Source organism: Rissa tridactyla, chromosome 7 (assembly GCF_028500815.1).
Source record: "Rissa tridactyla isolate bRisTri1 chromosome 7, bRisTri1.patW.cur.20221130, whole genome shotgun sequence".
Classification (NCBI taxonomy): domain Eukaryota; kingdom Metazoa; phylum Chordata; class Aves; order Charadriiformes; family Laridae; genus Rissa; species Rissa tridactyla.
The window spans coordinates 566,003-710,181 of record NC_071472.1 but is presented as its reverse complement, the minus strand read 5'-3'; the positions used below and the strand labels follow the sequence as shown (position 1 = coordinate 710,181).

Sequence of the window (144,179 nt, the reverse complement as noted above, 5' to 3'; positions counted from 1 at the left end):
GCACGGTCCCAAAGCAACAGCACAGAGCAAGCAAGCTACAAAGCATTCCTGTTCCCAAATCCAGATGATCCTTTCCTAATTCTAAAGCTTTCTAATTGAACACCATTTAATGAACAAATGTTTGTTTCACAAAGTACCCAAACAAGCCTAGTTTGTATTTTCTAACATCGCCTTACTGAATAAAGCTTAAATTTTTCAATCATAAAGCAAGGATTCTATTTGCCCCTTTCTTCTGATAGATCTGACAGATCAGGCTTTCTCTCTGCATTTGTTACCAAGACTTGGCACTAGATGTGAACAAGTACCGTACTAACCTACACACTCCACAAGTGTGATCTGGCGAGCCACCGTTCTTTGCACCAAGAAAGGAAGTCCAGAACCACTTCCAGATGTGCAGGAATGGTCCAATAAATCCTGTTCAAAAGGAAAAGCAGAAGTTTATAAGCTATGAGAAACTACCTTTTTCCTCCGTCCCAATGCACAAAGGTACACCACTTCACAGGGTAGGTTAAGTTAAAGCTCATTGGTATCTCAGTGGCTCTGGTGATGATTTGGTCACTCAGGATTGAGATGTACCGTTGCCATCAACGTGAGAATGCTCTTTGCAAGGTTTTACCACTTCAAAGAACACCCCCACACGAAGAGGCTTGGGGGGGAGCTGTAACTCAGGCACAGTCACTTTCTGCTGGAAGCGTTACAAACAACACAACCAGGAACAGCAAACAAATCCAGCATTGTTTCATTCTCAGATTTCTGATTCTATCTCTACCTTTAATCGGCATTACAGTATCATTTTGTTTAACAAATAAATCATTTTCTTTAGTAACTAAATGACGATAAATTTACTGCCTGTGAATCTGGAAGCTCACTTGAAGCCTACAAGCCATCCTCTGTAGTGAAATTCCACTCTTCTTTAGCACTTTGTTATTCTCTTACTTAGCTTATGCTCTCTCAATTCTGTATCTGTCACTCATTTCAAATAGGTTACTATCAATTTTTTTTCCCAAAAGTTTTCTATGTTCTGCAATAATCTGAGCCGCCTCAAAAAGAAAGAAACTTGCTTTCTCTGACTTAAATACTTAAAGCCTTCTGCTATACAGTTAGCAGAAAGAAAAGCAGCATTTACTTTTGAACATTCCTGCAGACTTTTCCCATTCTTCCAACCACCTGTGGTTTCTTCCTAGTAAAGAAGACTGGAACAGCACAGCAATGCAAAAGTGTTTTCATTAATTAGATCTAAGGTCATGTCCCAGCCCCACCAATCTGCGCTACCAGATACTCTCGAAATCTATTTTACAAATCGCTATGAATAAATGTGTATTAGAAAGGGTCATTCAAAACCCTGAACTTTTCTTATTACTATAAATAAGACTCCAGAAAGAGCCAGAGCCGAAAGTTTCTAATTGAAATGGTAAGACAGATAAAACTAACAGTCCTGTGATACAACTTGCTTTTTCAGCACCTTTTTTATCAGCGGCCTTTGCACAATTTGTGCTCAGCTGACTATTTTGTCTGAAGTAATAGAAGGGAGTCAGTTTTGCTGAAAAAAGTCTACAAACAGGGGATTCTCTGATAAACTTCAAGTCCCTGCCCCAAATTAGAACTTCTGACAACATCCAAATAACTTATTCTGAGTCTCCTTCCCTAAAGTGGCAGAACCACGCTAGATCAACAGTCCCTCAAAAAAAGCCATTAAAATAGTAATTCTGTGGTAGATAATAGTCATGGGAAGTTCTGGCCCGAACTAATCAAGTTTGGTGTAATTATTTATAACTGTAAACAGTTTTAGAACAAACAAGGCAACAGGAGCATTACCTGTATTACCTACATTAGCTATATCATTGATGCTCCAGAAAATTTTCCATAATGTCCATCTTAAAAGTTTTTATCAGTTTCTGGTATTTTTAGAGCATGAAAACCAGACTTTAAACTGTAAGCTTATTAAAAAAAAAAAAAAAACAAAACAAAAAACATGAGTGAGATTCTAATTGAATGTTAAAATCCTATTAGCCTTTTAAAATGCTAATACCCAGCTGCTTTTCTGGCTAGGACTTCCGTACTAGTTCAAAGCACTAACAACTGTATTACTGGACTTTTTTTTTAATTTACAAAGGAAAATAGAATGAAAAAGTATAAACACAATCAACTTTCTAATAATTCCAGCAAACTGCACTACTGGGCTTTAACCAGATCTGATGAAATCTCATTTCTCCTAACAATTTTTTTTGAGCGCTTAAGAAAAAGATAATCTCTGAATGACAGGAGACTGTTATTTTGCTTTGTAATACGAACTGAGAGCTCACTTCCCTTCCTGCTTCTATCAGAGGAAAAAAAAACCAAACCAAACACAAAAACCCAATGCAAACTTTTTTGCGGTGACTGTAAAAACAAGATTTGAAGAGGCCACAGCTCTTTCCATTCCCCATTAGGAAGCTTAGGGCTTTAAGCATTTGCTACACTATGGAGACTAATCCTAAATGTAAACTAATCTAACGTGTAACAAAACCAGCGATTTAAAACACACAATGGAGAAGAAAAATCTGGAGTTTAAAAAAGACTTACTGTTTAGATGACCATTTAGAAACAAGGAATATCAATATTGGTTTTACATCAGCAGCACTCAAAGGCACAGCAGAGGCCCTGGGAACACTCAGCTAAGAGCGCCTGACAGCTGGGAACAAACCGGCTCCGCCAGACCGAGCCTTTACTGTTAGCGACTTCCCCAATTTCTTTTAAAAAGAATTTTGATTTATTCTTCTCAGGTTTTATCACTGTTTCCAAGTAACATTAAATGACTTGAAGTGCAAAAGGTTTGCAAATGGAATGGGAATGGTCTTGCACAGATAAGAGTTAAGAGCCGGTAAAAGCTGGAAGTCAGTGCTTAAGGACAGATAACCAGCTGCACCCGTGCCTAGTTCATGGCGAACGTATCAAAACTCGCTGTTTTAAAACAGTAACACAGAATCAAGCCTTGAGGGCTAATTAAAGAGTGCCAAAGGCATTAAAAGAAAATACATTACCAAGTCTAGTTTACACAGGGCCAAGCTGAAGCACAATTGCAGGGCAGCAGTAGAGCGCTGCTGCGGTTCACACCACACCTGATGCCACAGCGCCAGGCACTCCCGCTGCCTCTCCAGCCTTACTTGCTCAGTTTCCATAAAGCACAGGAAAACTGCTGGGAAGATTTGCTTCTGGGCTCAAGTGACAGGGTAAGATACATCAAGTCTTTACAAAGGAAACACTTCCCCATGTCATTTTATTTTCCAGAGATTGAGTGAACAAGAACATATTTTAAAAACAAAATTTTAAGTAAGCAGTTCTCATTTCTCGTAATTCCTACCGCTCTTCTGTCAACAAAATTTCATTAATTTCCTAATCATCCAAGAGCCCATCAATTAAGATCATGGGAGTCGGGTTTGAAGCTTTTAAAAGTAAAAAATATCTGTATTTCCTTCTTCCCGTAGCATCACATCTTTTTCAACCTTTCAGGCTGTCTTTCGTATATCAGAGATGCAGTACATTTTTTACACCTTTCGTATCACTTCAGGCTACCCAACAATCAGGGTTAATACTCTGTTTTGCTGTTCAGACATGGCTTCTAGGAATGTAAACAGCTTGACTACAGCTTATAGCAATTCTCCAGGCCAAAGGAGACCTGGAAAAGCAAAAGCTATCTTTTGGTTAAATTTCATTCACAGCTTTGCGAGCACAGGAGTGTCACCACAGAAGTCCTGACACTAAGGGGCATGCCCTGGCAGCAAAAGGTGCTGTTCTTGATGTGGCCGTGCCTGGAGGGTAACAAGAGGGGACTTCAGAAGCAAAGAAAGCTCACTCAAGTTTTCAGCATGCACAGAGGTTACTCACTGCCAACGTGCTGTCTCCAACGTTTGATGCAATGAGTCCCTCAATTGTGCCATACTCTGCATCTCTAGAATTGAGCCTCTCCATATGGTTTTTCTGTATTCTCCGGATGACCAGCACAGCTACTGCAGAAAAAACTATCAACACCATCACAGGAGCCAGTATAACAATGATTAGTGTTTCCATGCTATAACCTGCAGCTTCTCCTTGAAAGGTTTGCCCTGGGGAAGAAGAAAAAAAAAGGGGGGGGAGGGGGGAATAAATTTGCAAATTCGCAGAGAAAGTCTTTAAAACCAATAGCGCTGACACCAACGTTTAACTCGGTAGCCACCTAGTCTGACAGAGGGGCCGTGACACTGACACCAAGGGTGCTGCGGCAGCGACTCTGCAGAGCTGTCACCACAACCCCTCCCTTCAGAACATCCCCCCGAGACCGTGCAATTCGCTCGCAGGCAGTAACTCAATGCTGACTGCGCGCTTTAACCCTCAGGGTTCGCCCGGCAATACAGATCATCCAATCTGTGGACATCAGATGTGTGCCAGTGGGCGGCACAAAGCACAATTACTGCTCTGATTAAACCCTTACTTTCGCTAGCACTGAAACCATCTCACTTCCTTCTCATCAGATGAAAGATGAACCTTTTTTCTTTCTCAAAATTCACTATTTATTGATTAACCTCTCACCTTTAGAGGAAGGCAGCTGCGCAGTGATATTCATGTTGCAGAGGTATCCTTGGCAGCACTCAACAGCTTGGTCAGGAGAGGGAGGTGTCTTGCACGTCATTTTCCCTTGTTCATAGACTTGGAAGCAGCCTTTCTGGTAAACCTTAGCACCGTCATTAATGCTCAGGGAAGCGAAACATTGCTGGCCTTGGCATCGATCTCCATTCCCACAGGACATGCCTTCACACACACATTCGTAGTGGACCATGTTTAGCTTCAGTTCATCATCTGTGAAAGAGAGTTGAGGGAAAAATGCCATCGTATTCTTAGTAGAGTCCATTACATAGCGATAACCAAATCATTAGACAACAAAACCTCCTGTTTACGGAAAAATACTACTTGCAGCTAGTGCTGAAGAACCACTAAGTAGGAGCTAACGATACTGATTCAGCGACACAAAGGTATGAGCTTGCACCATCAAAGAAATACCAGTCATATCTGCCCGCTCCAAGTACTCAAATTTCAAGAGTTCAGTGCCATTTTACATCACCTCTCCAGCAGCCACTCCTGCGGGTATACAACACGGGAGGGTCAGCTACACAGGGACACTCGGCAGAGGAAAAATCCTAACAAACAGTGTAAGTAAGTTTAAAACAGATTTGCTAAACCACACTATATTTCTATATGGAAATAGTTATTCTCAAGCATTCCGGAAACGACTTTAACAAAATCAAATTAAGGCCATTTAAATTTGCAGTGGGCAGAGGTATGCAGGATTTAGCGGGTTTAACTAGCTTGCTAGAAAAGTAAGTCTGGAGCGACTTTCCCAGGAAGATGAGCCTTTGAGGGGTGGGTACCTTGGGAGTGAGTAAGCATGGAGATAAAAATAAAGGGAGAAGCAGTGCACTGTCAGCAGGTACAACACCTCCCTTCCAGCTCCAGACGCTGCGGCTAAGGAAGAGGAAGAACTGTTCAGAGAACGTACAGAGTAGGAAACTCAACTCCTAAGTGTCCTCAGGAAGCGTCCAGAGATCCCTAGCGGGGAAAATCCCCCTCTCTGCACAGAGCCGCACACGCTGCCGCTTTCAGGAGTGGCACGTGCCTTTCAACGCACAGCACGGGGTCACCCTGGGCGCTGCAGGAGAGGACACCCCCTGAGTGCCTAGTGGGGAGCACTGCAAGCTCTCCAGCTTCCCAGAAGATCCAGGTGCCCGGGTGGTAAGCAGCCGTGTGCGCTCACAGATGGCTGAGAGGAGGCGCAGCTGGGAAGGACAGAACAAGTCTCTGCTCTCTGTGACACACATCCCATGCACGCACACACATGTTCATGGCAACTCATATTGACATTCTCTTTTTCAGTTCTAACACACAAGAAAAATTTCCAGCCACAAATACAGTGGATGCTCCTAAAATAGCAGCTGAGCATACCACGCGTTGGACTTTTTCAAGGCTGTAATTAGAGTCTGCCCACCGGGACTATAACTCAGTTTGTTTTCTGCTTTGTTTCCTTCCCCTCCCCACAATGAACAAATACACAAATATGATCTTCCATTTTTGAACCACTAACAAAAACTAAATTAGGGAAAGAATCCTCAAATCAGACAGTGTCTGTCACATTGATCTCAAGTACCAGTATACACAATCCCAGCCATACATGTACCAAGTAATAACTTCGCTAATTTTGTGGAACTTGTTTAAAAATGAAAAAAAGAAAAAGTAAACCACAAACCGTCAAACATACCTATAATGAAGTTCTGTTCCTTCTCCTCCCGCAACAGCAGCGGTAAAACACAACTGTATTGTAACACACAAGCCCTTAGTCTCGGTTCCTCTGGCTGGAACTGCCGACGGCATTCCAAACTGGAGACCAACAAGGGACTTCCTCCCAAGGCATGGTCAGGACCTGCCTAAACAATCCCAGACCCATACCTTTGGTAAGGACGGCCCTTTAGCAGCGAGGATCTCAGTGCCTCCCAGTCAGCAAGACGTTCCTGTTGTCAATGACAGACACTGGCCTGTGAGGACAGAGCCGCAGAGGCGTGCAGGCTGCAGGATCAGCCATTCCAGCTACGCAGTAACAGCAGAAATAGCTGCTGTACAGAGTGGGACAACGGACCTGCCATCCGAGAGCCACCCCAAGTCCACAAGGAAAATCCAACTGGCTTGCAGTCCGATCCAGCCTAACGCTTCCCTCTTCTCTTGACCCAAGGACCTTTCAAAGTCTGAGCAAACCTCAGGCAAGGCAGAAGAGCAATTCTAGCAGAAAACCACCTCCCCTCATGTGCCACCTCTCAGAGGAGCTCTGCAACCCCAAAACAGGCCAGGAGCCACAGGGCAGTTGATCAGCCCTTGCAGAGGAAACCTGACATCCCTTACACATGAACTAAGGCATTGCAACTCCAAAGATCCTACCTGTCTTTTGCACAGACTGCTCCAGCCCAAAGGGCTCCATTTAATAGGGCATGAAGACAGAGCAACACTGATTACATACATGTGAACTGCTGCAGCTCCTCACATGTCCACGGACCAATACAGATCAATTATCTGCTGTAAAAATGAAGCGTTTCTGGCGTGGAACTCCTGGCTTGGAAATGGAGACGCTCCTTTATGACTGTTACTATTCCATATGCCCAAATTGCCCCTTCCTTGACTTAGCTGGGTTTCCTTCCCTCATTAATGCTCCCGCAGTGCCACACTAATAAATAAATAAATAAATAAATGGAGCTTTACCCAAAGAGGAAGGGTTGTTCAGGCTGGGCCAGAGCCCGAGCGCAGACGCCGAGGCAATGCCCCCCTCAACACGTACAACCAATGGCCACACTGCACCCACAAAGCACCCTCCCCCAGCACAGAGCCAGCTGCAAAGGGCTGGATATTCTTGCCATGTGTCCCCAAAGCAAAACCGGCTGCGCTGTCAAAGCAGAGTTTTTTGTTGACACACAGTGAACCCAGAGCAGAGGCTGGGCTGGGCAAGTCTGCGGGACAGACGTGACCAGCAAACGCACAGGCCAGCTCCAATCCAGAGGTTATGGCTGAAGCAGATCAACTCCCCCAAACACACAGGCTCAGAGGTAAGTACCTCCTCCACCACAGCTCCAGGCTGTCAGGCCAGCTAGGTATGTACCAGTCGGGCACCACACACAGGCAAGAAGCCAAGTTTAAAAATACTTCCATTACCTAAACACATTCACTGCATTTATTTTTGTTTCGTAATAGAGAGACTCATTGCTGCACTTCTGGCCCGTATGTATTGCACACATACACACAAAAAATCTGACTTGACACACAAAGACACAGAGATTTGCATTAACTTCTCATTAACTAGTTGATTAGTTCATTATTATGAAAGTTGAAAGTGTCAAAACTGAAGCTCCTTTATTTTGTTTGCTTATTCACCTTGCGAAAGTCAACAATTAAGAGTGCTGATTCTAGTTATCTAGGTATTTCAACAGAAGAGGAACCAAGACACTCCGCACTCTGGTCAGCAAACTGGGAGGTGCGGTGTGGAACCCTAGCGGTGACAGCAGAGGCACCATTGCACTGCGTGCGGTGCTCGTGCGCGGGGACACAGCCCCAGCCGTCCCACCCAAACCCCCGGGACACCAGACTGCGACACCCTGAGGACACCAGCCAATGATGGAAACGTACAGATGCAAGGAAACAGAGACAAGTTATTTACTTCTATGTGAAGTTTGGTAAGTGGTTGTGTGAAATAATCTATACTGGTTTATTTCACATTTTATATCCAATTCCTGGACTGTAAAGATTGTTAACTGTTTGTGAAAAAAACAAATATTTCTCCAAGGAGCAATACACTACATATGTTTCTGGGAACACATCTTAATTTTGAGACGATCTCTTCACACTTTGAGGAGTGATTCATTTTCCATCAGAACAGCTCATACAGTAGGCACTTGCCCACCTTTTCTTATTGACCCTGCTGCAATACAGTTTCTTCACCTGCCTTTGACCTGAAAAAATGCCCATGTTAACTATGTGACACGGTCAGCAAACACTGAAGTAATTTTAAAAAGCATTAAAAAGTAAAAACATATACCGTAAGAGTCTCAAATTTCTTTCTAAAGACACATGTAATTATAATCATACATACCATTTAAAGAAGGGCTTTAACAATATCAAATCACCTCCTTGCAGCAACGCACCACCACTGCATACCCTCCCTTTCAAAACTTCATGGAGTCACAGGATATCTCAAGTTGGGAGGGACCCATAAGGATCACCAAGTCCAACTCCCTGCTCCTCACAGGCCTAGATTTCACCTTGCAGATAAAGACTAGTACATCTGACTACACAGATATAATGCACACCTAGTGCACGCACACGAGCGAGTGTTTGGAGGGATGACCTACATGACACCGCAAGACCTCTTAGTATGAGGCTGGAAAAAAAAGCCAGTTGCCAAGGGTGGACAGAGGTAAACAAGCCTGACACAACCTAGTCCCTCCCTCACCGAGCCATGCCTTTATAACAGCGTGAGTGTAAGAGGAACAATTCCATCTGGCCGATCGCTCTTCAGCGAAGAGCACAGGGAAGCACAAGGCACTCAGTTCCAAAGGAGCGGGCAGAGGGGTCCCCCGGGAGCTGCCCCCGGCTGCACGGCAGGCAGGCGCCCGCCTCCCCGGCCGCATACTCGGCATGCACAGACACTGCGGTCATCAGCCAACCTTGGCACACAGAGCCAGGGCCAGCCCTCACGGCCACCAGCATCTGGCTCCCCAGCCCGAGAGCACTGGGAGCCCTACCAGGGCTATTACCCTGCTGTTGGCTCGCTGCTGGGCTGGGAACAGGGCTGTCTGCTGAGCGGGACCACCGCTCTCCAGTGGGAAACCTCAAAATCAAGCCAGAAAGGTTGCAAATCACAGGGGAAGCTTATCTCAGAGAACTACTGAAATCTCTAGGAGGATGAAAAGGACTTTGTGCTTGAAGGCCAAAATATTTAAAGGCAGCGGTATTCTTTTTCATTTTATATGACTGGGCCTGGGGGATGAGGTGGGATCTGCTGGGTCTTCATATCGTAATGAACTAAAGATGAAGGAAAGCAGACTTGGAAAAATTAAAATCTCTTTAGAGTCCATTTAATTGTACATTAGACAGCTCTTTTTTGGTGGTTAGTTTCCCTTTACAATTTTTAGTCATTTCAGGGAAACAGAAAATAATAATCTTGTAGAGATGTCTACTCCATTCAGAGTTTTATTTTCTCTTTCTCAATGCAGACAGTAACAAGCATTATACAGCAGCCATAAAAATAATCACTGAATCGTTTAGGTTGGAAAAGACCCTTAACATTGAGTCCAGCCATTAACCTAACACTTGCAAGAAGTTCAGCACTAAGCCATGTCCCTCAGCACCATGTCTGCCTGGCTTTTAAATACCTCCAGGGATGGTGACCCAACCACTTCCCTGGGCAGCCTATAATAATTTATTTTGTACAGGATTTATCAATTTAACAAAACCCTTTGAATTTTCCAGCACTAAGAAACAGCTGTTTAGCCTTGTTATTGTTCTCCATATTATAAGGCCCCCTAAACCAGAAAAAGCACCAGTGCCATGGCCACTGCCAGTCTGTGGGAAAGCTCCGAGGGTGGGCAGAGGGGCAGCCTCCCCCAGCCCAGCCGCCAGAGAGGGGCCAGGCTGTTCCCAGAGCCAGCGCAGTCTCAGTAGCTCCCAAACGCTGCCCAGCCACGGTGTGACACAAGACCCTCTCCAGCCTGCCCAGTCCGCAGGCCCAGGCTGTGTCTGGCAGGGAAGCCACGGCAGCCAGAGCAGCACGCGGCCCCGACACCTTCCCCCATCACTAGAGAGGGCAGGAGCATCAGCAGCATCCCACGTACCGCACTCCGAACGCTGCCATCCGGATCAGGACATGCATTTGTGCACTGTTGCTAGCAAGTGAAAAACCTCACGCTCTTAGACACAGGCACTACATTATTTAGAAAGTGTTCTGCTTTAGTCAGGGTTTAGCTTCTTGGGAAATGAAGAAAAGCCTCTTTTCCCACTTTATGGGGCTAATAAAAATGTAACACAGAAGTAAACACTGCAGTAAACCTATAGAATAAAAGGGTTTTCTAGACACTCAAGTAGGGAAGAGACGTGTTTCTGCATTTAGAATTCTACACGGTGTTTGATTTTTTTGGGGTTGGGTCATAGGTTGCCTTTTTTTTTTTTTAAGTCATGTTTAATCTCATCTTCTGAAGCCTAGAGGCAAGAGGCAATGCAGAAATAGTCAGTATCTGCCCCTGAACGCTACCCAAAGATATGCCCAGAGATTTTTCGCTCATCAAAAACGCAAAAAACACCAACCTGGTCCAAATCCCAGAGAAAGGAAATGGACTGATCTGTGATAAAATACATGGGGTGGGGGAACTCAGAAGGCTTTGCACCCTTTGTTTTGTTATTTTGTGCAAAGACAAAATAACTGTTCTCCCCCAGAACATGAACTTTTTAAAAGTCTCCGTAGAAGCACATGGAAAGCATGTTGGTCAGGGTGCACCAGGCCCACCCCCGTGGCCTGTTAGCAGGCAGCACAGGACCAGCTCCCATTCCCTCGGAGAATCTCCAAAGGCGCGCTCTCGCTTGGGAAACACTCCAAAGCCAGGGCTGCCCCGCTGGGCCCCCACCTTAGCCCTGGCACAAGCTGCTGGCTCCTAAGCAGCACTTGGGCACTCAAGGAACAAAGCGGGGAGCTCTCCCGTTGCTACTACGTGTTTGATCGGTGAGGAAGCCAAAGCCTAGATGAAGAGACATAAAGGAAAATTTGCTGAGGGGTCCACTAGGTATTTCTGCCTCCCCAAACACTCCTCTGTAACCAGCTTGGAAGTAGGTAACTATTTCCAAAGGACTCAGAACTGCCTTACTACTAGCAAACATTACAAGGAAGAAGAGCAGTATTGTTTACATGTGTTAGACAAGTAATTGCCCACAGAAAAAGAAAACTCGCCATAGGAAGTACAAGGGGAAGAGAAGGGAAGGAATAAAACAAGAAAAGCAAAGCAAGATTGTCATGTCTCTTCTACAAAGTCTTTCACAGGAGCTCTATCACCGTGTGAGAGAAACGCACGCCCCAACACAGGGTTCTTTAAAAAGCGTTACTGGACAAGCTCTCCCTCGGCACAGCAGCTCCACGGTGTGAACAGGAAACTCTGTTCTTCGTAGCTGTCCCACTGGCACAGGCGGAGGGATCACAAGCAGTCAACATCTGCGCATCTCTGCACATGCTCCCGCCCCTACACGAACCCCGTCCCAAGCCCCTTCCAGCAGCACCTCCGGTCCAGCGCTGCCTCTGCTCCCGGGGCAGGCACCACCCCGCACCTCCAGGCTCAGTATCACGGACGGACGGGAAAAGAAGGGAAACCTCTTCACATGGATTTAGTCACTCTTCTCTTGCTGCTCACTTATTGGCATCTTTTCAACAAAAAGATAATGTTTAAGCCCTAGAACCTACTTTCCTTTTTTTTAAGCAGAGTCAGGTTGAACCCCTACGATCTGAACACCTGCAGGGCAGCTCCAGAAGGGCAGGGTGGGCTGGTAACGCGGCTCCACAGGCTGCACGATGCAGGGAGCGCAGGCATCCGATTCCACACATCGTACGAGAGAAATTAACCAGAACCTCAGACCTTAACATGCATCTTCCCCATGTGTGTCTCTTCTCCAGCTGCTGCTCTTCAGGTTAAGGATGTGAAAGACAGGTGGTTTAACTTTAAGATTTTTAACATAAGCATCTCTAAAAGCTGAAAAAAAACATTTTTGAGAAGCAGACAACTGCACTTCAAGATTGATAAGAAGGTACAGTGTGATAACTGCTACCAAACCTTATTTCAAGATACTTCAATAACATTAGCTGTTTAATGTACTTCCACAAACATTCGTCTAATGTTCCTCCCTTTTTAAATTTTGTCTCAATTACCTATTCATAGACATAACTAAAGTCAGCTACTAGACCTCCAAGCTTTTTTAATCTTCACCTTCCACCATCCACTCTAACATTCCATTTAGTGTACTCTGCCTTTTATTATTCGCATCAACCTTCGAAAATAAGTGCACTTCAGCAGAGAAGTTCAGAAAGAGATTTCACATGATAAATACAAAAGAACATAGATCTGCCATAACAAACACTAGATACACCTCGTGAGTCATTTAAAATTGAGAAAACTAAGTTACTCGCAGAAAACTTTTATTCAACATTTTTAGAAGGCTGTTTTGCGAAGTAGCAAGGACGCATCTTTCAGGAGGTCATCTCCCAAAACATCCAGAAGACCTTCCAATGAACCATTCCTGCCTCTCCATAGCAGTGAAAATACCTTTCTGACACTTTGCTGAGGCAAATCTTAAATGTGCTGCATGTCACAAAACCTTTGTGTGCACACAACCACATAAACAATCTATGAAAAAGTCACCTTCTGTATCCGAAGACCCTACTGGAGCAATCACAGAAAGTTATCAAACATCACACTAAACACACCAAAAAGCCTTCCCAGAGAAAAAAAAATAAAAATTCGCTTTTAAGAATGCAAGCGACACAACTGCCCCTCAGCCCATGGGCTAGAAAGACCTGCTCATTACACAGCTCAATCATTTGCCATTCCAATAAGGCTTCCCATTTCCCTCCCCAGGCCCTGGCAAGAGCTATGCCAATCACACATGCTATAAATTCTATACATAAACAGACAACAAATATCCTTTGAAGCAACTTAAATGGAACAGCAAACCTCTTGTTCCTGAGAGGAGCATGCCCACACTGCCGGCTGGGGAGGAGAGCGGGGCCATGGAGCTGGCGCTGGAGCCCAGCTCCTCCAGCAGCAGCTACGGCCCCACCACACACACTCACCTTGCCAGCTCGGGGAGGGAAACGCCATCATCATCAGCACAGGAAGAAGCATAACTCCATCTGCCATCGTAGAGCTGCGGAAAGAGAAGAGACATGAGAGCTGTGCACCCTTTCACCGCTCTCTTAAAGTGTAGCCACCACAACATCCGTGTTTAGCAACATCTTTGATCAATTCCTTATACAAAACACAGAACCACGAAACTTGATTGGTCTCCTTTTTACTGTGTCTTGTTTCCTAAGTCATTTCCTTCATTTATAAAATTCATTTACTGCAATTTCTTAAAACTTTTTTTTAAGAGTCACAAAAACATCACGTGCAACTACAGTGCATACATAGAAGCATGCTAGTAGAAAACATGAATGCCTTCAGTACCAAGTAGGCATGTAAAATAGAACATATGTTCTTTCAACCAGGTATTAAGAAGTTAAATTACTGTGAACTGAAAATAAGGTCTGTAAAACTGTGTATTATTTGGACTTTGAGGGGAAACACAAAAGATCTCAACCAGAAAACTCTGAATATCTTTTTTTTTTTAACCAGAAGAAGCCATTGCTAGATGGCGAGAAAAAGAGCAAGACGTATATAAGGGAAACACCACTTTCAGACGAGTGATTTCCCACTTTAAGCTGCTTTCCCAAAGGTTTTCCTTTCAATGGCCCAGCTTCACTTCCCTGTTGTTGAAGACGGTAACTACATCTTGTGTGAAAACCCAGAGTGTTCCCAGCATATCAGTAGAGGCATGTGCTCCCTCTGAAACAATAACTAATCGAGTGAATTCTCTTGTGCATTTCAAATCTTTTCCAGGATACTGGGTCTTTACAAGAAAATAAAAGCTCAACTTTTTACTGTGAAATAAGAATTATTTAACAGGCTTCTGAAAAGAAACTGTTCTGCAGCTTCTTAAACTCTGCATTTAAACGATCACTATTACCAAGGAATAGAGATTAACTGCAATCAGTCTTCACTGGGACTGATCCCAACGAGCAGGACTGGATGATTCGAAGGGCTCGTCTGTCCTGCGCTACTTGGTTCCCACAGAGACTCTGGCCTAATCACAGCCATAAAATTTCAGTCAAAAGCAGCAGCAAGCAGTACATGCAAAATAAAGTTACTCTCCTTGACCAAGGCACTGAGTCATTACCATTCTTCTTACGTGTAAGTATTTGTCTTCATTTTCCAGATTTAATTCTAGTGAAGCAGATGAAACTGGAAAATACATTTGATATTGCCATCTTTCTTTCAGGTACCTTTTGTTGCTGCCTTTTCAAATCATTAGCAGACTGCTTAAGTGCTTGGTGGCGAAAGGCAAGCCATTTACTTCTATATTTATTCCCTGACACGGATTTGTTTTGCAGAATATAAGAAACATTTCAGTAATTGCTTCATCATCAGTTAAAACGATCAAAAAAATTTCTGAACCCAAGTATTCAGAGTTTTTGTCCTTACAGAAAGGATCAGGCAGCGCTCACCACTTAACCCCCAGGAGTGAAACTCTCACTTTCAAACATCCATTCACCAAGTAACTTTGCCTTCCTCTTTCTTGATACACACCAATGCATTCTTCATGCCTGCCAATATTTAACATTCAACAATTATGCTGGAAACACGATGAAATGAAGTTATACATAGCATGATCATTGAGCACTCCACTATAGGAAGTTTAAAGCAGAAGCACTCTGTCCCAGGGAATGATTAGCTCAGCGCCGCGGATCAGCTCAGGGGGGTCCCTCGCTCCAAAGGGGGTGGCTGCAGGACAGGAGAGTGATCCCGTCCCCCTCAGCCCCCCCGCGCCCTTCCTGCGGCTGAGTGGCTCACACCAGCGCTTTCCTCGGCATTGCACCCGCGTAGCTCTGCAAGCCCAGACAAAGGTGACTCAGGAGACGTGCCCTTTTTCTTTCAACACGCCAATGGTTCAAAGAGCAGAGGCAGAAAATTTTGATTTTAGTGATGCCGGCCCGCGGGCACAGGGGAGGCGGGCAAGCCAGCCACCCCGGAGGGGAGCAGGGACAGGCAGCCTGGCAGCACAGGGAGCCCCCGGCAGCGGGGACACCCAGCACAAGGAAAAAGGGCTTTACAAGACAAAAAGTGAATTTAACAACATAGAGTGGGTTAAGACCTTAAACAGTTGCATGCTGCCAACACTCAGAGCGGTTGCCGGGTTTTCTACAGATCTAATTCATGGTTGCATCCTCCATGCCTGATGAAAAAGCGGCAAGGGCTGTTTTCTGCTGGCGGGGAGCCATCACGATAGCCGGAGACGCACACATGCCGCAGCCTCCCCTCGGCAGGGTGGCTTCCCTCCTCCCTGCCACCCCCAGTCCCAGCCAGGCCAGCCCTCCCTCCTGTCCCACTGGCCAGGCAGGCAGAGGGCCAGAGGGGCCTGCAAGGGCTTCGGGGCAGCTCTGCCAGCAAAGGAGGTTCCGTGCAACAAACCTGAGCTGGCTGGAGCGGAGGAATTTGAAATGCAGGAAGCAGACATCACTATGGAAACCAGCAAGACTCTGCAAGTTGCATGTATCTATTTGTTTTCTTTTCAAACAGTTGATTTCAATTCCCTAAAAAGTAAATAAATACAGATATACACACATGCCCCCGCCCTGTCTTTCTCAGAGGGGGGAGGAGGAAGGAAATGCAAACTGCACCCCCCCAAAGAGGCAAACCGCCTCCCATGGGAGCTAGCCCGTGGTGACTACTTCCCATCTCAAGACAGAGCGCTGTAACACACTCGGGGTGCTAAAGTCAGTTCCCCACCCTCCGATTCCACACACCCCCACGTTCCCAGTCAATGTCTGCGCTGCAGGCCAAAGCCAGCACAGGCTGAGACAGATGGCGGTCCATCAACAAGCACAAGGATTTTCACCAGTCCTCACCAAAGGGATCAAATAAGGAAAAAAGCCACAAAACTACGGTAAGAGTCATTCTTGATCCCCCATCCAAAACATTGTTCAGATTTCCTCTTCAACGAAGCCCAAGGATGGCTTCATTGAGTAACGCACCTGAAATTGTTAAATGTATTTAAGCACCTAACACAAGCCAGGTTGGCATCCGTCCCCTGCTCCCCAGCTGCAGCAGAGGTGCACACACCAAAGTGTGGCCACCTGCAGGGACCCAGCAGCCAGTGCCACAGCAGGAGCTGTGTCGCAGGCTGCTCCAGCCTGGGTCCTGGTGCCACAGGCCAGGAACAGCTTGCCCAGTGCCTACAGAAAGGCCTGATGAATGACCCACATGCATCCCCGTGTCGGCAAGCAATTATTTGTGTGAGCCTCTTTGGTAGGGTTACATTTATGAATAGACTTTTCCTATTACAAATGCAAACAACAACAAAATCAGACTGTTAACAGACTTTATGCATTTCACAGCATGCATGGTCTTCTCAAAGAGAAAAGCCAAATACTAAGAATTTAAACTCTGCTTCTGTGAAACTTTGTTCCTGCAGACAGTCATTTTCCCAAAAGCCTCAAATAATATCTTGTCTGCTTTCGCTGAGAAGTGCTGTGCGTACTTAAAACAGACCACAAAAAACCCGCCCTGTGTGTACTTATCACCAACTAAAAGCCTGTGCCATGTATGTGCAGACTTCGTACGGCTCTCGGGCTCTGGCAAGCTGCCTGCACAGCCCAGTTACAACACCTCCACTGGGGCTGGGAGACGGGAGGAGGGAAGGAGTTGGGATGGAGCCTCTGACCGTTTCCTTCAAAAACTATTTGAGAGCAAGTGCATCCACTCTAAAAATTACAAATGCCAAATAAAACTGCACTATGTTAAAACCATGTCAAGCTCTAGGGGCAGGGAACACTTCAGGTGGGATGAAGTGAGGTCTGCTCCAGCTCACACCGTCACCCAGCGCCAGCCAACACACCGCTTTGACAGCTGAGGTCCTGCCAGAGCCTCGGCAGCGGTGTCAACAGTCCCTTGCCGGTTGCCATTCTGCCCAGGGTACGCCGTCTCTGCTGCGTGCCTGTGAAACCAGCAGTTAAAAATAACCCTGGAGAGCCCGGCGGCTGCCAGGCAGTTGCGGGGCTGGGGAGCCCCTCGCTGGGCTCCCACTGGGCACCGGCCCTGCTCAGGGCCACTGCAGGCCTTGGGGCAGGATGGAGCCACGCCAGCCTGCAGCTCCAAAACCCTGTGCTGGTTTATACAGTCACCTGCATTCCCACAGCACCCTCCCAAGTGAACGCACAAAAACCACACGCAACACTGCAGCCAGGATTTTGCTCCCTTTCACTTTCAGGTTATCCCAGTTGCAAACTGCAGACACAGCAGGGGATGAGTTTAAAAGTCCTGTTTCCATTGCTTAAAAAAAAATTACTTCTTTTTAAAAGCAATTAATAATACATAAGAACAAAATCTGGTTCTAGTGACATCAGCAAGCACATGTATTCCACTTACTACTTGTTTAGAGAGAAGGAAGATATAAGTTTCACTGTAAAGAGCAAAACACTTTAGTGAAACTGTATAGCAAGTTGCTATGCATCGAGAGATCCACAAGATATCCAGTTACTATCTAGTGTTGGAATTCACAAAAACTTTTTACAAAGAGGAGGACTTTAATCCAGATAAAGAAAGAGGAACTAGAAAGCAACCAGCAAATAAGACAAAATGCATTTTCCTTTCTAGACCTATCAATCTTCTCCACTGCTGGAGCGCAGGTCGGGAAGGCGTGCTGCAGGAGAGCTCTCCCGGCTGCAGCAGCCACCAGAGGGCATTGGGAGCCCAGCACCCCAAGGCTCTCTTCACGCACCCACCACCCGGCTGGGGACAGAGTACTCGTCGTGCATTTCATCCAGGTACACGGAGAAGATCATTTGGGTTTAACTTTTTCCTTCAAAAGCATATAATTAGAAACCCTGTAACTTACTATAGGTCATGATGGAAAAGTCTCTTTTAAAGTGGCAGCTAACAGATTTCCAAACAAACCCATTGTGAAGCGCAGATGACAAAGTGAACCCAGCTCCAGCGCTGGGTTCTACTCGGAAGCCAGCTTTAGATTCCAAAGGAGGAATCAATTAAACAGTTTTCAAAAGCCTAAATGAACACTAGTAAGCATATCACATGGCAGATATACTACTTGGTTAGAATACCCAACTTAACATACAGATGCACAACTAATTGTTTTAGATAAAAGAATTGATAGATTTCTTACATTTCAAGAATTGATAGAATTCTTACTCTTTGTATTCATCAAGTCCCCTTTAAACAACCTACCCTGAAAACCCCAATGCCTTTTCCACTTTCACAGCAAATCTAAATTGCTTTCTATTTTCTTCCCAAGAAAACTATTTGTCTCCTGCCAAATCATTCCCTTAGGCCCAGAAGCAACATGGGGTGAGGGAGACCTCAGATGGCCAGCTGGGACTGCCGAGGTCGCTGCTGCAAGAGGCTGCAGGGGAGAGAAGAAGAAGGAGACATGAACCACCACACTGGCACCAGCGCAGGCTGCTGGGAAACTGCATTTGCTCTCTAATGCCACCACCCTGACACAGGGCAAAGACTGCGCCAGACAAAAGAGTGAGCCCAATTAGTGGAGAAATTTAAGATTACACTTCATCTCAATATGACACAGACATGGGAACACGAACCATTAGAGGAATTCAGACTTTTCTGATGAGATCAGAAGCACCCACACTATCACTGACAGTCCTGGTGGCAGCCTGCCAAGAGCCCAAGGGCTGTACATATTTTGCATGTACCTCACCAGATTTCTATCAAAAGAAAACATCCATAATACTGGATTGTAATTCTGCCATCCACAGTAGCCACACACAAGCTAGATTCATCAACAGCTGTGTCTTTAGGAGGAAGGATATGCATTTAAAAGCAATAATTCACAGCTTGCTTTTTTTTTTTTTAATTGAAACTCACAATAACTAACTAACGACCTCAGAACAGCACACACAAAGGCATTCCTAACGTCAGAGAACAGCAACCTTGGGTATTCCTTTCTTAAAATCTAAACCTTATTGCCAGAACTGAGCAAGATGGAAGCCAGCCACAAGCTCCATTTGGCATCCTCCTCCAAGTACACAAGGCACACATCAACACGCTTCAGCTCAAGGAAATCTGCAAGAGATTGGCACCCTGAAAGGCTGAATGTCTCAGATTCAAACGACCACAGAGAGAGTGAAACGAGCAAGATACTGGTTCTCCTATGCTCCTCACATACAATGCAAAGTCACCACGCTGATGAATAAGAATAAAACCACCAGGAGGAAAACAATCTATACAATGTAAAATATCATGAAAGTTACCCCTTATGAGCTTGATAGCTCTGAACATGCTCCTGACGAGCCATTCCCTCGGTTCTTAAAAGCAAGGGAAGAGGTAAGTTCAGGAATAAAATCACTTACAGAAATAAAATCCTGTTTGGTCTCCCTCCTGACATATGCAAGTAAGAATGCATTTATTGCTTGTGCTGTCACCCAAAGGCTCCAGCTGACACGCCAACTGCAGAGATGGCGTTGCATGGGACAACAAATAAGGAACATTCACAATGTCAGAGTGCGGGACAGACACATGACGCCACAGAGGGACAACACAACCATGTATCCAAGAGAGAAAAACCCTTACCTAGGCAAAGCCGTGACCCAGAAGCAGCACCAGTCCATGCCGAGCGGGCCAGGGAAGGCACGGTCACACACACGCGGCCTCTCCTTTAACGCAGGGGGAGGCAGGGTCCAGTGCCCAGAGCAGGGGCAGCCCCCGGGGAACCAGCAGAGCAGCTGGAGGCCCAGGATGCACAAGGGACACAAAAGAGACCAAAACTAATGGTAGGTCCCCATGCAGGTCAGATGGTGAGCAGGTGGACTCACCACCTTGTATGTGGGCAGCAGAACTTCTCTGTGTGGTTGAAGGAGACCCAAGAGGCTTGTCATTAGAAAGCTCAAGCGTAAAATTCGGGTTGTGTGTAGGTATTGCATCAATACGGGTGTCCTGGGCAACCCAACGGCGGATAGCTTACTCAAATGATGAAGTAAGCACAGACATTTCTAAATTGATCTGAAAACCCCAATATATATTGCAACTTCCTGGTGCCTTTGAAGCCACATGCGTATCTTTCCATACCATTTATTGCTTTGCAAGGTAAATAAATTCACCAAGAGGCACCTATCAAGGATTAACACTGCACCCTGGAACAGCTTTTGTCTGCAGAGCCTGCATATAGCAACATCCCCTAAACACCCTCACTCACTAAGTTACTGCGTATGGTTCACTGATCATGTCATCGCTGTGAGCATCTTGAAAGTTAGGTATGCGATTCCACATGTGCAAAGAACTGACTACACATGGTTTCGTTTATATGGGCAAATTAACAGATATGAATTTGTAAGCAGTTTCACGAGACAGTCAAGCATGCACCAGCTTCATCTTACAATGTATGTGCCTGGGGCATCGAGTACGTATCAGTTCAAAATACTGTTAGATATACATGAATTATGTGTCTTCTCACATATTTCACATATAAACAAAGATGTTATTTTATTATAGTACATACATTTTATTGCTCACAGCTATTATGCATGGCACACAGACAGTTCCTATCAGAGGGGAACCCTGCCTCCTGTAGTTGCCATGAAAACAGCTCCATTGCACAGCTGAAACACAGGTTCTTGGGCTTTTTCCCCATTAGATACAACTCAGGGCTGTAGACAACCTTGGGTACCACTCACTTTAAGGCCATTCTAAGAGCCCACACGAAGTGGAGACAATTTCCATTAACACCTGTTGACTTAATTTGCGCTGGGGCCTTGGGCATAAGAGGCACCCAAAATCCCCTTTCAGATCCTGCTGCAAGACACAGTACTTCTTCCCCTAGAATTGTCCTCTCTCGGAAGCCCAGTATCTGCAGTCAGATCTTAGCACAGAACTTCCAATGAAGACTGAAACTCCCCCTAATCTAAACTGAAAACCTGGATTTACCCACCAGCTGTGAATAAGACCGAAACACAAATATTTTCAACTGCCACATTATCAGAAACTGCCTGTAAAAGCCGTTTCTGCCTTCTTTAGGAAAAAGAAAACACGAATCCAGTATACACATAGTAACAGCTACTTACTTTTTAACTTACTCAAAGCCTACCTCTTTGAGACTCGGCCTGCTTTCATCCAGCTAGCAATACTTTATTTATTAAAGATTTTATCTGTGCAGTATGTGACGAAGGAGTTCAGGGAGGAGCACACAGTTCCATGCGTTTCAAAATTGCCTATCAAACACTGCTTATATCACATCCTGGGCACGTCTGTCCTGACAGGTGATGAAAACAAGAAGTACGGGCAGAAACACTGAGCTTAATTCATATCTGCACCAAAAGGGCACACAATCAGACACAGAATCAGTCAGGTTTTATTAGGGTATGGTTTCACAACCAGTTGGGACCAATCTAAGACACGGCAGTGCCAAAACTGGCTGTCCAAGCGTGTCCCCAGCTGACTGCCATCACTCTGGGCGGGCACTCACCCCTCCTCTTGGCTGGGGCACAGCAAGGCCACGGGGTGAGCCGCATCAGGCCACCGATCACACCACACACTGCTCGGTCCTCACCGCGACCACACATGTGAGGCTCAGCCAGCGGCGCAACCTCGCCAGTGCCAGCAGAGAGGTGGTGGGAACACAGCTGATCGCAGAGACGGGCGTCCCTTCATTAGCAGCAAAATCTTAGGTTGATTTTTAAAAAAATAAAACAAAAAAATCCCAAACAAACAAACAAAAAAGTCACAGTGAAAACACATCATCAGTCCCTACAACAGAATTAGCAACACAGACAGCAGGGTCTTAACAATTGCCCCCCCTAGCTCTCCAAATAAAATATACCTTTGGAAGCAGAATCCTAACAATCTGCCAAGTAAAGAAATACTTTCATCAGAACACTCCACCACACTGTTTTGTTTTGTTTTCAGTGTAAAACAAAGCTCCTGGTTTTCTTACTCACTTTCCTTTCATCAAGCAATTGCCAGCTCCCTCTGCTAATACAGGCTCGGGTCAGCAAAGAGCACTCCTGGCAGGCTGGTCCTGGCCACTTCGTGAGACCACGTAAGAGAAACAGCTGGGATGTCCCCAAATAATATTTTGCTCTTGAAAACCTAAATACCCCAAATCAACCTCAGGAAAGTTTCGGAAGGCCTGCGGGACGGGGTGACAGTTTTCCCAGATGGTCAAACACGTTATACCATCACAGTGGACTGAAAGCAGGGATCGAAACCGCCGCCCGTACCTCCAGCCCTACAGAAGTCCAAGGCTGTGTCACGGTTTGTGTACACTACTGAGATACCGAATATCCCCACGTGGCCCTGTCCTACAGTTTGTTTTCATTCTGCCAGAGAATTGCATTATTATCAGAAAAAAGAGAGATGGATGAAGTTATGGTCTAAATGAGATCAATGACTATTAATCTAAGATCAGGATTTTTAAATGCTTTTTATTAACTATTTAAAGATTACATAGATTGCCTGTTAAAAGTTTCTCGCAGAACACTTCAGCCAACACAAGACATATCTTTCTGAAAACAAATCTTTATCTTCAGTCTCATCAACAAAAGTCATAAAATTTTTCCTCAAAAAAGTACAATTTTTTTCTGGTTTTCCCCTGGATTTTATTTAACAAATTTTAAATACTCATTTCTTCGCCTTGGGTTGTTTTTGTGTGTTTTGGTGTTTTTTTTTCTTTTAGTACAGAAGCTAGGGTCTCATTATATGACTTGAACAGCATTGAAAGACCATCTCTCACTCTGGCAAACCCTGCTGACAGATAAAAATGCAGTCTAGTTCTTACAAATGTATTGATTAAGCAGCCTCTCACTACAGTCTAGTTCTGTGTTTTCACATATGCAGGGACCTTCAGAGGTGCGAATGCTTTTTATTTTCAGGCTCTGATGTCATCAGGCCAGATCCCTCCCATCAAGCCCAGTGAGGAGCTGAAGGAGCTGCTGGAAGCTCCCTCACTGCTGCAGGACTCTCCAGGTCAGCCCTTATCTGCCTCGGAATTTCACCACCGGCGTCGACCCTCATTTGGACATCACTAATCCCAGCGGAATTTTGCCTGCCTGGGTAAATCTGAACCTCTACGATTATTTTCACAGGGTCATTACTGGAAGAATACTCTATTTACGTCCCTGAGTCCAAGCATCCTAACCAGAATACAACTTGTAGTATTTTGATGAAAATTAGTTCTTTTTTTGTTTGGGGTTTGTTTTTTTTAATCCGTGTCATTGCATTGGCAGAATAAAATAACTGTAGCATGACCCAGCAAATACACAGACGCTCATCACAATAAAGCCACCCAATCTACCTGGAGGAGCAGGAGCGAGGGGTGCAGAGGGGCCGCACAGGGCGGCTGCATGGAGTGGAGAGTCGGCTTCCCACCGCCAGCCCAGCATGCCCCGGTTACACTGGGATTAGAACAGCATTCTCCAGGGGTGATGGGCTGCTACAAAGTCGGAAAGGTTAACGGACAGGAAAAAGCCAGGTATTCATTTTGCCCACTGCTTAAAACTGAACTGCTCCCAAGCATCAGCCAGCCAAAGGAAGCCAAATACAAATTAGCAACATATTTTTAGAACAATCAGACTGAGAACAGAAGTTCCTAACACTCCATAGGCACGTGTCGCTGAACAGCCTTTCATTTCATCAGATTCTTTCATTAACTATTACTTCGGAATCCAAAAAGCTGAATGCAATTAGCAATCCAGAAAAGAAGGGAACACCCTGCTGCACGAGAAAGTAAAATTCTTCAGAGATTATATTACACCACCACAGAATTTTAACAATATTGCTCTACAATTTGGTCTTGCCTGTTTGGACAGGCCAGAGCCATATTATTTTGTTCTTAAATACAAAGTACAGACAAACCAAGTTATATTACAGGCATGGTGGTCCACTATCTTTCTTCTGCTGCTGACATAATGCAAATTGGACACTGCCCCACAGGGGCAAACAGAACCTCATTAGATCTAGAAACAAAACATCAGGAGGTCACTGACCGCTTCCAGGTGAACATAACTCAGAGCAGAGCTTAAGGAGCTAGTGAGGTACAAAACAGTTGGGGCTTTTCTCCCTCCTAGACTTCTCCAATGATATTTCTGCGTTGCCCCACCAGCGACATTAACCTCGGCATTACTTGTGCTGCTGTTCACATCACAGCTTTACCTTTTTCTTTCCAAATTACTGTGTCCTGACATTCCTTAGTCGCTGTTTTGGTTGTGTCTATCTTGATCCCACTGCAGACCTCTGTGTCCTTCCCGGTAGCAGAACTACCCTTTCGCAGCACAACTGACGTTCATCATTGCCACACTGTGCAACCCTTGGTCTAATCATCGAGTATCTTGTCACCTCTCCCTTTGTCAAATCTATTCCAAATATACACAATTCTGACACTTCTTTCCAGAGTTGTTATAAGGTTCCACCTATTTAGCTGTAAGCTTTCAAATTCACGCATCTCACATGGCCTTGCCAAACCTGACTGTACTTGTGTATCTTCAGAAAACTGTTCCATGTATTTACCCAGACTTCTGTTTTAATTGCTGTTACAGATGCCAAAAGCAATCAATCAAATTACTATTTAACAGCTAAATTACCGTGGCTGACCTCGCACATACTCCTAGCTGCAAACATGAAGTAAAATGCAAGCTAAAATTCTCTTTCCAGACAAGCCTAGCTTTGGATCTCTGTATGAAGGACTGCCTAAGAGCAACTCATCTACGATCACATAGAAATTAAACCATACCCTCCGGATTAAAGTGAGTTTATGGCATACATCCACTGGCGATTTCCAGGGTTCATCATCTCCACAGAGAGGATCCAGCCATGATCATTAATACAGAAGACTGAAGACAACAAGTCAAAGATAACTTTCACCAGCTGTGTCTGAAAAAGGAAGTGCCCAAATATGCTTTGGGTCAACAACCTCCTCACTAATGGGAAGTGATGGAGCAAGAGACCATCCTGAACAGGACACAAGACAAGACAGCGCTTGTTCATACTTGTAGGTGACCACTTTTTTTTCAATGTCAGGAAGTATTTGGCATAAAGCCATTTTCCTTTGAGATGAGAATACACAAGTTACAGGAGTGAATATACTTCCCACTAATAACCTTTTATACAAAGTGTTCCTACAAAAGGGGTAAAAAGCATTGTGAGAGGCACAAAAAACCCACATTTTGGATGCCCTGGGTAGTTGTTGTCATCAACCTGACAGCACAGATAACAATACTGATTAAAAAGTCCAACAGCCAGCATCAAAAGGTCTCCATGTCCTTATTACTCCTCAGTGGAAACAGAAAGCCAGATCAGTCAGCAAGGCGAGATCTACCTCCACAGGAATCTGTCGAGTTTTCACCTATTGCCTAGCCACAAGATAGACTCTTCTGAGTTTCGTGCTGCAAAACTTTCCCCTCAAAGACAAACAGCAGCAGAAAACCACCTCAGGTTCTCACCAGTGTGGATGTAATTCCAAGCACTCTAAAGTGAGCAGGAACGTGGTTGCAGAGATAAAGCAGGAGCTGCCTTGTTGCCTGTGAGCATTCAATTAGGCCAGGAATCATCTTAGCTTCAGCTGGACTAGACGCTAAGGAAACCACAATAAAATGGACTGAGGCATCCAAAATTATTCTCAGAAAATAGGCCAGACTGGGCATGAAAACATCTGGGCTTGGCTTGAATCATGAACCACATGAGCAAGACACCCCACTGCTGCCTCCGGGCAGCTGAGGGAAGGAATGCAGAGCAGTACAAAGGTAGGCAGCAGGAGTCTCCTACACCCAGATTTTCTTTCCATGTCTTCCTCCAGCAAACATGTGCAGCAGCCCATTTATTCTGAAGCTTTTCCTACAGCCCAGTCCTGTAGGATTTCTAAGGCTGGTGTTTCTGGGGTGCCAGGCAATGCTCACACAACCACAGCTGGTCAGCCAGCCGGCTCCAGGCAAGTACTCCCTCCTCTGTGGCAAAAAAGGCAAACAGGGTTAGTGACAATCCTAACCTACGTTAATATGCACGTCCAACTGGCTAAAACTGTACAGGCTTCAAGTATCTCTTACTCTGTTACACCAACGTGCACCAGTTCCATTTCACCCACCCAAAACACAAAGCCAAACCCTTGTTTCAATAAATTACACCAACTGTGAAATGGACAAGCTTATGGCAATTCCAAGCAGCAAACAGACAAGACTTCAGGTAGCAGAAGAGCTGTACCAGCTTGGCTCCTCTGTAACTTCAACAGGTTACTGTCAGCACTATTAACTTTTAGCTTCACAGCATTAAACAAGACAAGTGAACTGAGCATTCTTACAAGAATTGCTCATCGAGGTCGAATAACCCTGAAGGACAACGACACCACACTGGCATGGACAGGCAATGGGGGAAGCAGCCCACTGGCCAGAAACCGCAATTTCCTAGTCTCGACAATGGAAAAAGCAAAAAGAAGAAAAAAATACTAAGGAGGAAATAAGCAGAACTGCAGCGATCATTTAAAAATAAACTGCTCATACAGTTTAGAAATAAGCGTGACAGGAGAAACAGGTCAGGAATAGACACAGGACACAGCATATTTATATATTTAATATAACGTAACATGGAAAATGGATAGACTATTATACATATAGCCTATAGGCTAGAACAGGAAATTGCATCCCAGCCACCATATATACTCCTAACAAGAATTTCAGCAGTTTTACTTCAGAGTGGATTTAGCCTGGTCCGTTTTCCGGAAGCTGCCACTACCACATGTGGCTCAAAGCTGTCCCAAAGAGGCTGAGACCTTTCCGCCCACATTCTGCGCTGGAGCACATTTGATCCATGCCAGAAACAGCAGCTTGGCTTCCTCCAGAAGGAATCCAGCACATACATGCCCAAACTGCTCTGGACTCGCAGTAAATGGAGCTCATCAGGGGCATGGGCTTCAAAACCCACACTGGTGGTCCAAGACAACACTCTGCTGCAGTTAAGAGCCAAAACGCCATCTGCCCCTGACAGCACGTTTCCCTGACCCCCCTGCACCCCAGCTTTCCCCCCCAACATCCACCGTCAGCTACTGAAGGTAAGCAAGCAGGACTCTAAGACGGTAGGGGAGAAGAAAGGGGGATAAGAACTCACTTTTAACTGAAGGAAAAAAAAAAGGGGGGGGTGGATTGCACACTCGAACAAAACGCCACTGCTCTCCAAGTAAGTTAATGTTTAGTTTTACTTTAATACTTGTCAGCCTCTGCAGCTGTCTCCTCTTGCAGTTGGCACTGATCATTGCCAATCCGGGACTTATTTCCAGTGAAGACGGCATTGTTTTATTGGCTACTTAGGCAGCGCCTGCACCATTAATGGAGTTTTTATCTCTCCATTTGCCTGTCAGTACAGAACCAGCCAGTCTGACTCTGTTAACATTAAGAATGCTTATTTTTCCCTCACTCACTATCTCCAAGCCAAAACAACATCTGGAACTTCAGCTTGCCATACAAAGGAGAGAGACAGATTAAAACTGGAAAAAGCTACGCACCAGCTTCCAGAGCTTTATAGGTTTCTGCTTTTATCCAAACTTCCCACATGTACCTTCCAAAACAGCCCTATTGGGAGAAAAACTGAGTCTCTCATACAGACTCCCAAACACAGTGTAAAGCCCTTTCCACTTCAAAATAACCTCAAAAAGGATTATCAGAAAAAATAACAGGAACAAAACTGATACTCAAGTTTAGAGTAAGAATTTACCATAGCTCTTTAAAAAAAAACAAAGGTGACATACCAGTGACCTAGAAAAGGAAATTAAACAAAGAAATATTAGCGGTGTGTGTTACTTTATCAAGTAATGGAAAAAAAAAAACTGGCGCCATTTCAGCATACATAAATGTCCCACTTTAACAGACAGCTGTCTCCAGTGTCATTTAAGTAGGCTTTTTGCTTAGATCATGTTCAACGAATCACGAAAATCAATACAGCGAAAAAAACATAAAACCACGCTATAGACATGTACAGAAATCAAGCATGTACCAACTAGCACCAGCCTTTTCTGGAGAAAGACGTGCCAAATAAACACAGACTAGTTTTCCCAACAACATTTATTGAACTCTTAGTAGTTAATTAACAGAAGTCATGACTACTGGTTATTTTCTAACCAGCTACCACACTGAATTACGAACTTCAGGCTTACAACCACAGAAATGCTCTCCCACTCTGCCTGCTTTCTCCCCTGACAGACGCACACCCAGCCCTACCGGGGCCCTGGCTCCCAGCCCCACACACGCTCCCTGCCATGGGCACACGTTCAGCCTAACCGGGCACTCGGGGAGAGCGGAGCCGGTGGACCTGCCATTTCCCACCCGCCGCCCGAGCCCGGGGCTCCCGGAGTGCGAGGCTGCCTGTGACACCCATGCTGTGCCCTCGAAGCAGCCGCTGCCGCCCATCCCTCCGCGCAGTGCCAGCCCTTCCGACAGCCACGCCGCTGCACACCGCTGAGTGCTAAGCAATGAACACTGTCAGAGAAGGAATTTTCACTTCTGTAATGCACAGAACCCCCTGGACAAATTATACAGTTTATGGTCCTGGGCCGCAGGAAGCTGCCTTGCTGCTGAAGTGCTACCAAACACACTGTTTTTTTCAGCTGACAATCACATAACATGAATTTGAATGACCAAAGCAGAATAAAGTGTATGTTTTCAGGAACAAACAAAACATATGTCACAGGTTTCTACAGCTAGCAGCAGAGTTTTAACATAACATAGAGTGGAAGCCAATTAAAATAGTTCCTGTTGAACAGAATCCATCGTGCTGCGAGTGGAAGGACAGAGCGCCAACCACTACATTGTACAATTGCTTTAACAAAGTCTCATAGCAATGACGATCAGCTTCACATAGACATCTCATGCCAACTTCAGCCAGATTCGGGGAAGCAACAACAGCATACGCTCAAATGGCAATTTGCTACTGAATACATACAAAAAACCTCTACCTAACACTTCAGAAATTACTACTGTTTTAGCAGATTTTTGCTTTGCACCCAGTTGTTGCCTGTTCCCAAGGCATATACTAACGTATTAGCTATTTCCTTTCTGAAAAGAAGCATTAACTAAAAGCAACAGCACCCAGAAGCACACCCAGCTCTGCTAAGAGCAGGACTGTGTCGGCACCCGGTGCCCCCTGCTGCTGCAGGCCCCCAGCCCACACCGCAGGCAGCCTGGCACTCCACAGAAAGCCAAGCACCAGCCAGCAAACAAGCAGATGAGAGCCAAATAAATGAATTCTTTATCAATGCTTTTAATACATTATTTTTCTGTCAGTTGGTTGAATAAACACAGAAGGTACTAAAACATCTCCAAACCTCCCAGAACCGACTGAATAATACAAACTTACTTGACAACTTGAGCTAGTAAAAATAAAAGTCATCCCTACTGATTCGTGCAACCGTCATTTGTTTGTGTAACATTCACCATGGACATGGATAAGACTGCATTCATTTGCACTAGAGATTTGGGCTCAACCTGTCTTACTGTTGTCTGATGCCAAGGGACTTCCTTCTTGTCCTGCGCCCAATTTTCAGAAAAAATTATCTAATATTCCCAGAGCACAGATCATCAAGACCAGGGCTAGCAGAGTTTGAAACTATCAGAGCAGTGAACCGCTACTGCAGGAAGTTGCTTGCTGGTCAGGTTTGTTTTTCACGAGGAGCCATTTATATAACCAAACAAAATCTTCTCTCTGCTTAGAATTTTCCTGGATTAGAAGACTAATGCAGCATTTTCTTAATACCTAGTTCACAACAATGCATTAAACTGAAATTTAGCTATCTACAGAAGTTACATGGCATAAATCATTTAACTAAGAAAAGCACTTTGATTTCTCCTCTTTTTCTCTTCCCTTACTAACACCATGATCATTTTCACTCATGCCAAGTCCTTCAAAGTGATAATTTTCACTCCATTTTCTGGAACCTCCCCTATCCTTCACCTTTGCATCTGCCTTCCCATCCACGCTCTCTCCTTCTGGCCACCATCTCTTCCGGCTATGTTCTGCACTAGAAGAACTTCACATACACTAGATAGTAGATGATTTGCAAACACTGTCACCTTGCTTACAAAAGGATCAGACTGAACTTGTGCTAATGTCAAAGAAAGACATTAAGGGAGGCAATACTGGACAGTGCCTGAGATATTTCCTCCTTCAGCTGGGTAGCTGACAGGAACGTGGAGCCTGGGGTCGGTCTCATTCAGGACACCTGAGCAGTACAAGGCTGAAGAGCGAAGCAACTGGCTACCTCTTCTACCTTCACAATTTTTTATTTTTTTAAAGCAGCTTTTATTAGTGAATGCAGTGCACGACGTCAAACTACTTTTTTCTAGCTGGGATCAACACCTTTTTTGTTCCCTTTTTTCCTATCAGGTTCTGCAGGGCACAGCCAGGGTGCCAGTCATCTGTGATCTTTCACAATGACAGTGAACGTTCAACAACACGGCATCTGGGTTTTGGGGAAGACAGGTGTTGCTGGAAACAAGTTAACACTGATCCACAGACATAAAAACACTGCTGCAAGAAACACGACTACTAACAGCAGATCTTTAAATAACAGCCCTTGTAAGAGATGTCTTCTTACCTCCATCTGTTTCGAGGGCCATGTATTTCTGGACCTGCAATTGCACGTTACCTTCCAGTTCTCCTCAGGCAGCGACTAGACTGTACATCTCACTGCTGCACTTATCGGTCTGTTCTCTTTTCTTTAAAGTCCTGCAACTGCTACACCTCTGTATGACCAGAGGTAGACAACCTCACATTAGCACCACGTGCAAGCCAGAGAGCACAAGGCAGCTCTTGTCTACAAACGGCTGGAACGTGAATTCTGAGCAGAGGCTCTGCTTGATGGTCTGCATTTGACCATATCACTGCAGCCTCACCTCCCCTGTCACCAGCTGGGGAGGAAACGGCAAGACATGTCTGAACAGCTCTGCCATCACCCATGCGAAAGCCTGCGCTGCCATCGCACCACGACACAGGCACCAGCAGCAACGCCAGCTCAGCACAGGCAGACTGAGCCATGCCCAAAAAGCCCCAGAACACCAAGGTTCCCACAAGCAGGAATGGGAATAAATAAATAAATAAATAAATCAAACAGCTTCAAAATAATTTTGTGGTAAGCTTCCAGGGGCAGGGCTGCCAAACTAGCAATTCTGGGGAGGGCTGTACGAGCTAGGGATCTTTGCAGGTCTGCACTGCTCCCCAGGAGAAAACCATTCCTGGCCACCTGAAAATCCAGCCAGTCTGCACAAGCTGCTTCAGGCAAGTAACACTGCCCAGAATTATTTTAGCACTATATAGAGTATTTCCATCCCTCCTAGACTGCTCCAGTTCTCTGCGCCACAGCTCTAGGGGCTGTGTTATGCCACACTGGCATTAGAGACATTTTCTTTCAGATGAGTAAAGGTTTCTTTGGACTTTTCACACTGCTTTAAGACTCCATTTTTATCCCCTATCTCCTTCCTCAAATTCAAAACCTTATTCTTAGATACGCTTAAAATGACAGTGGCGTTATTTCAAAGCACTTCATACCCCCAACCGTTCTCAGCTCACATTGGATAAACCCAGGGAATGACTATCCAACACCCCTGAACACAGCCACGCTCCCGTTCTGCGGCAGCCACTTGAACAGGGAATTCTGTACTCAGGATGGATGCATGGGATGGAAGTTTCCTTGGATCACTACCAGGAAAAAAACAGCAACAGAAATGCAAAATAAACACTACACAGTAACTGTATGAGCATAACGATTAGAAAAAAAAAGAGCTAAGCAAAATTCAAGGTTAAACCAAACAAAAAAAACAACAACCCGACACCCATACCATTTGGAATTTTACCTGGTTTTCTGAAATTTCAAAACTGCTTTTTACATTTGCACAGGTGGAATATTGATTTCAGGTTTTGGTATGTATTTACATACTTCCAAATTGATCACAGTGATTTAAATTACCAAGTTGAGTCACAATTTAAATAACCAATTTCACATCTGATTTTGCACTTATTTTTTGTTCTTTTCTAAAGAAAGGTTAATTATTGTCCAACACAAATTAACATATTGCTAAGATTAACTAAATACAGACTTTAAAGACCATTTCCCCAGGAAAAAAGGCAGTCTTGTTAAGAATAACGGAATGGAAGGGAAGAAGATGACTTTTGACTGTTACTGAGAGCGTGCTGTGCTGGCTTTTGGCAATGGGGAAGGAGAGCCCCCAAAGTTGCTGCTGCAAATCTTTGCTTACCCCCACCAAGAATTCAGGCAAAAGAGATGCAAAAAGCATGTGGAGTAATAGATGGCAAGACAGAAACCGAGCAGGCATTGTGTGAGGGAAGCCTACAGCACGGGATGGAGGGAGCACAACCGGCAGCTCACATGAAGGGCAGCGTGCGTCAGGGCTGGTTAGAAGGTCTGCTTTACACCCATTCGGCCAAAGCAGCTCCATGCTTCCACTTTGGTGGCCAGCAACCCAGGCTCCTAGATGTTATAGTTCACATTTTACCGTAATAAAAAGCAATACATTTATTTTGATTATTTACTCTCTTACAAATAGAATATTCCAAAAGTTTACTTTTAATTGGAAAAGTTTGACTGTGCTAATTATGCAAGAAAAATTATCAAAACATTTTGCTATCAAAGTCCGTATATTAGACAAAGGCCACCATACCTGCAGTTACTGAACTAATTAACCCAAAGCAGCCGACTCATCTTGCTGTCTGGATGACCTGGGGGTGTGGGGGGGATAAGACTGCGCTGCTTCTCAGTTCATAGATTGGATGGACACACGCTTTTCTGTTTCACCGGACTGCAGGGGCTCAGCCCCTGCCCGCTCCATCCCCTTCGGCAGCGAGCACCCACCAGCCCATGACCGACTGGAAGAGACAGATTTGAAGAACTTTGTAGGAATCGCCGAAGTGTTTTGGATTGGGAGGGAGGGTTTAATCACCTTTAAATCACCTTCATTACACAGCAGGGGCAAGCGTTTAATAAACTTTATTTAGCATTTACTGTGTTCTTTTACGAAAAACAAGAAGCAAACAAAAATACAAATTAAATTAAACCCAAAACAGTTCAACCATTTAGGTTAATTTTAACTTTTATACTTCAAACGCACAATAGCAAAGGTGAAGTCTGTTTCTTCAGGACCTCAGTATCACTTCAGGGGCGGGTCAGCTCAGGGATTAAAATCTAATTAGTTCCTCTAATTCTTCCACAGAGGTCTAAATTTTAGCTTACTAGATTTTAACTCAATTCATAGTAAAATCAGATGCTTTTTCTTTTTTATGTTTTATATGGAAAATCTTTACCACGTTCATTTATTTTATTTAAATATTTTAAATTACTTGCAACAGAGAAAACATGTTTTTGCGGGTTTGTTTTACAAGAAAAGTGGCCTCTCAAGAGCAGAGAATCAACAGAATCTCCTTTTAACGTTTAGATATTTAAATATTTCCTCAGTGTCTCAAGAAACTGCTCGAATACTGTGGCAGAAAACCCAATGTACTTTTTTCTTACTATATGAGAAAACCCCCACAGCTCTGTGCAGAGCCAGCTGGAGCACAACACAAGGGACAAGCAAACCTTCAATGCAAAGCTAAGACAAACATTAAACTAAAAAATGAACCATTATTTATGCACTTGTTACAGGAAGGCTATAACTCCAAAAGACGAGCCCCAGAGAAACTGGAAGAACTGTCCAAATCACCTTCGAGAGCTAAGGATAAGCAGGCACGCTTTCCATACACTACATGTTTACACACCAGCTTTTACAACTGCAATGCGCTCGTTTTCAGAGGAATCCCTCACTTCACATACAGCCAAACACACCCGTGGGACTGAAACACGATCAATCCTCTCAAAAAAGCCTTAGCATTTTAGCATTTTTGGAAGAATATTTCAGAACTTCAAGGGGGGGGGGAAATACATTTCATATCCCTTCATACCATTGGCACACCAAACCCTCAGAGATTTCTTTCATTTTACTGATTCTTCACTTCTGCTTGCAGATTTATTTTGGGGGTTGTTTTTTTTTTCTTCACATTCCCATTGGTCATTTTAGAAAGAAACCTTTTCTGTGCACACTTAACCATCATGCAAGAATTTGCATATGCTCACCAAGCCCTACTCCTTTGAGGGACCTTGACATTCAGCCCACAGAGGGTCACCACCAGCGCAATCTGCCCAAGGGAGACACAAGGCCCCCAGCCTTTGACCCGTGCAGAGCTGTCCCCTCTCACCTCCCACCTACAAAAAGCTGTGAAAAACCACAGTCCTCACCCTGCGAGACGTTACACGTGCTACCAGGAACTCCTCAGGTAAGACAATCTCGAGTCAAACATGCAATCAGATACCATCGCATTTCTTCTGACTTGATCTTGATAAGAACCTTATCACAGTGCCACGGCACTACAGCGTACCAGTCAGTGCATCAACCAGGGCACAGACACTGCAGGGTAAACAGCAAGACACGCCACCTGAAATCCCAATGAGATGTTTCCAGCTACTGTTTTACCCATATTCACGAAACACAAAGCGCACACACAGAGCTGAACAGCACCAATTAACTGCTGATAAGCAATAACTTATTTCGTTATGGATACTCAGCCACATGCCTGGCCTTTTGCCATTAACACTCTTCAGTGACACATAAGCATCCCGTGAACCCTGCCTCAGTGTCCCTCTTTCACCTCTACCCCCACCAATTACTTGTATCTGTAAAGAGCACCAAACTTCACCTCAGTTCTCCAGAACTCTCCTTTGAGAGGCCTGACAGCAGAGGAGACTTTCGCTCCCAGCACATGGGTTCTTCACCCAATAAACCTTGTGACCCCGGTGCCAGGGCCACTTCCAGTTTGCAGGGGTCTGAATTCCAAGCTGAAGACCCTACCCAAAGCTGGTAGCATCGGTTCTCCAAGTTCCATGCTGGTTCCGGTCCCATTTCTACAGGCAGTTACTACCCACACTCAAATTCTGTGGTTCTCTTTCTCTAATATTCCCTCACGTCTCCTCTAAAACCTGTTGAAGGAGGCTCCTTTGCTCTCCCAGATTCTCCACAAAGTCCTCCCATTTCCCCAACTGCTGTGAAGTCCCACAATCACATAATCCTAGAAAGAAGTCCATCCTGTTATTAACCTTTCAGGAGCAAAAAGAGCTCAGAGGGAAAGGACCATATGCTACTCTCAGCAAGGCAGCATCAAGAAAAAAGAGCACTCCCCACTCACCCTGACCGATCAAACCCCAGCATTCCTACCAGAAGGCAGTTGAAAGCTGTGAGTTAGGCCGCTTTCCTCCCCAGAAAAAGTGGGGCTTGCCCATTTGTTTTGCTTTCAGTCATCTTGTGGCACACACGTGCCTGAAGAAGAGCACTTGCTTATCTTTCCAGATTTTCCATCACAGCCAGGAAAAACTGTAAATCTACCTCTCTAAAGAAGAAACCTGTTGATTTCTTCACTCAGGTCTCAATAACAACATCAAGTACCACGAGACAAACACCGGAGTTGTTCAAAAGCTGCCAGCTAAAGGCGTGCCTAGATCAGAAAACGTCCAGGAATGGTTCTCACTATTCCTTATGGGAACAGTGCAGGCGCTTGCAGGAAACTCGCTTAGGCCATACAAGGACTGATGCTGCAGAGCAAGAATGATGACAAGGGGGCTCTGTGCAGAGGAACAGTAGTCTCTGAATTGCATCTACTTCACTTCTGCATAGCCTCAAAATATAAACAAGCTCTCAAAATCCCTTTGTCTTCATCTGCCACTGTGTTGAAGCTGTTCTGCAAGGCTGGGCTAATAGAGCCACAGCACATTAAGTTAATTCACCTTTTCCATTTGCTCCAGTCCACTCCCCAGAGCTCTATATCCAGTAGATATTTATTTTAAAGCTAAGCCAAAACCATTCAAATGCTAACATTTCAGGGCCTTCAATACTCTGTTTGCATGCAGTAGGGCCTCTCTTAGAATAAAGAGCATCCACTTTGGGAACTAAACCAACATAGTTATAATTGGGCTACACGTCAAAGTTTTACAAATCCCCAGACTGGGAATAAAGTAAGTTTTACTCCCAGCAGACCCTTTGTTAAGGAAGGCATAAAACTGCACTACAGACTCAGAAACACCAATTTCTCACCAGAGACTCCAGTAACTGTGTAAGAAAACCGACAGCTTCTAAAAGCGAGTTTGGTCTTCTGGCTCATAACTGCCTGTCATTTTGGCGTTCCTAATAGAGAAACAAGACAAAGTTCCCTCAAAATCATGGACCTTGCTGTACATTAGAGTCCAATAAACGCTTTATTTGAATGTCTAACCAACATCCAGGATCAAATCCCAACTAAAAATACTTTTCCATTCATTAAAAAAATGCCACTTTTGCACAAGGCATGGAAATACCGTATTTCTTTTGAACAGTATTTTAATGGTGCTTAGGTTTTTATTTCCATAATTTAAGAACAGTCACACTGATGCACTCATTCTTCAAAATATTATTTGTGTTGTAAGGAACATGTTTGGAGGGAAGAGTCTAAATAGCTTCAGATTCTAGAACAGGTTTTGCAGAACAATTATGCACAAGTTTGCTTCAGAGGTATGGACATGAGTCTTACAAATGCGTAAAATGCCTACACAAAGACAGAGAAAACCCTATTGTTTAGACAAGTTGGAACATGTTACTCGTTTAGATTATTCTCTACTAAAGGCTGATGCAGACGTGCTGGGTCCACAAACACACACAAAATTGTCTACGTGGCATTTCTGGCACATTTGGAAAGGCCTAACTGACAATCAACTAATACGACGTTAAGAGAGATAGCAAAAGCAAAGCCAAGGAGCTGTTCAAGAATTTTTCAGAAGCGCACAGTCCTGACACCAAAAGCCAAGAGGCAGGATCCACGAGAACAGACATGGAGGAAAGACCAAGTTATGACACATTTGAAAAATAGGAAGCCACGCCATACTCCAAGCTGCACCTTCACTGGTGCTGCACAAGCACGATGCAGGAATTTGCAGGTAGGGGTAACATATCCCAGATTTCTTTGCAATCTTTTAGGTGGAGCTTTTTCTTCTATTCCAGTGACTTGAAATAACTTGCATGTTTCTTTCTGGACAGAGAAGGGTTCAAATTATGCAAAGATGTTGGAGTACGGCCAACACTCAAATGATTTAGCCTTCATCATAACCACAAAGTAAAGCCGTACCTCTGCTCTCACACAGACTTGTGTTTGGGGAGCTAGTCTGGACAGAAAGAGCTTCTACACTGCAGCAGAAGGCTTCTGCCTGGGAGAGAGGAAGAACTACATCAAAGTAAGACCCTATGCTACCTCTTCAGTGAGGGCAGCTCCTGAATCAAGATAAGCAGAGATGGTTGCACACCACATTTACACCTAGTTACCCTTGAGATGAAAAGCCATCAGAGTGAAAATTGCCACGCAAGCATGTTCTTATCATCATCATTTCATTTAGGCTCAGGATACACAAAGGTTTTACAATTCAGTCCAAAAATACAGGTCAAGTAGAATAAAAATCACTTAGATCAATGCCCAGTAAGTAAGAATGAATGTCCAAAAAAGAACTTCAGCCTAAGTTTTCCAAATATTTACTTTATTTTTCTGTTGTAATCACAATAGAAACACAAAAGCACAACCACTCATTTCGTTGGTTTTTGTTTTGTGTTTGGTTTTTTGTTTTGTTGGTTTTTTTTTTAATTCACAAGCGTCAGCATTTTTTTATGAGCTAAGAGCACATCTAAAATACTTTTTATTATTAACTTGAGCCAGCTTTTAAAAGTCAAATTGAAAATAGCTTTTTTAAAATGCACAACTTATTTTAATTCCACTGCAAAGCAGATATGAATTAGCTAATTTAATACTCAGACTAGTGCACTACAAGTTGTATATCTTATTCTGACAACAGAAAATCAGGAGTCACACACATTATAATACTACAAGATTGACTGCCACATAAAATCCATTGCCAAATCATCCTACAGCCTGGGATTTGTCCAGCCCATGTAATCAAAATTGATGTTTTATCAGGCTGCTACACAGAACTGTGGTTTCAAGAGGCAGTTACACTTGAATATCAGTAAAGAGTGTAATTTAACGGGTAAAAAAACCCCCAAAAGTATTACTCCTTATGAAGTCAAAAAGAGTTTCAACATGGACATGATTTTTACCAATAATAAACAACCTGCAAGGTACCACCTATCTTTTCTCTAACGTAACACGATACAATTAATTTATTCTCTTAAACCAAGCCATTATCTTTTCATTTTAATTTCTCTTTTAAGATTCAGCCTTAAAATGACTTAATTGTTGCAGTCCACCCACACAAACACAAGAGACAACTTTATTGCAGTGGAGAGCCCTAAATAGCACCGTCTGTTTTAGGCTGACTAATACAAACATGCTTTTTGTTTAATTTTACATTTGTTCCTAGGGAGATTTAGATCTCATCACTTCTACCTCCAATTCAATACTAACTGACATCGTAGGAAATTACCCACCCCTAAAGGGATAAGTAACACACATCTGCCATTGTGCACGGCGTCTCACAGAGGACAGGCTGGCCGCCATGCTCATCACATCCTTACAAGACGAAAGGACAGGCAGGCGTTAGAGCCGTGGCACAAAAGCCGTTCCAAAGCATGCGCTTGAGCATGCCACAGTGTAACAGCCAGGGCCAAGAGCAAGCAGGCAACGAAGAAACCTGCGGGAACTCTTCCAGGGGAGTGGACCACACCAGGTTCCCTCCAGCACCAACAAAGGGGACCAAGGGACTCTGCAAACAGCCTTGGTCACAGTCAGCAAACTCAACAAACCCATGACGCACTCAGGCAAGACAGCAGTTTTCACAAACACGTGGAGGTAGCACACACAGTCCTGTGCGTCTGCCCAGCCACTCATACCCTCAGAGATCCCTCCTTAGCACAAGCACACAAAAAAAAAAAACAAAACAGGGATTAATCCATGTTAGAACTAATCTAGCAAAGACAAACTAAGTTTTAAGCAAGTTAATGCCTTATCCAGTTCAGCACATGGCCACAGAGATGCCAGAAGAGGTGAAAGAACAGCACACGCTAGGGACTACTTACTTCCCTGGCATTAGTAGCCACCAAAAAGGCTTGCACAACCACAGCACCAACTGCCTAAAACTGCTCAGCCAGGAACCCCAGGCCATTCAGAGGAAGGTTGGAGGGGCCTGCTGAGGCACACCGACTCATGAAAGCAGAGATCAGCAGCTTGCAGGACTTCAAAAGGAAGCCACTTCTAGCCTCCAAGCTATCCGCCCAGCCAAAGGCGGCTGTCGAAAAGCTGCCAACCTGCTCCTACTGTTACAGGATACTTGCCAGACAAACTGCAGACCTGCAATTAGAAGAGGTGTTTGTTGGCCTCTCTTCTGCAGCTTATTAGCAGAGAGGTAAGGTTTGTAGTCAGAACAAGAAATGCCTGACCTCCAGTGAGTACAACTAGTTACAACTGCACTGTAAGATGAGGAAGAGGTCCTCCTGCCATTTTCCACTCAACTCAGGATGATCTGTGGCTTCAGCATGCTGAGAAAGGAACGTTCTAGGGGCTTCAGACAGAAGGTTAAGAGTTGCAGCATCATCTCCTCTTCTGTAAAGAGCCCTAGATAATGGCTGCTGTTGTTCCCCTCCACCATCTCCTACATCCATCTTTGTTCATTTCAGTCAAGGCAAATGAAAAGTCCAAAGTCTGCCCTGGACAGCCACCAAACTGGAGGTCTTTCTGTTTTAATAAGCTTCTCCTAATCAAACCATAGTCTTTCTTTTCCTAAAACAGACTTGAATTACAACAAGCTACAGACACTTCCATACGCATCTTTTCAGAAGCACTACAGGTAGCTAACAGTAACAAGGTTTGACACTGCCAGGAGCATTTCGAAAAGAGGGAGATGCACTGACAAATGTGGCTTCTGAGGATGAGCAACCATCAGGTCAACAGGAGAAAGAGAAGAACAACAAACCATACACCTAACTCAAAAAGAACCCGTGGACTCCAGAAGAGGCTAGCAGCAGATGCTTAGGAAGAAGCAAATGGACACAGCATGCAAAGGTCATTCTTCCACCCTCCTCTGCCCCCCAAACCCATGCTTCCCAGCCAGAGGTAAATTCCCAAGCCCAAAACTGCCCCTGGACCACTGCATTTAATGGTCCACCCACAGACCTATGAACATATCCAATTCCTTTCTTAAAAAAGGCAAATCTGCAATCATTCTATAACTTAAACAGGCACATTTTTTAAATTTTAAAACTGATGACTATTGACTACACATGGTATTCCTTATTTCTTACATCATAAGAAATAATGTAAAATCATCACTTCCCATTTACTGGCATTTCAATCATGACTTTAAAACCTTTATATTTCCTTTCAAACATTTCTCTCCTCAGCAAGAGAGCCAGTTTGTTTAGACACACCATCTCACAAAGCTTTGTAGAACAAGACTGAGCCAACCCCCAGGTAAACTGAAACGACAGGTCCTGAGCATAAAGAAACTGCCAATTCAAAGGACAATGAAGTATCCTAATTGCTTAGAGACTTATGCTGCCTTTGTACTTAAACAGAACAGAGCATGATCACTCGAGATGAGGGATGTGGATCTTAGGGGCTTTAGAGGTGTTTAAGAGCTGGTGGTGCACTAATTTGCAGGCAGAAAGAATGCAAAACGTGTTCTAACCAGACCTGGGCAGAATCCTCCATCCAACAGGCCCTGGGATCCAACATGCTGCCTGGCCTGCCAGGCATAGCCACCATGACACAGAGCAATACTCACGGCCAGTACTGGTTCAGCAAACAAGGTGGAGCACTGACAACCAGGATGAATCCAGCACAAAATGAAAGCACAGATCAAAAGAGCCCTGTTTAAAGACAGGATCGTATAATAACTGGCAAAGACTGTGATGCAGCACCTGATGTTGACTATTCACCAGCAGATGAATCATAAGGTCAGTTCTGGCCTTCCAGGGGAAAGTCAGCATCTGAACAGCTAGCAAAGAACACCATCACATTTCTAAAATGCAGTGCTACTTTCTTTCACGTAAAGTAGTAGTAATGTACTTATTTCACTAGGAATATCACCACACTCCTGATGTTCCTTCTAGAAAACAGTTAGCATCCCATGGAATTAATGTCAAAGGCTAGATTCAATGCTACTTTATAATCATAGTTCACTGCAGATATTGTTATGAGAGTAAAGTTTTGAGAGCATGTACTGAATACCAGTAAGATTTACAAATGCAAATCACTTTGAAATAGGAACCTGTGAACACCAAGCTGTATACACGTAATCACAAAAGACCACATTTTAAGGAAGGGATTACCCACCAGCTGAAACTAGGTGCGTACTCATGGTCCAATATAATGAAGAAAACTATTTCATTACACCTACTTATTGCTATCTACCTACACTTTTATGCTTTTGAAAGCATTAGTCTAAAACTGTGTTTTGGCTGCAAACCTGGTGAAGAGAAAAGGAATTTCTTGAAAGCATTCCCATGGAACTCCATACATTTCATAGCTGATAGCATCTTCTAAATTTATGATCTCAACACACTTTGTAAACTTATGTGAATTCAGCTTTCCAACACTCCTAAGAAATACTATCACTCCTTATTTTCCACACATACAGATATGTAAGGGAAGTAAACGACTTACATCCTTAACATGTAGTCGCTGAACTTGTCTACAACAGGATTTAAAAGGTACATTTTTAGACAGTGTTTAGATACCTTTGCAACCAACACGGAATCACGGAATCTTCAGAGTTGGAAGGGACCTCTAGAGATCATCTAGTCCAACTCCCCTGCTAGAGCAGGATTGCCTAAAGCACATCCCTCAGGGCTGCATCCAGGCGGGTCTTGAAAATCTCCAGAGAAGGGGACTCCACAACCTCCCTGGGCAGCCTGTTCCAGTGCTCTGTCACCCTCACTGTAAAGAAGTTTTTCCGTGCATTTGAACGGAACTTCCTATGTTCTAGCTTGTGCCCATTGCCCCTTGTCCTGTCGCTGGGAACCATTGAAAAGAGCCTGGCTCCGTCCTCCTTAAACCCACCCTTTAGATACTTGTAAACATTAATCTTGTATTTGTATACAAGTAATCTTGTATTAACTTGTAAACATGGTTTTAAACTGTCTCAGGCTCGAGTACCCTCAGGTGTCAAAGCAAATAAACTATCGCTTAATGCACGTGCATACCCTCATCACGGCCAACCTGCAGTCCACCTCAGTGGATCTCCGTGAATTCTCATACACAGAGAGGCTGGAAGAGAGAAGTTATCACTTGGAAATCTACTGCATTCAACACTGCCACTGTAATCTTCTGTGGTTCTATAGAGCGGCACAGATGAGTGGGCTAAGTTTTTAACCTGTTTATACACAGTAGAAGAAATAAATGGTATAAGAGCAGATACTGAGATGCCCATTTGAGAGTTCAGATACCTAAGTGAATTCAGGCAGCTTTATTTTTTTGGCAGGGATGAGGGGGCTAAAAGGGTGCCTCATTATTTTACAACGGCTGTCCCTAGATCCTATTTTAGCATCAGGCTTCATTAAATTTAAGCATGCCTTCAGAGTACCAGCTGGCCAAAAAAACTGAAAAAACAACAAAAAACACAAACACAACCCACCCACAACACCCCACTGGTGTTCTTTCCCCCGCCTATGTTCTCCTCCTACCCCAACAGCTTCTTCGCTGCTAAAGAGCCCACTGCTTTCTCCCTTCCCAAGAAGCACGCAGCTTGTGAAAGAGCAATGCAAGGACAGAGCAAGGGTTGAGAGAGAGAGAGAGGGTGTTCCTCTAAACGATTTTTATCCCTCTCTCGGGCTCATTTGCAGCCCTCCCAAATAAGCTGTTTGATGCCTCTGCTGTTGCTGTGTCTGGCAGTTTTGGCAAGATGATGCAAGTCTCCATTCCTTCCCTGCTGGACACAGACTGAAGACAGGCAAATGATACCATGTCAAGTGATGATGCCACATGCCTTCCTGTCTCCCCCATCCTGGGCCACCAACCCCTTTGTTTTTCTTCACACCTGCACTGAGACTTACTGACAGCAGGCAGGCTGCAGAAGATTACAACGTTATCTGTGAAAAGTAAAACAGCAAAAGAAACCCTCTCTGTAGGCTTGGGAAGACATAAATTTCGTTTGGAGAGCCAGCCTCAAAAATAGATTAAGTTTTGCAGGAAATAGCTATATTTAGCCCTCCCCTTTCACCTCAGACCCTCAACACATTCTCCTGTGGAAGAATCCTTCTAAATGGTGTCAGAGGTGAGCTTTAGCAGGTCACTTCAGCAGAAAAAAAGCAACGAACTTAATATATGTTAATATAGAATACTGTAAACAAGCATCACAGTATCAAATATCCAGCTACTAAGGCATAAAAAAGGAAATAATTTTCATATCTCAAAGTGTGTTAAATTGCAAGCTTCAAGAACATAATATGGCCAAACTTATTTCATGAGTTAAGTCCATGGAGGATGAGCCTGAATTCTGCATGCACCATTCAGGTCTTCACAAATACTTCTGTAACTAACCAATGCAGCCATAGTATACTCTACAGATAGTAGAGACATTAAGGAACAACCTCAACAGCTACCCAATCAAAATATTTCCAGCTTCCTAAGGTACCTATAAAAATAAGTCATGAGAAAATGAGTTAGCAACAGTTACTGTGCACTGGAACTTAAGCAGAGACTGTCCACAACATCTCTGGAAACATCATTAGCACCAGGTCAGTAGGATTTTTCCCTTTCTCAGATTGCAACTTTGAAACATGTTATAAGACTTAAAACTGAAAATATGTAATACAGTTTCTTCCCTCAGGCTGTTTCATTTACATCATAGAACAGCTTGGGTTGGAAGGGACCTCAAAGACCATCTCGTTCCACGCCCCGGCCCTGGGCAGGGACACCTCCCACCAGCCCAGGTTGCTCCAAGCCCCGTCCAACCTGGCCTTGAACCCCTCCAGGGATGGGGCAGCCACAGCTTCTCTGGGCAACCTGGGCCAGGGGCTCACCGCCCTCACAGCCAACAATTTCTGCCTCACATCTCATCTCAATCTCCCCTCTGTCAGTGGAAAACCCTTCCCCCTCGTCCCATGGCTCCCCTCCCTGCTCCAGAGTCCCTGCCCAGCTTTCCTGTAGGCCCCCTTTAGTTTTGGGCTGCCAAAGCTGATTATTTATAAACTGAAATGGTTGATGGGTGATCTATGTCATAGCAACAGACCTTAAAAGTTTGTCCTGAAATGGAAACAGCAGCAGACAAAATGAAACACGCCTGTCATTACAGCCTAAGACAAATAATCAGAGATTTACAATCAGTAACTACTCCCAAGTCCTGTGCCATTAGGCAAGGAGCAGCACCCCCGCCCCCCGAAATGAAGCAGAGGAATGCGGGTCTTATCCCAGCAAACAAAATACTAAGAGGGAAGGCAAACCTCTCAAAACATTGCACACACTTAACACCTCCGAGGGAGAGCACTGAGCATACAGGAACTTTTTGTTCCCCTAAAATAGATCTGTAACACCTCCTCCAAAAAAAAGTTACAGTCATCAAAGGAACCAGACACACACTTAAGAGCTTTCCACATCCATGATTTTAGCTTTGGCCGATTCCAGTTTCAAGGCAACCCAGTACTCTTCAAACAGTACTAGACCTTCAAGGACAGAACTTGGAGAGTATTTACAAAGTGTCTACTGCATTCCAGGTCACTACCATTTCTCTGAAGTACGAGGATCACAGTAAAGATCCTATTACGGGAAACAAAAGAAAACTGAAGATTTAAAAATAGACCTGTCATTGCCCACAGCAAACTGCTACAAGCATAGGAGTCTTCTTAAACAAAAGACTGAGATCTGTGACAGATGAGCTCCAGTGCATACCATAAAAACACGCGAGATTTGGGAAAAGATCCTGTTCTCTTCCAAAAGCTCAATGCATCATTTCTAAAAAGCGTTTTTATAAGAAAGTTCCAGTTGTGCAGCTCAGTCCACAATCTGAAAGTTTCCACCTCATGATGCCACCATTAACAACAGTGTTTTGATTAATTAGCCCCCCCAGCACAACTACATAAACCCCTACTCTTTCTAAACCTGCCGAAGATGAGTTTGTCTCTCAGTTTTGGGAAAACAAAGTGGTTTAGTCCCAGCTTACTGCAAAAGTACTGCTGGAAACAAGTTATTTCAACACATTTTTACAGGCTACCAGAGTTGGAAAGACTGCCTGGGCAGCTTCCCCTACTATATTCATGCCCCAGATTTCACAGACCAGCATGTGGGGTTTTTTTTAAAAGCCTGGAGGTGAAGAGGCAGATCCGAGCGGGCTGAAATGCCTGCCGGCTTCCAGCCACCGTCCTCCATCACCAGCCAGAGCCTTGACAGCAGTTCAGCCAACACACCCCTTTGTTTCCTCCTCAACTCCAAAGCGGCATGACTGTAAATAACTGCATTAATGGCAGGAGTCTGCACCTAACAAAAATAACAGCACAGGTCTGAACCTCCAAGTTCATAGAATGGCTTGGGTTGCAAAGGGACCTTAAAGATCACCTAGTTCCAACCCTCCTGCCCTGGGCAGGGACACCCCCCGCTAGACCAGGTTGCTCAATGCCCTGTCCTCGATTTGGGTAAGTTTATTTAGGTTTTTTTGTTTTAATTTAAAAAAAAAAAAAAAAAAGAGAGAGAGAGAGAGAGACCCAAACCGCCGCCCCTCAGGAATCAGCCCGCGGAAGTGTTCCCTCACGGATTTCACCACGCTCCCCCCGGGTGGAGGCACCGGCGGGCCCGGCCGAGCCGAGTCGGCCCGGGGCTGCGGGAGGAGCGGAGCTCCGCTCCTCCCGCAGCCCCGGGCCGACTCGGCTCGGCCGGGCCCGCCGCGGCTGCACTCACCTCCTCATGATGGCGGCAGTGGCGCTAGGGCCGCGGCGGGCCGGCCATGGGCGGCGGGGGGAGCCCGGCGCTCGCCCTGCCCGCGGCCCGCCCGCGGCGGCGGCGGCGGAGCGCTGACAAAGGGACGGCGGGGGCGGTGGCGGCGGCGGCGGCGCCCCGCCCCGCAAAATGGCCGCCGGCAGACGTCACTCCCGGCGCGACACGTCACTTCCGCCGCGCCCGCAGCGCGCCCTCTGGCGGAGGTGTGGGGGGGAAGGTGGTGGCAGTCAGCCATGGCGACGGGCTGAGGGCGCTGGGGGGGTTCAGCCCGCAGAAGAGAAGGCTCCGGGGAGACCTTCCAGCCCCTTCCAGGCCCTCAAGGGGCTCCAGGAAAGCTGGGGAGGGACTCTGGATCAGGGAGGGGAGCCATGGGACGAGGGGGAAGGGTTTTACACTGCAAGAGGGGAGATTGAGATGAGATGTGAGGCAGAAATTGTTGGCTGTGAGGGCGGTGAGCCCCTGGCCCAGGTTGCCCAGAGAAGCTGTGGCTGCCCCATCCCTGGAGGGGTTCAAGGCCAGGTTGGCCGGGGCTTGGAGCAACCTGGGCTGGTGGGAGGTGTCCCTGCCCAGGGCAGGGCTGGCACCGGATGGTCTAGTTCTAACTAGATGATCAGTTCCAATTAGATGGTATCGTAGAATCACCTGGGTTGGAAGAGACCTTTTAAGATCATCAACCATCAATCCAACACTGACAAAACCCATCACTAAACCATATTGCTAAGCACCACGTCTGCCCATCTTCTAAATACCTCCAGGGATGACAGTTCCACCACTTTCCTGAGCAGCCTGTTGCAATGCTTGATAACTCTTTCAGTGTAAAAATTTTTCCTAATATCTGACCTTAAAGGTCCGTTCCAACCTAGATAATTCTATGACTCTATGATCTTTAAGGTCCATTCCCACTCGAAACCATACTGTGATTCTATGAAATAATATTGACCTTCTGATGCTCCACAGACCTTCCTGACTTCAGTCCCGTGGTACAGGGCTTCCCTGCGGTGCTCCCTGTTTCCTCAAGACAGTGACATGACAGCAGAGCGTCAGTGAGGAAGGCGAGTCCCACCACACCAGCAGCTCAGGCTGCATGAAGCTGTTCTGTCAGGACTCGTTTGTCAAAGCCTGTCTGAAACAATAACTTTGTTCCCAAAGACTTTGGACTTTATCAGCCATTACATGTCCCTTTGTGATCAACATGGGGCTGCCATCATTGCCGTGCAGTACGCTCTCACCTGCCCAGGAGCGTTGTTCCGTGCTTACAGCCGAGCTAGGCTGGGTTTTCCCAGGCAACACCACGGTGCACAGCTCTGCTGCTGATGGATGTGGAGCCCCGCTGGCTTTAACAGCCCACAGCACATACCAGCGGGCACACCACAGAGGGTTCGTTCCTGACCCGGGGGAGGCAGACACCAAACTGCACAAGGACAACGGCAAACCATGTTCTTGTGATGGTGACGAGATCGCAAAGCTGACTGAACCCTCACGTGCAGCCATGGAGGTAGCAGGGAAAGATTTCGGGACAGAGGGGAGGGATGCTGCACCCTGTGTCGTTTTGTTCTTTTTCTCAACACATTCGGCACTTTCCAAGCAGTGACATTAGCATCTGTGAGACAGGAGGTGAAGGAGTAAGAGGAGTGAAAACAGAAGACGTGGAGACATAGCATGAGTCAGGCTGGGACAATATGGGTAGTAATCACCGTGGTGGTGTCGGGGTGGGAAGCGAACGCTGCTTCCCTTGGGAAAAGGCAGGTGCACAGAGAGTTTGGGAAGTGCTCCCTCAGAAGCTTCTTTGTGCGTACAGCCCATTTATGCACCACTCTCTGAATGGGGCCAGGATTTGACTCATTATGAGTAATAGGAATGTTTTAAACAGAGAAAAAAATACTAATTCCTTTAAAAATACAGATAGGTCTACATTTGGCTCAATTGTACAAGGCCAGTGATTTTCCACAGTGTACTGCCAAATAACTGAGCGTGACATTCAAGTAGCTCGTGTGTAGGTGTCCCTCAGGAGAAAATACAGCTCTAACAAGAACCATTTTCCAAAAGGGAAGACTATGGGTTGGGTATCTAAATAAGACTTTACAGAATCTAAGTAAACAGCTAGATTTTCCAGAAATGCCAAGCTTCCCTTGAGGCTCCACAGGTGGTGCTGACAGCAAACACTTCTGAAAATCTAGCTGCTTATTTGCTGCCTAAAGCACCTTGAAAATAGTAGCCCACGTGGTTAATAGAGCGTGTAACAAAGGGTAACACTGTTGGATTAAAAGCCATCTCTAACTAATGACAGGTTGCAGGATTTCCAGGCGACATGAGAAACTGCATGGGCTAGAAACACTTTGCATGAAAAAGTTCCCACTTTACTTTTGGTAGAACAACATGAGCTTTGGAAACTGTCATTTTCTAAGTAACCCACACATCTCTTGCTAAGGGACAGCTGTTGCTAAGTGCGCATTCAAAGCCACAGAGGGAACCTGAGCTAGAATCCGGAATTAGGACTCAGCAGTTCCTGCCCACAGACTAATGTAACTGGATCATGTACAGTTTACAGGCAGATGATTTTTAATTAATAGTGAAGATGGGGGAAGAATTAGGTTCATGAAGAATCTCAGCATAATCTGTAAACATGACTATTTTTCTGTCCTTCTGAATATCCCTTCTTATTCATCATCATAAGCATCCTCACGAATAAAAATGCTTTACAAAAGGTGCAGGTTTTTTTCAATTATCTTTTCTACCAGTATCGTAAGTGTTGATAGGAAATTCCAGCTGTGAGCAGAATTTTATCTGTAATAACGTCGTCTGGGGAGAAAACCAGGGCTGAAGTCTAAGATGAATACCATGACAAGGTGTTTCGTTTAACAGCTGGCAGTGGTGTCTCGGAATCGGGACCGCAGGCTCTGCCGCGGGCCGGTGATTTGGGGAGGCTCAGCTCACAGGGCTGTCGCTTTGTGCCTCAGTGATGGTGCAGGGAGGGCAGAGAAGCACCGCGCTTTTCAAGTGTTCCGCAGTCCCCCAAGGAAAGGTGTTAGGATTTAATGAGCGTACTCATACATAGCTGACTTTGCACGGCCGTACAAGGGTCTTCAGTTCACGGCAGGGTACCTCTTGGAGCTACTCTTTCCATGCCAGTGTACAGTTTGTGCCTTTTTCCTGGATAATGTTTGTATGCGTTGAGGTGTAATACTGGCATGTCCGTGTGAAGGGAGTACTATGCGCATGGGCTGCCACGCACAGACATTAGAATACACCCATTAATGCAAATCTCATGCTCTTCAGAAGTATGTGGGCACCAGAAAACCATTGCAAGCAGAGCACACCTTTTGCTGTAGAGCAGGTTCACCCTGTCGTCCTTCCACATAAAAAACTCTCCCAACAAGACAGCAAGTACAGCAAAATCAGGCGTCTCTGTTTTGAAATTATTACCATGGTAACCTGAAAGCCCTTTGTACTTCATAAATTCTGCCTCTCTCTGGAGCAGCTGAAATTTCAAGTAAGACCACTTTGCAGTGCTCTGTGAGTGTGGAAACAGCTCACACGGTTTAAAGGTGACATAGAGGAAATTTTTGGAAGACGAAGGCGTTGTTGGACTGGGTCCAGCTGCCTGGATGGGCTCGGGGGGATGGCTCAGGGTCAGCACGGAGCCCAACGGCGAGGCCTGTTCAGCAAAAAAAACCCACAAACCAACACTATTATCCCTTCTAAAATACACAGTAAAAGGTATTTTTGTTACAGTACATGAAACGAGGCCATACATGAAAAAGCCTACCTAATAATTACCTGGAGTATAGCTCAGGTTTTAAACTCTTTTAGCATTATTAAAATGAGTCCGTAAAGACTTTGCTTATGTGTTGGAGGTGAGCTGCGGTATAGAAATAATAATCCAGATGACCTTCCAAGCTGCTGCTTGTCATGAATCATTTTCTTTTGCCTTGGGGAAATTTCTAAATATATATATATATATAAAAATATATATATATATACATGCAAATAAGCAAACCTTTCAGTTGCAACGCAGCGACGGTTGCATCACTGCCCCTTCCCAAGCGAACGGCACAGCATCGTTCTGAGTACAGCTGCTGAGAAAACCCCGGGAAGTACTCAGGTTTGGAATTAAAGAGCTCGTTTTAATATTTAGCTGTGATAAATTTGACTGAGAGTACATGTATTTCATCAGGCGTCTGTGAGTCAGGCGCGTGAGTCACCAAAGGAGCCGCGCTCAGGCCGCTGAAGACAGCCGGCGAGGCCTGTCCTGACAGTTCCAGTGCCTGCGTGCAAAACTCCCATTAATTCCTCTGAGGAGATTTAATTAGTGTGAGGATGGGGCTGAGGACATGCGTGCTGTCCCAGCTGCTCTGGGAAGGGCCTGACCCCAGCGCCTCCCGTGTTTCTCCCCGTTGGAGTCCTTGCATGGCACAGGCACCTCTGCGCCGTGCGTCCCACGGGCTGCGGTGGCAGCGGGGAGCCAGGTGCGGTTCAGAACAAGCACGGAGAGGAGAGCCCAACTCCAAGTAATTAACAATAACATATAATTGCTACTAATTCAGTTTTACACAAATTACACACTATTATTAAATTAAGCAAACCATGTTCTTGCATCTGAGCATTAGCAGCATAACTCCTTTTCATCCCATTTTTTAAAACAGCGCTTGTAATTAGTCCCCTTTGCTTTCCAAACCGATCACATGCAACACTTTGTTTTTACCAAAACACCCACCAAAAAGTGTTCGAGTTCTCTAATTGCAAAGATTCGCTTCACATGGCTGTGCAACTTCTTTCTGCTCTGGGTGTTATTTAGGAACAGCCAACTGGAATTTATTGAAATTATGTCGAAAAATGAACGATTAAAATTGCTCCCCAGCTGGGTGGGAGACCTCGCGTGCCAAGTTTCAGCCCATGAGAACTCTCGCAGCGGAGTCACGGGGCGCACGGGAGGTCGGGCTGGAAAAGCCGGCAAGCTCTTCACCATTTCAAATGCCCAGACCATGACATGGGCAAGATCCAATGTCCCTGCGGGCGCTGGACGCTGGCTCTCCTCCGCTCGACGGGTTCTCTGAGCCATGCACCAGCCCTTCCTCCCCGCCGCCCGGGGCTCTGGGGCCGGGCTGTCCCCTGTCCCTCCTGCCCACCGTGGGCGTCCCAGCGCGGCCGGTGCCAGGCCTGTGCCCCGACGGCCCCTTCTCTTCCCTCTTGGCTGGGGATGGTGCTTTTTTTGGCCCCTGCTTCTGTCATCTGGCATTTAAATGTAACGAGATCTCTCATTGCTAACATTTATAGCAGCAAAATATTTAAGTTCCAGGGCTTGTAACACATGTTATTAGTGTCCCGTTGCCAAGCCCAGTTGAAGGCTCCCCAAGCCCTTCTCTTCGGGTCAGTGCCAGCCAACGGAGGTCATGCCTGGCTGCGCCGCAGCGGGTGAGCAGGAGCTGCCGGGGTGACTGGTGAAATGCCACTGGCACCAGCACACCCCGAGGCGGCGCTGGAGCCCTGGGCACACTTGCAGGGCCAGGAGGGAGAGGAAAAGACCACCTGCACTGCCCCAGATAACGCCACCTCGCAGGGCAGTGACAGCCAGATCACCTCTGTCCCTGGCCACGGCCTCGGCTCACCACCAGGGCCGGCTCCAGTGCTGGTCACACCCGGAAGGTGCCGGCACATGAAGGGTTTGTCCAGTGGGTCCATGCAATGGGGCTGAGGAAGAAGGAAAGATGAGAAGGGCAAGCTACGGTCATCAGCCTGCCACGAATTCAATCAAAGGCAGTAATTAAAGAGAGATAGTGGTTTAATGTGCCTAATCTAGTAATGCGTCTGCCAGGGCGTCTATTAAAATGCTGCTGCGGCAGCCCAGGCAGTCAGTCTGCACAAACCACTCGGAAGGCAAGGCGGAGGGGAAGCACGGCCCAGTCTGCACCCACGGACCTGGCACGCGGCCTCCTGTCCCTCGCCCTCCTCACCCCGCCATGGAGCCGGCAGTGCCGGGATGCCCAGTGGGACCCTCCTGCCCCCCTGCGCGGGGCACGGCAGGAGGGGAGTGGGGCAGAAGCACTGAGGCACGCAGGAAGCTGTGCCTCCATCTAATAAAGATGTTCCTGGCTTTTGAAGAAGCCTAAAGCAACATCAAACATTACCAAAGAGTCTCTTCTTCCTGCTCCTGTTTTACCTTGTGTTACGATGACCTCCAAGCTTTGAAAGCTGGTCTCCAGCACTCTGCACCTGGGCGCTGCGTCTGCGGGTGTCTCTGCCTGGTGCACAGTGCTGCTCGGCACGGCCGCTCTGCAGCGGGCCAAGGGTGCTGGTGGCCCCCAGCCGTCACTCACCAGCCCATCCCCGCAGTGGTTTGGGGTCATCCCAAAGCCACAGGTCCTGGACGCCCTGGGGACCTCAGGGGTTGTGAAGAATAAGAAGAGATGTTTCTGATCCTTATGGTCACAGCAAGGAGCTTGAGAAACCCCAAAGGCTCAGCCAGACAATACAGCAAAAACCCCCCACATTTTAAGCCTCTAGATTTTTGAGCTAACCTCCAGAACTGTCTCCTTGCGGCCCGAAGCTCTGGGGTCGAATCAGGGGAGCCCTCACCTCTGCAGGGGTGAAACAGGCAGCCAGCAGCCGGCTCGGCCACCGGCATCCTCTTCTCCAGCTTGTCTTTTTCAGGACTTCCCACTTCACCATGGGCTGAGGAATCCCTCAAAGGTCTCGTCACCTGCACCTCCCCTAACAGACCCACTCCATGACGGATTTCTTCAGCCTTCTGCTTGGAGGTGGTGGCCAGGCTCTGTGCTGGAAAACCACGCCGAGTATTTCGGAGCAGTCCTTGACACATGCTCTTCTGTTCAAAGAGTAGACAAAGGAAAGAAAAGTGGACTGCAGGTGCCAAATTTATACCTAGGAGTGAGAGATGTTGGGTGTGAGGTCTTGGCCCACCCTTTTACAACATCTGCCAAGCAGAGCCCGCGATTCAAATGCCTCCAAAGCACAGGGCATGAGATCAGCGCAGCAAAGGGCAGGTCTGAAGTGGTGGCTAAAAGGGGTGGCAGCATCAGTATGAAGATAGTTCTCATAAATCAATTCTCATAAAGCCAGGCACCATTTTTATTTCCCTCTCCAACAGCTGATTAAGTAGCTGGTGAAGGGAAGACGTGTAATTCATCGTCTGACTCAGGACAAGGAACCAAAGTCCTCTTGCTGTGATGCTTCTGAACAGCTGGAAAAGGAAAGAGGGAGAAGGTCTGTTAATATTGGACATGGCAGAAATAACCCGGCAATATATCAGAGGGCAGACAGCCTAACGCAGTTGAGGGCAGCGTGTGCTGTGAGATACCATTATATTTTAAATAAAGCACTTTGAAAGGTCCCAGATTCCCTCAGATCCTCTGTGACTGGCATGGATGAGGCTACAGCTGGACTTACGTCCTTCTTTCTTGGACAAGCTCAAAGCAATCCAGTGGGATGCTCGTCTGCAGGGTCCTTTCTGGGGAGCGCAGTTGTCGCATGCATGATAAAACGTGGCTGGAATATCGTGTGGTGCACAGCAAAGTGCCGCTGCCGCAGCTCAGCTCCAGACAGTGCTGGGGTGAGCTGGGCGGCGGGGACGGGGGCAGCTATAAACAGCTGTAGAACATCTCCCCGGAGCAGCTGCTCTTGGCAGATAGGAGTGCCAGCATGGAATAAAGAAATAAAGCCATGTCGTTACTGTAAAAAGGATGCTTTGCTCTACTGGCCTTACTGTGATTTATTTGGTTTGGGCTTCTTTTTGCAAAGCAATAAAAAAACTTTATAGATTTGGTGATAGTCTGAGCCTCATCTAAACGACAGAATCGCAACTGCTGGCCAAATGAAGGAAGTGCTTTCAGAATTTAGCAAAGTGAGAGGTATATGAAACCAAAGAACGACTACAGACACAATATAGTACATGCACACCTGACTCTCTTGCCACATTATAACACCTTGTAGTTGGATATTTGGCAGTTAGTTAGCAGCTCACATATATAAATTATCCTGAAGTCGTGAGTGCTGAAATGAGGCTCCTCTACAGACCAATTGGTAGGCTGTCCACCCTGGCATACTTAATTAAATTGCCTTTGACTCATTACCTGAGATGCAAAATGACCCTGCGCAGCAGCATCCCTGCGTCTCCCTGGCCATGCCATTGCCCGCGCAGGAGCGGGTCCCTCGTGCCCTCAGGCTCTCTTCTGCGGGAGCTGCAGCCCTCGCTGCCCCCTGCTCGGCACGCGGCTGCTGGGGATGAGAGCCACCGAAGGATCTCCTGGGGGCAAAAAGAGCACTAAAATCATGGGAAGGCAGCCCAGCTCCGAATCTGTCACCAGCAGCCGAACCGCTTGTGTGCTGCCCTTGGGGGCACAAGCCCCATCAAGCAGTGGCAGCCCCCGGGGCACCTCGTGCCCCACAGCCCCATGGCCCGTTCCCAACGTGGCACCGGGGTCAGCATGTCCCAGCTGCCCGCTTTGGCCTGAGGTGTGAGCAGCCGGGAGGGTCCTGCACGCCGCCGTCCTTGCCAGCTTCAATTACACCATCTCTTCTTCCCAGGCGCCCCGCTCCAACTCCTGATTGACCCGACAAAGCAGCGGTTTCTTTTAGCAGCGGTAGGGCTCGCAGCACACCACCAGTGACGGGCAGCGCCCACCGCCCTCCGCGTGTTTCAGTCGAGCTGAGGCTGCTGGGAGCTGTGTCCCCCCTCCAGCCGCCCGCCCGAGTTACGGCCGTACCGGCATCACCTTCGGCCAGCGCCGCAACGGTGGGTCCCGCTCGTGGTGCCAGGCCAGCAGCGCTGCCTGCGCGACCTTTGGGCTGAGGACGTCGATTTTTTAATTCATTTTTCATAAAGGCTTGGGACACACAGCTCAGAGTCAACTGCTAGTGCTGTCTTAAAGGCTGCTATTTTTATCACCTTGGTAAAGTAATTACTGCTAGAGCTGGAGGTGAGCGCAGGAATGTAAATATTGATTAGTGGGTCTGTGCAGATACGGAGATACACGGCCAGCTCGGGTGAGGGCTGGCGTTTCACCAGCACTCCTGCCCTGCCAGCTCTGCTGGCTGGCACAGAAATAATTACACCGGGAGCTGGATTTGGTTTTTCAGAAGGAGTTTGTACAGCGGCTGCAGCACAAACAGGGTACGGCTTCCAGAGCAGCGGCGCCTGTCACAGTGCAAAGGCTCTGTGGCACAGAGAGGCCCCCGCTCGCTCAGGTACGCCTCAGGCAACGGTGAGGCAAGTAGTTAATAACCAAAGCAGATAACTAACAGCAGGGAGAGAAGACAGAGAGCAGTGCCCTGGGCTCGGCTCTGCCACCGCCCCGAGTCGCCCAGCCAGACACGTGGGCTGGGAGAGGGACACGTCCTTCCTCCGGCTCCTCCACACCGCTCCTCCCTCCCGGCAGCGCTGGGAACGGCAGAGGCGCCAGCACTCTCCACTTTTATCCATTATGATTTGTCCCGTCTTGGTCAGTTCGCTTCATGTTCAGCAGCACAGTGCCAGGGAGGACAGGCCGCTCCTGCTCAAGAAAGATCCAAATGGTTCCATTTTCCTCACTTTTACGTGATGGTTCCTCAGGTGGTTCTTAACAGATTAGCCACAGCGCATTAGTTCTGCTGCCACTCTTCAGCACGTTCATTGATTTACTTTGACTGTTTATTTTCACAGAATCACAGACTGGTTTGGGTTGGAAGGGACCCTAAAGCCCCCCCAGTGGCACCCCCTGCCCTGGGCAGGGACACCTCCCACCAGCCCAGGTTGCTCCAAGCCCCGTCCAACCTGGCCTTGAACCCCTCCAGGGATGGGGCAGCCACAGCTTCTCTGGGCAACCTGGGCCAGGGGCTCACCACCCTCACAGCCAACAATTTCTGCCTCACATCTCATCTCAATCTCCCCTCTTCCATTGTAAAACCGTTCCGCCTCATAACGCCATTTTCCTGCCTTCCCTCAAAGGCTGCTGTCTCGGACAGCAAGCAGCGCACCTTGCCTGCCCCTGGAGCAGTGCGATACCCACGGCACCTCCCATGGACGGTGCCATCCGTCCCCCGCGCACCCAGAGACCGCCGGCATGTGAAAACCCACGTGTCGCCCAAGCGTGCTGCAGACACGGTTCCCACAGGGCTGCACACGGCGTGGGGAGGACCAGCCATGGGGCAGATTTGGGCTCATGGCCACAGCTCTGAGCAAGCCGGTCTCCATAGAAAATGATCCTGCTCCGACACCTGCAGCTGGTCTGCACAGAAAGCCATCCTGGTGACATCAAAAGAACAAAGTTAAAAGTTTATCAAGAAGTTTCAGTTGAGACACCAAGGAACGTACCTGACCTTGAACAGGATGTGAAACAAAAAAAAAATGTCTTACGTGTTCTTTTGCAGTGGCTGACTTAGACATAAGGTAGCAAAAAGTATAACTTCTGGACCAAAGCTGAGCCAAGAGTATCCCAAACTAACCGTAGGTAATTATAATGCTAAAATACACACTGCTTTGTGAATAAAGAGTGTGCTAACCAGGTAACCTCCCTAAAAGTTTCAAACATGAGCTCAGATGCATATGTATAGTTAGGAGTGGGGAATGAATCGCTATTAACCAATCGCCTGTACATTATCGTTATAAATATTGGGCTGTTTGAAACACGAGGGGCGCTGCCTGTTGTTAAATGCCCCGGCACCCGATTCTGCGGAATTGAAATAAAGACAGGTATCTCGACTCGGGGTGGGGATTGGCTCTCGCACGCCCTTATTTAGGGACAACAACGGGGCTGATTTTTTACCTGAGGCAGAAACGTCCGATGAAATAACGTGACGGCTTTTGGGTTGGAGAAGAAAGGAATAAGGTCCATCGGCATTTGCCGGCGGAGGCATTTGCAGGGCTGCGAATGCCTCCAAAGGAGGCATTCGCAGCCCTGCAAATGCCTCTGCCGGCTGTCAGTGATGGACCTCTTGGTTTCCGCGCCTGGTGATGTTCATCCTGCCCAGGGTTTGCAGGGAATTCGGGTACCAGCGAGGGTACTGGGGGCTCCAGGGGTGCAGTTCCACCAAGAGCGTGCTCAGCATCCCCAGGCAAAGTGCCTCCACCAGGCACTCGGCACCTCCCTGGGAATGGGGTTTTTTTTCACCGCCCGCCCGCCCCCCTGCCCGGTGCTTTAGGGCTGACAGGGTCTGGAGCAGGGGGAAAAGGGGCAGGCGGAGGGAAGGGATAGAGCAGCAAACGGAGAAACGAGGCAAAATAGTTAAAAATGCAAACTGCATCGTTGTCTCTGTGAAAGCGGTGCTGTGCCACTGTGCATTTTTAAATAGCTGGTGTGGTCTAATAAAGAGCTGGCTGCATTTCAGTGACAAGAGTTTATCAAATATGTGACCCAAAAAAAAAAGAGAGATTCTCTCTCTGCCTGCTGCATGAAGAAGCATTTCCACACAAGGTGGCACCTGTCTCCTTCCCTTCTGGCCTCGCTCGGCAGAAGCTAAAAGGCACCTGAAAACGTTCTCTGAGAATTAACTCCTGGCAAATAGGATGCCTAATTCGTCATTAAGTCACTCATTAGCAATCATTTCTTTCCTAGGCATGAGCAATCAGGAACAGAAATAAATTTTGCCGTGATCGACACTGGTGTTAGCAGTGAGGAGCAGCAGGGCGGATGAAGCCGACAAAAGCCAAGCCAGTTCCCGAGTGCCCCGGCTTCGGGACGGGCAGACTTTCCCTCCAGGCTCCCAGGGCAGGGGGACGGTCCCGGAGCCGAGGGGTCCCTGCCCAGCCACCCCTGGCTGCCCAAGCCCCTCTGGGGACGCCCCCGGCGTGCGGGCACCTCACCGCCTGCTGCAGGTGGGCAAAGAGGTTTACGCGCTCCCAGCAGATCTGTCCTGCACTTTATCTGATGAAGCTTAATGGTTTGTGCCTATAATTTTAAATCACAATTAAGGTATTTGAGAATATTTTTTCATACATAGTGCAGACCTGTTATAGCTCTGCTGACCTATGACATGCTTTTGCATTCAAATGCAGGATGCCGAAGAGCTGTGCCTTATACTGCAGCCTTTTTCTTTTGATCCTGATCTTTCCACACAAATAAAATGAAAAATATTATTAGATATTAGAAATACAGCATAGGTAGAAGTAGCCCCTTGCATCAAGCAGCGGGACAGTAACGCCGTTGTGGCCCAGCTGAGGTGCCCAGCTGCGATGGATGAGGTGTTCAGCGCCTACGCCAGCGGGATGGCCCGGCTCTGACAGCCCCATGTGCCCACCCTCGCCCCCGGGCCCATCCCAGAGCTGTCCTCCGGCTGGTCCCATGGCTGGTAAACTCAGGGAGTTCATTTTCTGCAGGATCTGTCTAGGTTAACAAACTTCAGGGAACAGCAGAGTTATGAAAGAATTCTGAAGATAGTGCCTCTGTCATGTTTTCCGTAAGAAACTAAGGATCTTGAACTATGTGGCCTTGGCAAGGAGGCTCCATTTATGGACAGATGCTCCCCATTCTTCAGACTTTCTCAAAATGCAACAAACACATCACGGAAGGCGGGGAGCGGCTGCTGGGCATGCGGCCCTGGAGATAACCTCGGCACCAGCCTGGCCCTGGCCACCGGCAGAGCCGCCCTGGGCAGCGCGGGGGAAAGGCCAGGGCGCAGGGCGGGCAGGGCACAGCACAGGAGTGGAAGTTCAAGTTTCAGTATTTCTCCTAAAATCAGACCTGGGTTGGGGAAGGGGTAGGTATTTTAGTGAATCAAAGAACTGTGCTCCAATCTCAACTTTTTAGAAATGGCCTTTTCTACTATAAAAGGAAATATATTTCCAAGTAATGAAGTTCCTCCACGGCAATCTAGACATCACATTCTGAAAATGTCAGCCTGGGATGACATTAATGAATCATTTTTTGTTTGGGTATTTTACTGACATGGAAATTCATCAAATGGACTGTCTTCACTGAAACATATTTGCTTTTGATGAAATGGCCCTTTACAACGGGAAAATGGCCTGGGCGAAAGTTGCCGACAGCCCCAGCCAACAGGGTGCTGTTGAGCCCCTTCTCCCTTCCAAACGCCACCGCTGCTGGCTGCACCCTGCACGCAGTGGCTGCACCTCCCCGTGCCAGCGCGGTGTCCCCAGCTCCTGGGCTCTCCTGGGTCAGCCCCAAATACCTTGGTTTGAGGAGGTATCGGTGCCAATTGTTTCAGAGGTTAACCATTAACCATTAACTCTGAGGGCGATGTCTGCTGCACGCTGCTGTGATGTACCGCAAACAGAAGAACGTGGTTTCTGTTGTGCCGTTGGACAGGCGGGTTCTGTCGCAGTGCGCCCGCTCTGCTCGGTTTGGTTGTGCCGTAACTCCCCTGTGGAGCCGGGGTCTCTGCCCTCAGGGACTGCAGGTGGCAGCCTGAGGGCCGGGGCAGGGGGCGAGCGCTGCTGTGGGCGCCCCGTGCTCTCCCTTGCTCACACCCCCAAGTTTTCCAGGGTGGCATTATTTCTGACTCACCATTTCAGCACACAAAGCCACAAAAGGTTCATTTCGGATCTCATGAACACTGGCAGGGAGTTACTGCACGGGAACTGCACTTACTTCAGCGGAATCGGTTCAGATTTAAACCCGCGTAAGTGAGGGCTGGTTCTGGGTCTGAGAAGTAATTTATCGAAATTCCTGCCTCATGAAATGTAGCTACTGCCAAACGTCCCATTTCAAAACCATCAGAAAAATCGCACCAATGCTTACCAAATGCTGCTGCTGCCATAGAGTCAATTTTCATGTTCCAGAGTTGCAGGAAACAGAATTCTTGCACTGCAAATGGATTTGAATGCAGCATGAAGAAATTCACAAAACAGTGCTCTTTCTGCAGCTAAAACTCTTTCTTTCTGACACGTGGCTGCCATGGAGGTACTGAGTTTCTGGGATGGCTTACGCACGTGTAAGTAACATGCATATTTTGCAGACCAGCTGGACTGATGGCATTAAATTGGTTTGTGAAATATTTGAATATACAAATATATACACGGTTTAGTTTGTCCAAGACCGCCGGTGAGGTCTGACCTCACACGATAGCCCTGATTCGGACAGGGGCTGGCCCAGGCGACCGCCTCAGGCCCTTCCCGGCTGCCCGTCCGATGGCTCAGCACGCCCCAGGGACGGCCCCACGGGGCCAGCGCTGCCCAGGTCTGCCGGGTGCTCCCGCACTCAGGCCCTCTGACGATGAACTCATCCCCGGTGCCGAGCTACGGCACTCTGCCACCACGCCGCGGGCAAATCACTGCACAAACCTCCCCACGCCGTCCTTGGAGACACCAACCTGTTCTCTCCCGCAGCTGGTAGCCAGATGGGCTCGCGGGAAGGGTCTGCTGGCCAGGGGATTCCAGCCCTGTGCTGCTCAGTCGCTCCAGGCAGTGCAAGGGCTTCTAACTCCCATCGTTACCAACCATCACTACAGCTGCATTTAATCCCGCGGCCCCGTAACGCTGGGTGCCACAGATTGACTCCTTCACAAGACTCTTTTTCTGGCTTTTTCTTGTTTTCTTCTAAAGCCTCTGTTTTACCCGTCCTGGCACATCACACGCAGACTGAGAAAGAGTCAAAGTCAGCTCTCAGCTCTGCAATTATGAAAATATATGACCTTCTGTTTTTCTGAGTTGTACAGGGCAAGTTATTAACCCACTTCTCTCTGCCCTGGCTTCATGTGCCATTTATTCAGTTTTCTAATGAATTTCTAGTTTGAATGGCTAAGTACCTCATCTGTTTGAAATGCTCAATTTTATAAAACTAGACTGTTTCAAGCACTGTTAGGCCCCTCTAGTACAAGAACAAAAGAACACAAAGGTTTTCATATCTTAGGCTAGAAAACAAAAAAAAATTGGAAGGGCAATGTAGTGGATGACTTTCAGGGTGATGAACCGATCGGCCTCCTCCTACCTGAACGGAACATCAGATGAACACCACGCACCAGGGACTGTAATGGCACTGCTCCGTAACACACGCTTAGCAAATCTGGAACAGTTTTAAGATAAACTGTGATTCTTCTGGGATATTTATATGCTTTATTGTACTCTTCTCATCTGCATCCAGTAAGTGCTTGGCACAAACACTTAAAAAATTAAATGGGACATGCCAAAAGTGTACTTTCAGAGGGTTATCACACTTCTTGAATGACCAAACCACTTGCCCTTCAGTCCCACATCTCCCACAGCAGCAGAGATGCCCTAACTCCAGAAATCCCTTGTCTCAGCGTGCAAATGAGGCGTGAGCAGTGCCTCCAATCTGCAGCCATTGGAGATAGCTGGGTTGATAAGGAAGGGATCTTAGGGGTCACCTGGCCCATTTACTTCCATCTGTAGGTAATTTGGGTTTATGCAGCACAGTCACATTAGTGAAGAGTCTTTCTGAGCCTTGTTCGCAGGGTAAGAAAGGGGCAGGGCTGTTCTCCAGCACCTTGTCACCCTCAGTACCGTGCTGCCCTACCTGCACAGAGCCTGTGGGGCACCCCCTGACCCACCAGCGCGGCAGCAGGGTCCCGGCATGGGCGCGGGGGTGAGCATCTCCTCGGGCAGCGCTGCCAACAGCCCAGCTTCCCCCAGCCCTTCTGCAGGGGCGGGCTGTGGCGCCTGGGACCACCACAGCACCCTCGCACCTGCATTTTCCAAACTCAGCTCACACGGCCGTGACACCCTTACGGCCCCACAACCATTTATTTCTACCCGCTTCCAGGCTCCAGTCTGAGCCTGTGGCCTTCTAAATCCCTGCCTTCATGGACGCTCAGATTCCAGCAGAAGCTTCGCAGTGTTTGCTGTTTTTAAACCTTAAAAGCCTTGGTGAAACTATGAAGCTGCAAGATCACTTATTTGTGTTAAGGTCCTTGGTCCTCAGAGTTGCAGAGACAGGCAAGGATAGGTCCTGAAGGCTGCGAGAAACCAGTTTGATTTCCATGTTATTATTGTTAACCCCTCTCATGCTTCCCTCCCCTGTCTCCAGCTCCCAGTGCCGGCACAGGGGCTGGGGGCTCGGGCTCCCAGGCCCCTGGATTGGGATGGCAGGATGGGGAGGAGCACAGGACAAACCCTCCTTCTCCAGCCTCTGGGGAGGAGAAGGGGAAAGGCCATGGGGACCCAGGGCCAAGGATGAGAAAGGAGATGTGTAAAAGGAGAGACATGATGATATACACAGGGAAAAGAAAAAGAACTGTCTGAAAAAGAAAAAAATACACGGTTCAAGCCTGTTTGGTTGAACAAGGTGGGGGAAGAGGGAGGAAGGGCAGGGATGGTTTTGCAATACTCCTGCATATGCATCCACGAGGCACTGAAATGCAGAGCCAGCACCGGCAGGACCAGGTCTGAAAGCAGTATTTATTCCCTTTATGTGATTCCATCTCACTAAACTTGGATAAGGTGAGGTCTGGACACCTCATTTTAAAATAATGGAGCCAGAGTCGGTTTGGCATTGCCTGGAAGCCCCTCATCCTCTATGGGGTGTAGGAAACTGCCCGAGCAGCCACGCAAAGGGAAAACTCGGATCCTAATAAGTTCAGCTCTCAGAGCAATACAGCAGCTACCACCGAGCCCAGCGGCGCTGCCCGGGGCTAGGGACCAGCTCATGCCCCGTGCTCCGGCCCCGCAGCAGCCATGGGCGCCCCATCAGCATGGGGCCTGCGGGCAGGAGGAGCAGCTTTGGAGGGGACGGGGCTGGGGCACGGTCAGACAAACCCTGAAGAAAAATCATTTCTCATCCTGGTTTTGAGCTGTGATTGGGCTCGACAAGCACAGCGGCTTTATGAACTCTGCTCAAGCCTTGCGTCGTTTGTCTTATTGTGGTCGAAATCTCCTCCCAGCCCTCCCTCCTCCTGCCTGCACCCACAGGCACCAGCATCTGTAACATGCACCCACAAGCCCAGAGAGGGAAGGACGAAAGGATAAAAATACCCATGTTAAAAAAAAAAAAAAGAAAAAAAACCAAACGAGGCACCATCTGGATTCAGAGCCTGGAGAGCAGGAAAACGCTGGGCAGGAAGGGAGCAAGCAGAGAGGGGCAAGTTTGCTGGTGTGAGAGTCAGGGAGCATCGCCAAGCCCATGTGTGCTCTCAGCACAGCCCGCCTCTCGGGTGAGGGAGAGCCGCTTACCTGCTCCTTCTCATCAAACTGTTGCACCCACCTGCGTTTTGCATACACCTCTGCGGATGCTCTCAGCAGACAGCCAGGGGACGTGGGGCCACCGAGGAGGGCTGGTGGCTCGGCAGGAGGTGGGCAGCCCCCAGGCAGAGGCTGCTGCTGGCTGCGGATGGAGCATGGCGTGAGCTTGCTGCGATGACGTCCCCATTGTTTGTGAAGGAGCAGAGCAGCTAACTCTAATACAAAGAGGTGCAGGGGAGCAGACAGCTTAATGACAAAATCTTGCATTAGTTTCCTGTTGCATAGGATGGGGACGGCAGCTGGACCGCTTGTGTCCTGGTGAGCGTTCATGGGGTGATTGGAGGGGGCTGTGGAGATTTGGGAAACTCAGACGTCACAGTATGCAGGAACAACCTGGTCCCCGGCTCTTCTTAGAGGAGAGGAACCCTGGCCTATGAGGACAGGCTGAGAGGGCTGGGGTTGTCCAGCCTGGAGAAGAGAAGGCTCTGGGAGACCTTATTGCACCCAGAAGAATCCACCCTCTTCCTCAAGCCTTGACTCTTCTGCCGATCCATGGCTCTCTGCTGCTGGCGTTGCCTGTGGCCGTGGTTTCTGGTGGCCGCACTGACACCTGCAATCCCCAGCGCTGGTGCCCAGCTCCCGGCCTGGCCATGCCGACACACCGCCCGTGCCGGCCCTGTGTGCCCATGGGGTACGTGCCCTGGGACCGGGCACACACCAGCCCCCAGAACAGCCCCAGCTGGAGTCTCTTCATACAAGCCAAGTTCCTAAGCAGGGACAGAAACCTTGCAGAGCTGATGTCTTTACCAATTAACAAAACTGTCCCGAGGCTGTTTCTCCAGCCACTGCTTCTGAGTACAAACTATCATTTTATCCTCTAGAAGCATCTGTGCTTTTGAAAGGAAAACAGGTCTCACTTGACCTCGCAGCAGGCTTTCGGCTTGCGAGGCTGAAGAAAGGGAAGGCTGGGACTCTGCTCCACTGTGCAGAGAAACTGCTGCCGCCTCCACGTTGTGCTCGCGTTCGTGTCCCTGCCTGGCACGCTCCTGAACCCATTTATGATTGCTGGTTGCAAAGCATATGATCCGAGGTCATCCTCTCCCTTGCGTCTCCCCGAGCCACGCTGTCTCTGCACAGAGCCTGCAGCAGGGAGCGGGAGGACACGGCCAGAGCGGGGGCTCTCCACCCGCCACACTCTGTCTCCCTCACACCCTCACTGCCCTCACGAAGGCCATGCAGAGTCCAGCTGCCACCAGTGTGGTACCAGGGTCAGCCGGGGCAGGAGCCGCATTTCCACAGAGGGGGACGAGGCAGGTGGGGATGATGGGACAACCAGACCCGGGCACCCTGCACCCATCAGCGTGATGTTCCAGCTACAGGATGGAGACCAGTAGCAGTGACAGTTCCAGCAACAACCATACAGCATCCTACTACCACCACTGTGTTTATAAAGCACTTCAAAAAATTGCCTTTTTGGAACAAAAATGCCTCACAGAAAAAAGTATGCTTGTTTCCCATGCTACCAGCAGAGGCAGGGTGAGGATAACAAACGACCAGCAGGGCAATGGCAGAGATCTGGCAGGAGCCGGGGGTTATTTCGGGACGGGGGAGAGGCGGCCCAGCTCTCCCCGCGAGAGCCGGACCAACCTCCCCACACATCGCAACGTTGCGTGCTCCGTCAGCTCAGCGCTGCCGACCCGCTGGTCCTTGAGGCCCCGTCAGGGCTCTGCCGGGCTGCGGGGACGGCGCCTGGCTCAGGCCGCCCTGATGGGCACCGCAGGGACTTGCAGGACGGGGCTATGGGAGCCCCAGACACGGGTGGAGAAGGGGACCGCGCTAGTGCCGGGATGGGACAGCAGCTCCTGGCCCGGAGCTCTGCTGGTGACACAGCGTGGGGACAGCAGGGCTGACAGGAAGGCTTCTGCTTGCCAAGGGCTGTTCTGGCCTTCACTGAAGTCTCCGAGGCTCCGATTCCACAGTGCCAGCCGCAGCGCAGCAGCGTGGCCCCGCGCCAGTCCCCAGCCCAGCATCACCCTGGGGGTCCCCGTGTCCGGGCAGAGGCCGTGCAGCTCCCTCCGTCCCGTCCCCGTGGGCAGCCCTGCATGGAGGGGCCCGTCGCAACCGCAGCGGCCGTCCCCAAACATGGGCTCACCACGGCTTCCCCACACCGTCCTGGAGACCTGCTGCCCTGCCCTTGTGCTTTTGAAGCACATTTTGTGGCTGCAGCGAGCGGGAACAAAAAGCAGCTTAAAGGAAGGCAAGGTGAAACCCAACCCTGCCTCCGAACAGCCCCACTGCTGATCCTTCCTCTAGTTTCCATCCTGCGTGAGGGCACCAAAGGAGCTCTGCATCTGGGGAAGCGACTCGCCACAAGCAGTGTTTGCTGTTGAAGCTGGCGCTCTGTCCTGGACAGGCAGGAGGCTGCGCAGGGAGGGCAGGGGCGGGCAGTGACTGCGACCTGACGGTGAAGACGCGGCAGGCAGAGCGTGCTGGGCGCTGGAGGGACATGCTATCAGGGCTGGGGGAGCCGGGCAGGGCTGGGGCACTGCCCCACACTCCTGCAGCAAAGCCAGCGCCGGCTCCAGCCAGAAACCAGCCAGTTTAAACCCAACCCAAGCAGCTTTTCCTGAGCAGCTCCCCCAGCATGTGCGGCTGCCACCCTGGCGCCTGCTGCTCTTGGGCAGCCTGTCCCGGTGCCCGGGCAGGATTTGGGCAGAAAGGTGTCGGCAGTGTGGGCAGAGTCGCTGCCCGGCCCTGGGAGGGAGCCAGCACGCTGTGTTCAAGGCTACAGAATGGGTACGCAGGAAAAAGCGATTCAACCTTGCCCACAGCTCTTAAGAAACATTCCTGCAACGACGCAGCAGTGCTCAGCCCCTCTGGCACAGGGAATAGGGATCTCACTACAACACAGGGACTGGCAGATCAGCGGCTCCTTGAACAGCGACACACATCAGGCAGCTGATTTCTGCCTGAAATAAGTGGGTTTATGGCAATGTTTCACCTCAGGGGAAAACATGTCCTGACAAGCTGTAGTTACTTGCGTGCCCTGAGGATTTGTGGTGCCTGGTTTCTTCAGAGAGCATTTTACTGACTTCTCCCAAAGCCAGGAGCAGATTTATACCAATAATAAACAAGGCAAAACAAAGAACCAGAGCAAACGCTTGATAAAAATCTACATTTTGCCCACCTTGTTTGCTATTCTGGATCTGCAGCACAGGGAAGCGAAGGGGCCAGGGCAGGAGAGAGGGAGAGCTCTGTGCTGTTGGCACACAGCCGTGTTTCTGTCAGGTAAAGAACTCTCCCCAGTGCTTTCTCTGCTCTTTCATGCAGATTGCCAGAAATCATTGCTAGAGGAACACACCAGATATCTCTTAGATTGTGAATTTTCATAAAGTCTCGGCTAACGAACCAGAACTGCTAATTTAAAAGCTGACACTAATGCACTTGTGAGAGCTCAGGCTCACGTGCCCCGCTGTGCTGGCACTGGAGACCCTGCTCCCGCCACCAGCACAATCTGTCCCCTCCTGCCCGGCCCCATGCAAGGGGCTGCTGGGGCTGCTGCCTCCCCTCCTCGGCCGGGGCTGCTCTCCAGACCTCGGAATATCTCATTTATCAGCAGCTTCAAGGAGCACGGCAACGGAGGTACCACAGGAGAGACGTCAGAGAGGAGCTGCTCGGGCTTGTTTGGAGCATACATTACAGCAGCTCGGGCAGGATGCAACATCTTTCTGCCGTGCAAAGGCTGACGTGCGGCTGTCTATTTTAAAATAGCATTTAACATGACTAGAGGTGTTGGATGGGTGCAGGAGCGCTGGCTCTCCTGAGCTCTTCTCTTGCTGAGAGCCTGTCTAGATTACCATATGTTATTCTGCCGTATACTTCATCGTGCTTTATTTGTCATCCTTTAGCACATATGCTTACAGCTCCGCTGCCTGGCACTCAGAAAGTCTGGATTTAGCTCTGAATCAGTCACAAACAAACACTCACTCGGGGCAATGATCTCTGCGTCTCACCATCCTCGCTTCCCAGCCCTGCCTCGCCAAAGAAGAAAACAGTCAGACAGTTGGACTAGGCAATCATTGTAGGTCCCTTTCACCTGAAAATCTATTTTATTCCATTCTATTCTATTGCATTCCATTCCACTCCATTCCATTCCGCAGCCTGGACAACCACCTCTGCAATGCACGAGTTGCCCTACAGTCAGTGAGAGAGGAGCAGCCACACTTCAGTTCGGGATATTATTTAATGCCATCCTAAAGGGGAACAGCCACAGGAAAAATAATCACAAAGGAGGAAACCAAACATGGGGGACTTTTTGTACAGACCAGGCAGCAAAGTGGCCTATGCAGAGGCAGGTGCCGAAATCCGTGCAGCCCCTGCCTCTTCCCTTCAACAGCAGTTCTGGGAAGCCAAAAGCACAAGTCAACGGTTTCCCTCGGTGCAATCATGTTTACTTAAAAAGAACACACTTGTTCCTTTTACCTTGAACACAGCAGGGACAAACACCACCAGGAACATTGCTTACTCGCGATTTCTCAGCCTACCTGTCCAGGCAGAGCTACGGCTCCAGAAGATTTCTGTCTCTGCTCGCTCAGCAGGGCCACCCTCCCAGACCTTGCCCCTCTGCCACAGGCAGGGTGCGGGGGGGTCCCTGCGCGGGGCCGAGCACTCCAGGGGCTGCGGCGGGTCGGGGTGGGGTTTCACTGGCCAACAGACAAGGATGTCACAGATGGCAGCTGGGTGCATACGAGTATTATTTTTAGTTCATAAGTAAATATTTAACTTAAGAAGCTTTCCACATGCTCTGGGAAATTATTTTATCGTGAGGCAGTTTATAATCGCGCAGGTGCAGACCTTGCCAGGAGTGTCCAGAAATACTCCAGCATAAAATGTGGAGCAGGGGAAGAGACGGCAGCGCTGCATGGGACAGACCAAGACAGCAACCTCTGCCCGCGGGAGCGCGCTGTCTCAGGGCTGTACCCGCTCCCGCCTTGCCGCAGCGTCACTCCCGTGACAACACCTGTCTGTCCATCCATCGTCTGTCCATCCGCCATTCTGCCAGCTCCTGCCTTTCCTCCAGCACCGCCGACTACTTGCTCCCAGTGAAGCCCCTGCCCTGCAGTGGTCTCAGCCTGCTGCACGGCCGGCGTTCCACAAGGACCAAGATGCCACCGTGCCAGAGGGAGACCAAGGTCCCTCCTCACACCCTCTCAAGGCTGTGGACTGCAAGTCAGCGTTAGAGCCGTTGGAAAACGATGGAGCTGGGTGAGGGACTGGTGCCATTCCTTCCCTGTCAGCCGCACTCCCTTCACAAGCAGGTGATTTTTGTGCCCACTCATCCCACGGACTCATCTGGGCTCAATGCACAAGCTGTTCCTTCTCCTTCATGCGTCACCAACAATAATATGGGCCCTGTGTGCCCAATTAGCCTCTTAATGATGGCTGGGTAACTGCCCTGGCGGCAGCCCCTCCGCACTCGTGCACGCGGTGGGGACATGGTGAGCCCAGCTCACGGCTCGCGGCAGAGGCCGGGGGTCCCTCCCGGCTGTGCTCCCCCAGCGGGGCTGGTGCTTCCACCAGGGAGCAAGGGATGCTGAAGGCAGGCGTGGGGCAGAGGAACCCTGTTTCCCTCCACCGAACAAGCTGACGCCGGGGGATTCAGGCGAAGCCATGGGAAGCCTAAAAGACGAACTCACCTCCCCAGCGTTTACAGCTGCCACTTGCGAGTAGCAAACCTTCCCGTTGAATTCTCCAAATCAAGTAATGCTAATTGGACAAAACTGTTAAGATCTGTGTGACAATCACTGCATTAACTGCAATGTGCCTGAAACATTAAGTTTTATGCTGAAAAAGACAGGATTGTACTGAGTGACACTGGCAGTTCAAGGCTGCAGGAGGAAGATGTCTGTATCCCTAAGGAAAGTTTTTTGGTGTACCTCATGGTGCAATCTGGTGCACTCTAAAAGGAAAAAGAGACTCCAGACTCTTAGTCTTCAGGAGTGCTGTGGAGCGTCAGTAGTAAGTCATCTTGGCAGGCATATGTTAACAGCATCCAGGGAGGGGAGAACTTCATCAGAGCAGAGAAATCATTCCAGCCTGACTTTGGTACGACTCCAGCAAGTTGGAAATATCCATAAGGGCTTTGCTCCCATCCCTCCCCAGATCCATCCTGACCTCGTCTCGGGCAAGATATCCAGTTTACACTTTCCTGTACCACTGGTTTGTAGCGCTTATTTGGTTTTATACAGTGTTTTGCAATTTTAAAGGTTTGGACATGTATTTGCCCAGCAAAAGACTGCCTCAGTTACAGCAATTACCTTCCCCACCCCATTAGCGAAACCGGACCTCGTTACTGCCTGGATGCTGTGCTGCAAGCGGGCCACACACAATATGTTTTTAACTAGGGCTGCACCTTTGGATGGATAGCAATCACACTTTGATTTCCTTTCATTTATTTTTAGTGCTTATTAACCAGCTAAACAGCAAGGAAGAAAAACACCATGCACAAAGGGTAAAGGCATCTGAATGGAGACGGCTTTGCAAATCCCTTTGGAAGAAGCCAAAGCCATCATTAAATACCGGTCCAACAGATGGGGGGGACGCCATGGCAGCAGGAGGGGAGGTGGCACAAGCAGGGTGATGAGCCCAGCAGCCCCATCACCTGGCCTTGCACGACACCTCGCAGCCCAGGAGGCAGAAGCCTTGCCTGCCATAGCCAAACACCCAGCCAGCGTCGGGATGTTGTGCTGATTTTGGGCTAACCCTGGACTGCCACTTGCCCCGTGTCATGAGCCGGGCACTCAGCCCAGGACCCCGGAGATGCGCGCACGGCCAGTGACAAGGTGAAGGCAGGATGGGGGGGGATACCAGCTACTGCACCAGGGGCATGGGGGGCATCAGCTCCAGCGGGGGAGGCAACCCAGGCCACTCATCTGTCTCCAGCTGGGCACAGAGGGGTGGTCAGGCCAGGGGTCCTGGGCGCAGGAGCCCACCAGCACCCGAGGACACCAGGCCCCCCACCTGGCTCTGGGCAGTTCAGATGCAAAATGCACAGCCAGCCAGGCCCTGCCACGTTCACATGGCTCCAATTACAAAAGTTGTCAAAGATAAAAAAAGAAAATAATAAAAACCTCTGTAGGCAATTATGGTTGCCCAGAGGCTGTAACGAGGGCACACTGGCTGCATCTGCAGACTCTTCGCCGCAGTTCACTGCTGGGATGAGCATTTGCTGTAGCAGCCGGGGGACTCGCAACGGCAATCACATAAATCACAGAGAAGTGATCCGAGACTGCAGCGGATCAAAAGCATTGGCTGACAAAATCTCCGCTGAAATCAGACGTGTTTATTGGTTCAGTTCACCATGGTAATTAATTACCTAGCACGTATCTAATTAACCAGAGCTTTCATCTACCATTCCCAGGGGCCAATGGCGAATGCCAGATTCTGTCCCTCCAGCCGCTGCCTAAAATATCTTCCTGGGTGACATCTCACAGCCTGTCAGGACAGGCAGCAGGACCAGTATCTCCAGTCTTCTCCAGCTCCTGAAGCACAGGACACTTGTGTGCCTCTATCACAAATGGCCTCTGTTAAAGGCAAGACGAACCCGGGACGCACCGAGGCAGAGGCCCAGCGGCCGCAGCCTGGCCAGGCGTCCCACAGAGTGGCCTCCACGCTGCCCCCTGGTCTGAGCTGCAGGCAGGGGCCATGGGGGCTCCCCCAGGCCCCTCCAGCACCCCGAGGCACACCCCCCGACCCTCCGCGGGCTCCGAGGCCCTGGGGACAGCAGGCAGCCACACGTGCCCCGCGGAGCCGTGCCAGGGCCTGTCGCACGTGGGGACGGTCACCAAGTGCTGCGGTGGCACCCACAGCTGACATCGGGCACTCAGGCGTGGGGGCTGTGGCGCAGTCCCCAGTGTCTCAGGAGGGGTCCGAGAAGTGGCCCCGCGTGGGGCACGGCGGCACCGGAGGCTGAGGGAGCCCAGGGATGGGCTGTGCTGCGGACCAGCCAGGGAAGGGAAGCCATCAGCCCTTGGCCATCAGTGGGGCAGGCCGGCTGCTGGCACCCTGACCACAGATGGTCCTGAAGGGCTGCCGGGCTGAGATGGAGCCAGGTGCGGGCAGTGAGAACAAAAATCATTGTCTGGACACTGCTGAGAATAAAATCCACCTCTCCAGGCCGCTCCAGGAGCCATTCCTGAAGGGCAGTAGCCCATCACCATACCCAGGCACCTCAGTGGTGGCCAGCAGCACTGCCTTCTGGGCAGCTTGGCCAGTGAGAGAAACAAGTCCGTCCCAAGTCACTATTGTGTTAAGAGCCATGTTAAGTGTTAAGAGCCATGAGGGTGAAGATGGGGACTAGTGGGAATGGGCACATCCTTCTGTTGCCACTTACCTTTTGAGTGGTTCTTGCTGTAATCTTCTGAGCCGCCCGGGAAGGCCCATGTTGGTTCAAGGCGTAAAAGGCGTCCCAGCCTCCGGCCACACCACGCGGCTTCCAGCCCTGGCGCCCGCCCGGGGCTGCCACAGCCACCCCTCCGCAGAGCCCACCAGGTTCACGGGCTCTTTCTGTGGGCACCTGAGACAACCGCAGGGTGGTTGCAAATTTGCACCAAACGGGGCCGTGGAGAGGCAGGGTCTGAAGCCATCGGCCAGGGCAGGAGCACCGTTTGGGTCCCCACTGCCAACTCCGACAAACCCTTGGCACAAAGCCGGGGCTGGACAGGCAAGCAACAAGCACGTGTGCCTGCCACGCGCCCTTGGCCACCCTGCCGGCCAGAGGGCAAGCAGGTCAGTGGCCCCAGCCCGCGTGAGCCACAGTGGATGGTGACACACCTGCAAAAACAGCCAATCTGGGGAGAACCGCGGCGCGGCCCCAGGAAGCTCTGGCACCCGATGGGGCAGAGGGGAGCGGGCGGAGGGGACCGGCCACTGTTGATCTTGGGAGCCGCACAAAGCCAGAGGGTATTTAACCCCCTGCAGAGCCCCCTAAAACCTCTTCTGAGCTCCGAAACCCAACAGCTGAGGAAACAGCGGGCTGTTTTCCTTACCTTTTCTGCAGAGTATCGCTTTCAGCTGACTCTGGTAGAGCCGATATGACTGAAACAACAGGTTACGCCGGGTGAGTAACACGGGAGGGTTTGAATTTGTTTTAATAGGACAAGAAAAATGTTCTCTGGGTTTTGTTTAAGCCTTATTTATAAAATTGACCTGTATTGTTACTCAGTTGCTTTCCATCTATTAAAGCACATGGAAAGGAAGGCAAACTGGCCTCCCGCTGTCTGCAGAACCTGAATTTAATTTGTACTTGCACTGCTGGGCAGTTATTTGGGACAATATAAATATAAAATCCCGATTTGCTAAGAGCATAATAATCTGTCACATACAAAATAGCACAGTACATTACCCACTAGGTATTTCTGGCAGAATTATATGAAAGAAAGAGCTAACGTTGCCATTGACAAAATTGATGATAAATATTGAGAAACATTTTTTGCCAAATAACGCAGACATAGTAACGGAGATGTCAAAGAGGTTACGTATGGACGTGAGGAGGAGGACAGCTCGTGTGACAGCAGGGCTCTGACAGCAAGGCAGCCATCCTGGACACCACGCAGAGCTGGCTTGTCCCCGTCCCTCCCCTGACACGGGGCCGTGCGTGCCCCTCGCGGGGCTCCCAGGCCACCCCGCGCCCCGTCCTGCCCCGTCCCCACTCCCGCAGCACCGCCCGGTGCCCCTGACCCATCCGCACCCTCGTGTCTCCCTGCAGCAGTGGGCTCGTCCACGTCAAAAACCCATACCTGGACTCGATGGAGGAGGACGTTCTGTATCACTTGGACTTGGGAACGAAGACGCACAACCTGCCGGCAATGTTTGGGGACATAAAGGTAAACAGCAGGCGCAAAGACGAGGCAGCAGCCCCCACCCCCAAAGGGCTCTCCAGCCCCTCATCCCACAGCTCTGCCAGCCCACGCTGGGCCCCGCTGCTGCGGATGCTCCCGCCGGGAACAGGGTCCGGATGCTCAGCAAAGGGACTCGGCGACCCAGGGCAGCCCGGGCAGGGAGGTCGTCCGTCCTTGCTTGTTTCGGGCAGAAATCCCAATAGAAAATGATCCTTTTAAAAACTGTAATTCTGTAAAACTTGATTCTATACTGGCCCCCGTGTTGGAGGACAGACGGAGGAAGCATTTGTCCAAAGCATCTGATCATCATCTACTGGAGACATGGGAAAGAGGATGTTGTATTTTTGGCTGAGACCTGCTGCCAAACCCAGCCTGTCACGACTGCATCCTCTTCCATTTTGAACCGGAGCGTTTCCCAGCGGCACGGGGGAAGAGCCGCAGTGCCCCAGGGCCAGGGGGCTCGAGCAGCCTGGCACAGCCCTGCCACGCACCGGCTCCCGCTCCCCCCATGCCGCTGGCAGCCACATCAGCAGCGCTGCTCTTGTAGACGCATGCTGGCCCCCTCCTACACTCAGGGAGCATTTTTTCCTTTAATATGTAAAATTTGTCCTTTTTCCTCCCTGACTTTATGGCCTCTGTGTCATGAGCAGTGCTCACTAATTGCAATTGGCACTGTTGATAGAATAAATTAAACAACGGGCTACTCTAACATCTGTTTTTTCTTTGCTGTCAGGAGGAATACTAACAGCTTGAATTTGCTGAATGTATTACAGTGAAATTATTTTAGATTTTCTCAGCCTGGGACTGATACCCGAGTAAGTGCAGCTGTGCAGCTGTCTGGACTGAGCGTACTCACAACCCTAAAAGGAGTAACAGCTTGGATTTAATGTTAACTCCTGTTTTTGAGACCCTTAATTGTTCTGATGTCCCTTGACTGCCTGCGAGGAAGCAGCATCCCGCTGTGCTGATGTGTCCGGTGCAGCCCTCCGCTGCCACATCAAGACTGAATCTTGGTACCTATTTCAGCTAAAAAGGACCAACACATTTGCATTTTACATGCAGTTTGTCTGCGTTGGCGGCAGCCCGAACAGGATGAGGGCATTTGCCCAGTTCATGCACAAGGAGCTGGGACTGGCGGGCGATGGGGAGGACCTGGCAGACATCTGCGCGGGGACGGACCGGTACGCCATGTACCGGGCTGGGCCGGTGCTCTCCATCAGCGTAAGTACCGCACTGCACTGCGCCGCACGCGTTTCCCACCCCGAGCACTCATGGCAGCCACGGGGCTGCTGCTGCCGGCGTGGTCCTGCCGTGGGGTCCCTGTCTGCCCCAGCGGGAGGGAGGGCGGCCGGCAACGACCGCTCGCTCCCACACCTACGCCTCCCACAACACCCACCAGCAGATTTTTTCCCCTCTTTTCAATTTTCAGCCATTGCCGCCAGCACAGCCTTTCAGCCACGGTAAAGCTTCTTCTGTCTGAATGATAATTCTTGGCACCCTACATGTTCAGTTTAAAAAGCGTCGTGTTAAAAATGAACATGCACGTATTTTGCTCAGCTCAGCAGTCTGGCAATTTGAGAAAGGAAGACCACTTCCACCATGCATGAACTGTGAAATATCGCTGGAAGTATTACATTGACATGAGCTCTAAAGTAAAAACCTTGCTTTATTATTAATTATTCTTTAAGAGCGGCAGCATGTTTGGCACTGCACAAAGGAAAAAGCAAATACAGGCTCTGCAGGTGAGTGCTCATACCCCAAGGCTTGGTCCTGCCGCCGTTTCCTCAGGCACAAGATCCGTCTTAAATCTGACTCAGAGGAGACAGCGTCACTCACACCACAGAGCTCACGTCTGGTCCCGCGGACAAAACTAAACCAAACCTGACCGATGGAAAAGCCTGAGGAAATCAATCTGACGGGATCCAAGGGGGAAAAAACCACAATTTCTGCTCCTCCCCGGTCTGGCAGCAGCGGGGACACAGCTAGAAGAAAAGCCGCCGCTGAGCTCCGGGCCATGCACCAGTTTCGCGCCAACGCAGGAGCCATCGACCCACAGGCTGGTCCCTGCGAGGGGATGCAGGGCAGAGCACGCAGCGAGCCTCCCCCAAAACGCCTGATGCGGAGCAGCTGCCAACATCGCATTTTTGCAAGTTGCTTAGAAACACAAATGAACTCAAACATACCAGAGGCAGGAACACAGTTTCCTGCTTTGAATATTTACAATGAGAATAAATTTTTTAGGCATTGGCAAATAAGTCAGGCTGATGTTCCAGAATAACACGCAAAATGTTTTCATATTTAAAACATGATACAAGCCTAATAGACCATCAGTCTCACGGCCAAATGAAAAGAGACAAAGTAACAGGAAAACTGACTGCATATGTTAAATTAACTGTGCTTCTTTACATATGCTTCCTTCAGGTTTTTGAACACGATAGCAGAAACAAAAAAAACGTGAGGCATTTTTCATGGGGAAAAAAGGAACCCCACACCATCAAATGCCTTTTGTTTTCAAAGGTGAAGCCCAGGAAAGGACGGCAGTTGAGCGATGGAGCAGAAAACTGAGACGGTGACGTGAGGGAGCGCTGGGAGGAAGCAGAGGCAGCCTCGACAGCCCGAGATTGGCAAAAGACCTGCCGGCCCAGAGGAGCGGCAGCGGAGACGGGGCAGCGGCACCAGGTGCCGTGGCAGGGGACGGGGAGGGGCCGGTGCCAGCGGAGGGGAGAGCCTGCAGGCAGCCAGGCAGGGCTGGGACAGAGGGACAGCAGGGTGTGCCATGCGAGCCAGCGAGCAGGACAGGTGGCCTGCAAGATGCAAGGCTTCATGCGGCAAATGCCTGACCCCGAAACCGGTCCTTACTGAGGGGCACGAACCCATCCGTCGTCCTTCGCGCCCAGCGACGCGGGCGGAGGTGCTCCGGTGTGGGGCGAGGATGGGCTGGGGGTACCCAGAGAAGCAGAGACTTGGGTTGTCCTCACTGACACTCACCACTCCAAGAGTACGAGCAGGACTCGACAAAGGATGGAAGTCAGCATGTGGCCTGAGGATGGGCAACACCAGGGGAAGGTCTTGGAGCATTCGGCTGTCAGGATGCATTTGTGGAGAGACCTTTCTTGAAGGAGACACACCATCTGCACACCCGATGTACTGGTCCACAGGGATGAACACCAGCTCTATTGACAAGAGCCTTAAAAGCACCAAGCGGAGAAGATGATTAGAGGCTCTTCCCGGACAGGCTACAAAGACCCTGAGATGTCTCTGCCCCCTCAAAAATCACTGTTGGCCTCATCAGTGGAAAGAGGCCACAGCGTAACCCTGAGCCCGTTGCAGTCGTGTACCTGCCACCTGCCGCAGCATCAATGACGTTTTTCTGTTCTCTCCTCCCAACAGCACGGGATGGGAATCCCTTCCATTTCCATCATGCTTCATGAACTGATCAAACTGCTGCACCATGCAAAATGCCGAGACGTTACTATTATACGCATCGGTACTTCTGGAGGCTTAGGTAAGCTATCCATGGTCTTTCTACTGAGTAAAAAAGCTATTAATAAAAAAAGTTCTCGGCAATAGCTCATGTAATTATGAACCTTATCATTTTGTCAGGTCCCCAAATATCAAACGGCATGTTTTCGTTTGGGTTAAAACCCAGCAAACTTCTAGCAACTGGTTTATCAGAGTGCACGTTTTCATAATGAACAAAGGCCTTGAATTCACACCAATTGGGTGTCACTTGTCAAACAGAAAACACTTGACTGGAAGTCACTCTCATGCTTTGAGATCCTCCCGGCTGTCCCCGTGCCCATAGTCCTCCGTGCTGGTGGGGCCCGTGGCCGGGGCAGGGGTGCTGCTCACGCCTGCACAAGCTGGTGGTGGGGCATGATCTCTGCAAGACAGAAGCAATTAAAACACTGTCACTCAGCACATTCCCACAGTCACTCATCGCGTGCTGATTCTGTACATTTTACTTGTACGTCTGCGCTGCTGCACGAATTTAAATTATTCTCTCACATCTGTTTTACTCACTAAAAAGAACAACCTCACAGTCACACATACATCTATAGAGACCTTCCTGTCATGCTGAAGTTTTGCATCAGGTCACAAGTGTTATGAGCTTTGGCTTAGCCTCAGCCTTCATTTTCACAGGGATTGAGGCCGGGTCTGTTGTGATCACGGACATGGCGGTGGACTCCTCCTTCAAGCCACGGTTCGAGCAGGTGGTGCTGGATGACGTGGTGGTGCGGAGCACTGAGCTGGACACGGACCTCACGGAGGAACTACTTGCCTGCAGCAAGGAGATCCCCGACTTTCCCACCCTCATTGGCCACACCATGTGCACCTATGACTTCTACGAAGGTAAAACCATCTTTGACTGTCCTTCGTCCCCTCAAACATAACGCCAAGTCTTTACATTCTTATGTAGACAAAACTACCCAGGCTAGCAAAGCCTAAGGGCCGCAGGAGCAGACCCACCCGCTACGTTAGAGCCTGTCCCACGGTCAGAGCAGGGTACCTTCAGAACATGCAATGCCAATTTCAGCACTTTGCTGGGGCGAGGCCTCCTCTGCCAATTGGTCTCTTTCACATCTGACAGTTAAATTTTGTCATGTCACCTGCAAGGCCAGCGCTGCCGTAGCTGATGGTGGATCAAGAGTGAAGATCCACCCCGCAGCGGGTGCTCCCTGGGACACCGCAGGTGCCCATGGACCTCTGCTGCCCCCCGGTCCAGCAGTTACACGGGAGCCACGTGCGGTCACAGACCCTCCGAAAGCAGGAGGCCAGTGGCCTGACCCTGGCAAAGAAAACCTCCCCTTGGCCACAGTCCTGCAGCAAGCCCAGCAGATGGGTTACGCCGAGTTGTTTCCTACAACAAGATTGTAACTTCAGAACTACCAAACCCTAGAAAAATGTCAGGAAGCGTGTGACATTTATGTAAACAAAGTTGGGTTACTCTGGAACCGTTTCCTTTGCAAAATTAAATGCTGATTGCAGAGTAGATGAAATGTAATAAATGAAGAATTAATAATCTGAGGACTATTTATAAACCTTTGGATCTGCTTGCAAATGTGACCATCTGTGTATTGCTCAAGGCCATGTTTTATTTAAACAAAAAGCCACTTGAGAGGATTAACAGTAGGAACAGCAATAAAACAAAGCGCTCTGCCCAGGTCAGCACAGCCGCAGGTATACGTTCTGCTTGCACAAAGGCCTTCACATGGCCTGCGAGAGCAGTAGTGGCATCGGGCACGGGTCCACTCAGTGGACCCAGGAGTGGCTGCAGCACGGCCAACGCCACCCCTGGAGCCAGAGGAGGAGGTCGGGATGGGTGCCTGTGCCTGGCTGCACCGAGCACGGCCTCGGGTCCCAGAGCGGGAGTAGGAGGGAGCAGCAGCGCCGGTGGCAGTGCCACGGAACCCAGCTCCATGGCTGGCGCCAGTGCCACCCGAGCCGGGAGCAGCTCCAGCTGTCTGCCATCCACGGCAGCCCCTTAAGAAGAATCAAACCCGAATTAAAGGGGTTTTCCCTCTCCCCAGTTTTCCCATTCTGCGCAGCTTGCTATGCCCCTCTTCCACAGTAATTTAGCACTTTTTTGATTTAACCTGGCAGACCTTCGCAGGCGACGTACGCCATGGAGCTCAGAGGAGCTGCGATGTCTTGCCCCTGCAGAGTGCAATACACCCCCTGCACTAACTCATCGGCCTACCTGTCCTTTTTACAAGTGTTAAAACCCACGTAATTTTCTCCTCTATACACGGACATAGCGCACTGGGTTTAAACACTAAGGTTAATACGAATTAAGTAACTATTCAAAGGAAAACTTAATTGGCTTTGGACAAAATGTAGGCACTGCTGGACTTGCCATTTGAAACTACACCCTGTTCACCGTGACTGCAAACCCTCGCAGGGCCAGCAGTGATGCTTCTCTGCTTCCTTTCAAGGTCAGGGGAGATTAGACGGAGCGTTGTGCTCTTTTTCCAGTGAAAAAAAGTTGGAGTATTTAAAAAGAGCTTATGACGCCGGCGTAAGGAACATTGAAATGGAGTCCACGGCGTTCGCTGCCCTGTGCGGGCTGTGTGGCCTGAAAGGTGAGTCCTCCCTCACCCCTGCGCTCAACCCGACCCGACGGTTTGCCTTGGTGTGAGATTCAGACAACCTGAAGCGTTCCTAATGCATAAAGTGTTCCTAAAGTGCACTAAAACAAAGTTTGTGGCTCAATAAAAACCAAGTTTGCTTTAAAAGGCCTGAGTGCATGTTGGACAAAACAAAACTTAATCACCCCTCATCCCTCTCGTCCCTCATCAGCCTTATCCCAAGTCCTGGCCATTCGGCTGCAGCTGCCTTGCCCCGTTTTGCTGGAAAAGCAGCGGGGCGAGCGGCGCTTTGGCCTCCAGGGTCCCCGGGGAGGGCAGTAGGAGCAGGGCCCCCTCCCTCCCCACACGGCAGCGTTTTAAGGCGGCGGGTGCCTGTGTCATGCACGAGGTAACCAGCGCTCTCGTCCTCCTGCAGCTGCCGTCGTCTGCGTGACGCTCCTGGACCGGCTGGAGGGGGACCAGATCCGTGTGCCCCGCGAGGTGCTGGGGGAGTACCAGCAGCGGCCCCAGCGCCTGGTCGCCGCCTTCATCCGGAAGCGCCTGGGGATGAAGCGAAAGGCGCTTCTCTCCACCCACTGATGGGCGACGCAGCACAAGCAATGGGGTGCCGGGTCCCAGCCGGCGCAGAGCGGGTCTGCAGGACCTGCCGTGTTGGCACACCACCTGCTCATGCCGGCACACCGCGGCCTCTGCTTCTGGGAAATGGGAAAGGCAGAGTGGGCCATGACGCACTCCCGGGGGCCAGTGCCCTCCACAGGTAGCCAGATCCAGCGAACGCAGCCGTGCAGGAGCTGTGGACCCCCAATACGGGTTGAACTGCACCAACACACCTGCACACCCACGGAGAGCTCCAGCCAAAATTTGCACATGGATCAGGACTGTGTCACCGAACAGCACGCTCCTCGCTCTCGTCTTCACTGGTCGCAAAGGACTGAACCGTTAGGGTGGCTCCTGTCCACAGCGATCCTCTAGGAAGGAGATCCCTTTGCATTTGGCATAAAGCCAAAACCTAAGTAAATGACATGCAACATTAATCCACATTTGTGACTATTATTGTTACTCATCGCTGCTACGAAGGTTGTTCAGCTTTCATTCATACAATATCTAAAGATCCGTCAAAAACTGAGGCGCCCCAGCGTGTGTGAACACAAGAGGTCGGTGTGCGGGACCCCACCTTGCAGCTTCGCCCCCAGCACACACGGGGACCCCCGAGAGGGAAGGGGATGGGGAGCACACCTTACTGGTACAACCTTGGCCCGACTCCAGGTACCCCCTAGGGACCACACCTTTCACAGTCATCTGCTAATCAACACCCACCAGCAATCCAGAAAATCACCGTCAAGTGTCTCCAACAAGCTGTCGGAGACTGAACCGTGCCTGGGTTGAGCGGAGGGGTTTTTCACGGAGGGTCACCTACAGCCTGAAGAATTTCACACCGAAATCCCTTCGAGTTCTTAAGGTTCACTAACCAGCTTGCTTCCAAATGAATTTTGTCACCTTTGGAACAATAACTTAAAGGATTTAAAAGTTCTTGTAAAAAAAATTTTAACATATCAAAAAACATGGGAGAGGATCTTAAGATATTAACAATATTAAGATCGCAAAACATGTGAGCCTAAAGATAGTTACAGAGATGCTGAGGGCCATCCCCGAGGCACTCGTTCTCCAGTCAACACGTTAAAATCTGCTTCGCCAGCAACCCCAGGGCCCTTCTAGTCCCGGAAATATTTCTACACTCAGGTACAGCTCAATTTGCCTCCCAAATGCGGGGCTTCTCTTGGTGTCCCTCCTGTCCCCCGCTGCCCATTGTCCCACCGCCTCCTCCCACCCGCAGAGATCGGTTTCTGGGCCACGGGGCCAGCGGTGGAGCGGGGCTGTGCGGGTGCTGGGACTCTACTTCCATGGGCCCCCCGAGCCACTCCAACTTGCCAGCACTTTGATCTGGGATACATTGTGTGCTGCCATGAAAAAGCAAACTCTACTTTTTACAAGAAAAGGAGATTTGTTCCTAGTTTCCATTCCCAGATTGCAGGTTTTAGGCTCAAATATTAATCTGTCGGGGAAGGAGTCCCAGGACAGGAGCCAGCGTCCTCCCAGAACGGACACAAATCACTGCAGCCACCTAACATGCCATCTAACCTACCATTCACACTCCCTTCTGCTAAGTCCAAAGTCCACTTAAGAAACTTCTATACTAATAGCACCACGTACCTTCAGTTCTTTGTGAAAATCATTTAAAACCACCCTAGAAAAAGAAATACGATACTTGAACATGTAGCCTAATTTCAGAGGTGAGGTTTGCTCTGCTGTAGCTTACAGAAACACAGTCCTGGTCTTAACCTTGCAGGAGATCGTGAACTCTCTGTTTTCTAGAACATTGCCCAGTGAACAGACTCTTCTTTTCCTTATTTTGCTTTTAGCTGAATGATTATGTTGTTAAATGGTTTTTATGCTGCACGTTCTAAGTTTGACACTCTTCAAGGGTTTCGGATGAATCAGTAGTTTAAAGAGCTCGGAACACGTGTCCTTGGTGAGCTCCTTCTCAAAATCTTGACCATTAGTGCAAAGCCCCCTCTGTTTTCAGAGGGGTCAGACCCTGCATTGCAATCACTTACATTTTTCTTTTTCTATAAATACACGCATAAATGTGCATATAACCTTATACGCGCGTAAATTGGCACAAACTTCAGTTGTTTTGCAACAGCTGGATACTGCACTAACTGATCTTGCGCCAGGTGGATACTTGACTTTCAGGCACCATTTAACATTTAAGCCACTTTTCTGACTACCAAAATTCACAGGTAAGTAATGTATCTTGAACCCAAATAACTTAATTTTCATTAAGAGGCTTTTCCCAGGCTTTAAAAAAATCAGAGTGTTAGTCAGACTGTACACGCTTCATACGTTGGCATAAAGGATAGCCGAGTTCTGAGCTGTTACCCTTACCGAGCCAGAAACAACAGAGTGGGGATGCAAGAGATGCTGGCTGAGAAGTCTATTTTCCACTAACATCTTCTAAATTACTATTTTTATGTGCAAGTAATTTCATACACCTTTATATAAAAAGAACTTGCAAAATTTCATTTTTAAAGAAAGTGTAAAAAGCATTTATCATGTAAACCAATGTCCTTATAAGCATCTCCATTTCCTGAAGGGTTTTGATCATCTCTTGTGAAAGTCGCTCTAAAAATCCTCATTCTGGCCTCACCGTGTCAGTAACAAGCCCCGGTTCCTGGTTGCAGTGAGCTGGCACAGGTGTACGCGTGCTTCTATGCCGTCTGTTCCCTGAGAAACAAAAGATGTGAAGACAAGACACTGCCTAAAATCAGCGTCCTTTATTTTAAAAGCAACTGACTGCTTCATTTAAAAGTTCTTTTTTCATAAATGTCTTGATACGCATAAAAGATGAAGAAACAACTATAATCTGCAAAGATTTTGCACCACCGAAATTATCTTGTAGATCTGCTTTTAAAGGCAAGAAAAAAAATAAAATCAACTGCCTTAAGTTTGGGATCTTCCGTTTCTGGGAAGCGGTCTAGAAGCCAACCTGGTCTCCAAAAGAGAAGAAAAGCAATGCTGCTCTCCCCTGCGGGAACATCCACCGAGTTGTGAAGCTGGCCAAGTCTGTTTGAAAAATATTGAGTTACCCCAAACGAGATACCAAAATAAAATGCACAAACATACACAGAATCGTAATTTTAGCACAAACATGCAAAAGCTAAATCCAGAAGACCGCCAGCTCCCACGGCTTTTGCGCAGTCTCTGTAGCATTTCTCCCCCCATTAAAATACCTTAGCTTCAACACTCAGATTGTGTCGCTCCTGTTCCTAAACGTCTGCCGCACCAGCTCTTCCCCGGACCCTCTGGCGCCCTTCTTAGCGTCCCCGTCTGTTCTGACTTTGCACCCCCGAACGCCCAGGCCAGAGCACTCCCCCTCCCAGGCGCTCAGAGCGCCCCGCTCAGATCAGCCTTGCGCTACGAGGTTTTGCCAATGTCAGTGTCAGTCTGAGGTGAGAACACTGAACGCGGCTTGTCTCTGACGGCAAAACACGTGGTGCAGCCGCTGAAGACGCGCGAGCAGAGTGCCCGCGGTCAGTGCCGGCCAAGGCCGGGGCACGGAGTGACAGCAGCAAAACCTGTCGGCGTCCGCTGGACCCGCAGCCTGGGCTCGGCGGGCGCAGGCGGACGGGACCCCCACCGCCCTCGTGCTCAGTGTCTGGCGTCGGCAGGGAGGAATTCCTGTCTGTTTCACAAGGCATCGTAGGTATGGCATCCATTAACTCCTATGAGCCATTACAGCATTATGCTAATGAAGTTCCCATAATTATCTAGATACACAGGTATGGATGTTCAGATCTTTCTGATATTCATCATCCTTAGAAATTTTTGGTTAAACTGCTAATTGTAACTTGCATTTTATACTCATCTTACGTAAGGTTTGGAAACATAATCAGTTACAAAATGAAATGGCATCAATTTCCTTTTCATTTAATAGAATCATATTCAGTAGTTTCAGCTCCAAAATAAAAATCCCAGATCTGAAATGTTATTTTTAATTTATACTGAAAGACTAATCTGCAATACGAAATTGCATGACTGGATTGCAGTAAACATGATGCAGTAAATTGGTTTCTAAATATAGACAAAGGTTAAGTTTCTTCTTATAGTAATCAAGGAATAATAGAAACATTCATGATAATGAAGATTTTATAACTAAAAGAATCAAATTCTCAAGCAACCTGCGGGACGTATTCACGTATCGGAACATAATCTAAAGCGACTGTTCTGCAAAGCGATTTTGGATTTATGCTGCCCATTAAAAAACAGAGCTCCCACGCAGATGCCACGCATCAGACGGGGCTGTAGTGCCTGTAGGAGACGGCCCGGCACAGGCGTCCTCTCTCCCAGTGAAAGGGACACGGGGAATGACACTACAGCAGCCTACACCCACCGAACCTCTCGAACCCTCACCAAGGCAGGCGTAAAACGGCGTCACGCTGCAGGAGGACGGCGCGACCGTTGTTGGAATGATCGCACACGCTGAGAACTAAGTAGTTCTATGGCACAGCCTAAGGGAAGTTTATTCAAAGTTTCCGCATTACAGACAATCCCCCCGAAGCTTCTCTCCTCCTGATACGAGAGGCACTCTACATTTTAAAAGCCGTAGATTCCATATCTCTTCTTGGAACCTTCAGTGGAGGAATTTTTGGTAAAATCTCTTTTGCATAAAGCGTTTTGTGAAGTCCAGCTTCTCGAAGAGCTAGCTCAACACGAAGTCTAGGGTCAGAAATGATCTGTTAAAATAAATGACAGCAATGATAAATGGAAATAAAACAATACTTTCCTCACATAGGCAGTGTATCTTACAGGTTATCTGTGGATGTATATGTTTTAAAAGTTTTGAAAGACAGTCAGAAAATTATGGTCATAAAATAAAGCTTTCAAAAGCAGACAAACTCTACAGTGAAAAAGCCTGATCTCGCTGCACACATCTTGATATTACCATTTTTAATATTAATGATCACAAACGATTTCAACAAAGAGCCCTGGTTGTCACTCCTCAGCAAAACTCAAGGGGCAGATGAGAAACCGAGTGACTTTGGATTCAGCCTGCTCGCTGAAGAGCTGGACTTCTCTGACGTTCCCCACCAATACAGCCCCGCACTCAGCACCAGGCTTTTAATCCCCTCCTGTTTGTTTCTACGGAATCCGACTGCTTCAAACGCGTTTATGACTTTTCTCCCAGCTACGCAGTCTCACAGTGGCTACACGGCAGTACCGCTTCCATTTTAACATACGAAACAACAACGAGTGCCCAGGGAAATTACTTCTAAAATTTGTCCAAAGGTTATTTGACAGAATTCATAAGCCTCTTTCAAATCTTTTTTCCGTGGGCCGCAGCGGGGCCCACAAGTGAGAGACACGTTGCCTTCAGTCTAGCATCGCCCGCCACAGTGCCCAGAGCCGCCGGGCAGACCAACGCCATCCGCACCCGCGGCGGCTCGGGGATGGAGCACGCCAAGATGCTCGGCAGGAATCGCTGCTGCAGCCCGAGCAGTACTGGACCTGGCTGCAGTCCGAATGGGGAGAATATTCTGAGAATTCAGGTATCGATCCCAAATACACATCCAGAGCATTTTTAAGATAAGGCTTTTCAGAACCTCGTACATCGGTCAGATTTGGGTAAATTTTAATAGCCAAACAAAAACTACATCTCTCGTACCACGTCTCCTTTACCAAACTGGGAAGCTTTAAAAATGTCTTAAAATGGGAAGTGCTGGACAAGCTTAATTATAGACATTGTCAAATTTCAGCTTAGTGCTGAGAGAAAGCTTTTATGCCGTAGAATTATATCATAGCACTTCTCTTTCTGTAAACATAATTTTCAAATTCCAGAGTGGGAATAATTTCAAACGCATGGACCGAGCAGATGGAGAACAGTAAGGGAATCAAAAAATCCTCCCCTACGTTGCTTAATTCCATTTGAAATCGAGCTAGCACCGTCCTCAGCGATCCCAGTGACCTCAAAACAGAAGCGCAGTTACTTCAGTTTCCTGCTTCCTTTACACCTCACCGGTTTCCTCTCCTTTAGCCCTTGCATATCACATCCCAACCGATCTCCAGTCCAGCAATAGTGTAAGGATAGTCAAGACACTAATTTTCAGCTTGTGAAGAGTTTTGATCCTGTGCACAATCTCCCAAGAAACAAGAACGCCCCATAGTCGAGTTACCTGTGACACAGCTCTTTGGAATACAGCCGGGGGAATGTTTATGCTGAGTCAATTCACTTCAGATATTTAGCCCAACACAAACTGGAGCGGGTGAAAAGGAGGCACTCGTTTAAATAAATGCATAACAATGTGGAAGGGGAGAGTTTTGAAATGAAAAAGCAGCAAACAGATCGGTCAAAATGCCCAGCAAACGCAGGAACAGCCCAACGGCCCCTTTACGCCCGTATCCTCTCCCAGCGGCGGCAGCGGGAGATGCTGTTCAGGGAGCGCCCAGGGGCACGGACGGGCCTCTGTGCTCTGGCTCTCGCGCTGCTCCAGCGCCTATGTTGGGTCAGAGATTTCCCCACCTATTACTCCTAATGTTTTTATTTTTACACGCATTATATTCTATATTCTATTGTTAACATTGCTACTTAGGCTGTATTATTGATGCTATCATATATGGCTATCGAGATACACGTGCATACGCTGACCTATACAGTATGATCCCAGACACCTACCTGCTGCTCGCTGTATGTATGCAACTTAAACAGTGGCTTCTGAAGATCCAACTCTTCGTTGGTGCCAATGCCCACCCGAGCTCTAGATGCCGCCGTATCAGCCACTACTCTAGCTGGGTCTAGTTTTGCAACAACGGCAACCTAAAATACACGATATGAAAATAACAATTACTCTTATCTGCATACACCTAAGGTGAGAAAAGGTTGCTTTCAATAACCCACGCCCTTGGAGAACTTGATCATTTACCTGATTTAAAAATTTCACAAGTTGTCTTAAACCACCTTGTATCCATGTATAAAAGTTGTAAAGCTTAAAACTTGAATCCAGAGTAAACCCACTCTGACAGAGAATAATAATTGGGGAGATTTTTTCTCATGTTTCCCCATGGGGACAATTTACTTGGCTGGACGTAATGCAGCACCGTGCACGCCCAGAACTGCTGTAAAGTGGAGAATCGCCTGCTGCGTGGGCAGCTTAACACAGAATAACCTGCACAGTGTGAGTGCCAATTGCCACTCCTCGAAAACCTAAACTTGAGACTTGACAGCATTTCTGGGAAGAGGGAGCTTACGTTGCCGCCTCACCACAGTCCTGGTAGGAAATAAGCTCGAGGCTCCCAGACACCAGCTCTTCCCGAATACCTGCGCTCCGATCTGTGCACGGTGACCCGGCTGCGGTCCCGCTGTGCAGGAGACCTCAGCTCCGCAGGGATGCTACAAGAGAAGCCACCGCATCCCCCACTTTGACACTCAAAACCAGTAACCAAAAGCAACCCGCAGACTCATAATTTAGCAATACCCACATTCCTGGAAGTCCAAACTTTCTTCTTTTTCTTCTGATGGAAACAAAGGTGTTCAGAGCAGTAGTTCACAATTTTTACCGAGCCATGGACAATCCCATTGGGTGATATGCCACAAATAACGTAATTCTTTGGGTTTTTTTTCTTAATTGTGTCTGTTTTAACTGTTTAATTTCCTGTGGCTCCATCAGTATCAAAGATTCTGTCAGACAGTATATTGTGCAAGAGTCAAGTTCGGGGTCTACAGATTTAAGATCCTTTTTTCATTGCTTATTTTCTTTGGGTTAAAATATTCAGATATGGGCTAATACTACCTTGGAAAATACAGAAAGATGCATGAGCAAAATAATAAGAGTCAGGACACCATCTGAATGGTTAAAACCAGAAAAAATATTTTAAATTGTGTATGATAAATTTTTTTCCCATCTCTTTAATAAAATATCATCTTTGTATTTACAGGCTGTCAAAATAAACAGACTGGATGGCTTTACTGAAGATATTTTTTTTCCACATACAAGCAAGGGGCATATTTTACGAAGCAGTGCTTCGTCCGTGTGAAACACAGAGAATAACCGTTGGTTAGAAACACGTAATGCAGTGGGAACTCTACCGTCCCCGCCAAAGGCGTTCTAGAGCACTTCGTCCTTTGGTCACTCAGAAGAGATCACCAGATCGTGACTCAACCAGCCTCTTGTACAATCTGACACAAAAGACAATGCAATTCAACCAGTAACTTAGAAAAGACATCATAGAGTTATTACTAAAAATGCAGACAACCTAAAATAACACCATTAATACTGCAAAATATTTTATTGAATCAGATTATTAAAAATAAAGTACTATTGACTGGAAATAAGCCCAAGTTCAACATTGAAAAAATGACTGAAGTAACAGACCGATGATCCCTAAGGTTTACTTATTCCTGTTATGCTCAGCCCTCCCTACAGAAGATGGCTTGGAGTATTTGAACTCTGTTATATTTTTCTTTCTTCTTGACTTTGTACAGCCAAATACTGGAGTGAAAGCACTTATATGGCCACAAACAGTCCACGAGGGACTGCGGAGGAATTTCCCCAGCATGCACACCGTACTGGGATGGTTAATCCCGAAGCCAAAGGACGTGCTGAAGGTGAGGTCAAGGCTGCGTCAAATCCCGGATCTTTAACCCTGGGCAGTCCCGGGGAGAAAGCTGCTGCAGTAGTGCTCTTCAAATCATCCAAAATCAAAAGGGTTTGAAGATGCACCTTTTCTCCCTCCCTTATTTTCCTTTGGCTGCACATTTAGGCTGCAGTCCCTGGAGTGTAAAGAACGTGAACTCCAGTTTTTTCCTTTTAATCTTTGGAGGAAAAAACCAAGGGGATTCGATATAAAAATATAAATTAAAGTGGAATTACTTCTTCAAAAGTCAGCAGTAGGAAAAAAAACCCAAACGAACAAAAACCAAACACTACATTTACTATGACAATCATTAGTAAGCATTTTCTGGGATGTCCTTTTTAAAATTACATGCAAAAGTTTAACAAAGAGTTAAATCTCTCTCTAAAGAAAATTCATCCAAGGTCTGTTAGTTAAATTACATAAATCTTGCCTAAGACTCAAGGTAGACCCCAAGATTATGTAAAAAATAAAGACCAAAAAAAAAAAAAAAAAAAAAAAAAAAAAAACAAAGAAAAAGAGAAATCACAGCCAACCCAGAAAAAATAGTATCTATTTTCAGATATCAACAGCTTCTACAGTGCAATTTAACATCATAATGTTCCTGTTGTCGGAGTTACAAAGCACACAGGATTTATAACATGACAGAATTACTGTTAGAGCCAGACCGAAAGTGCGTTTTAACTTTGCCATTTATTTGCTTTTTATAGATTGTTCTTCTTATCTCTCACGTGCTACAACGGTATGTGTTGGTACCGCTGCTGCATATGAAAATACTGGACACAGGAAACAAACCCACCTGTTGTCGGAGCGCTTCAAGGCATTTCTCCTTTTCCTCTTCTTCACGTGCTTCTTGTAGGGCCAGTTCCTTTTTCTCCAGCAACCGTTTTTCTAGCAATGCTTGTCTAAACTTCACCCTGCAAAACAGCACACACGCGAATGGAAAAAACATCGGTCAGGTGTAATTTTAAATTTCTGTTATTTCAGTTCAAAAACTAGTCTGATGTTTTCTATATCCACCTAATAATAATAATACAGTGGTTCACCAAAACACCCAAAAAATGCAAAAAATACTTTTTTCGTTTGAATGTGTTACTTTTGTTGGACTTTTTTGGGTCGTAGTTTTTGGAGAAGAGAGGTTTGTGGATTTGTATTTTTTTATTTGTTTTTGGCCTTTGCTTTGGGTTTCTTTAAACAACTTGGCTAACCTTTCAGATTTCATTTCTAGAATGCAGATTTTCTCGAGCATGCTTTATATAGCCCTGCTACTCTCTTTTTCCCTATTTTCTTTGCCAAGAAGAAATGTTCTCCGACATCTGTGTATGGCAGAACTCTTTCCTGTAATCCTTTCCATTAAAAGAAACACATCACTCTCAATCTTGTTACTGGAAGAAGCAAGAAAACTTGAGAATTACAGCCTTCTTCAAGAAAAAACTACAGATTGGCCCAAATAATCCTGAAAATTTACCTACGGCATTATTTTTGCGGGTCAACTTTTAGCAACAGTTTTTCACAGCCCTGACAGCACTACCCTGACTGTATTTCCTGATAACCCCCCGTCCACTGCCAAACTCCGTTTCTTAGGAAGCTGTGGGGTATTCTCCAGTATGTCGCTTACAGTCCTTATGGAGGAGTTGCCATTGCCATGCTTTGCAGTCAGAGAATTATCCTTCTTTTGCCCTTCAAATTTTAACTTGCTTTCAGAGAAATGGAGAAGAAAGAGCTGCTTCAGCTACCGTAAAGCATGTATTTTTATTTTCTTACTCTTGAAATTTTAGTAAGCTCCAAGGAGTATATTACTTGTGCTATAAACTGCAAAAACCAGAACTAAATGTACAGTGATGTTGGTAGCTAGAAAAGACCATTGCATCAATAACCCCATAACAATTAACAGCACAAACAGATTTGTCCCAAGAGAGCGGCCCAAAGCTGCCTGAGGTTCCCCCAGGGAGGCTTTCGCGTTCTTGCTGTAGCCGCTGCATTTTAGGCAGGTGAATGCTGACAGCAGTCATCTTCAGAGGTAATTTTGTTGCAAGGAGAAAGCCTAATCTGATTTTTACATGAAGAAAATGCAATGAAAAGCAGATACTCATATTTTTCTGAAAAAAATGACAAAGGTTATATTATATTGAAAACCTTTCACTCTGCTTGTGCTGACTGCTATGGCACATGTTCTAACACACTCCAGGTTATCAAACAGGAAATCCCGCACCCTGGGAACTCGTGCCAGTTACCAAGAAGGAAAACCGAGGGGCGCGTCCCCCGGCCTCCTTTCAAATGCCTCGTCTCTACTGCAGCAGTTTTCCTGTTCATGGGAACGCCGGGCATTGCTAAATGGAAACGCGTTAGGACATTTCCGTACCCGGTTAGAATTGGTGTAAGGGGCTGCAAGCGACTGCCAGAGTCGCTGACAGGCAGCGCAGGGACTTGGCGTCTGGATGCAGCATTTTTGCTCCTAAGAGACAGATTCCCGTTCTCATGACTGCGTTATCCCAAGGAGATGGGGAGACCAAGGCCAGTATTAACAAAGATTAAGTTTCGTTGTCAGAGGGCCATGGCAGAGCTATGAAATCTACACCCAGGGCAGGCAGAGAACCTTGTAAATACATATTCAACCATACGTTGTGTTCCTAATTTGGAACATTCTTCCAATACCTTTTATACTTAGCTTTAAATGTGTACTTGAGCTTTGATTTTACCGTGTCCCCATCCAAATAAAGTTGTTAATTCTCTTTCACTCTATTATACTTAGCAATATTTTAGCTATTATTTCTTCAAAGTAAACTCAATTTTATAGAAAAGCTTAAAATTAAAATGCCTTAATACGCAATTTTACTTTAAGTACCACGGTAAGTAACAATTTTAATAAATCACCAGCTGAAAAATGAGCTTAGCTGATTAGTTTCAGTGAAGCTACCTTTTTGAAGTATTGTGGGTACGTACTTATGTAATTTTTGATAAGCATAATTTCATTAAAACTCTGCTTTCAGACGCTGTCTCATAAATATTCAATAGGAAAAAATGCACTACTATGTTTGTTATGAAAACTCTAACAGAACTTTAAAAAATTGGGTTATAATAGAGATAGGTTTTTTCCCCTATATCAAAACTTATCCTGTCAACTGTTGTCAGTTGAATACATCTCATATACCCATCAGGAAGCATTATGCAGTGGCTCAGAAGCTCTGCTTGCGCTTCCAGCCGTGACAGGCTGCGTCAATGCGCAGAGTCACCGAGGCACAAGGCAGCTGGGAGAGAAAGTGTTTTACACGCTAATTTGTCAGATAAAATTCTTGCACAGAGCAACCCTTTCTCCCGGCCCTGCCCGTGCGTTCGGGGCCCGGCGCAGCAGCAGCTGCAGCTGTGGGGATAAAACGCTCGCAACGCCTCCCACTCGCTGCCTCGCAGGACAACGGGGCCGGGCAACCTATCCCTCACAGCCAGCGAGTGAAAATATTTGCACAACTTCATGCCGATTTAATTCTCATTAATTTGCAACATTAATACAAAAGCTGTTCCTGGGGTGGGATGGGGGAATATTCTTGTAGAAGGGGTCACGTCTATTCGATCCATTCCATCCCTAAAGGCCCCGATGCAGGACCTGACTGAAATTCACTGCACAGGTTAAAAAAGGAAGCGCACTGTGAGCAGCAGACAAACATCTCCCTCTTGGATGCTCATTCTTGAAGCACAGTAAGACTGAAATGCAGTTTGTAGTTCTTGAATACCACATTAAAAGAGAGCTTATAATTCCATGTCCTGAAGACACAGGCACGTAGACCTAACTTAAGACACTGGGAACAGCTGAATGCGTGATCCTACGTTCACCTAAAGGACCGGATGCCGCAGATGTATGTCCATGCCACACCTCGACTCTCGGTGGGACACATGCAGACGTACCTTGCCAGCACTAACTGCGTGCCCCCGAAGCAGTCCCGGCAGCTGCCCCAGTCTCACGGGGTTAAGTCCTGCTGCACGCCAGTAAGGGGAACACACACCACTTCTCTAGTACCTGCTGTGGTTCTGGAGCATTTCTCTCTCTGGAGCTGTCATCTACTAAACCTTGGATTTATATTAAAAAAAGGACGAGAACTTACTGCTTTCCCCTTCAAATGTGGCCAGCCCAGACGTTTTATGATACAAACCAGTAACCAGAGCTCTTGTCCAGACAGTTTCAGTCTCAGGTTCTTAGGCTGAAGGAGTCCAAATCTGCATTTTCTGCATTATCAGCAATCATCACATCCATGGAGAATATACAATAGTCTAGGTAAGGGCACCTCCACCCCTGTTTTAATAGCTGGACCACTATCCACAAACAATACAAAATACATGGGAATAGAAGAAAGCAAAAGCAGTACGATTTTCACGTACTTGTCAGGGCATTTGACAGGATCTGGGCAGATCTAGGTTCTTACTGCAGCCCCCATGACTTTTTAAAATGAAAATGCTGTTTTACAAATTTCGTATGAAATGACTGTTGGATAAAAAATTCATACAGAATAGATATTGTGCTTTAAGCAGAAATCACGGCACAATCCTCTTCCCCTCTCCCATGTTTCTGAATGCTGAGAGCATTGCTTTTTAGGATTTTGTGTTGAACACTACTCTCGCCATCTTTTACTTGATCAGCATCTATGGGAGCTCACATAACCGAAACCCAGGGGTGTTGAGGCAAGCGCTGGGCATCCAGCAGATGGATATCCAGCTGGATATAACTGTGGGTATCCAACAGTTCTAAGACACGCACGCAACATAAATCTGCGGCCACCTAGGAACTTACAGGCCAAGAAATTAAATGTCCAATCAGTTAAATGTCTCCACTGTCAGACAGTCAGTAAGCAGAGGAGTTGTAGAAAGCAAATTTGGACTTAGTCACTGGAAATTCTACACCCAGTTTCAGGTGCCTTTAATCCTTTTCTTCGATCTGGTCATAGCTCTGGCTATTCAGCATCTTGCAATTACAAAGTGAGACCTGAATAAACAGAGCACCACAGTGACTCTGTGATAATATTTTTCTTTTTTATAAACCTGATTAATTAATTTTAAATTAATTTCAAAAGGAATTCAGGGTACCAGCAGACCATTTTTTAATATCTTATCGTACCCGTTAAAAACTCTATGCGCTATCCAGGCTACATCTTGCACTTAGAATAGACAAGTCAGCTCACAATCCAAAAATCTTTTCCTTTCCCAAAAAAACCTGAAGATGTGCCAGATCAGAACTCTGGTACGGGCCTGTGCCACGTTTCATGATCAGTTCTACAAAGACTCAAAACCAATTCATGTGCTGCAACAGGTGCATCTCGTAAGAACACCATTCGTTCGTACAGGACTGCCGTTCCGCACTGCGAAATCACTGTGCCCGCGCGGCCGCCTTCGTTCAGCGCAACATGTTAAAAGCCTTGTACCGTACTTACAGCACTGCAGCAGCTAATAACAGTAACATCTCTCTGCCCTTCTTTGATTAATGCTTCTGAAGGCTTTGAAGATGAAAAGCATTAAGTAATGTCAAAGAATTATTAATCTCCACAAACAGTAAGCATTTATCTTTAAACTGGTTTATTTTGTACAGTACGCCAATTCTGGGAAACATAATGCTAAGCATTTACCCACTTTTGATTCATAATAGCCCGAAGGTGTGATTATTTCCTTCCTGCATTCCTCAATGAACTGTGCCATTTCCTTATATTTTATTCTGCTACGTTTATTAGCATAAGAAAAGAACATCCCCCAGCCGTACGGCACAGTGCAGTACACAGGTTTAAAGAAAAGGCATTTTTTCCTATCAGATCTGCTGAAAACTCAGAAATTCAAGCATGTGTTTTTCTTTTGCTATGAGCTAAATCATTGCAGTATATTTAAGGAAAGCTATAGATATATTTGTAGCATAAGGATACAGACATTTAAATTTAGCTGTCAGCAAGATATCGTAACAGAATAAGATTGAAGTAGTGTTTCCCACAGAATGCTTAAGACCAAGTTTAATATTCTAATGCCAATGGTACTTTAACACTATTTTAATTACATTTCTGGTCCATGCGATTTGGTATCTCCCTCTATGTAAAATAGTAAGCCTGTGATTTGAGAGCAGTTATAACCAGACTACAGACAGGTTTTTTTATGCTCCTCTGTGAAATCAAGTATTTCTTCAAGAGGCCATCAAAGGCCATATTCTGCAACAAGGTCCTGGCCAGGATTCAAATGTTAACAGGCTGAAGTCCTAAATTACATCAAACAGGTGAAGAGCATCCACAACTAGATGCGTGGTTTAAGACGCTCTAAAAGAATAATAAATATCTTTAAGGCTGCTAAGTGCTTAATGTGCTCCTCTTGCCTGCCTCTCAAACAAACCAAACCTGATTAGAAATCATTTTGCAAAATGGGAATGTAGAAGGTCTTATCACCCAGCAACAATTAAAAAAATCACAAAGGGAGCTGGTTTTAATGTGCGTACCCTGTCATGATTACAACAGTTGAGTGCTTACAAAGGTCTAAAACTTTGACGGATAAGAATTAATTCAAACTAACAAATAAGTTGCGTCCAAGATACAATCATGATGCAACTTTGGTATATGGACTGGGGTAACAGGAAAAAAAAAATAATTACTTATCTCAATGTATTCTAATTTCGAAAGTTGGGAGATCAAAGCAAATTAGATTATAAGAAGTTCCTATTGATAGTATAGGTTTTCACATTTAATTTCTTTTACCGTTCTCTGTCTTTAACTGCTTGTTCAGCCATTAATTTTCTTAATTCCTCCAGACGTTGTAGATCTTTCTCTTCTTGTTCTTGCCACTTCAGCTGTTTCTCAGCCCAGTACTTCTTCAACTAGAGTTTGAACAAATACAGTAAACAAAACAACAATCATTCAAAAGCCAAGGCAGTGAGAACAAATAAAGTAAGAAAAGCATTAAGTTAAAAAGAAAACCAATTTTGATATTTTTAGAACAAAATTTATATTTTAGAACAGTATGTGCTAACTAAAGATGTACTAGGAGAATGAGAGGGTCTGGAGCCCCCCCGACAGAATTTTCAGCTCTGCAAACTGAAGACTACCACTTTCATTTGCTCTTTTGCTTTCCTACTCGGCCATCAAAACCTTCAACTACGCTGCTCAAGTGAGTGAATGTTCCTCGAGTTAACATGCCCCAGGTTAGCTCCAACGCCTGGATCCACACCAGCCCCGTTTGTTTGGCTGTGGGGAGCCCACTGAGGAAGAGGAAGCAGCATATGAGTGGTCCTCGTGTAAGTATGAAGCTTTTCCAGAGCTGAGTGAGAAAGAAAGGCCTCAAGCAAGACTAGGACACCTGCGCAGGGAAGCTTATCTGGAAAGGTGAGGAGTCTTGGTTGCAAAATGAGAAATTGTGATTTCTCACCACCACACAGTAATACAACTCATATTCCATGGCATCTCCAACAGGTATCATATATTCCATTTTCTGAGGTATCATACGTTCTCTTTTCTGCATCATACCAGTGCTCTGCTATCCCAACAAGAAGCGTTAGGAGGACGTGGTAGACCTACAATGGCCAGCACTCTTGCAATTTCTCTCTGTTGTACTTCTCACTCTTTCATTTCCACTTTTTTTCTCCATTCCACATGCAGGTACCAGAAGAGAAAGACAAGCTGGGACACACATACCCCAACGTACTTCCAAATCAGAACCCAAGAGAACAGCCAGAGAACAGCATGGTGCTTCATACGACCTCAGAGCTCAGAAACCCCTTAATCCCTTAGGCCTAACAGACTTCTTGGCAATCGCTACGACAAATAGAAAGAGAAAAGCTACAAAATTCGCTAAAAAAAATATTGCTTCCAGCAAAACAAAGACAATGTTTACCTTGAAAATCAAAACTGAGTTTTCAAAAAGACTGTTTATGATGACAGAAGCTCACGACAATACTGCCACTTGTAATTCACTGACAAAACAGCATTATGTTTCTAAAATTTAAAATACAGCTGGAATAATAGAAGCTTTAGAAAAAGATGCAAAAATCTAAGATGATCTTAAGAATTTTAATAATCTAAGAAAATGTTGATTATAAAATTAATTATAAAAGCAATTAAAATTATACCTCAATAATCTGTTGATTTTACACCATTAAATGCATAACATTTCTGTGAAGGTCTAAGAACTTATCCTACCTCCCAAAATACAGGTAATTTCTTACAATGAAAATTACTTATGTAATCATCTCACAAAGGAGAAGGTTCATAAAATGGCAATAAAAATAACTTCTGCCACTGAACTATATTGAATTTAAGCTTCTTTTGGAGATTTCAGTTGAAATGGCAGTCAAAATACCATCCTCTTTATATGATTGACTTTGTGCAGAAAAACCTTTAACTATCATGATTCAGAATAAAACAAGTCTTCCAAACAGTGCTTGTATTTCAGAATTCCCAACCTATAAACCAATCATTTCTTTACATAGGCCATTTTTACACATGAAGGGCATGAAAACAAGGACAGCTATAACCATATTTCTTAGAATGCTTTTATTTAATATTGTTTGTAATACTTACACTTATGAAATAAAACTGTCTTTCACAATTATTCCCTTTTTGCATTCCACATTGTTTGAAGGTTTTCTCATAAACTCTGTTTCTGAAATTCCACATTTAAATATATAGGAAAAAATCTGATCCGCAGTTGAACAGAGCAAATGTAGCATCGGTATTTAAGATTTAACATCATTTTACCTATTGTCAGGTTTGGAAGTACTTGAAATACCTTGCCTAGGCTACAAACTAGGTAGAGTGTAGGCATTTCTTTTACACTGCTCGCGGATATTTTACACATTCTTCTTGCTGCCACAGAACATCCACCAGAAAAGCAGCTGCAGGATAAGCTTAGCAGCGCTTTTTAAGGATCCAAGATGTAGTACACTCGACGAAACATATGAGCGCTGACCTCAAAGAGCTGCTGTCCCATCTGTGCACAGGCAGAGGACTGTTCTATATAGACGTGACACACTGGCCAGAGGAAAGGGGAAAGTTTGCACAACCAAAATACCGTCATACAAGATGAAGATTGCTGGAGGTGAGGTCACCACAGCCTCACCAAGCCGCTCCCCTTCCTCCTGCCTCTAGAGCCTCCCGCCACTGCAAACACAGCGAGCAAAGACAAATAAGCAGAACGAGCTGTAACAAAAAGAAAAGCAGCAGTGAAGAGCCTCATAACCTAAGCAGCGAACTGTCATTAAACACGGGCTGCCCCTCTCTGTGCCTCTGCTTCCAGTGCTGGCGGGGAACCACAGTCTCACCATCACACGCTCCACCTGCGACAGCCTGCGCGTTAGCCGGACCAGTCAGCATTCCATCACATCTCACCCTGAAAACTCCTATACAGAAGATGAATGCAGGCACCAAAGGTCGAAGTTCTGCCTTAATTTGTTATTTTATAACTTTAACCCATTCATATAACAACACTAACAACATAACAACCAAGAACAAATACCAGGAAAAGTACCTTAGCGTGAAAAAAAAAGAAAAAAAAAGTCACATACACAATACAGTTTTGTAACATAATACACATACCCAGTCTTGAAAAATTCCCCTGTGTCTTTTTAGAGAGGTTTGTGTCTAAAAATTTCACCAGTGACATTTACAATAAGACAATTAATGGTTAACCAATACTCATTTAAACTAAGCCAGGGTTTCTCTGGAAGTGCATGGTTTGCAAGCACATAAATATGGCTTTCTCAACTACTGAACCCAAAATGACAGTCTTAAATATTACAGATAAATTTAAGGATAAATATTAGAGACTTTTGGACAACCAGTTGCAATTTTGCTAACTATATGATTTAGCATAGTTTAACAGAAAGATTGTGCTCTGCCAAGAATGTATATTTCGTCTTTAAGATAAATTGCAGAAAAAAAGTAGAATCAGGTGACCAACGTAAGCAGAGACTTCTTCAGCAAGAGGAGAAACTGGATACATGCAATATGCAAACGCAATCGTGATCCAGAACAATAAACTCACAGATAAAATGAAATCAATTGGAAATTAGGTAGCTTTTCCAATTTTGGCTCTGGGGACTTGGAGCAATGGAAAATAACAAGGAGATGCCAGTCTCTATCTGGACAAGAAGGCTTCAGCAGCTCAGACGTCTGTTCTCCAGGTAGCGCTTCCCGTCAAGTGCTGCTTTGCAGAATTGCTGATAGCACCGAATTCAACAGTTACGCAAACGATCACCACGAATACAATAAGCCATGAGGGCTTCTGCTCTTGACCCACTTGACATAGCACGAAGACGTGTTTCTTTGGACAAAGCAAGGAAAATATATTTGAGTACTATAAAAATAGATTGGGAAATTCCAAGTACTGTAGGACTTTATTTTTTCATTCTTCTGCTAAGGCAGTCAGTTTCACCCGCCTGCAAGTCAGTAATTTTGCTGTGCTACAACTTATTTTCTACTTTTAGTAAGCGTTGTAAATTGTTTTAGTAACAACTTAATCAAGTTGCTGTAAGTATGGATAGTTTTGTGTTGGTTTTTTTCCCTGCAAGGAATATCACTGCAACTGCAATAGACACATCTACTGACAGGAGAATCCATCAAATTCTAGGGTGTCTCACTGGTCACGCTGAAGTCCCATCATGTTTGCTCCCAGTAAGACACGTTACACAGAAGCATGGCAGATAAATAAAGACAAGAAGGCGAAGTCTAAAGAGAAAACATGATAACATATTAAGATTTTGTTTTCCTTCTTTCGCACAAGCTTTCTGTAGTGTGACACATACTGATGTCACTAAAGCCTTCGACACGTGTCGCAAAAATACTCTATTTGGAACAGCTAAGCCTTGATTTCTTAACTCTGCTTTTAACTGGCCTGTTACAAAGTTGTGGTTTGGGCTGGGCACCAGACACACGACACACGCTCTCTTTGACCTCTTCCCCCCATAAGACCACAGCTTTTAGCGACCCTTCTTGCAAACCCCCCAGCACGAGGCGGCCCATCAGAGTAAGAGACTATTTGCTCATCAGCATTTGAACGACGCAGCAGTAAGAATCTATGAAATTCTCTGACTTATTTTTTACAAAAATAATTATGCAGTCTTAACAAATACACCACAGGTGAGTTGGACTCTAAGGAAGACAGATTTCAGTGTAAGAAATAATCAGAAAAAGAGGTAAAATTTTAATAAAACAACTTCCTGGGGTTTTGCCATACCATTAAAATAAAAAGGTCAACACAAATACATCTGTGACACAGCTTGATTTTCTAAAAGCATTACATTCACTATAGGGAATTTCTGATTTTCTATTAAGTTGAAGTTTAGACTTATGCATCAGAGCCATTTCCCAAGGAATCACCACATAAGTACTCAGAATAATGTAACAGAGACTTCCAGCATGCCGAAACGGTTAATATTGCCATTGTGCTGCCGGCCCCCAGGTAAGGTCCTAGTGCTGCACAGTGCAGCACGCTGCCCTGCAGACAATATTCTGTAAGGCTCATTTGCTGCATTGCAGCACACCTAACTGCAGCACTGGAAGCTTTCACAGTCTTTGCCACATTGCAAAAAAGCACAAATCTGTAAGAGTTAGAACTCCAGCACTGCCTCTGCGCTGATTCCTTGTGACACAGAGATAGTCACGTACAATTACTTGTGTACGCCTTTTTTTTCCTTTTAGAAACGTAATGAAGTAACGTAACTGATGTGTAAGTGCGGGCAGATGAAATGGACAGTAGCAAGATTCATTTGCCCGTCTCTACACTAAATACTTCACAAGAATACAAGGTAGTGAGAGCAGTTAAAGATTTTAAAGGCAATCGTACCACTAACATATGCAAAAATGTATAAAAGTTTCCCATACTTTCTCTTTGTCCTGAGCTCTACGAATCATTTCCCGTTCTTTCTGCAGCCTTTCTTCCTCATCTTTCTTTTCTTTTCTTCTGGCAGCTACAGCAGCTTGTAGTTGAGCAGCCTCTTCCTGCTGTGCTTTCCACTGGAGAACCTGGGAGAAACGGTTGAAGAGTCAGTCCTGCAGCAGAGCTGGTGACACCGTGAGCCTGCCAGACAGCGGCTAGGAAGGAATCCCATGTCATGCATTTACAAACAAAGATTTATAATCCTATCAGCAATACATAATCAATTAGTAAGCACCACCTTGCCGCATGTTAATGTGCAGTTCACAGCTGCCTGGCATAGTATGCAATAAAATCACACATGAGAAGATTTTAGGTAACATCGCCGAAACCATCACAGTAACATCAGATATTAAATTCCCCTTCAGCGCTTGGACTTTCAGTAACATGTACATTTCTTAACAAACCTATGAACAAATGGAGACCAGCCTTCACAGACCAGAATCCTTCAACTCGGGCATCCCTGTAACAGCACTTTTCTTCCAACGAGGACCCTGCGGAAATCAACGGGCTCCAGTGACAGAGACTTCACCTTTTGTCAGCTTTCAAACTATGCAAAATCAGTCTAGGACCCCTGACACCTGTTCAAGGGTTGTGAGCGGTGCCTGTAACGGTGTTGTATACCCGAGGTCCCGCTCTTCTGCGGGAGGAGAGACCTCGGCTGGAGCGCAGCTGCCGGCAGCCGCAGGGCAGGACCCGCTCCATCCCACCTCACCTCCGGGGCCTGACACACCTCTTACAAACTCAACGGGCCAGACCCCCATCCCTGACATATTCCTGACACACTGTATTGGTCAAACAAGACACCACGTCCCCAGTAGCGGGTAACGGGCAGTGATGTATTTCCATTGTTCCCAGCCGCGTGGTCCCCAGTTGGACACTCCTCTGTTCCGCGCTGCTTTCAATAGGATTAACGATGTCTCCTTTTTGTTGGCTTGCCAGCTCTTTTTGTAACGGATTTGTCCACTGCTAACACAACTCTGTATTCCTCAAAGGAACAAGCATTTCAGCCATTTTTCATCTGGTTTTCTATACTACAATAAGTACTTTAACACTAAGACATTAAAATACTTATTTTTTCTCCACCTTTACTACGTTTCATTAGCTGTGCGTACAGGCTCTATTAATTTTTCTGTTCTGTGCTTGTGAAAGATTTTTGTTCACAAGTCCAGTGCTCCCTGTGGTCTGAGGTTCTCAGCAAGTTGCATCTTCGATTGATGCCGTGTTTGCCTTGCTGCTTTGCTTAAATAACAATTATATTTTGTTCGTTTCAAAGTGTCTCAATAGACTAAACACTGATGTGACTTTTCATGTAGTGCAGGCAAAGTAATAACATGAAAATAACATGAAATTTTACAGTGGTTGAAAAAGTAAACTCTCTCTGTATTAAAAGATTTCAAGATAGCTTATTAAAGAGATACTCTGCCTGTAATGAATGCCGTGCATGCACAGACTAACCAACAGCTACTTTTGCCTCCTGCAACCCGAGTTTATCTTTAAAAGTTCAATGCATTTTGCTACCATACCCAAGCACAAGCATCGACTGGTGTGGTTTTATGTTTTTATTAAAACTATGGAGTTTTGGGCTCCTTCAAGCAACTCTCATTTACACTGTTACGCTCCCAGAGCACATGCAACTTTTTCCAGATTCAACTCCATTCCCAAAGGTAAGAACTATGATTTATCTGAGCATTAAACTCTTTTTAACCTATTCTCTTCCATTTTTGTAACTAGTTCTCAGTGCAGGCCTGTTCAAAACTGTTTCACCTTCTCAAATCTCCCTTCTAGAAAAAAAAAGACAAAAAAAAAGAAAAAAAAAAAAGAAGCTAGGAAACAGCCATCTTCACTAGATATTTTACAGGAAGAGAGCAACAGTGGCAGCTAGGAGAAAAAAGGCACAAGATCCTAAAAACCCAAACCTCTCTACTTCCCTCCCTCTCCACCTTATTTGGACGATGCTACTAATTATTTTAGGGGCAGTGGGGTAGAAGCAGAGATAAGTTTGCCTGTGCCAGCAGGTATAAATGGCACTGAATGAACGTCAAAAAAAGCAGTTAGATGGTTTGCAAGGAGGGGAACATAAACGTGTGGAAACTGCAATTGGGCACGGATGTTTGAAAATATGCAAGAGGGCCCAATTAGGATACACACATGCAAACTGCACTTGTCCACAGGTATTTGACTGTGCAGCAACGTAACGGCAGACAGCATAGAAACAGCTGTTTTTTCTTTTAGCTATTCTTACAAAACTATTTCAAACTGGAATTCAAACTTGCACGTTATGGAAAGACAAACTAAAAATGTTACTGCAGTGTTCATTAGCACAGGTATGACTCTTCATATGTGATCGTTCTCCTCAGAATTTTGAAAATGCTCCCTTAATAGGATCTCACATACATAACAATAATAAAATTGTTAACAAGAGACATACTGGGTAATGCTTCTTTGGCAGAAAAAAGAAAAAAGCACAATCCCCCCAGCCCTTTACCCTGCCAGCCACAGGTACGTGAAGTTTCTGCAGGAACTGGGGAGCACACGGAGCACTTATGGGATGCACAGCCACCTGTTCTCCCCCACCCTGGTTTTCCATTCATTAGAAGTGACATATTAACATCAATACCCCTTAGACATAAGTACTGTAATATAAATAGCTCTAAGCATGTGCATTAAATCATCTCATTTCTCCAGAAAAGAGAACTAAATACGACTGGTCCCACTTGAATATATACTGCATATGCATCATTTACATTAATTTCCTCAGAACAGGTTATTAAAGGAAGTACTGAGCAAAAATTTTTGCTAAGTAGCATGTTTCCCCCCTAGCAATATCATGCTTTCAGACATCTAAAACACATTAATGCATTCAAGCTGTATGTTCCAAATAGTTCCCGAATTTTTATTTAGTGACTTGATTAATCAAGACTGCAGTATCACTGCATAAACACCTTGAGCCCTTTTATCCAGACTGGGGGAGATCCACATTCAATTCCCTCTTCTGTAAAAAGGAATACAAAGCCATGTTTAAGGTTTCCAGTAAGAAAGAAATAATGCAGCACTTATGGAGGCAGGGACCTATATCCAGCTGTCCCCAATATGAGAAAGAACATCCTCTCTTCTAGACTAGCTTGAATCAGGGTCTTCTCGTTCCCTGACACTGGAGCTGTTCCACTTGAAAATCACCAAGAAGCGGAAAAGCGTCTCTTCCAGTGTCCAGACATTCACTTGGAAGTCTCTTCTCTGCTGTCCACTGTCTTTTCTTTAACGCCAAAGAATTAATCTGGTACGGAGGAACACACTGGCTCTGCAGCTCAGTCCTCACATCATTCTCCCATACCACTCCCCACGCTCAGTTCTGGGACTCAAGTCTTTATCTCCTATCATCCGAGATCTTATTTCCTTAAGTTTTTCACAAGTTAAAAACATCAAGTCCACAAGCAGATCCTGTAAGATTTAAGGAAGTTCAAAGAAAAAAAATCAGGCATTTAGCTGTGTTTTTAGGCATAACAGGAATGGATTTTCTTGAGGAATATGCAAAGCAAGGATTCTTGTGATGTAGCTCAGTGTGGGGGTACTACCAAAAACGCAGGAAAGAAGTGGGTCTAGATCCTCTAGAAGAGGCTCTAACATGCTTTCCTGGGAGAGTTGTCTGAACTCTCGCGGGTTCTCAGGAGAGCCGCTGAAGGTGAGGAACAGCCAAGGGTAAGGAGCAAGATGTAGTCAGACCTTTATTTCAGGGTTCTCTAGTTCTGAGCCTGATAAATTCAGCACTAGATGGGGTCTAAACAGCTCACTTAGCTTGGCAAGAATGAAAATGGATAAACAAGGACTTAAGCAAAAAATTGCTACATAGCAGAGGTTTATCAGCTGGATCCTACAGAGGAAGCAGCGGGTTTGGGCCTGCCTCGCGCAGAGGGAATGACAAACTGACGGGGATTTCTAAGCCATACAGGAATAAGAATACCATCAAATGGGCAAAGAAATCCACAGCAGCTCCGCATCCTCAAGCGAGCAAGTTCCCAGAGAAGTGTCAGCAGAAGAATGTGTGTGACTCAGCACAAAAACAGCCAATTACGATTTCTAACCATCCATCTAAACAGAAATATGGAACCATAATAAAAATAGAACGAGGACTACGTGAGATGACAACACTATCAGCTGAAAGACTTCTAGAAGGAAGGTGTCCATTTTCCTAAGACCTTGTTTTCTGGGGCTCAGCTGTAATACCTGAATGAAACCTCCCACACGCTGTGAGACTTGTAACACAAGGCCTTTGTCTAAATAGAAATCTTTATTTAGCAATTTTGGCAGCAGTCTGCTCATGCATTTTAGCAGCTTAAAAATCTAAAATAAAATGCTACATTGTTTCAGTTACCCTTCACTTGCTACACTAATAAACTTAAAAAGGAACATTTTGAAAATGAGTATGGGAGAACATGGAATTGTTTCTACCTCACTTTTGAAACAGACTGAAGCAAAAACACACAGTGAAGCCTTAAAGTCTAACAATAACTAGAAATTGAATGAAAACCACCAAAAGTCTACTCAGATTGGAGCTAGAATAAACTGCAGAAGCATTCAAAGGAACTTTAAACTTCTGTAATAACATGATTGAGATTTTCTGAACTGAAGTGAGGTAACAGTCAAACTATGTAACAGAAAAAAGCTTTTTTTTAAGCTTGTATTTTCCTACATCCTGCTTCACACTCCTTTCAAACTCTCTTCAATAGCGAGACAAACGCCAATGTAAGTGGGCTCGTTGCACGATGCAGCTTCTGTTTCCTCCAAGCCCGAGAACCCTCCCGATCCTTTACTGGTCTTCACTAGATACTAATTTACCTATTAACCAGGGATCTTTTTTAGTTGTTTGATTGCAGCCATTAGTTAGCACGGCGAGTCCATTAAATTGGTCTCAATAAAAGTTGCTGTTTACTGGTATTGCAGGGGAACTATGGACTGGAAATGGATGCTGAGAACAGAACCAGCCCAGCAGAGTCTGGTGAGATGACAACCGATTGAAGGAAAGCAAACAACAAAAAAGCAGGAAGAGAGACAGATACTAGTCCAAAATCATCTCAAGCCTCCTTATTCGTTCATTTTGATTAGCAGTTGTTCGTGTGGCATACATTATGCACCAACGTCATGACAGGCCATAATCACTTTCCCCAGTTATCTGCACATAGCTCTTCTGTTAAACCTTTGGATTCCAGGCAGAAATCAATATTGGGGCACAATCTAGATTTTCAACAGGTTTCATACAAACAAGTGAGCATAACCAAGCATCAAACATATAACTTCACTCAGCTGACAAAACATTAGTCATGCAATGAGGTTCCTCAGGCAAAACTGACGTGCCAATAATTCAGCGTGTATCTCCACTGCCTTCTACAACGCTACCTACACCGCACTAAATCACTGCTAAACACACCCATTCACTCAGTGCGTAGAATCTGCTTCACATTTTTATCTCGTTAGTTCTTCTAAACGCATGAGCCCATTGCTGATCAAGAAAACAGGTAATCAGAATGACAGAAGGAAGTTTTCATTGGATTATACCTTCCCACAAGACCCATTTATTATTTTCTGTAAGCAGCACATGAAGTTAGTTTACACTATCGGTGCCCCTCTCACGTTTGTGTAATCCATGCCTTTTGTTAAAGCAGAAGAGGAGTCGCCTCCTTTAAAAAATTATTCACTATTGGGAAAAAAAATAAAAATGTGTAAAAACCCAGAAAAGCGCTGTTCACAAAATATTTATGAAATGTTATTCAGTAGGTTGGCATTACGCCATGTTCTCCCCACATGAACAGTTAAAGTCATACAGGATAAAATGTTCTTAACAGAGCTGAGCTGAATTAAAGTGTTTTATTATGCAAGAAATATAAAAAATTAGGAATTAAACAGATGATTCAAATGTCAAAATATTTCACTTTTTAAAGGCCATTCGAACATTAAAACATCTTTCTGCTAGAGGGCAGTTCTAGCCCCACAGCCCGGAGTTATTTTGTGTGCCAGCCTGGCTACAAAGGGGAACTGCTCCAGGGAGAACCATCCGCAGAGACGCCAGGAGCCGGAAGGAGACGATTTCCAAACCAGTCCCCTCTCCATACTGTCACAGGTTCAAAAGCTAGGAGCCAGACTATCTTAACTCACGCTAACAGAGGATGTAGTGGACTGCCTCTGACAGCGACCCAGCCGGCGCCTGCCTCTGCCTTGCCAACTGCACGGTGCTGCGGGCTCTTGCCCCGCGGCGGAGGGAGCCCAGCCCTACCGGAGCATCTCTGGCATTGCCGCAAAACACACAGCAGCGACAAGGGGCAGGCAGGGAAAGGGCGCCCAACAGCTGAGGAAGCGCTGTGGCTGAATTTTCAGCATTCCTACAATTTAAGTTTCTCAAGAAAACCCACTGTATCCATCAGGGTTTTCCTCCAGAGGTAGTATCGTGCAGACCTGAAGAACACAAAAAATCCCAAACAATAATCCTGACACCCTAAGGCAGTAATCTGGGACCACAGAATGCACACAAAAAAATTAACGTGTTCTTGATTGCATTCTTTCATTCCTGCGAGTGCAAAATCAGAAGGATAGAGTTTACTGTGTCAACGGTAAACATTATGTTTAAATATTAAAGAAATCCTAGTAGTTAAACTAATATTGAAAAATACACTGAAAACTGGAACCCCTATTGCCTGTTTCACAAAGAAGCTTACATTTTAGCAGTACAAGCTTTGCCAACATTAAGTTCTAAAAGTTTTTAATTACAACCAGCATTTCAAGTACATTTCACAGTTCATGTATTATTAGAGGAGCTTTTGCCAAGTGAATTATTAAATCGCTGTGCTGAGCAGAATGTGTACATGGCTATTTTCAGTTCATTATTTCAATATTGCATATTACAATAATGTAAAGTACACTACAAACTAATTAAAGTAATAAATTAGTTCTTTCACTCGAACATCTGAATAGTAATAATGTATTTACCATGTATTTAATGCTACAGATACATCTCTTTTAATGACAAAACAATTTTGGGGGGACTTTCCTCGGGAATTCCCATTAAACTAGCACACAGCAGCCCAGCACCACGTCAGCTTTTCTCTCTAAGCAACGCTCACTTACCTTATACACAGATGCTGAAGCTGCCTATGGTGACAGGACGAGTTGGCACCGAGCCGCTCCAGTGGCTGCACCGCACAGGGAGGTCAATGGCGGGCGGGCATGGAGACGGGCTGCACGGGGAACTCGCGCAAGGACTAAGACTCGTCCTTGGGAACCGAGGCAAGAACACGCTACCGACCAAAAGGACATAAAGTGACCAGGAGGAACAGTGTCACTAAATGACTATGGAGAGCTCCAGGTCACTATCCCCCCAGGCTACACTGTGCTACGCAGATACAGTAAGCTGCTAGAATTCAAATCCTAAGCAAGAATTACCAATAATCATGTGATAAAGTCAGGGCTGTTTGTCATAACTAAAGGCATAAAAAGAAAATCCTCTGATATCCCCACCCTGAGTCTCTCTACCTTACTCTTCCAACCGTATGAAATGACCCGATCCTAATACACTTTCAGAATCTCTCAGAGCTTTATTAATCTCTGGAACATTTCTGCACGGCTTTCTCTATTTTTGTTATGGTTTGCAGTTGGTTGTTTTTTTTTTTTTTCTTCAAACTGTTCACAACTGATTCTAAGAATGTCTGGGAAAAAATTTTAGAGGCTCCCTTCAAGAAAAATAACTTCGCAAATGAAGATGCTACATAGCAAAAGAAGTACTGCAAAACTGGTGTGGGTAAGCGGAGGAAGCCAAGACCAGAACGCCATTCCAGCACCGCGGAACTGCCAGCATTGTCACGGTGGTGTCACCATGCAACTGAAAGCTACAGCGGCTGCAGCACCCAGGGCTGCATGATCAGAAATGTGATCACAAGATGACTAGAGATTCAAATATTATTTGAAGGAATTCAATGTAAAAAAAAAAAAATCCTAAGCATACACCAAGGACTCACGGAATGCATCTACATACATTTGTCCCACAGTTCTTACTGGTTGTTCCGCAAAGCGGGTAGGAAATCCCAACAAGTAATAGACATGAAGTGTTAATTCATGTTTCACGGTTGGGACAGCACAGACCACCTGGGCTTGGTGTTGTGTGGCGCACATCATCTGCACCACAAATTGGTATAAGTAGCAGTAAAATTCCTACTGTGTGGCAAAGCTCCATGTTAGGCTACTAGAGGTACCCTTGGAAACAGAGAACAAGGTCAGCACCTTTTTGGCTTGTCCTGATAGAGCCCAAATAGTCATTCGGAACCACAGAATCAGCTCTGGAAAGGACGAGTGCCAAATTGCATGGGAACCCGCATCTGCTCCCTTTCCACAGGATGATTCAGGCTGGAGTCCTCTAGGTCATCTAAGGCTTTCCTACAGCTACGTACGCTGCGCTCATATGAAGCGCAGAAGAAAGGGGAAGCTTGGTATGAACAGAGTCCAAAAGCACCGCAAGAAACGTCCACAACTCAGATAACCAGACTGATCCACTTCTATTGCCAGGACCAGCTCCTCTCCTTTCTCGCCCTCTTCCCAACTTCATTGTATCATCATCATCTTCTCTGCCCAGCTCTTCTGCCCTGTTTCTCGCTGAGTAGGGAATCGAGTTATCACATTTGTGGTAAGTCAGAGATACCTCTTCATTTTCCAGACGGAAGCCACAAGGCACAGAGGGGAAAAAAATGCCTCTTAATTGCAAGTTTGGATTCAAACCACGTCAACTACGACATTTTTCCTTCATGTTTTTAAGACAAGAAGTACAAGTTTGTGACCTAAGGATTCTGTTTACAGAGAAAACGCCATTTTAGAGCTATGCATTTCTAGTGTGTCCTGGAAAACAAAATTAAGCAAAACAGATGTAAAAGGTGATTAAGTGATAAGAAGTTATGGGCTAAAGGAATTACAGGATTGTAACATCAGATCTTCAGTAAGGATACTCTTCTGGGTTCAGTTCCTAATGGACACATCATCCAATCAATGAAGATGATTTAATAAATTTGGCAAACTTCTTATTTCCCCACAAAAGAGAAGGTCATTATTTTTTATCTACTATAGAACTGGCCAAAGAGCACAGACAAACTGAGATCATTAGAAGATTAACATGGAAAACTCATTAAAAGGTGACTTCTATTACCAGCAGCGTAGCCTCTTTATTTGCAATACAGCAAACCAGGACACTTGGTCATTAATACTTCAGATAAAAGTAGTGCATGTTGATCTATGCCTCTTGCTTGAGCAACTCCCTGCCATTCTAAGGTGGAAAAAAAGGAAAAGTTTTTAAGAAAAGGGGGAAGGAAGTCTAGAGGAAAATAAAAAAATTAAAGACCTAGTATCCCATAGAAGAAGGAGGATTCACCCAGATAATTTCTATTAAGATCAACAGAAGTTAAACATATAAATTCCGCTTGGGTTAAGGGTAAAAATCCCTTAGACTTAAATATTTTATAAATGGAACACGTCAATAGAAGTCTGTGTTACAAAACTAAGAAAATTTTTAAGTCCCTAGTTATACAGAAATGTCTATTCAATGACCACTAAAAAGCAGTGGATTTCATTTAAAAAAAAAAAAAGTGTTTTCAAACTTACTTGCATTCACCCACAATTTCTCATTACACTACTCAAACTTTTGAGGCTTTCTGCTAGGTACTGGGAAGAAGGAAATGAACGTGCGTTGTAAAACATTTGCATCTCCAGGAGAGAATTGCCACAGCTTTTCCCAGCCAAACATGCCGGCCTGCACAGCACCTGCACAGCGACCCCGCCGCTCCAGGACGCAGGGGCTGGATACGCTCTTCACAGGTGGTTTGGGCATGCATGAGAACTGTGCCATGTAGGAAACACTGGACCTACTGGTACCATGTGCCGATTTGCAGTAGTTTCAACAATTCTCAGACGCGCAGAACTCACAGCACGGGTACTGGAGAGTAGATTTAGGCTTGCGCAGTGGGCATCTCATGGATTTCTACACTTCCAGTTAATGACTTGTTTGCCAAGACTTTCGAAGCCACAGTCAAATTTTGCCCCAACAAAGCTGACATCTCCAAGGGAAGTGGGATGTATGGTAGACCTGCTACTGATGTATAATTGTATCAACAGAAAATAAAAATAAATAAAATTCCACTAATCAAACCCACCACACATTGACATATAAAATAACAACAGTGTTATTCTTGGAAATCAAATAAGAATAGAAAGTATATGCATATATTCCTAAATGGAAAGATAATGAGACAGGTGCCTCAGGGTGTGAATACTAGAGCTTATAAAAGGGAAAAAATTAAAATGTATATTAAGAACAGTTCCCTGGAGTCTAAAACATTACAGGGCAGGATGGAATTTGTCAAAACAATGTGAAAAAGCCATCATTTTTAAAGTTTAGGAAGTCCTAGAAAGTCCTTTTCGATAAATGTCATAAATATTGTTTTCCTTTTCTTGCATGCCAGCAACCTTATGAACTGACACGAACGTTTAAAATAGCAAATGTGTCAATTACTAGTTACTGTGGAAGGAAGTTCAGATTTACAAGGGGGGGCTCCATATTAAATATCATGATCTAGTAGAAATATTTAGCAAGGATCGTTGCTGTTTAGGAGTTTTGGTTCATATGCTAGTGGCAGCAGCCCAGAGAGCCGCAGTAAAGAGTTCCTGTCTCCTGCCAGTGGGTAAAGCAACACACCGGCCAGACATCCTGCGCTCTGGGCTCCGGGATACAGCGCTTCAAATACTGCTGGCCCCTACCGTCACCACAAACACCACGCATTCAAAATCCATGCTAACACCTAATCCTGAATACGAACGCCCCACAACAGAGGTTATAGGGCAGCAGACACTCTGAACTTGGGTCACTCAGCAGGCCAGCCGTCAGAACAATGCGTCCTGTCCCTGCGGACAAGACTGAGCTCAACTGTTGCGGCAAAGAACTCGTCTGGATTTTACGGAGTGCAGAAGCTCCTGAGACCACACAGTCAATACATGCAGGTACTTATGCCATCGACAGGTACATCAACAACATAAACTACCGTGATATTAACAGATAGCAGTGTGAAGTCTCCAATAAGTCTCAACTCTAAACCCCTGTTCCTTCTGCTCTAGACTGGGGATTCTTCTGCCTTGAAAACTTCGGAGCAGCACCTGGAATCGCGTCCAGGCTCCTTGGGTCTCAAATGAAAAACAGCCAATGGAACCAGCCACCAGTTTCCTGCTGCTGACAGACTTCCACAAGACCTGTGAGAAGTCCAGTATTTGAGCATTTGGCAATGGGATAATTAAGAAATAATACACTTGCAAGTTTGTTTGTTAATCTCAGAAGATAACCTCATTCTGACTGTGATTAGAAAACCAATCAAAGTTCACATCCGCAGTAGGTGTTTGACTGGTGCTCTAGAGCAGCTTGTGCTTTGCAGGCTACCTCTAAGAGGTCTGCAAGAAATAACGGAGAAAAGCAAGGCTACTGACACCAGGATTAATTTTGTTACGTAAGAGAAAAACACCCATATCCACCTTGAGAAAAATTTTAATTTGAAAAATCAAAAAGTGGTCAAAAGTAACTGTTTTGATCGTTAACAGAACTGTAGACGTTTTCTGCAGCTCTAAGAGTGTTTAAATCTGAAAAAGGGATGCGAGAGAAAAGCATTTGAGCATAACCTTCAGTCATAACCTGAAGAATAAAAAGAGCCACTGCTTTCAGCTGGGAAACTGAGTCCCAAGGGCTGGGATTGGTACCGACAAAATTTGTGATCCAATGTAGGAGGGGTTTTAGTTCCCTGGCACCAAAAGCACGTCACAACAGCTTTGCTCGAGTCAAGTGTGTGAACAGTTTACTTTTCACAGCTTGTCCTTGGATTTCCTCTCTCTTGTCAGTCACCATTATTCAGAACATCTTTCTGTTCTTGACAACGGGAGCGTCAACATTTTATTAACATGTTTAAACATTATGTAGGCTTAAATATTCACACATGCATAACCTTAAGCAAGCCACACTTCTATTTACAAGTACTTAGCTAAATTTCCTGTCTTTCATATGCAGTACTATCTCTTCTAGTTCCTTCTGCAGTTGGATGAAGAGCTCCTTTGATCCTTTCCTACTTTTGCAAAATTTTAATGCAAATTATTTTGCTTGCCTGAGGTGCCACTTTCCTAGCTGAAGAAAGAAGATAATTCTCCTAAGAAAATACGGTTAGCGTGAGCTGTCTGCCTGTCCGGCTATCGATCCTCAAGTAATTTTGGGGATCACTGGACAATTTCAACTAAATTTGACAGATAAGTGCGTGTCTCGAGCACACTTCACCTACAAGCTTTGGTAAACCTAGCAGGCAGGAAAATGAGCAAGACAGGTCCCAGGCTGGGGCCCCACCTGCTCCCCTCTGACTGGCTGAAGTTTTAGGGCGCAATGAGTTGTTTAAATGAATCTCAGAGCTGACAAGCCAGTCCACAGTCTCCTCTCACGCAGGGTGCCCTTGCAGCCCCATCACCAAATCCCTGCAAGTTATACCCAGTACAGAAGATTAAGCATGCAGTCATGATAGCGTCCTCAGAAGAATAACACGAATCACACGTAATGGAGTTGCCACAGTTTAACAAACTGCCTCCTGTAACTTCACTGGGGCCTGTGGCTCTGCGCGTGCTCCTACTCCTTCCCAAATCTATCACAGCACAATAACGAAGAGAGCATTTTCAAATTTGTATGTTGTCTCATATAGCATAAATTCTAATTATAATGCTGGAGCAAACCATGAAGGCACTTTAAACTACTACACTTTCCACACCACTGGCGTAGCGCAGGGCTCTGCTGCGCTTCTCACATCCAACAAACGAATGGGTCAGCTCGGTGGTGAACAGACAATGGTTCTGAAAAACAAAACTCTTACTTTAAATATTACACTATTTAAATATTTATTTTTACAAAGTTCCCTGCAAAGTGATCAGATGATAGTCAAAGTACTAGATTTGATACCTATCCAGCCTTTTTTTTTATATTCAGTTGTAATACCTCAATGTTGATCTCTTATGGCAGTCAAACCATTCGAATCAGTGACTTGACTATATGCTGGATAGGGAGATACAACTTTTTTCCCTGAGTTTACTGACACATCTTTTCTTCTTATTATACAGAAAGGGAGCAGGAGGGCAACCTGCAACATGCTTTATATGGTTGGCAATATCCCGGTTAATTCCACCCAACTCTCTTCTTTTTGAAATTTGTTTATCTTAGTTTCTGCCAGGATAAGGAATGCAAGAGTTGCTCTCCAAAAATTCACAATGCGTTACAAGAGATTTTAGCACTGGAGTGGGGATTAATCCTGGAACACAAAAAGAGAAAGAGAAAAGATTTAAAGGCAGGCAGGCACATAGCTTTATGCTAAGGAAGAAAAAGCCCACCCTATGCATCACACACAGGAGATTCAATGACCTTTTGTCTACTGTTGTAGGTCTCCCTCCAGCATCCTTTCAAATTTGTTTTATATGAAGATGGAAAGTACTGGATTATAAATATTTTAAGATAAATTCAATGTAAAAATAATGTTTTGAATGCATGCAGATACCTTGACTGAATTTCTGAATGTATCACAGCAAGTACTTCAATCCTTCAAACACCAACTGTGAAGCAGCACCCTACTAACCCTCTTAAAAGATCACGCTCTCCCTTACTTGTGACATAGCAGAATTTGCTTCTCTATGTTGCTTAGAAAGAGGAATTTTACACAGAATTTTTTTTTACACAGCATCTGCTACAGAACCCTGAAAGCGGTTACATCCACACAGCACAAAGCATACCAAACCTGAGGGATTCTCGACCTCTCGTTTACAGTGTAACCCCCCCCATGTTTTTGTTTTGCTTGTTTTCCCATGGCAAACAGGGCTGTTAAAGGTATGTACCAGAAATGTTTCCTCTTGAAGAATGTACGGTATATCTTCAGTACGGTTATCCATTTCACACTTTATTTCATTCAGATTACCATATGGCCCTGGTGATTTATTTCACCTGAGCTTCTTGAGTTGTTTCAAAATTCCTCCTTAGAGACTCTGATTTCTGCTAAGGACACACATTGATCTTCTGTGAGAGGGAACATGGAATAAGAATTTGAAAGTCCTTTCCCCACATAAAAACTGCTATAAACATTAATTTAACTTCTCTGCTGCTTTGCTTTTTAATTGTTATCCCCTCTTGTCGGTCACAAGGCCTAGAATGTCATGATGGCATAGTTGCTTCTAGTGCATTTAAAACAGTTTTAAATAAATAAATTCTTTAGTCTGTTTGCTATGCCTTTGGTTTGTTGTTAACAGATGAACTATATAAAAGTTAGGTGATATCATGTGGTTATTGTAGTAATAAGAAAAATGCATAGCCTGTCACATATGAATGACCTCTTCTCCCTGGTGACAAGTGATAGGATGAGAGGGAACGGGTTCAAGTTACATCAGGGGAGGTTTAGTTTGGACATTAGGAAACATTTTTTCACTGAAAGGGTTATTAAACATTGGAATAGGCTGTCCAGGGAGGTGGTGGATTCACCATCCCTGGAGGTGTTTAAAAAAAGGGTAGATGGGGCACTTAGGGACATGGTTTAGAAGTGGCTTTTGTCAGGGTAGGCTAAAGGTTGGACTCGATGATCTTAAAGGTCCCTTCCAACCTCAGCAATTCTATGATTCTATGAATATTTTCTTTCTCTTTTGCATTGCTCAATCTGCACTACAATTGGGAACAACCTGATTTTCACACACAGAGAAAGAAAAACTCTTTTTAAAAACCCCGCAAACTCAAAGAAGTATAGAGATTTACAGAAAGATATCCCCTTTAAATCAAGTAAGGAAAGCAGGCTAAATGGTTTACTGACTGGAAGTTAAACGAAAGGTGTCATGTGCAGAGTTTAGTCTTCTCCCACTCTATCGTTAACAGCTGCTCAAACATTCCATTTTGATTTTAATGTACTTCTGCGTATTCTGCCTGCAAAATGAATCTAACGATCCTTTGCATTTCTAAAGCTGCTTACATATCTTGTAGTGTGTGTGTGTCATAACTTCATTTTACAGCTCATGTAAATAGGCATATGAATGCTGCGACTTTCTCTGCAACCTCCTGGTCTAACAAAGGAGATCTGTGTCTCTCACATTCAGGATACAAACTCTTCACAAGCATACCTAAAGTCTACTATACAGCTAAATCATTATAGCAACTACATTTTCCCTCTGGCAAAGTGATACAAGTAAGATTTCCTTACACTAAACTTACTGAAATGCAAAACTTCAGTCACTTAATGGCCAAAAAGCGGGAGAACAGCCCTAACCCCTGATTTCCAGCTCTACACTCATTCCCTTGGAGACAGATCCACATTTTACTCCATCTTATGGATCCTCGTGAGGATGGTTTTTTAGCTGTGTAAATTAACTCACTAGACTGCTTTTTACCCGATAGTTGCCAACAGCCGCTTTTCACAGTATGACAGCCTGTGCTTGCCCACTGCAGAAGTGTAGAAAGAGAAGTTGTAAAATGAACTAAACCTGGGTAAAGTATGAGTTTTCAAATGCACATGCCCGTCAAATCCAAAGAAAACCCATGGATACATTCAGAATAATTTCTCTGAAAGCCAGCTAGCTCCTTGCTCAATTTCAACTTCCGTCCTCTAGCCCTTTGAGCCGCGGAGCTGATCAAAACAAGGTCACAATGATATCCTCCTTTAATGAAAAAAAAAAAAAAAAAAAAAAAAAAAAAAAAAAAAAAAGAGCTACCTTTTTCACTCCTCTTTTCTGGGAAACAGGTGAATTGTTATTGATCAAGTGTTCAACATTTTAACAAAGCCACCTTTGAAAGCAACCCTTGAAAAGTCTAGGCCTAATAGCTTTAAGTTTCAAACAGTTCCAGGTTACTGGAAACAGGAGGTCAGAACCCAAAAAACTTTCAGCCAACGTTCAGTGCCTCAGTGAGAATCTTAAACTACACAGAGACAACACAAATACTCAAACGCTTGCTTGTTACTTTTTGAGGGGAAGAAAAAAAAAAGAAAAAAAAAAAGACTCATGAATTCACAGTTCTGGAATAAATGGCCCTTCCACCTCTAATTGTGCAGATGAGAGACACACAGCAATTCCACAGAGGGGGGCCTGGGGGGGGGGGAAAGAAAAAAAGAAACAAACCCCAAACCCCGCACCAACTCCGGAGAACCGCTCCTTACCCGACTTGGCTGCAGGGAAGCCTGCCACGGGAGTCGAAATGGAGCTCTCCCCTCTGCATCAAGCCCAGGCAGTTTCTAACCCTAAAGTGTTTAGATTCAAACCTCCCCATGACAGACGGCTCCAGGAACAGGAGACAACAGGGGGTTTTTGTATTATTACTATAGTGAAAAAATAGCATCAATATCAAAAATCTTAATCACAATACAAGTTTTACTGTGTTTTTCTACTTGTAGAAAACCAAAATCAAGTGTTCAGTATTTTGCTGAAAAGTAAGGGTCCAACAGAAATGATGCTGGTAGAGAACACTACACCATGTCTGCTTTCAGATGTTAATTTCTGTGCAAGTGAAAAATCAGAGAGCAGTTTAAACAAATCTTAACATGCCTTTCTTGCCCAGAAATGTGATTCCCCTTACACATGCCTTAGGCATCAACATCATAACACTCTCCTCTTGCATCCAGGCTCCTCCCATTTTATTCTATTCTCTTACCAAACACCCCCAGGTATTTTTATCTTTTTTCACCTCTTAACACAGTAAATCACCTTTCAGAATATTGCGAAACCTCCATAACAAGGCCAAACAAGTTATGGGATCCATTTTTTCAGGTCTTAGAAAGCATTCTTAAAAATAAACGGAAGGGAAGACAGATATTCATTATTTCTCTGAAAACAGACCAGCATTAATCTAAAAAACTGGTGGTAGTGATGATGAATGGAACATTTAGAATCCTCAGAAGTGGAAGCAAATGTTAAAAGCAATTGTGAAGTAAGCCTCAGACAGTATAAATATCTTCTCTGCCATGGGAACAGGCTGAGTGAGGGAGTTAGGGTTGTTCAGCCTGGAGAAGAGAAGGCTCCGGGGAGACCTTCCAGCCCCTTCCAGGCCCCAAAGATGCTCCAGGAAAGCTGGGGAGGGACTCTGGATCAGGGAGGGGAGCCGTGGGACGAGGGGGAAGGGCTTTACACTGACAGAGGGGAGATTGAGATGAGATATTGGGAAGAAATTGTTTGCTGTGAGGGCGGTGAGCCCCTGGCCCAGGTTGCCCAGAGAAGCTGTGGCTGCCCCATCCCTGGAGGGGTTCAAGGCCAGGTTGGACGGGGCTTGGAGCAACCTGGGCTGGTGGGAGGTGTCCCTGCCCAGGGCAGGGGGTGCCACTGGCTGGGCTTTAGGGTCCCTTCCCACCCAAACCAGTCTGTGATTCTGTGATACCAATCCAACTTTGTTGAGGAAGAAGCAGAAACACACAAATATTTTGTGATTTGCCAAGGTTAGAGAGAAACACAAGGAATATGATGCCAGACCTTTACTCCTGTAGCTTGCTTACAGTCTCTCATATGGTAAACTGCAGAACAATTCTTGTTCTTCTAATACTGAAATACAGTTCAAACTCTTTGATGGTGCTCAAAATCCATCAAAATAAACACAATCGCAGTCTATACAGAGATTATACCCGCAGTATGAAACTCATAGTAATGCCTAAAGTGTGCTAGGTAATCAAATTCTTAACCAAAAAAAGACAAACTAAGTTCAAGAGCTGGTTGAAACACTAACAAGGATCCTTATTGGCAATGAAACAGAGCATTTTCAGAAGCATTTACAAATCAAGCTTCACAAACATACTGATTTCTGCCAGCAGATTATAGTTTGCTTTTTGTCCCCTAACGGCCCAAAACAATTCAAGCAGGCCAGTAAAAACCGGATTATGACAGCTATCTTCAGTTAGGTTTTCTTCACTTAAACACTGTAACTTCATTTTGAATTTACCAGCGAAAATCAGATCTGCATGTGTTAGATTCATAACTGAACCTACCTTCGCTTTCAGATCAGCACAAATCTCCTGTTGTTTTTGTCTGGTATTAGCCAACACTACTTCTGCCTCGTGAGCAGCGGAGGCTTCCGCAACAGTCGTCGCTGCCTTAAGTAAAAAGGCTTTCCTAGCTTGAACCCAGTTTAATATCAAGACTCTGCGCTGATTCCTAATGAAATGGTAGCGATCCCAAGCTTTCTCATGAACAACCTAAAAAAGTAAAGAATTTCAGAAAGGTTTAAAAACTATGCATTAATAAAATAAAATAATTCTAGAGGTTTTTGCAAACCTTGAATATAATTGGTTTAATTATATCACCAATATCCCTACGGAATCCACAATTCGGGGCCCAGAAGTGTTCTGCCAGGTGCACATCAGCCTCCCAGTGTCGGGACAGTGACACCACCCCAGCCTATCCCTGTTCGCCACATGGCACTTCAGTGTCCTGACCCTCCACTGCTCTTTTCTGAACTACGCTTTTGCAATATGAATGAATTAAATGCAATGGTTCCTTCCTGCCCTAAAGTACATAAAATGCAAGTAGGTCCTTTTCAATACATCTTCGGACATATTGAGCACTTTCTGTAAGCTGAGGCTCTTTGTAGCAAATTAAGATCTATAGAGAAACAGAACACCAATTAAAGCAATTGTACAAATGCCGTACAGAGGAGAATAGCTTCACTTTTTCTGTCCTAACAGGAAAGCTGGAAATAGATGTTTAGCTTGCCAAGCAGCATACTGCCACCATCAGTGTCACCACCTAACAAAAATGATGAGTGTTTGATCTTAAATACGCCTTCTTCGGCCCTATTCAGTGAGGTTCCTGAGGATATTCAAGCCTCAAGACTTTGACAAAAGCAGTAACAGGTAAGGCTGCACGGACTGAGGCAGCAGAGTTTAGGACCTGTCTTATATCCCCAAAAATACAAGTTACAGGGATGAAGGAGATTCTAGAGATGGCTATCTGCTCACAAATGTCAAGAGGACCACTCCTGATGCTAACTTCCAGGCTTTTGGCAGTGGACAGGGGGATGCTGACCCACCTGGTGCCTAGCTCACAGAGATTCCCATTAGCTCATAGCTGGATGACGTAAAGTGGTACCACCACCTCTGGAGCTTCTCTTTGGTCAAACGCACACAGGCCACCACCTCAGAAGTTCACATTGACTTTGTTGCTGCCACAAACTCAGGTGAGCCTTACTAGCAAGCACCTCAAGCTGAGAAACCTATGAGCAAGAAATGGGATGGAGAGTCTGCACTTCTAAAACCAGACCTCTCTGATGAGCTGCTACTGGATCAAGCACTCTGTGTGTGTCCACTGTTCATTCTTCTTCAGAGGGAAGAAGGCGCAGAAGGCTCTAGGTTTAGTATTCTAATGTCACACAAATGTTTTAAGAATAGATTCTTAGAACTGTTTTAACATTTCTGTATTTGTCACACTAATACACATACTAAGAGATATCAATTCAATGCAGAATTATGATTTTTCATTTAAGATTTAAAAAATATAAATTTAACCTTCAAAGAATTAGGGATACCCATTAATAACGGCTATGCTTAAAATATAGCTACATCGTACAAAGCACGTAATTATTTAGCCTAGTTCTCACAGGCAAAAGTTCTGAAATCCACCAGAACGTTATTTTAGGTGAAACTACGCTAATTATCAGTATCGCTTCACTGTCAATCCTTTGCACCAGGCACTCCTCAAAGACAAGGAAGTAGATGGTCTAAAAATACTTGCAGAGATAAAAAAAGATTCCTGCTTTACTTATGACATCCTGAAGTGTTCTGGCCTTGAAATGGGTTTCTCTATTAGCTGCTATGTGCTTATTCACCGTGGAGTGTAAAAGGAATCAGCAATCAATTTGAAAGGCATTATGCATATAAAAATAGCCTCTCCCCGAGAGCAGGAGATAACTTTCTGCTCTTTCTGCTATATATGTGCCACAGACCAATTAAAGTAACTATTCCTAGACAGTGCAACAAAGCTATACATCCTCATAAAAAATAAAAATACCGAGAGAAGCAGAATAGCATGACATAACTATAAAACTGTACAGCAAAAGCAATGCTAACAAACTAATTTTGTGAATTTGGCTGTAACAGTATGTGGAACTATAAAATCTCCACAGTGCTCATTCTGAAGAAGCGATAGGTTTTCAAGTTTGTGCATTTTGAAGACAAGGACATCCCTTCTTCACTGTGCAGAACAAAATTCACCATTAAGAAATTTTAAAATAAAAAACTTTGACAAACATTCTTTAATACAAATGTCCACTACATGATTTATGTAAGAATTTATGTAATTGATCTAATAGTTAAAACAACACTGACCAGGTCACGCCGAGATTTGTGAGGAAGGTATCTCTGCAGCACATCGAGGTACAAAGTCCTCCTCCTCCCAAGATTGCTTGGATACTGATTGAGAACAGTCTGAAAAACCCACTGATCTTCTTCATTCCAGTCAATGTTCCTACAGAAATGCAAAACAATCAGCCCCAGTATAATTTAACATTTGAGAAGGAGGAGTTTGGTTCTCGTTTATTGTTAAAGGCCTAATCTTTCTGCGGGCTCACAATCCTGAACCTGTAAACTGGATGTTGGATCAGAGCTGAGAATTTTAGATTTACTTCAATGAAACAAAGCAAACCTATATTGCTTTTCTAATGTGACCATTTATTGTGCCACCATTCAAATTAATTGTTCCTTTCCTAACCTGGCTTTTAACTGGGGAGCGATACCGTGTTTCTTAAATACATTACACTAATGAATAGTCACACCACACGGAAAACACAATGTGAAAAAGGAAGATGATCAGCCTCCACCCCTGAGCACTAAATAAAATTATCAAAATCAAATGAAGTGATAATATCTGTACGTAGCTAAATGAGGAACTAGTTTAAAAACAAACTTCTGACAGCCATAAACTCATCCACAAAGCATAAGAGTCACAGCTTTTTAAAACAGGAGGTGTAGCAATAAGTATGCATTCATGTATTTCAGAAAATCAGAGTAGCAAGAAGTAATAAAACTAAAGCAGAGTTCCACAGGTTTGGATTTAGTAGATTAGATTTTACCCTCAATCGGAACTCTTGGCCTCGAAGGGATTAACATCGGGCTTTTATTGTCAGCATTAAAGGAAGAGCAGCAACACTGAGTCAGACCAAAAGGTCTCTCTATCCCAGTGACCTGTTTTCAACAGTGACTAAAAGCCTAGGGAAAATTAAAAGGCAGCAATCATATGACTCTACCCCCAGCAAATTCCTGCAGCCTCCAACTGTCTGCAGCTCTCGGACTTCCTGAGCCAGCAGCGGTGTCTTGGTATTTAATAGCATTGCACCTCCAAGATCTTAGAACAACTTTATCCTTACACAGGCAGAAATACCAGGTATTTAAAAAAAAAAAGAAAAAAGGATTTTTTTTTGTGAGATGCTCATATGTAATTAATATTAAACTAGATTTTTCTATATGATCTAGCATTATTTTTAAAGAGAGAACAGTGAACACAAGTATTAGAAAAATTCTATGTAATCAGTTTAACACAACATTTATTTAAAAAAACATTGTACATTAAAACCACTGTGTATCATCACCGTTGTACAATGTCCTGGGACACTGAAGGAGGAAACAAGAAGACATCCCTGTTAGTTTTAAGAAATGGAAAGCTTCATCTATAGACATATCTCAAGAATGCAAAGACATAATATCCCATTTCTACAAACCATTTTTGAAGTAATATCCCGTCAGGCAAGGGTACCCAATCTCTTGATGACATGCTTGTCACCTTTTTTCCTCTCTCCTGGCACTTCCTGATGTTGCATGCTTCGTGAAGTTGGCATAAATTCGGACAGAGTTCCACTCATCTTCACCTACCTAAAGGCATTCATTTTACAGCTTTCTTCAGGCAGACTAACGGACTTTGTTTTTACCGTTATGGTCTTAAGAGGAATTTAACCTTCACCCATCGTTCTGGAGACAGCCAGTGATCAGAGGTTCTTTTCTCCCCACTTCAATTCTTCACCCTCTGACTTTCATAAAACAAAAATGATTCTTAGCTTACTGTAACATTTTCAGCACAGTCATTATTCCAGGATCAGAATGGTGGCAACTTAATGACAACCAAATATGAGGAAACATTAAAATCACTATTCCCTAGTAAAGAACACCTTGTTTCTTGCACTCTATGTGTACTTTTTCTTTATTTTGTTTTCTTTGAATACACGTTAGAAGTTACTCTTGTCTTTTATGCAGACGGCACCACATTGAAGATGGCCAGGTAAGGAGAAATCACATTCTACCTCCTTCAATAAACTCCAATAACATTATCACGGCCTTTGATGCTACAAACACATCAAAACATTAATTTGCTGTAATAATGTTTGTATTGCATACAGAGTGATTCCAGTCATGAAAGGGTTTTTTGCAGGGAAATATGACGCACTAACTCTTAGCTGGCACCCTGTGGTAGTGCTTTTGAGTAGCTTATCTGTTTATCAATGGAGTAAAGTGAAAGCGACACATAGAAAATTAACTTTAAAAAAAGAGTAAAGTGTCCACAGGTAGCAGTACCACGTCACAGGACAAAGAGCACACACTGATGCTAAAAAGCGTCTTTGCTTTTCCAGGCAAGAGCAAGCTTCACAACCCACATTTGTTGACAGCTCTAGAATAATTCACAAAACGTAGCCAATAAAAAACAGAAGTCAACAGCAACCTGACTTCTCACAAGAAGAACACCAACCAGACAACTCTCATCTAGCATTCCCAAGGCGGTGAGCGGGGCATATAGAATAGAATGGTTTGGGTTGGAAGGGACCTTCAAGCCCACCCAGTGGCACCCCCTGCCCTGGGCAGGGACACCTCCCACCAGCCCAGGTTGCTCCAAGCCCCGGCCAACCTGGCCTTGAACCCCTCCAGGGATGGGGCAGCCACAGCTTCTCTGGGCACTGCTCCCTGATAGAACATCACTAAGTCATACCCTACCTTGCAGCCCATTGACTTCCCCATTTACACAAGACTTGAAGCACTTGCTGTGTGGGGCTGTATCACAGCACAGCAGCGCAAGCTCATACAGAAAAGCTCCCCATCACTTGTGCAGATACAGATTCAGGACTAGGAAAAGTACAGGCATAATCCTGACTTGCAGGCTCATTAGTAGGCTAAAATGAATAAAGTTGTTGAATGAAATAGCTTTTCCTCTACAACCTTATGTGAGCTAGATATCCATTATTCGCATTTTCCACCCATTTTCCTTTCTCTTTTTATAAACTGGGTGAAATATCCGACAAACTATTTTTAGGACCCAGCTGTTTGCTATTAAATCCAGACATCATGAAAAGAAACAGAGGTAGGTGGCTTCAAAACTGGGGAGAGAAAAGATCCAGCTCCTGTAAAAAGTTTATTTGCAGTGACTGACAACTACCAAGCAAATGTTGGAGACAACATAAAAAGTGAAATTACATTAGCAAAAGCAGAACAGCAATGAAAGTGTTTCTTTATAGGTGATTGCTTAAATTTCCCATGACAGACAATGAATATAGATGGCTGAGCTGAGTATTTTTCACATGCTAAGTCTAAAGAAGAAATATTGCCCCCGAAAGTGAAATGGGGATAAGGAATCCTTCGAAGAGGGGACCGTTGCAGTAATACCTTATAACCCTCAAGCGGCAGGTCTGGAACAGCAGACACAGTTCTGCAAAGACATGAGTCCCCAAGCTTTGACACAGAGGTGGGATGGGAAGGTGTGCTATTTCTGCAACATTCACTGCCTCGAAGAAAAATGTCTTGTGATTGATCCTCAGAAATTAACGTTTTAAACTCCTCCCTTTTCTCTACAGGGAGCTTTTCTATGAAATCAGTTCATTTGTTAATTTTAGAATTTCTCTGTCACAATTGGATATTCTGAGGTATAGGCTTTCTGAAGAGTAACTTGAATGAACAAATTAATTATTCTTTGCTATGATTTAAATCTCTTTCACTGCTACTACTCCTACTGATGCTGAACTAAGTGAGCACAATAATATTTTTCTTAAGATAACACCTAGCATTCTTGTCTTTCGAGACCCAGTATTTTATTTATTTGTTTATTAGAAGAACTACCACAAAACCCTGCTAGCCTTTACTCAGAGGCAGTACCAGCCATCCTAAGAGAGTGTTTACTAGTCTATGGGTTGGATTTTGAACTACCTCTTATAATTTCTGAAAGAAATCAGCAATCCTCTCCTGTGAGTCCTGACACGCCTCAGTATGGTGCCGTTTGACCACGTTATTTTACTGACAGTAATGAGATAGTTCTAAGAGCAGAGATTCTCTTTTGCAATAATCTGCCTTAGACACTTCTGACCATACAGCTGTGTGAACAAATACATGTCTTCTGCCTACCAGAAGAGCAAGGCAGAGTAAGATCCATCCTGGTCAGGAAACTTTACACCATGAACTTGACAGCGGGGAAAGCCCCAGATTCTGTGGTCTGAAGCCAGCCTGGAGATCTGCTCTGCCTCAGCACACAACGGCAGATGTACCAGCTTCTGCCTCCTATCTCTCACATCTTTCCCAAGGTTCCCTCCGACTCCTATATTCCTCTCATGGCCAGCTAAAACGAGATAGAGAAATTAAGGTTTGTGGAAGATACTCTAGGGACAATCGGCTGTAGCTAGAACCACAAGTAGTTTATTGTAAGTAAGGACAAACTGAGTGCCAATGTCCTGGTTTGTCACCTGTGCCAAAATTTGTCAGCTGCACTGAGCTTTTGTCAGCTGCTCATAGGCAAATAGCCAAAAAAAAGAAGAAAAAAAAAAAGCACCATGATCCAGCTCAGTCTATTCGTAACAATGAAATGCATAGAGAATTTCAAAATATTCTGCCTGATTGAATTCAAGATGTCATCTCACTTAAACTTTTGTAAAATTCCAGAAAGGAAGATATCATCTAAAACGAGTTCGAAAAGTGGCAACACATTTTACATTAATATTTAAGCTAGTATCAAGCTTCTTCAGTGTCAAGATATTGACGAACTTTTACAAGGCTGAATGCATGACCCAAATTTTAAGTGTAGTGCTTGCTTTTCTTGTATGCACCATTCTATTCGAAAACAGTACAATCCTTATTTTATTTCAGAACTGAAACACTGCAATTGTCTTATACTCAACAACCCTGAGGCAGCTGCTTCCTTTGAAATAGATTTACCCAGCATTAATCCTGGGCTTTACACATTCTAAAGAATATAAACAACTCGGAAGGGCAGCCACCCTCTCCACCCTGTAATCCCCACACAGCCTTTGCAATAGCAATGTACGCTTGATGCACCGCTCTCTTGTAGAATCTGCAGACAGACAGACGACAACAATACCACCAAGTGAGATGTCAACCCTCCCGACCATTAATTATGTCAGTGCCGATTGTTGTACCAGAAACATCCTGTTAATGGGCCTGAAAAGAGGAACCAAATTTACTTGACTTAGTCCTAATATCCCATCCACTTGAAAGGATGCTGCAGAGGATACAGTGCTGAACATGCAATACTCCATTCTTCCGTTATTTAAATAATTCAGACATCCTTGGAAATTGTGGTAAAATATAGTAGTGCTTAGAGAATCACCAGCTATAACAAATACATCAGTTCAAAGTCCACAATTTGTAGGATAACTCAGGACTTGGGTATTTCCCAAACGCAAAAATTTGTGGTTTAGCAGCAGTAGAAGTAGCAAATTTAGATTATTAAACATTATAATCCTATATTATGCCTGAAAAAAACCCCAGATTCTTCAGTTTCTAAAAGCAATAAACACTGTAACATGCATTCTGGTTTCAGCACCCACAAACTATTTCAGCAACAGCGGCAGAAGATTTAAGTGACGCCCTGTAGGTGTACCTAGAAAAAGAGGGGGATTTAGAAGCAGCGTGTGATTGTTTTACCAAAGAAACTGAGGGACTTTCCTGCTCTCCCCAGTTTCTTCTGCCCAGGCTTCAAAACCATTCCACTGACCCTCCTATACCCAATATTAAAACCTGATGCCATCCTAAAGAATATCAGTAGATGCCAAAAAGAAGTCAAGGCTGGCCCAGTATCTGCAACTCAGGATCTCCTGGAGCCAAGCTAGCCTCAGCAGAAAAGCTAAGCTCTATACTATTAATATATAGATATGTTAAATTTCTACATCATTATGAATATTTATGCTCTTTCTGAACTTCTTTGTTTACAGAAAAATCTCTCCTCCTCTCAGTTATTCGCAATCAGAGCTACATAACATTTTTTACATTTTTTTAGTGATGAGAATTACTGCAGTGATCTGAAATTTGTGAAGAGAGTGGACCTATTTATCTGCTTTATAGATAAGCACATTCTAAATCTCTCTCAGAAAGACTGTACTTTTCTGACATAAATTTGATAGTGTAATTACCACACAGAAAGAATCATTTCTATTCATACAAAAGCACGTGAAGAGGACATTTGATGCACACCAGCTTGTTGGTTCTTTAATCCACAAAGCATTTTGCTTATTATTTCAGATGAGAGCATTTCAAAGGACTGCCTCCATTCCCCCAGCTGCGCCATTACCGACTAGTTAACCCCAGCGAGCTGGGCACTGCATCACCATTCTCTGCTCTGCATAAAATAGAACCAACTCTAATGGTAAAGGCAACCGTAGGATCTATACATTACAAAATACATGGTAGTTATTTACTTTATACCCAACAAAAGAAACCCAGAAACAGATGTTGTTACCTATATAAAACTTTTAACTGGTGATCAATCTCTTGAAGCTTGGACTGGTACCCACTTGCAAGCTTTTGGTATTCATTGATAAGTAAGGTCTTCAATTCAGGATAGGGGCATTCCAGAGACAGTAGTGCTGAAGGAACTTCAAGGAAAAGTCCGTTTTTCTCTTCAAAAGAATGCGCTACTGCCTGTGATGAAAAAAACGCTACTCAGCAGACTACTCTGCATTATACTTTCTCTCAAAAAAAATTTGCTAATTAAACTTAAAAGGAAAAGCTTACTTTTGTGTTATAGTCTTCAAGCTCTCTTTCCAAAGCCAGACTTTCAAGGATAAGGAATTCCAAAATTGCCTTCTGTTGCTTCTTCACAAGTTCGATCTATTACATGAATTATGTTACTGTTATTTCTTTATCTTCTTGTAATATGAAAGCTCTTACTTAGAAACTAAGAGCCTGATTTCCAGTTCCACACTGCTGTGCTTTTACATATTTTAGTGAAGCAGATCTGCACTACGGCAAGTACAGAGGTTACTGGATACTCTGAAGGTGAGTTATATTCTCAAAGTATTACATAAAAATAAATGAAAATGCTAAAAATACAGTGATAATAAATTGTAAAAATAAAGTTAAAATACCAACCTGCTGTAACATCTCAACTGGATTGAACTTAGATTTCAGACAAGATTCTTCTGAGAGGTAACACTGCATTTCAGACAGCCTGGATTTCAAATTCTCTTTTAGTTGCCAGATAGGAACTACAGTATTTTTTTGGTATGTATCCCGCTCCTTTGATAATTTATGCTCTAGATCCAAATGAAACATAAAGCTTTCTCAAACACACAAAATATTACACAGCACTGTGCTTTCTAAACCTGTCAAGACAGGGATTTAAAAACTCAAACAAATAAAGATAATTTTGACTATAATAAATAATCAAGACATGAATAAAAAATTCTTACCCAAGTCCCTCATATCCAAAAAAAAGTTGTGCTTATGGCTTTCTTCATCAAGAAAAGTCTTTATATCTGCTTCTGCTTTTTGCCTGGAAAGTATGAATATGAGTTTTACAGAAGCTTTAATTTCTAATTCATTAAGTTTTCAAGAACGATAAACCTCCAATACTCTAATAACTAAGTAAAAAGGGAGATTCTCTGTCTGGGAAGGTATGAAGTGCAGGACTCGGACATGAAGGTGATATGGAAGCCACCCTCCTCTGAGCAAAGAAGTTCTCATTGATCTGCTGTATGTAGAATATGCAAGCTCACAGACATTATTAATGTTCCCTGTTGTAAGTGGGAACTCAAAATGTGTATCTAGAGACAGATTCTGAAGGAATTAAAAAGTATCTGAAAATGTCTGATACTCCTACAACTACATGCTCTTCAGATGTTGATAGGTCAACTAAACAGCTACGAGGTCTCATGGAGAGGAACATGCAGAACATCTACTCTGTTCTCCCCTCCCTTCACACGTCCTCTTCATGTCTACAGACCTCTTTCAATGTAGCTCACAAACTCTCATGCCCTGCACAAAAAGTTATCCTCAGTTCAGGTGTTTTAATCTTCTCCTCCTAAGTGCCTGGTATGCCACACCAGAATCCGTCTGCTGAAGTATTTCTTTAACAATGGCTAATTAAGATTCCTGAGCTCTTACCTGTTCTCACTCAGTCTTTTATGCTCTTGCCACCATACTCGCTGATGCTGTTTTAGCAGCGTTTGCTCTTTGTTAATTTTTGAAATTTGCTCTGTTTTTTTAATCTGCAGGAAGAATTAAAGCTTGTAAGTATTTTGAATCTGCTCAATAGCTTCATCAAATGCCTTCCTGTGGAAACTTTTAACTTCAGAATGGCGAACCTAAAAGCTTTTTTCAAAACTATGTTTTTCTGAAGAATAACAGGTTCAAATGTAACCAATTTTCATGAAAAAAAATTATTACATTCACATCACAATTAAATGAGAGGAGAAAGTGAAAAAATGCAGTCCATTTTCTTCTTTCCCTTCTTCTTCCTTTCTTTCCCATCCCTATTTCCCAGGAGGTGAAGGGGAAAGAAGATGAGCAGGAGAAAGAAAAATACACTTTCTTACAGATGAGAAGATGAAAGAGTGAAAGTGTGTCTTTCAAGAAAAAGAATTTCAAAAATTGATTACTAAAAAAAAGAGTGCTTTTTCAAAATCTATCCAATTAAAGAGGCTCTGAAACTGTCTGAGGGCTTCACAAAAAAATTGCTTCCAATTCCAACTTCAGATAAAATAGAAATACGTGCTTTTGAGATAGATGGAGTTACCGCTTAAACTAGAGGAAGCGTCATCAGGGAAAGGCTGATAAGTGGCAGCCAGATGAGCCTGGCCAACTAACAATGAAGGAAAAAGATCAGAAAAAGTCTGTGGCTGCCAGAAACCCCTGAGACAAGTCAGTTGTCTCCCATACTCCCGCCACCATGACTGTCTTCTGGCCTCTCAGCAGATACATTTCAGTTCAGAGTCAGCTCCTTTCCTGCTCCTTCTCCTTTTGCCACCTAGCCACCACCTTCCTCCCTAACACCAGACCTCGTCCCTGCCCCAGCCAACTTCCAGCTGCAAAACCCGCTCTGATTCCAGAGGCTCCCACAATTCAAACACACCCTGTGTTTTTTTCCTCCCCAGACTTTCCTTCACGCAGATACAGTATTCTACTGCAGAACGGTAGCAAGGCAAGAGAAAAAAATAAATTGGGAACTCTTGTCCCAGTTCAGAACAGGGAGAAATGAATAAAGATCCCACTCCACATCTAGTTCAGGAAAGAAATGGCATTCTGAGTCAAAAGTGGTAGTTTGCCACTTGGCTCACGTGGAGGTAATTTGCCCTGTTACAAATGCTCCGTCAGCTTTCCTGCTGGCGAAAGCTGGACAACCCACACAGTGCGCCCTCCGTGTTCACACGCGCAAGAACAGGGAGAGCAAAGCCCCTCCAGGGAGTTCTGCCCACCCTCCATCGCCCGGGCGGGTGCTGCCAAGCAGCCTTCTCAAAGAAGGTGCTTGTACAACTTCTCTTTGCAGCACTCCTGCACAGGTGAGCAAGAATCCCGTCACTTCTCGAACCACAGCCTCTCATTCACCCACCACCAAAGCGGAAATCTTACTTTAAAACAAAATACCTAAAATTTTGAAGCAAGAAGCATTTACACCTCTCAAACGAATGAGTTTAATGTATCTGGTTGAACATACCTGGTTTCTAGACAGTCACACAAGGAAGACCCACAACTAGAATTTGGTTAATCCGTCATGCTTTTGCAGCAAACCTGCTGCAGTGGCACGGATGGGTAAGAAGCTGCAACAGGTGCTATGGAGAGGTTCTGTGACTGTGACTGAGAAACAAGGTGTTTATAGGAAGCTGCATATGTGACTGTACTGTAACGGTTTGAAAACACCTGGCTTATGCTTTCTATCAGTATGTTACAATGCTTTTGAATCAAAGATAATGTCTCCCTATTTTATTGCTTACACATTTTCATATTTAAAAAGTTACTTATAGCTTCCTCTTGATTACCATTAGGTGCTTAAAAACAGACTTCAGCAAACAGAATACTGTATTTAAAGTAATTTGAAAATACATTTTCAAAACTAATGGGAAACGAAAATTGAAACAGATCTGTACATAAAGTTTAATATGCCTTGGAATTATTTTATAGCAACGGCAATGATATTTATCTATAAGTGCTGCAATATTAGCATTTTCTCTATGTGCTGTATTTTTCTTTCTTAAATGGTCAACTGATTTACCGTTTGCTTATTTGGTTCTACCTCAATAGAGAAGTAACCCAGCACTTCTGAATTTGGGTAGCTTGAATCAGCAACAAAAAAGTAGTAGGTGGGGGCACATTCTATACTCTGTGGAGCTTTCAGCATATATTACTACCTACTCAGTTGGAAAACACTTGAAAAGGTGAAATACCAAAAGACAGATGATGAGAAATTAGTTTAAAGCTTGAATGAATTCAGTAGAATTTTGTACTGCAAATCCATGAAGAAATATCTGCCAGAACTTTTGATATATTACACCCACATGTATTAAAGGAAGCAATACTAGAAAGAAAGTATGCAATTTTTCTCTCACTCAATATTACCCTTTTCTATTTTAAATATAAAGGAAAGACCTGCACGAGCAACCCCTTTTTTTGTTGCACGGCCTTCAGGATAGTAGTGTAAACTAGTAAATTATGCTTGTTGGTACTGTACATATTTCATTTACTAAGGTTTAAGAAACAGCATCAGAACAAAAAAAAAGTATATGGTTCTGTTGCTAACAAATATATTTCATTTAATAACTTCTGTTCAAAGAACTTTTAAATATGTTTTAGACATGAATTTCAAGGAAATTATCTTTGTTTTTTTTAAGAACTTTATCAGACTCCTGTATGTCTTCAGCAAATTTCCCTTTGAACTCTGCCATCCTGTCTGAATGAAGACTCTGAATTATATTTTATACGTGCCAGAGGCATCATCTGATCTGGACCCTTAGTCATCCACACAAGAAACTTTAGTCACTGCATTTTGCATAGTTTCTATACTCTCCACATCACCTTTCATTACAATGGCTATCCACAAAATTGCAACTGTTCAGAGGAACAGCCAAAGACTGGAGAGACACTAAATTGCCATGTTAGCACAGCCTACGCATACAAAACCGTGTTATCCTTGCACTGGATTCGCAGTTTCCTGAAAAAGCATCCAAATGACATTATGCTGAGGGGTCTGTTTCAAATTGGTAATTTCTGTCCTCTTCTCTTTTGTTTCTCAGCCTAAAGGAACTATTTCAGCTGAATGTGTATCAGTGTCAGTTTCTTCAGAAATCACTTCTTTCTGTGAATTTGATTTTTGTTTTCTTCTAAAGATACAACATTTATCAGGGAAACAGTTATACGCTAAAAGCAGTTCCACTCTTCCAAGGAGTTAGCCCTCCACCGTGTTTCTGGATCAATATTTTACACTATTTCCACACAACTGAAAAGGAAAACATACAGAGGCAGAAACACGTGCTCCAGAGAGGCTGGAGACTTGTTGGGCATCTGCGTTTCTGGCAGTTTGGCACATACTCTCCTTCAAAAAAAGCAAAATTTTTTAAAGGGAAGTTCTTAAAAATACAAATCCAAAGAATTTCTGGACATCCACAGCTAAAACCAAAATCTATTTATTCCTAACCACCGTCACCCTCCAACCCTGCTCCAGCTACTTGCAATACACAAGTACTTACACACAATCCCGCATAAAAGAACATCCATGTCTTGGCTGTCCCATTAAAAACAAGAAATGCAACACTTAAAATTCTGTTGTGGCTTAATAGCTACAGCCTTATGATAAGCTGCACGGAAAACACCTAAACTCATAAATAGGTTTCAAAGAATTTATTTTCTTACGACAAACTTGTTGAGACTAAAATATGTTATTTTCTGCCCACTGCAACATCGTGAACAAACTATTTAGTGTACAGCTGGATGAGAGCTAAGATGAACCACAGTCTTCTCGTACATTTGGGTTTGCCATCTAAGGAGCTTGTTCACAAAAATATTCCATGTTTTCCCTGTTGGTTTGTATGTAATGTTGGAAGCAATCAGAAGGACCCCCTCAGAATGGCATGATATTTAAAAAAATAAAAATAAAATTCATCAGCTCTCCAGTGTTGTATGTAACCAAGACTGACAAGCCAGGCGATACATATTCATAGAAGACCCACTGGGAAGCAAGATACAATGGCACTCAAGCATGTCATCTTTTAAAGCTATCTCAGTTTAACCGGACTGGTTCTACCCAGTGAGGCCTGGCTGCTATCAAAGCCGCTCTCTGATTTCCCCAGTGCTGCAGTCTCAGAACTCACACTACCTGACTCTGATTGCTAATTGCGCGGTGTCACCCAGCAGCTGGTCCGTCTTACTGCAACCTGCAACACAAGCATCAGCAGCCACCTCAGGTCTGCAAGTGCTGAGATCATCCCAGTTCCAGAAGCATGCCACAAAGCCACCTGAACGGCTCCATGCCAAGGTCCAACAGGACCTAAGGGTTTAGTTGTCACGTCACGTGAAAGCTGAACTGTTTCTCAAGCAGATGCACCTCTGGAGGCAGAAAAGCTGCGTGCATGCAGCACTGAACCCAAGCTAATAAACCAGGCTAAATACAAATCTGCTGGCTACATTAACAACAAAGGTAAACTGCATTCCAGATAAACGAGGCACCCGAGAGTTGACATAACGTAACATAGGTCTCATACAACAGTTCTGCTTTGGGATATGACCCAAAGAAGAGACACCTTGACCAGCAGGCTAGCATCCTGTGTGTTTAAAGAAAATCTTCCTTGATACTGTGGAAAAAGCACATTTTCATTCCTGCAAGCATAAAGCAAATAAAGCTTTGTAAAAATAGAATGTCATTTTTACAAAGCCTCTTTTCAAAGCAGGGATATACATCATCGATTTTAGTATTCTGTTAAAATAAAGATGGAGAAATTTTAAAAAGACAAGAATAAGAAAGAGAATACAATGATGCTCCGAAGTCCTCCTTAGGTTTTTGGCAGAAGAAAAGGACAAAAGTCAATCCGCCTCCTTGCATTTGCTTGTCTAAAGGTAGTGTAAAGCTAAGCAAATTAGAACAGATCATGTATGAATCTGAATGAGATAAGCCACTCACATACGAAGTGGTTTATCTGCAGTTAGTTCTAGTATCAAGTTGTCAAATTTCATTTACCTATCTTACATAGACTTGTATTAACATCAGTAAGTATAATCAACACCGAACTCAAAATACTTGAAAGTGTTTAACTCCTTTAGGTTTTCTTATGAAAAATAAAAAAAAAAGTTCATTCTTTTTCTTTATTATTTGGGGGGATGGGGGCGGTGTACTATGATGATGAAGGTCATATGCAGTATTCTAGAGTTAGCTACGTCTGAGCTATATCTTAATCTTTCTGGTTCTCTCTTTACATTTTCTTTAATATTTGGTCCTTCTTCTACAAAGGTAAAACTCTGTCATAACTTTTGGCGTATGCCTAGTGTAAAGGATGCAGGGAGGCTGCCTGGAGAGCTACCAGTGTTCACCCCGGTCCTCTCCCATATTTAGAGACTGGTTTCCACTTTCCATTTTCTTTCTTGGGTTTACAAATTCTTCTCTTCATATTGTACTCTAATTAACTTGCACATCGTTGAAGACGTTGGGTGTACCATGGCCAAAATTCTTTCAAAATTGTATCTCCTTTTTTAAGATACTATATTGCTTTGCTCTTTTCAACTCATATGGCACCACCCGCTGTTGCATGGATTTATTAAACGTCTCTAAGATCAGACTTGCAGAGAATATGAGTATGTACAAACTTTCCCTGTCTTTTTGGGAAGCAGAATCCATGCATATTTTGCACCTCTGATTCAAAGGAATTCCATGCTCTGGCATTAACGTGTCCAAATCACAGTAACGCTAACTGTGATAAACTCTCATCTTTTGACCCCTTTTGCTGAACAATGTCACAGCAATTTGTTATCCCTATTCATTCTCAGATTCCTTGGGGCAGCAAAAAGAAATGTGATCATTGAATTTTAAAATTATTCACATTACAAATAATAAAAAAATCATACCTTTAACTGAATTTTTGCAGATGCCATTTTTTCTACTGCAGCAAGTTCAAAGAGATGTTTGTAGTCAATAGGTTTATATTTCTGGCTGCAAAGACCATTTCTCATAGGAATCACCAGATTTTCTAGTTATCACATAAAACACATCTAGTCATTTCAAATTCTGGAGAAATATTTTAAGAGTGAGTCATAAAATGAAACCATTATAGATAGAAATTAGAAAAAGTATATTTTAACCATTAAAGGTTTCCATAACAAAGAGATTTTTAGTTAGTGAATAAGAATTTGAAACAAATGCAAGATAGTATAAATTATATAAGAAACATTAATCATTTGTCTGTTTACAACGACTTTATTTAAAAAGGTTTTTTTTATATGTGAACTTAAAGAATAATTCACTTTCAGGTGGGTTTACTGGTATTTTAGTAAATTCTAATACGGAAATACCCGAGTTTCAATATATGCATTCTTATTTCACAAATTGGAAAACTACCTCAATATTTATTGTAACCTATGGATCGAGCAATAGGAGTAATTTTCTTCTAAAAGGTACATAACTACTAATTATATGTAAACAGTGAGTTGCAGTTACATTTTCCATTCTATCTCCAGCCATAAGAACAGTATAATTTCGCTATTAAACTTCTGTAGGCCCCTGGGAAAACGATGTACTTCCTTAAAAAAAGAGAAAGGCACTAAATTTCAAGGAAAACATCATACTTGGTTTCTGCTGCATGCAGAATGAATTATAACATCCTCTTTATGCAGTCCTATCAACAGTATTTGAAAGTCCATGACAGTATTGAAAGACCATTGTCCAAAAAAACCCAGAGGAAGTAATTTTGCTGAAAAAGCATTTGTAGTCAAGGAAGATTTAACCAAGCTGGTCTTTCACCACACAGTGAAGATACCTTACAATGATCCCTTTAAGAAGTTTCATTGAGGGATTGCCATATTCCCCAAACAACAGTCACCTCAAGTTTACCATGGAGTCCCCCTTTGAGCTTACATTCACGTTCCTAAAGTCCACTAGCTTTATTTCTCTTCCCCCTTGTCAGCTTCCTAAGAATGATAACTTCCACCAATTCATGGCCACTTTAACCCAAGGCATGTTATGTATACACCTAAAACTGGGTGAGCCAAGGCCTGAGAAGACCAGCAGCTATATCAGAACAAATCCAGAAAACCAAGGCTGCAAATCCCATCTGAACAAGATTTGTTAACAGAAAAAGAAAGCAGCACACTCACGGTAACCTTAGATACACAGCTGCCTAATATTAATGGACAGATTCTCCTGGGTCATTGGCTTATGCCAGACTCCCATGCAAACAGAACTGCGTCTTTCTTCCCCTCTAATCATCACCCACAGTTTCCACAGGCAATCCCTTTGCAGTTTCCACTCTCTGAACTTGCAAGGATACACCACCTACACAGAGGAAGGCTTCCTCCTCTCCTCCTGCTTGTCAGTCCTGCTTTCTTCGCCGCTAATCTTCTCAACATGCAAATTAATTCCACCAAATCAGTGTTATGCTAACCGGGTTATAGCTTTGATTTTGTATTATGACTACTTTTTTATTCTTTATATACCTTACACAAAAAACATTCAGTAGTTTGATCCCCTAATTTCTTCCATTCTATCCCTCCAATGAGCTTAGTATGAATAATCTTCTTTCTCCCAGATTTTAGGCCTTTAGGTAGCTTTGTTCATCTGTGGGCTTCTATTCCCCGTCAATCCAAGTTTAAAGTTCTCATCCTTAAATCAGGAAGGTTTTATGTGAAGATTTTTTTGCCTTCCTGCTGAGATTGCTTACAACATCGTTCAGCAGAGATCATGGAACATCATTCTATGTTCAAAGAAGTAAAAGTTCTGTCACCAAACCCTCTGAAAAGCCACTCATTCAGTTCTTCCTCCTAAGCCTATTGCTCCTTCGTTACTGCTCCCAAAGGCTAAGACTCACTTCTACCCTGCTGGGAGTCATTTCGGGCAGTAACACCAGCATCCACAGCCACGAACAGCAGGGTATGGCGGGAGCTTCAGAGCAATTCCACAACATTTCTGCTTCAGGCTCCCTGCAGGCAAATGCCTGGGAGCACCGGGGAGATAAGTCAGGAGATGCATCCTGTCACATTCATTAGAAAAGGAGCAGTAACTGTTAGTTGTAGTACTCAGCGACAGTAACTACTGCTAGAAGTCATTAAGTACAACTCCTTGGTATGGTGCTTATGAATCTCCTGATCTTTGAAAAGCATGATAACGTGATGTGACAGCATTAGGGATCCTCAGTTAATTGCAAGAGAGCATGCTATGATGCGGCTAAGTGTCAGAACGAAGGTGGGACAGCAGGTAAGTGTCAGAACGAAGGTGGGACAGCAGGTAAGTGTCAGAACGAAGGTGGGACAGCAGGTAAGTGTCAGAACGAAGGTGGGACAGCAGGTAAGTGTCAGAACGAAGGTGGGACAGCAGGTAAGTGTCAGAACGAAGGTGGGACAGCAGGTAAGTGTCAGAACGAAGGTGGGACACTGTATCTTCCAGAGGCGATAAAGATCTAAATCTCTCCCCGAAGCGCCCGTTGCTGCTGCAGCAGAGACCTCTGTAAGCACCAAGCGTCAGTGTGTTTGGAAGTGTTGTACGTGCATCCTACACGGACGTCAATGCACACATTGACAAAGTCCTCCTGCTACAGTCAGCTTTTAGCCTTGCCACTCTAACTTCTCATTCCTGATCTGAAGGAGCTCCTAAATGGTTTCACTAGCAGAGGTCTCTCACCACTGGTTCTGAACTGTGGTACGGACATCCAGGGGTAGGAACCCTATCTGAGTATAGCACTCGAACCTGCAATCTCCTGACCAGTTCTCTTTGGTCTACATCAGCATCGTCATCTTCTTAAACTACTTGATGAAATGACAGTTTGCTGTCCCTGTTTGACAGCTCTCACTCCCCGCTGGCTCTTGAAACCCTGCTTTCTCTATGCCAGCCTTATTCCTCAATACGGGGTAGTAAGAATAAGAGACGTGATCAAAAAACAAATCCATGTAATCTTTTTTGCAGCCTTTCTTTCTCACAATATAAAATGAGAGAAGAGGGCTGACAACAAAAAGCATGGAAAAACAGGATGAAAAATGTAAAAGTGTACACTACTGTACAGGAAGCAATAACAAATACAGTGCAGAAAACAACTGGGAAGGGAGAATGAACCATCCCACTAAATGAATAGACAGAACAAGGAATGCTATAAAATAACAGGGAGAAGCACTGTTTTTCTTTGGATAGGTTGTCTTAAACTGTTCTAACCACAGAAAAATGTATTGGAGAACAGTGAATAAGCAGTGAGAATCCATTTACTTAAAAAGATTAAACTTGGTGGTACCTAAAGGGAAAAAACCCAACACTGTTACTATGTTTGGTTTCTAAACAAAAAAAGCTTGCGGCAATGTTTGGAAGCCTTAGAGCTGTAGCTGAAAGTCCCAAATATAATTTAGCAACATAATCTGATATTTTCTACACTCTTAAAAAGGTTTTATATAAAACATATAAACATACATAGCTACATATAGAACTAATGTTAGAGAAAGTAGGTACCTGAGGTACTTCCTCAGGTAACACATCTTCACCAACTTAATAATGTCCCCCACATCTAAGAAAAGAATGAGGAGGAATGAAAGATAAGTTCAATTTCCAAACCTCTAACCCCAAATAATTTCATTTTATCTTTGCCTTTAATATGCTTTTTCCTATATATCTGAACCTTATGAATCTCCACTACTAATCTTCATCTGTTTCTTCTTCTACTGAGGACTTTATTCTGAGGAATTTTCAGAAGTCAATGGGATCTATCCATTTGAGATTAATTCCAAAATCAGGGTCTTGGCATATAGGATGCAAACTTTGTATTTAATAGGTAATATATTGGATGTGTCTTAAATTTTACAAAGAAAATAATTTTTATAGATATGTGTACACCCACAAATGTATACACTTACAAATAAAAATATAAAATATTAACTTTTAGCTTTTAAAATGGCTTTTCACAATTTTCTAGAACAACTATTTGCCAAAGGTTGAGATACAATTACAATGGTAAATGAAAATACTTGAACTTTTGCCCCAGTACTGTAAAGCTTTAGCGCACAGATCCTCAGTAACTTTACATAAGCTAGGAAGCTTATAGGGATAAGGAATAGGTCTTTTCTTTCCAACCTCTTTTTTAGGTTCCTTTAGTAGTGAAACTTGCCAGTAGGTATCAGTAGAAAGATTTTTTTTCCATTCACTATTAAAAGCATAGTGGCTGGAAGCGCTATGTCTGACATACAGTTTTGCAGAGGGGTCTTATATAAAACGTTAAAGGTAAATCCCGCAAAGCTATCCCACCATCCACCCTCAAGTCTCCCTGAAGGATTTTCCTCTGCCACACACCTACAGAAAGTTTGACAACATGACTCCAGATGATGCCTCATTGTGGAAAGACTTTTTTCAAGTCAAACACCAGGGCAGTCCCCCATATCACGAAGACTGGGTGTTGAATGGATGGAGAACAGCCCTGCTGAGAAGGACTTGGGAATCCTGGTGGATGAAAAATTGGACGTGAGCTGGCAACGTGCGCTAGCAGCCCAGAACCCCCCGCAGCCTGGGCTACATCCCCAGCAGCGTGGGCAGCAGGGCCAGGGGGGGATTCTGCCCCTCTGCCCCGCTCTGTGAGACCCCCCTGCAGCGCTGCCTCCAGCTCTGGGGCACCAACAGCAGAAGGACACGGAGCTGTTGGAGCGGGGCCAGAGGAGGCCACGGAGATGCTGGGAGGGCTGGAGCCCCTCTGCTGTGGGGACAGGCTGAGAGAGCTGGGGGGGTTCAGCCTGGAGAAGAGAAGGCTCTGGGGAGACCTTCCAGCCCCTTCCAGGCCCTCAAGGGGCTCCAGGAAAGCTGGGGAGGGACTCTGGAGCAGGGAGGGGAGCCATGGGACGAGGGGGAAGGGTTTTACACTGCAAGAGGGGAGATTGAGATGAGATGTGAGGCAGAAATTGTTGGCTGTGAGGGCGGTGAGCCCCTGGCCCAGGTTGCCCAGAGAAGCTGTGGCTGCCCCATCCCTGGAGGGGTTCAAGGCCAGGTTGGACGGGGCTTGGAGCAACCTGGGCTGGTGGGAGGTGTCCCTGCCCAGGGCAGGGGGTGCCACTGGCTGGGCTTTAAGGTCCCTTCCAACACAAACCATTCTATAATTCTACGATCAAAATGCTATAGTAGTTTCCATATGCAGCTATTAATTGCACAGAGTATTTCATAAGTAGTTCTATTCTAGATTGTGATAAAACAATTAAATTTGAACATGATAGCATACATACCTACATCACCAGTCCTGTGAATTGTAAAGAATGTTGCACGATCTGGTTCGCTCATTTTTATTTTTTATAGCTGTTGAGAAACAAACAGAAGTTTTGAGAATATCAACATTGTGGATACAATCTGAAAAACACATTCTAAAAATCCATATAGTTTTCTGAGAAGAGAGGGCACATCTCACTACAAATGTAATTAGACAGAAATTCCACAATTTCATCTTTCATTTTAAGAGAGATTTCATGTGCCTCGTATCATTTAGTAGCTAAGAAATCAAAATATTATTTCCTTAATGAAACTGTAATGCTGTCACATAGACAACCTATTCTTTACTTTTGCTTTTCAAAATATAACAATCTTATTGACGCAAACGTAATGTAAATTTTTGAGCTGTCCTTTGCTTTTTAGAAATCAAGCCTGAAAAGATCACTCTCTTCTTATATTTAGAGACTGTGGTTTATGTATGGATCCCTATACATCCCCTTTAAGGGTCTCTATTAACACTTGTCAACCCAAGTCAGCTGTTTCAGCAACAGCGGCTTAGCTCCTGATGAGCAACTATGACAGGCGGCACGTATCAAGCATTCACATCATCTTGGGGATAACCTGACGTTTAAGATGCAACACGGTATACAACATAGTAAAAAACTTTGATGTCTTAAAAACCTTACTTTCACCTCAATTAAGCATGGTCTTGCATACAAAGAAAAGCAATAGATCAAAACAAGGTGTTTCAGTTGAACTGAATCAATAGATGAATTGTGCCAGAAGGGGCAGCTCACATTCAACCAGCCTCCCCACAAACCCTCTCTCTCGATCCCGGCTCTACAGTACCAAAGTTTCCTACATACAAAATTCCATCCACTTGGCTACACCTTTGACATTTGTCTGGTCCCACAGCAAGTAGCAACACAGTAAACAGCAGATCAGCAAAATCTGTGAATTTGTGTATCGTGGAGTTATTTCTCTGCTGAACCAGTTTATCCATACAAATTCCAAGGATGGCACAATGCAACAAGAAGGAGGGAACAAGAGCAGCAGAAACAATGGAAAGGGAACTACTCTGACAAAGAGCTATTAATTTCAGTCAAATAAAAATGCGAGACTTCAACCAAAGATATTTAGCACCTTACTTTCCTGTGAGCTATGTTTCTTCATGACAACATTCTGCATTGCAGAATCCTCAAAAACAGCTAAAGTGTAAAAATCCAACCTAGATGGACAACAGTTGCATGAACGAGCTTCCACTATTACTGCAAACAAATGGTAAGTGCTGTTGAAATCACAGCCATAACAGTACACCTACATACACACACACTACTGTTCCTGTGGCTCAAAGTCAGTTTGATATTAATTCTCTACTTGTTAACTATGCAAGTTACAAGGCAAAGAAAATTCATGACCACCAGGCTTTGTACAGTGACTATTCCATGGCCAAACCAAGTAGAAAATAGTGAACACTCATCAATAAAGTGTGACATTTCTCCATGCTTCTTCATGCAATTTCTTCAGTGTTATTTAACAACGCTATGAAACTGTCCCTTGCACTAAACCAAAAATATCAAATTCTAAATGTCATCTGCCTTCACCCAAGAGTGACCATTCATTAACAATAAAGGGACCTTTTCAAATTTGTTCTGAAAGTAATTGACAATATCAGGTGGTCAGAAGCTGCATTGAATGTCATCATCTGATCACAAAGATTGAAATTTAAGATACATGAGAGTAAGAAAATATGACAGTACATGTGGGAGTTCATTCCCCTTTCAAAAGATTAATGTGTATTTTACAATCTAATAGTCACCTGTAGATAAATTCACAGTTCTATCCCAAAGTCTACACACTCCTCAAAAGTCAAGGGAAAAAGAAAGGAAGAAAAAGGTTAGCACATTCATACCGTTGATGCCATTTTTCTCCACTTAAAGCAATTATTTGGTTTCAACTTGTAACCATGTACACTGCCAAATTCATCCAGACAAATGAGGTAATTCTCCATATCAGAAGAAACTTTGGCCTATTTGTCATGGTAATGTTTTATCTATACATCAATTTATCTACATATAATTTTTTATATATATACTTCAGTTGGAACAGATTTTTTAAATAATCAAATCAATTATATATGTAAAGCCTTAAGGTAGGGATTTACATAACACAGTAAAGCATGGGATTTACCTTACTTATCTCTTCAAGATGCACAAAAAGAGTTTAAATGCTGCTTCTTTTCCCACTAAAGACAAAATATATTTTTTCTGCTTCTTCTTAGAAAGGTTGCCTATGCACAGGCTTGTCTTTCTCTATTTCTTGGAGGAATCACTGGAAATATAACTGTAACAAGAAAGGTCCAATCACCAACACACAAACTTTTAAGCTATAAGCTGATCAATTTAAAAAGACGTTTAAAGAAAATTCTTTTTATTCAGGTTCTTTACAGGTCTGTAAATTAGGATTAGTTTTGTATCCCTAGTGTCATAATTCCTTAGATTTCCAGCCTCCAAAATCTTCTTCCCAGGTGGAAGGGGAAGCAGACACATCACAAAATCCTGTAATTAAAAAAAGAGGCCAGAGGGGAAATCTTAAACAAAAAAACAAAAAAAAAAAAAGGAAAAAAAAAGAGTGAAATGCTGCAAACTAGTGTAATTTCCTGGGGACTTTATAATATCCAGCATTATCTTTAAGCTCCAGCAGAATTATGTGACATAATCTTCCACTGAATTTATAGTCATTAAGATTAAACAGGAAAACTTAAAACACTAATAATAAAAGCTCAAAAAGTAGAAAAAAAAATATAGGAAAATTCAAAATATTTGTTTACTACTACTTGACAATTATTTCTTCTTAAGGCTTTCAATGTGAATCACAAAGAAACAAAACCAGGCTTTTTTTTCTTTGCTGAAGAGTAAAACAACCCTTGAAGAGTAAATCTTCCCTGGAAGAGCACATCAACCACATACCTAAATTTAGAAAAAAGGAAAAGCATTGCAGTATATTGAAATTCTTTGTGTTAAAGCTTTTTTGATGGACCAGTGTAACACAGACTTTCATATATCACTTTCTTAGAAAGATCACAAGTCATCACAATTCCTAGCCTCATTCAGGAAGACGTGAATATTCAACTGCGGCTTGGTATTTCTATAACCCTACTGATATTCTTAATAACGTAAGAGTGAAGAATAACAGCACCAAGTCTCTTCTTACACCATCAAATATAACCTATATGTACATAAGGCCAAGAAAACAAGGGGGAAGAACTAACACAAGGATTCTGAACAAGTATGACCATTCTCCAGTGGAGCCAGTCGAGCTCTACAGATCAGCAGCATGATTTTTAACAGCAGCAAGTTCTCTTGAGGGTGTTTGTGTACTATGCTTATTATGAACGCGGAAACATTGATTTTCCTTAGCAGAGATATCAGCAAGGCTACCATATTCTGAGCTTCTGCAAACAGAAATAAATATACCTGCATTAGACTTGAAGTGGGTTGTCTGCACACACTTTGTGGAACCATTTGGACTTGTTAGATTTGTAACAGCCCAGTGACAGCAGCAGCTTTGACCAAGTTGCCAGAATCCCTCAAATTAAAAGCAGGAAAATATATCTATAAAGGAAAACGCAACATGGGATAGTCCTAACTACAGACCGAGACATCAAAGTTCCTTGCAACGTCAAAATGAGAGATTTGCAACAACGAAAACTGGCTTTTCTTTGCCTGCCAGCACTTGCAATTCTCAGCACTCAACTTCCCCATGCTTAAGTTAAGAGAGGGAATTCAGTGGTATGTTTGAGTACAGCAGTACATAATAAACAATTTACGTCAAAAGATTCTCTAACTCTGCTCTTTTCACAAGGTTAGTCCTTAGAAAGGGCCTCCATCATCAGTTTTACATTGGGTATTCATTCATATCAGTATGACGGCAGAGATGCTTTCTGTTGCTAGGGGCAAACTGCTATCCCTGTTCTTAGAGCACAGGGTTCCCGTCAGGAGTCCCAGGAAATCCCTGCTGATCTCAGTCTCCCCGGGGCAGAGGGAAGAACTGTGATTCGGCAATTCAAAAGAGCATAAAATCTACTTCCATTTTTCATTCTTACAAACATAACCCATGGAAAATCTTA

At 45.1% G+C, this 144,179-nt stretch overlaps 3 protein-coding genes and 1 long non-coding RNA gene across 8 annotated transcripts in view; 1 reads left to right on the top strand and 3 right to left on the bottom strand.

Moving 5' to 3' along the window:
- Nucleotides 1–46,359, bottom strand: part of ACVR1 (activin A receptor type 1) — a 63,891-nt gene extending 17,532 nt beyond the window's left edge. The window contains exons 1-5 of the mRNA XM_054208596.1: nucleotides 46,230–46,359; nucleotides 13,370–13,443; nucleotides 4,546–4,812; nucleotides 3,865–4,082; nucleotides 315–414 (exon numbers count right to left, since the gene is read on the bottom strand). Of these exons, the coding sequence (XP_054064571.1) occupies nucleotides 315–414; nucleotides 3,865–4,082; nucleotides 4,546–4,812; nucleotides 13,370–13,443; nucleotides 46,230–46,237 (667 nt within the window). The 5' untranslated portion in view covers nucleotides 46,238–46,359. The remainder of the gene's footprint in view (nucleotides 1–314; nucleotides 415–3,864; nucleotides 4,083–4,545; nucleotides 4,813–13,369; nucleotides 13,444–46,229) is intronic.
- A 4,050-nt stretch (nucleotides 46,360–50,409) lies between these two features.
- LOC128912954 (uncharacterized) lies at nucleotides 50,410–71,988 on the bottom strand. The gene is made up of 3 exons (XR_008467799.1): nucleotides 71,744–71,988; nucleotides 54,356–54,528; nucleotides 50,410–53,466 (listed from the first exon to the last, which is right to left on the bottom strand). It is a non-coding gene; the product is annotated as an uncharacterized LOC128912954 (long non-coding RNA).
- A 295-nt stretch (nucleotides 71,989–72,283) lies between these two features.
- UPP2 (uridine phosphorylase 2) lies at nucleotides 72,284–83,202 on the top strand. Of its 4 annotated transcripts, none has more exons than XM_054209758.1 (7): nucleotides 72,286–72,469; nucleotides 73,121–73,235; nucleotides 74,313–74,471; nucleotides 76,641–76,755; nucleotides 77,394–77,603; nucleotides 79,187–79,333; nucleotides 79,755–83,196. In XM_054209758.1, exons 1-7 carry the CDS (start codon nucleotides 72,444–72,446, stop codon nucleotides 79,916–79,918), a joined length of 936 nt encoding a protein of 311 aa, XP_054065733.1. In that variant the 5' UTR covers nucleotides 72,286–72,443; the 3' UTR covers nucleotides 79,919–83,196. The 4 variants fall into 4 exon arrangements, with proteins under 4 accessions (XP_054065735.1, XP_054065733.1, XP_054065734.1 ...); XM_054209757.1 differs by having other exon boundaries at nucleotides 72,299–72,469; nucleotides 73,118–73,235; nucleotides 79,755–83,183; XM_054209760.1 differs by lacking the exon at nucleotides 74,313–74,471 and having other exon boundaries at nucleotides 72,284–72,469; nucleotides 73,118–73,235; nucleotides 79,755–83,202.
- A 1,083-nt stretch (nucleotides 83,203–84,285) lies between these two features.
- CCDC148 (coiled-coil domain containing 148) lies at nucleotides 84,286–142,377 on the bottom strand. 2 transcript variants are annotated; one of them, XM_054209063.1, is made up of 15 exons: nucleotides 142,241–142,377; nucleotides 140,071–140,140; nucleotides 134,743–134,864; nucleotides 128,803–128,906; nucleotides 128,109–128,191; nucleotides 127,789–127,952; nucleotides 127,432–127,527; nucleotides 127,157–127,338; nucleotides 120,766–120,904; nucleotides 118,432–118,638; nucleotides 100,354–100,494; nucleotides 95,236–95,354; nucleotides 89,325–89,442; nucleotides 86,571–86,711; nucleotides 84,286–84,633 (listed from the first exon to the last, which is right to left on the bottom strand). In XM_054209063.1, the coding sequence occupies exons 2-15, from the start codon at nucleotides 140,123–140,125 to the stop codon at nucleotides 84,487–84,489; spliced, it is 1,818 nt and encodes a 605-aa protein (XP_054065038.1). In that variant the 5' UTR covers nucleotides 140,126–140,140; nucleotides 142,241–142,377; the 3' UTR covers nucleotides 84,286–84,486. The 2 variants fall into 2 exon arrangements, with proteins under 2 accessions (XP_054065038.1, XP_054065037.1); XM_054209062.1 differs by lacking the exon at nucleotides 134,743–134,864.
- Nucleotides 142,378–144,179: the final 1,802 nt, after the last annotated feature.

Coding starts and splice junctions, on each gene's coding strand:
- CCDC148 (XM_054209063.1), bottom strand. CDS start 140,125: ATGAGCGAACCAGATCGTGCAACATTCTTTACAATTCACAGGACTGGT. Junction 127,339..127,431: donor TTGAAGACTATAACACAAAA/GTAAGCTTTTCC, acceptor TTTTCATCACAG/GCAGTAGCGCATTCTTTTGA. Junction 89,443..95,235: donor GCAGTTAAAGACAGAGAACG/GTAAAAGAAATT, acceptor GCTGTTTTGCAG/GGTGAAGTTTAGACAAGCAT.
- UPP2 (XM_054209757.1), top strand. CDS start 72,444: ATGACTGAAACAACAGGTTACGCCGG. Junction 77,604..79,186: donor CACCTATGACTTCTACGAAG/GTAAAACCATCT, acceptor CTTCCTTTCAAG/GTCAGGGGAGATTAGACGGA. Junction 79,334..79,754: donor CGGGCTGTGTGGCCTGAAAG/GTGAGTCCTCCC, acceptor GTCCTCCTGCAG/CTGCCGTCGTCTGCGTGACG.